General features: G+C 32.3%; 2 protein-coding genes and 3 long non-coding RNA genes across 6 annotated transcripts; 1 reads left to right on the top strand and 4 right to left on the bottom strand.

Moving 5' to 3' along the window:
• The first annotated feature begins 12,577 nt into the window (after positions 1-12,577).
• Positions 12,578-17,072, top strand: LOC137826010 (uncharacterized). Its single transcript, XM_068631849.2, has 2 exons — positions 12,578-16,026; positions 16,437-17,072. Exons 1-2 carry the CDS (start codon positions 13,038-13,040, stop codon positions 16,907-16,909), a joined length of 3,462 nt encoding a protein of 1,153 aa, XP_068487950.2. The 5' UTR covers positions 12,578-13,037; the 3' UTR covers positions 16,910-17,072.
• A 12,069-nt stretch (positions 17,073-29,141) lies between these two features.
• On the bottom strand, positions 29,142-33,234 carry ABI3 (AP2/B3-like transcriptional factor family protein). 2 transcript variants are annotated; one of them, XM_068632709.2, is made up of 6 exons: positions 30,536-33,137; positions 30,251-30,343; positions 30,028-30,128; positions 29,871-29,923; positions 29,713-29,789; positions 29,142-29,549 (listed from the first exon to the last, which is right to left on the bottom strand). In XM_068632709.2, the coding sequence occupies exons 1-6, from the start codon at positions 32,324-32,326 to the stop codon at positions 29,376-29,378; spliced, it is 2,289 nt and encodes a 762-aa protein (XP_068488810.2). In that variant the 5' UTR covers positions 32,327-33,137; the 3' UTR covers positions 29,142-29,375. The 2 variants fall into 2 exon arrangements, with proteins under 2 accessions (XP_068488810.2, XP_068488811.2); XM_068632710.2 differs by having other exon boundaries at positions 29,149-29,549; positions 29,871-29,917; positions 30,536-33,234.
• Positions 33,235-47,008: 13,774 nt separating this feature from the next.
• LOC150025456 (uncharacterized) lies at positions 47,009-47,475 on the bottom strand. The gene is made up of 2 exons (XR_016514613.1): positions 47,347-47,475; positions 47,009-47,213 (listed from the first exon to the last, which is right to left on the bottom strand). It is a non-coding gene; the product is annotated as an uncharacterized LOC150025456 (long non-coding RNA).
• A 5,660-nt stretch (positions 47,476-53,135) lies between these two features.
• On the bottom strand, positions 53,136-53,573 carry LOC137823324 (uncharacterized). The gene is made up of 2 exons (XR_011083111.2): positions 53,464-53,573; positions 53,136-53,332 (listed from the first exon to the last, which is right to left on the bottom strand). It is a non-coding gene; the product is annotated as an uncharacterized LOC137823324 (long non-coding RNA).
• Positions 53,574-83,009: 29,436 nt separating this feature from the next.
• Positions 83,010-83,489, bottom strand: LOC150025455 (uncharacterized). The gene is made up of 2 exons (XR_016514559.1): positions 83,393-83,489; positions 83,010-83,245 (listed from the first exon to the last, which is right to left on the bottom strand). It is a non-coding gene; the product is annotated as an uncharacterized LOC150025455 (long non-coding RNA).
• Positions 83,490-122,006: the final 38,517 nt, after the last annotated feature.

Genomic DNA, 122,006 nt, shown 5'->3' with positions numbered 1-122,006 from the left:
TTTTAAATAAAATAAAATTGATTTTTCTTATGTTTTTAATAAAGTAATTTGTATGCTCCTTATTTTATTTTAAAATAAATATTATTAAAAAATAAATATTAAATTATTTAATTATTTTACATTAATATTATCTAAAAAATTATGTTGTGACTCAATTATAAATTGTCTTATAAAAATATAAAAAAAAATATTTTTATGGAAAAACATTGTTTTAATTAAATAAAAATATTTATAAAATATATTATTAATATTTATTATATTTAAACATGGTTTTATAGAAATATAAATATTTTTTAGGAACTTGAAAGTATAAATATAAATTAAATAATAAAATAAGATGTATGAATGTTATATTTTTTATGACATAAGGGGTGAGAATATTTACTTTAAAACTAGAAAAATATGTCATTTTAAAACGCTTTAAAACGGGTGGATATGATATTTCTATAATTAATTTTTTATTTATTTATAAAATTTTAATTCTTTATATTTTTTAAATTAATTTTTATGATTTTTAAATTAATTTTATTCACTATGATATTTGAATCAAATAAAAACTTAAGGGAGGTGGATGCCTTTCTTTAAAACAAAGGAGATTAACATAACCTGAAAGGAATAAATTTAATTTTCCCAATATATATTAGCAGAAATAGTTACTTTATTTTCAAAATAAAAGTTAGATCAAAAGTAAAATAATATAAGGATGATTTATTTTATGATTAAATTGAAATCCTCATTTTATAGTTTCTAATGTTATAAACCAGTTTAGAATTTCTTGTTAAATGCTAAAAAATTACGGAAGCACTTTATTGTTTTATTTTTACTTTTTAATTATGAAATGTCAATTTGCTCTATTTTCCATTTTTAAAATATTTGTGTAGGGAAGATTGAAAATAATTTTTACATTCTATATTTCTAATGCAAAACTTTAAAAGAAAACAGATTGAGAAAATTTAAATAGAAATAAATTCCTCCAAAAATTCCTCTTTCGTTTCTTTCGTTTTTTACATTTTATTATGCAATTTTTGGAAGAAAATTTTCTTCGCGTGGATTCACTTTTTATGTTAATAATTTTGTTAACATGATGGTAAATTGTGTGAATTTTACAACTAAGATATAGGATATAATAAACTATTCAAAATCATTAAATATAAACTAATTTTAAAAATAAAATATAATTAATTGTTATATTAACTGAATTAAAAATTATTTTATAAATTAAAAAAAGTTATTGCTTTCTAACTTAATTTATATTATTGATCAATTATTTTTAAATTGGTATTTATTTAGCTATCAATTCAAAATTTGGTATTTATTTAGCTATCAATTCAAAATTTGGTATTTATTTAGCTATCAATTCAAAATTTGGTAGAAAAAACTTGTAACTAATTAGATACCAATTTAGAAATTATTTATCAATAATATAAACTAATTTAGAAATCAATAATTTTTTAATTTTTAAAATAATTTCTAATTTATTTAATATAATAACTAATTAGTTTTAATTTTTAAAATTGATTTCTATTTAATAATTTTTTTATAATGATTTATAGGTGATGATATTTTTATAATATATGATATTAACTTTTGTGGTTTTTTTCCTTTAAAATTGTTATGTCTTACACCTTTCCTAATTATATGTTTTATTTGGACATAAACCCATAATTATCTTCCCATTCATATCACAGAAGCCCATAATGTTGGGCAGGTTCTTCTCACACCTCTATATCTTTTTTATGTACCTCCATACTTATTGAAATTTAAAATACCAAAATTACCTGATTTTCTATTGATATTTTTTTACATTTTCGTTGGAGACTTTTTTCAATTACACAATTCAAAAATTAATATTTAAATTTTGAATTAAATAATCTTAAATATCTAATCTGAAATATAAAATTTGTATTTCAAATTTTAACATCTAGAATACAATATCTATTGAAAGAATGACATCTTTATTGTTGTGTGAAAATCACATCTTTTAGCTTACCGTTCCTTTCTTGATGAACATCATTATTTTATGATTTACATTTCTAAAGTTGATATTACAAGAAAATCATGAAATAGAAATCAATTTTTAGAGACCAAAATAATTAGTTACAATAGTAACTAAATTAGAGACAATTTTAGAAACTAAAAAAGAATTGGTTTCTAAATTAGTTTCTATTAATGTTAAATAATTTCTAATTTGATATCTAATTAGCAACTAAGGTTTTAACTACCAATTATTTAGTTTCTAAATTTGGTCTCTAAAACCTTGGTTGCTAATTAGATACAAATTTAGAAACTATTTAACAATAATATAAACTAATTTAGAAATCAATTTTTTTTTAGTTTCTAAAATGGTCTCTAATTTAGTTACTATTGCAACTAATTATTTTGGTATCTAAAGTTTATATTTCATGATTTTCTTGTAGTGTGAGTTTTGGATGGTGAGATTTCTAGTGCATGGAAAAAAGTGAAGAAGAGAAGAGATAAGAGTGGTGATGCAGGGTTTCTTTTATTAAGGGTCAAATGATAGTTTCACCATCCCATGAAGGTGCAAAAGAAAATGTGGTGGTGCAAGAAGAAGCTTCCTACGTTGTTGCAGGGGTTTTACTTAATAAAATTTTAATATTTACTAAATGCAAGAAAGGAGAGAAGATCTTTAATGGATAATTCTCAATGTCCACATTATTTTGGTTGTGTTAAAATAATGTTATTTTGATGCTTCATTGTTATAAAATTGAAGATTTATAACATCAAAATCAAGCCATCATTAATATGTAGATTGAAGATAAAGGTTGACTACAAGTAAGATTGATGACAAAAATTAATTGGCAGTAAAAAATTGTTAGAAGTTTGTAAAAACAATTAGTAAAAACTTTAAATTCTGATATATTTTAAGTTTACAAGTACACACTATTAATAATCTTAATTATTTATGTTTGCAAATGGAGTATATTTGTTGTTTTTTTTATACTATACATAGTTTTTTTTTCTATATCTAACTCCTTTCATGTATACATGATTTGATTATATAATTTTATATTGAATTTAACTTGCTGATAAAAAAAATGAATTTAACTTTAAAAAGTAAGTATAAACCTTACGGTGAAAGTATTTAATAATGATAAATGTGTTTTAAGTAAAAAGGTTATATACAAAAATTAAAATAATTTTATTTTTTTCTTTTTCTAAAATTATTATCTTTTTAAATCATAAACTTCTTTTTGACTTTTTCTCAGTAATTTTTTGACAATGTTAACATATTTAGTTTTTCTCTTTTAATTTATTGGGCTTTGTTTGTTTGGTCAAACTTTCCTTTTCTGTTTCAGTTAGGTCTTAATTTTTTTCTTATATATACACCATGTATTTTACTCTCTAATACACAAGTAAATAAGAATTTCTTTTGTATTTTCTTTTCTATGCTTTTCTCTCTTTTATGCTTAAGTCATTGTCTCTTTTTCATTTGCAATTAGGTTTCATCATAACCTCCCTTTCTCCATTGCGATTTCATGCGATTACGTGCGCTCCATTTGATGCACCACATCAGACAAGGAATATTCATCTTCATTAACTGTAATATGGTATCAGAGTTATTTCAAGCCTATCCTAGCGAGTATTTGTTGGGTTTATCAGGTCACCCGCTATCGGGCCGCTATCGGACCACCCATAATATATAGTCCCACGCACGAGTTGACAGTCTCGACGTGAGGGGGGGGGGGTGTTGGAGATCCCACATCGACTAGAGATTAGGACATTTCATTGTATATAAGTGGGTGCAAACCTCACCTCATTGAGTTAGTTTTATGGGGTTGAGTTAAGCTTAAAATTCACTTCTTAATAGGTAATGCTTTTCATATTTTTTTTAAGATAATTGAGAGTAGTATATATAAACTTAGTCGAAAAAAACTTTGATCAAAGTTTTACTTTCTGAAAGCAACCTTGACGATCTTCAGCTCATTCTTTTCTTTAGAGACAGATTTCTTGAAAAACAAGACGTTGTCAAGTAAGAAAAGTTAACCTGAAATTGAATTAGGTTAGATGGTTATGTAAGTTTGAAAGAGATTAGGTGTTTTAGAACATACATGTTCACCATATTAAGATTGAACTATTGAAATATTACTTGTATTAGGGAATTAATTTTTTTTTAGCTTTCTTGAGTGTAAATATTATGGTGTGATATGGTCGTATGTATTTGTATCTCTATGGACAAAGAGAGATGTATATAGTACCTTTGGTTGTACAATTTATGATCTGTCGGTTGTCTCTTCATTTCTTTATTCAATTCCTTTTGTTATTGGTGCTCGATTGGGTAGACTTGAAAAAGGTACTCTAACATTCAAGTAAGTACTCTGTGTAAAGAATGTATATTGTAAAGCTGACTAAAGCGTACCTTACACCTCTGTGAAGAGTTTATTTATAGTGTTTAGTCATGAACTCTTCTTGTGATGGGCCGAATCAATCAAATATTAGTTGCTAACTGACGTATAACATGATCCCTAATTTATAGGGAGATATATTGATGTCACCTGAATTTGGTAGAACATAATCATAATTCGTAGGGAATTTTCATAATTGTCCTTTATTGAGTGCTTTTAATATATATTAATGTAGTCGATCGGTCATCGAGACCAAGTGACATGACTTATCCGGTACCAACCAGTACAATATTAGAATTATCGTTGAATTGTGATTTTTGAAGTATAGAAATTTTATATGGAATTTAATCTTATATATATATATATATATATATATATATATGATTTGATTTAAACTTGATATGAAAATTATTTAAGTTGAAAACTTTGGTTTATAGTTCTTTTATAATTCTATTTTTAGTTGTTAATATTTACATGCATATCTTAATGAATTGGTTGATCAAGCGATATAAATATAGTAAGGATTGAATTTTGATATAGTGTTTCTTCGGTCAAGCATCTAAAAGTGATAAGATAAAATAATATGTTACATCTAGAAAAATTGTTGAATAAAGCTTTTCAAAATGTTTTGAAAACTTTATGCAATAGGATGAAGATTAGATGATTGGGGATGATCTTCTAATAGTAAAAAAAAACATTTCAAAATGATTTTCGCAAGAGCTTGAAAATGAAAGTTGATGGTTGCTACAATATTAAATGATTAGGAGTACAATACCTATAATTTTATATTAGTTCACGCCAACACTAAGTTATTTGTGTAGTTCTCCTTCTCGTAAATGACCCACTAATCAAAAACTTGATTACAAGTATTATCACTTTCATTTTTTTACTAACACTGAGTAAACAAAGTCGCTCCTAACTATCCCATTTATTTCCTCGACTACTACAAAAAATAGTTTAAAAGATCATAAGGAAAATTCTTTAAAGACAGGATATGAACAATGAACACTCCTTGTCAAGAGAATAAATTTCAAGAAGTGAAGGTGAAGGCTTTATAAGAAATGACACTCTTTTTGTCGTTTATTGATCTTGCACTTAAAGAAGCTTTACGATAGTTTTTCATGCACAACAATTAATTTCGTTTAGATACACATAGAATCACTCATTATCACTAGTCCTTTCTATATGGGGGAGTGTATATTTATAGATGTCTTGAAAAAGATTATTGTAGCTTATATTCAAACCTTTGTCCTTATGACAACGATTTATTAGAGGTAGTTAATGTTGTTAGAATAGGTGGCTTGAAACAAGAGGGGAGGGGGTGAATTGTTTTCGTAAGATTTTCACAAATATTGGTGTTAGATTGAAAACTCAATTAAATCAACTAATTGATTAACCTGTTCAACTGATTATAAAAAGCATATAAGGTGTATAACCAAAATATAAATCAATATTTTCGAGAATTCAATTGATTGATTTATACACAAAACACTTAAAGCAGATTATATGACAAATATCATAGTAAGAGAGAGATAATACACAAGAGAATTATACAGGTTCACTCTTAACCAAGAATTACATCCACATCTCACCACTGAGAATCCACTAAAGCAATTAAACAAGATTACAAGAACAACCAAGAGTGTTGATCTTCAACCCTTCAAGAATACACAACACTCTTAACCACACACAAAATTCATAAACCCTATCTTTATCTATTTACAAAACAAAACAGTAAAGAAGAATGAAGTTTGAATACACTTGGGTTCGATACAAATGAATTGACAACCCTTAACCTACTTTACATCACAACAATGATCCAAGATTCAAATGTAATCTCCAAGAATGATTTTAAAACAGTTTATTTCTCTCTTTCAAAAAGTGTTCTTTTAAATGATTAGAAAAAACATCTTTATGTAAGCTAAGAAAGATTGTTAAAACAATTTGATCATTTAATGAAATCAATTTAAATCAATTAAAAAGTTTGATAAACATAATAATTTTTTTAAATCATTTACTTGATTTTTGAAACTAACTGACTGTTTTCTTTAACTAATGAAATCACTATATAAAAAATTGGTTCATTTATCGAAATAACTAGTTGATTTCACTTAACAGAAAAGACAAAAAAGAAAACAAATCATTTTTAAATCCTTAAAAACCTTTAAGTGGTTTCATTCGATTGAGACGATAAATCAATTTGTTAAAATACTTGTTATAGTCAACATACTTAAATAGAAGTAAATTCAATTGATTAATATACGAATGAACTAATTAAAATAAACACAAATTTGGAAAGCAAAGCATTTAAAGGAGATTTTAAACAGGTTTACTTCGATCATTATGAGATGAAAATTTACAAGACAAAATCTACCTTGCTAGACACATACAATAGCAAGTCTTCAAGATAGATTTGGAAATCATCAAAGCTTCCTTGTTCAGTAAATGTAACACCCCAACTATTATATAAATAGTTATTACTTGATTATAAATTGGGAGTAGCTTTTTTTGGTAATAAGATTATCTTAAAGAGAACATTAATCATAACATAACCTCATAGATATATATATATATATATGTATGTCAATATATTTGCATCTTTATAATTGTTCATAGTACATTACAAAACCATATAACGTTTGCACAATAATAAGAGTTCTACATCAGAGTACAAGATTCCAATATTTGACCATTTATACTTGGCAAGTGGTTTTAGGCGAGTATTTGGAGCGCTTTCCACTCATATGCCCTAATTGTATGTGCCAAAGATCTTTGGAGTCTGTAGCAACATTTGCTTCTCCATAACAAATTTTTTCCTTGCATAATGTATAAAGATCCTTCATTTGAACCTATAGTAATGACTAGGTTCCCTTTTTCTAGTTTCCACTTTCCAGTATCAAAGTGACTTATAAAACTAGCATCATCCAACTTACCCATTGAGATAAGGTTGAGACGCATTTCTGGAACATGCCTCGTCTCCTTTCGTACAAGCTTGTTCCTGTGTAAAACGATATCATCAATACCTACAATCTTACTTGTAACATGGTTTCTCATTTTCACAGTACCATAATCACCTTTCTTGTAATGTGAAAAGAAATCTTCATATGGACTTACATTGAAAGAGGCACAAGGGTCAACAATCCAAGAGTAATCACCATATGCAACATTTAAGTAATTGTCTTCTTCAATGAGAAAAATAACATTGTCTACAACAATGACTGTGGTTGGAGTACAATCCTTCTTCTTTGGATCAACTAAGTTTGGATGGACAATTCCAACATTTTGGTCTCTCTTCAGAAATCTGCATTCAGATCTCTTATGACCTTCTTCATTACAGTAGTAACAATTATTGTTTTGGTGCAAGATTGAGACGACCTTTGGCTTTGATTTTTCTTCTTCCACGTGATTCATATCTCCCATGAGTTTCACTTCTTTCTCGTTTCTCTATAACATTTGCTTTAAATTGAAATAAAACATACTTTTTTCTTTCCTTCTGGATTCTTCATTCAATAGACTATCTGAAACAATGTCTATTGAAACCTTCTCATCTCGATCTGAGTTATGTGTCATAACTTTCAGGCAACGAACGGAGTAGCAAAAGTGTTTGTAACTCATCCTCAATCTTCACATCTATCTTTGTCAACTGTTTGAAAAGACCCTTGAATGAATTCAAGTGTTCCATCATACTTTGACCATCCTTGTAGTCAAGTTTCATCAGTCTTCTGACAAGAGATGCTTTATTTCTTGGAGTTTTCTTTTGAATCATATATTCAAGTTTGACCACAACCCACAAGCATTTGTGTATATGGGCACATGCTCAAACAAATTTATATCAATATACTTTCGCAAAAACTTTTCAATTAAAAAAGTTCTCAATCTTTGTCACTCTTACCTTTTGGCTCGTCTTTGCAAGAAATGGGCTTGTGCTTATTCTTACACTATAAGTGATCCTCCATCATGGGCTTCCAATAGGAATATTTGTCTTCTGTCAACTTAAACATATCTCAATCAATAATGGCTCATTCCATCTTGTATCAGAACCAGGCTATGATACCACTGTTGAAAAAATTAGAACTAATTCTTCCACCTTTGTGTAGATACAGCATGGGCACTTATAAAAGCATTAAATAGACAAAAGAAAATATAGCAATGTTCTCGCTGGTTGACTCCAACAGCAGCTTTGGCCCTTCAATCTTGCCTAAGAATTGTGCCTTCTTGGTCTAGAAATCCTCTCACCTGCAAAGACAAAGGGGCGCCCTAGCGTTCGTTTGCACTCCGACGCTCAAGTCAGTATTAGAGCAAAGAACAATAAGTATATAAAGTAGTTTCAGTCTTAGAAACTGTGTACCTTACTAGGGTTCTTAGCACCCTTTATATAGGTTGAAACTAGGGTTTACCTCTGTTTTGTTACCCTTGTCTAGGGTTCCTTGGAGAATGTCCTTGTGCCGCTATCGTGTAATCTTAGCGTATCTGGCACATGAACTTCCCTTAATTGGAGTGCAACGAAAAACAGAGTGGACGCCTAGGTACCAACTTGTGCACCTAATATCCCACGCCATTTGTTTCGTGGGTGCCTTAAGTATCCATGTGTCATGCATGCAACTTCCCTGGAAACCCTAACTCTAATGGGCCCTTACGCCTCTTAGGATTATCCATGGTGTTGCGTCTTCATGCGCCATATACACCAAGTGCATGGATCCCTTGTGACTTAGGCTTCCCACATATCTCTTGTCTTTAACTGTTATCTTAACGAAATTCGAGGGCTCATCTTACGGGGCCTTCCACTACATCCTGACGGCCGATGTCCGATCTTCTCCCTCTATTGGTGAGGTCCGATATCGATCTTCAACATCGGGCTTAGGGTAGCAACCTTAAAGACTGACCAACTCCCGGGTATGTGTCTGGGGTCCACTTCACGTGGCTCCCTTCCATTACCAAGTACTAGTGCGCGATGTCTGAGGTCAGCCTCTTAGTCGATGACCGAGGATCAGTCGGGACAAGCAAAATAGAATATTGAAACCGATAATTTTAACGTGGGAAAATCTCCTCAACTTGAAAAGTAAAAACCCAGAGGACCTAGTACAAAAAATGCCTACATTATGAACATATGATTACAATATTCGTTTCTTTTACTCTATGAGGATAACACTTAATATCATCCAACAAGAAATAAAATCTTGTCTTTCACTAGGATTTCTAATATAACATTATGGTGGATATCAATTCTCTTATTTACTTTCTATATTTTTCTTCTTGGTTGCTTACATTTCTCTTACCCACAAGTCGAAGAAGAGAAAAACTTCTTCATAAAGAGATAATGGATAATAAATATTTGTCACATTTTCAAAATACATTAAAAAAACTATCTTAATAGGTTGAACTTCACAGTAAAAGAGATATAATTTCAAAATCGTGGAATATACAATAGATCAATTATCGAGATTTATTGATCATGATTTCCCAGTAATTAAAGAAAAATTTCCAACAATATAATTTCTAATTTCTCCCATCAATTAAGGAGAGATTCCTATCAATTTCTAATTTAACTAATTAATAGAATTATAAGCATAAACAAATAATTCTTTCGTTGACAAAAATTTTATATGATGGCATTTTCTCAATGGAGTTTTTATTTGTCAGAAAGTGACTTGTGTTTCGGTTTAAAGAGTTTTCACATCCAACACAAAAAGCATAAGAAACTATAAAGAAAAATAAAAAAAGATCAAAAGTAGTAAGTAATAAACATATACTTTTTAATAAAAAAATCAAACAATTCATACATAAAACCAAAACATAATAGAAACTCATCTGATTGTTATGCAATAAAATGAGGAAATCTTAGAAGATATGTGCAAAAGAGTTAGAAACTGACAAGACATAGAAAATGAAATTGTTATAATTTATATCTGATGATGTTTACAGTGTGAATGGGACAGACAGAAGCAGCCTCCAACTGTAAATGATGTATTGATAATTTGAAGATGAAGGGGTGAGGTCAACATCAGGTGTTAATGAGAAGGGTGGAATGAACAGTGGATGTTGTGCAATTGCCTCTGAAATCAAAGCATGAAAGGGTAATAACTGAAAAGACACTTCTAAATGTCTTGCTTATGGGCCCTGGGTAACTATAACACATACTCACTAGTTCTCTGGCTTTTTTACCATCTAGCCATCAAGTCAAATCCTCTTTTTGGTTAAAGAATCATACTTTCAAACAAAAATATTTAACTATTTTAACATTTTCAATGAAGTATTATTTTTTATTTTCAATTCACACTACTAAAAAAAATCAATTTTAGAGAAAAAAAATAATTAGTTGTTATAGTAACTAAAGTAGAGATTATTTAGAAAAAACTAAAATAAATTGTTTACTAAATTAGTTTTTATTATTTTTAAATTGTTTCTATATTGGTATCTAATAGCTACCAAAGTTTTAACTACTAATTATTTATATTCTAAATTTGGTAGAAAAACCTTGCTAATTAGATTCCAATTTAAAAACTATTTAACAATAATATAAACTAATTTATAAAGCAAAAATTTTTTTAGTCTCTAAAATGGTCTCTGTTTAGTCACTATAACAACTAATTATTTTTTATCTCTGGTTTCTATTTCATGATTATCATCTTAAAAAAAAAAATACATTAAGCAATTGTAACAAATAAATATTAGCATTTATTAAGAGTGTGATGTTATCTTAGTAAACTGTTTTTTATAAGATAAAACTATTTTTTACACTGTAATTTTTTATATAAATTTTAATTATACATAAATTAATTTTACCCTAAGAACCTTATATTTTTAATTTTCTTTTTGTTTAAAATTTTTTATGAAGAATATTCAGTCAAACCTAAAATGTCTTCATACAAGTGTATTTTGTTTGACATAAAACTTTTGCTCTGTATAATCATTTTCTCATCACAACTTTTCCAAGTTGGAAAAGGAAAGAAAATTATTATTCACATATGGGCAGTGTTGGCTATAATAATTATTGTGATATGTGTTCAGAGGTTTATGGTTCTTGATAATTTTGGGTATTGTTGCCTGTTTCAGAATCACAGAGTTGATGATTAGGTTAAAAGGGGAGAAGGTGAGGGCAATGCATCTCCAAATCTACCTTAAATATCTCACCAAGAAAAGTGGATTCCCTTATGAATACCACTGTAAATTATCAACATTCATATGCTTGCAATTATTGGGGAAACAAAAAGGTACAAAGAAAAGTTATTCTAAAATTAATTTCAATATCCAACTTTTGAGCATATATATCTAGTTTTCATAAAAGAAAATCTAATCTAACTTGAAAATCTTGTGCTCATTTATAAGTTATAAACAGACTCATATTTTAATAATAAAATTTTGACGAAATTTTAATTCAAAAAGATAATATATCAGGTACTCTTAGTTATATTAATAGACTTAAACTCATAACAAAAATAACCTTAATTCTAAATTAAAAAGTATACACATAGTCTAATAATTGGTGTGGAAATAATAAAATTGACTGTCACTATCCAACCTTTGGATTTCTTTCTCATTTAATTTTTTTTGTACATTTTTGTGGTACAATATCTGTTATGATTTGAATATATTTGTCGGTTTTTCAATAAATCTAATTCTAAGTAAAATAAATTTAGAATATGTGGTCATATATCACTGATATCAGGACCAAAACTTAAAAAAAAAAAAACTATTAGGTTTATCTTTAAATAATGTCATCTAGATTGATTATGGTCCACAATTATTTAGTAACTCTTATATTACATACTCCCTCCTTTCGTTTCCTTTCTAAATCTGAGATTATTTTTACAAAAAATAAACTTTTATAAATAACAAATTTTCCAATTATACATCTTATTTTAATTAATTAATTAGGGTGAAAAATATCCTTCATTAAACTTCTAAAACAAGGGAATAGAGGGAATGTTATTTGAAAAAAAACACATCAACTACAGTATATTGTTATCTTCCTTTTTTTAGTAGTTTCTTTAGTTTTTTTTATGATAAAAAATGTTATACGACTATCATACAAAAATAGAGTAATGAAAAGGAGATATTAGTTGGATAATGATGAAGATGTTACTTAGAGAAGATAGATGAAAACGATAGTGGGAAAATACTAGTATTTAAGATGGTAATTAAACTGAAGTAACAGATATGGTTTCATGAGCTAGCAGTAGCATTTTTTATGTTGACCAAGATGCTTGGAGAGCAATTCTAATAATCTGGAAAAGGCAAGGGGAATCTGCTTTGAATGAAGCTTTGGAAAGAAGGAGCAAAATGCCAGAAAGTAGAGCAACAAGTCTTTCAAATTAAAGAAGAAGCTCGTTTATCAACACAATATATAAATGGTGCAGGCCAAGTTAGTGACTAAGTTGAGGAAAACAATGCAACAACACATGGGTTATGAAGTTGTTTAGTGCCAAACAAGTGATGCATAATTCAATGCGAGAGAAAATATAAGGCAAAAGAACAGAACCCCGAGGCAGAGGGGGTGGTGCTTGTTCACTTCAAAATCGTATAAAAAAATATCTTGTCTCCTTTTCTTGCTTTACTACAAAGCAACTATAATAGTAATACTTCAAACTATGGGGGCACCATAGTGAGTTAGTGAGACTAAAAAAAATACACACCCAATGCAAAACCAAAGAGTTGTTGATAACTTGATATGATATGCTTGTGGTTGAGTTTTTGAGGGAATTGCCAATGTCAATGCCGAGGCAAGCCTTGAGCAACCAAAACCACAACCAAATGTCGAGGCAAGCTTTCATCACAAACCATCACCATCACCCTCACCTGCAACACCTTCACTATGTTCTTCTCTTTGCACTTCTTGTTCCTCTTTCCTTTGCTGCAAATGATGAAGTTACTGCATTGGTTTCATGGATGCATATCTCTTCCAAAACTCCTTCAGCCTTTTCTAGTTGGAACCCTTTGGACTCCAATCCTTGCAGTTGGTCTTACATCAAGTGCTCTTCAGCAAACCTTGTCTTAGAGATAACCATTCAAAATGTTGAGCTAGCCCTTCCCTTCCCTTCGAAAATCTCTTCCTTTCCTTTCCTTCAGATATTGGTCATTTCTGGGGCTAATCTCACTGGGACTATCTCACCTGACATTGGAAACTGTTCTGAGCTTAGAGTACTTGACCTTAGCTCCAATAGTCTTGTGGGTGGCATTCCTTCAAGTATTGGGAGGCTCAAAAACCTCCAAAGCTTGAGCTTGAACTCCAATCATCTCACAGGGCAAATCCCAAGTGAGCTTGGTGATTGTGTCAATCTCAAGACCCTTGACATCTTTGATAACAGTCTTAGTGGAGATCTTCCTGTGGAGCTTGGAAAGTTGTCAAATCTGGAGGTTATAAGAGCAGGAGGGAACAGTGGCATTGTGGGGAAGGTTCCAGATGAGCTAGGAGATTGCAGAAATTTGACAGTGTTGGGTCTTGCTGACACAAAAATTTCTGGTTCATTGCCTGCTTCCCTAGGCAGGCTAAGTAGGCTTCAGACCTTGTCTATTTATGGCTCTATGATCTCTGGTGAGATTCCTCCTGAAATAGGGAACTGTTCAGAGCTCGTCAACTTATTTTTGTATGAGAATGACCTCTCTGGTTCCCTGCCAAGAGAGATTGGTATGCTCCAGAAGCTGGAAAAGATGCTGCTGTGGCAAAACAATTTTGTTGGGGACATTCCTGAGGAAATTGGCAACTGCGGAAAGTTGAAGATTCTTGATGTTTCCTTAAATTCTCTCTCTGGTGGAATACCCCGAAGTTTGGGGAAACTCTCAAATCTTGAAGAACTTATGCTGAGTAACAATAACATCTCTGGTTCAATACCACCAGCTCTGTCCAATCTCACAAACCTCGTACAGTTGCAGTTGGATACAAATCAGCTATCAGGTTCTATTCCACCTGGGCTTGGAAGCTTGGCAAAGCTAACAGTCTTTTTTGCTTGGCAGAACAAACTGGAAGGTCCGATTCCATCATCGTTGGGAGGTTGTAGAAGCCTTGAGGCTTTGGATTTGTCATACAATGCACTCACTGATAGCTTACCCCCAGGCCTGTTTAAACTTCAAAATTTAACAAAGCTTCTGCTAATCTCTAATGATATTTCTGGCCCTATTCCTCCTGAGATTGGCAACTGCAGTTCCCTCATTCGCCTCCGGCTTGTAGACAACAGAATCAGTGGGGAGATACCAAGAGAAATTGGCTTCCTTAACAGCCTTTATTTCCTTGATCTGTCTGAAAATCAGCTGACTGGGTCAGTACCACTTGAGATTGGAAACTGTAAAGAACTGCAAATGCTGAATCTAAGCAACAACTCCCTTTCTGGCGCTTTGCCTAGTTATTTGTCTTCTCTCACAAGGCTAGAGGTCTTGGATGTTTCTATGAATAACTTTTCTGGTGAGGTTCCAATGAGTATTGGCCAACTCACTTCACTTCTTAGAGTCATCTTAAGTAGAAACTCTTTCTCTGGGCCAATTCCCTCCTCAATTGGGCAATGTTCAGGTCTTCAGCTGCTAGACCTTAGCAGCAACAATTTTTCAGGGAGCATTCCACCAGAACTTCTTCAAATTGAAGCACTTGATATTTCTCTAAATCTGAGTCACAATGCATTATCTGGAGTGATCCCGCCAGAGATTTCTTCTCTGAAAAAGCTGTCAGTTCTAGACCTTTCACACAACAATCTTGAAGGCGACTTGATGGCCTTTTCAGGGCTCGAAAATCTTGTTTCTCTCAACATTTCCTACAACAAAATCACTGGTTATCTTCCAGACAGCAAGTTATTCCACCAACTATCAGCAACAGATTTGGCTGGAAACCAAGGTTTGTGTCCTAATGGTCATGATTCATGTTTTGTTAGCAGTGCTGCTATTACAAAAATGTTGAATGGTACTAATTCTAAGAGGTCAGAGATAATCAAACTGGCTATTGGACTGCTCAGTGCCTTGATTGTTGCAATGACAATCTTTGGAGTTGTTACTATCTTTCGAGCAAGGAAAATAATTCAAGCAGACAATGATTCTGAGATGGGAGGAGATTCATGGCCTTGGCAGTTCACTCCATTCCAAAAGGTAAACTTCTCTGTGGAGCAAGTCTTAAAGTGTTTGGTGGAATCCAATGTAATTGGAAAGGGGTGTTCAGGGATTGTTTATCGTGCCGAAATGGAAAATGGGGATATCATTGCTGTGAAAAGACTATGGCCAACAACAATAGCTGCTGCAAAATGTGATAATCAAAGTGACAAGTTAGCAGTTAATGGAGGGGTACGTGATTCCTTCTCAGCTGAGGTAAAAACTCTTGGTTCAATTCGCCACAAGAACATTGTAAGGTTCTTGGGTTGCTGTTGGAACAGAAACACAAGGTTGCTTATGTATGATTACATGTCAAATGGGAGTCTAGGAAGTCTACTTCATGAACGAAGTGGCAACTGCTTGGAATGGGACATAAGGTTTCGGATAATACTAGGAGCAGCACAAGGTGTGGCTTATTTGCACCATGATTGTGCTCCTCCCATTGTTCATAGGGACATTAAGGCCAACAACATCCTCATAGGCCCTGAATTTGAACCATACATAGCTGATTTTGGGCTTGCAAAACTTGTAGATGATGGAGATTTTGCTCGATCTTCAAGCACACTAGCAGGTTCCTATGGTTACATTGCTCCTGGTTAGTATAGTACTACAACCCCAATACTCCAACTAATATTTAGTGTTTCTTTTATCACTCACCATTAAGAAGAGTCTGAGTAACAAAAAAGAACAAAGCTAGTATATTTGAACAAATGTTTCACATTCTTTGTTGCATTTTACGAATAAATAATATGCACTGATAGTGTAAAAAGTTTCATTTTGAGGTCCAATGCAATCTACATACAGGGTAAATGTGTCGACTTAGGTAATAATTACCTTTAAAGTGATACTAAGAATGATTTCTGATTGATTGAAAGTCTAAAAACCTATTACATTGTATGTCTGTTGAACTTATCTTTAACATTCTTTTTCTGAATATGCTATCTTTCACAACATGTATACTGACATCTATACATTATTACCTTTTTCTGTATCTGGGGATTGAAGAGTATGGGTACATGATGAAAATAACAGAGAAAAGTGATGTTTATAGCTATGGCATTGTTGTACTAGAAGTCCTAACAGGGAAGCAACCAATTGATCCAACAATACCTGATGGACTCCATATTGTTGATTGGGTAAGACAGAAAAGAGGTGGAGTTGAAGTGGTGGATGAAAGCTTGAGAGCTCGACCAGAATCTGAAATTGAGGAAATGTTGCAGACCTTAGGAGTGGCTTTGCTGTGTGTGAACTCAAGCCCAGATGACAGACCAACCATGAAAGATGTTGTAGCAATGATGAAGGAAATTAGACAGGAGAGAGAAGAATATGTGAAAGTTGACATGCTTCTTCATGCATCTTCTGCAAATGATCAACAAGATAAAAATCTTTCTAATGAAGAACCAATGTCAATGATAAGCACCAGCAACACAAATCTGCATCTGCATTACTCTCCCCATCGCCCTCAAACACCAAAGTAACTTTCAAATAGTCAATATAGCAATGAGACTAGGCAACTAAGATTTTCTTAGCAAGAATGGTTTCAATCATGTTGTCATCAATTAATTCTGCTTCGTAATTTTGGTTTCCTTGTGTATAAGGATTAAGGTCTGATAGTTAATGAAGTAATCTCTGTTTATTATATACCATTTTTTTGGTACTGAAGTACATATAAACAAGCCATTATAATCTTACACTTTATGAGGTACTTCCTTTATAAGAGAGTTTGAAGAAACTCTTAGAAGTTATAGTTCAACAAATTCAACTTTGTGAAGTTTGTCTATCACCTTTGTTTGTCATCAGTAGCTAAAATGAATTACTAGTACAAACCTTTTACTTTGAAGATTATCAAAGGATGTAGACAATAGACTTCTAAAGGGAAACTAACAAATCACCAATTCTACATTTTATCAATTTTGTTTTTCTGTTATTTGTTTTTGTTGATTCTGTAACTCTCAATTGTATTTTTATTTGTTTCTCCACCACCTCCCTCTCTTTGTACATTTCTTGGAGGTAGTATAAGATCTGTTAGGCCGACCCTAGGTAGCACATTCTGTATATATAGTTAGCTCTTTTTTTTTTCATCCAATGAACAATTACGCACAGTTATAAAATACAGTGAAATTTCCATCCTTTTTTACCATTTTTAAATGCACTTGTAGTGCTCTTAGTAGTGTTATGAAATACAAGTAATTAGGTTAGTAAGAAAACTTAATAATAACTATTAACTGTAAAGACTTCAATTTTCCTGATGGATCCTCTATCATCCTTGTATAGAGTCTTCTCCCCTGCAGTGCAATAAGAAAGCCAAATATTTGGTGAACAATTCAACCAGTTGAAAGTCATGGTCATGACTGTTACAGGTAGAAAAAGTCACAAAAATAGTTCTGGAGGAGGCAATGTGTCTCAAAATAAGGGAAGTAGTGGTCGAGACAATAACATAAAAGTGTGCAATCATTGTTGTGAAAAAATAGGATATACCATTGGTACATTAGGAAAACATGTTTCCACCCATTTCAAGTTTAAAATAAGAATCATGGTAAATGTCATACTAATACAGTTTTTCAAGGTACATATTTTGGTTAGTGTCAAATTCAGGATAAGAATTTTCTTAAAATGATTGACTTACATAAAATGCAAGACACTATGATCCCATCTTATTAGAAATTTGAGTTTAAGTGAACGGCCTTCACATGATATTTGTAGTGTAATTCATTATAGGTAACCTTAAAACTTATTTTCTCAACAGTGTATCTAACACAGTTTATCTAAATCTGAAAAAAATAAGTATTTGATGTTAATCATGTTGGTATTTGGTGATATTCAATATCTTCTATTTGTCCTTATAAATATGTTTTAAACTATTATAAGTATATTTTTAATGATGATCACTTAAGATTTATATAGATTTTTCTTTTAAAACAAAAATTTGAATATGTTATAACCTTACAAAACTTGTTAGCTTTGTTCAAACTCAGTTTGAAGTTTCTATAAAAATAATAAGTGATAAATGAAACTAAATTCTTCAGGAATGATTTCTTTAAAAATAAAGGAATAATGCTTCAAACTACTCTTTAATAAACCAATATAGAGAGAAAATATGGTCATTTACTATATGTATCTATAGTTATTATAATAAAATCTCATTTGCCCAAAATATTGGATGGAACATTCATTACAGATAACTTTGTGTTAAGGGGTGTTCTTTTTCACAATCATATATTTCCATGTCACAATAACGCTCATATTCATGATAATAACCATTTCATGGAAGAATAACTCAATGCAAACAGTCATAACAACTCAACCTTGTACCCCATCAAGATCTAAATGGTGATAATAACAATGATCATGAAAACAATCTTGAATTACCACATAAAGTGATCCACACAAAACAAATTGTTGAGAAAGAACCTCACACAAACCAGGATCCCTTACATTTTCAAAAAAGTTAAATATTCTTTAATTCAGTTGTCTTTATAATAATCTGTGATATACTAACTCGTTTTTTTTTAATGTCATTATCTTTTTTAATTTCTCATTATTCATATTGAGACACATTCCTACCTAAAGGCTATCAAGTCTGAATGTTGAAGAAACACTAAAGTTTTTGAGAAATCTGCTTTGAAGTCAAATCAAATTTGAATAACTACATCTCTGACAAAAGATGAAACACTATAAAATTTGATAAATTTGTTTTGAAGTCAAATCAAATTTGGATAACTACATCTCTAACAAAGGATACAAATAGGTGTTTAAAATAAAACACAAATATGATAGGATTGTTGAGAGATATAATGCAAGGTAAGTAACAAAACAATACACCTAAACTAAAGACATTGAGTATTTTGATATGTTTTTCTCCCAGGGTCAAGATGACAACAACAAATTGCTTCTATCCTTGACCTCCATTTTTAATAGGGAATTAAAACAATTAAACATAAACAAATGTTCTTTTACATGGAGAATTGAAAAATTTACATGACAACTTCCATCGAGCTTCATTCAACTAGGACAAATATGCAAATTGAGAAAGATCTTGTATGGTCTTAACTAAGCTGGTAGATAGTTATTTTTCAAGTTGTCAAATAGTTTACTCTGTATTAGATATGTCCAATCTATGAATAACTCTCTTTTCATCAAATCTTTTGAAAGATGTTTTACAATCTTATTAAAGTATATAGACGATGTAATAATGGATGGAAAAGTATATAGATGATGTAATAATGGATGGAAATGATAAAGAGGAAATTAATCAAATTAAAAAAGCTTTAGATGGCACATTCAAAATAAGGACATTGAAAATTAATCAAATTAAACAAGTTTTAGATCACATTAAAAATAAGGACCTTAAAAATTAATCAAATTAAACAAGTTTTAGATCACATTCAAAATCAAGGACATTGAAAAGTAAAGAAATTTTCTAAGTCTTGAAGTTATAAAAAGTAAGAAGAGAATAATGGCGAATCAAAGAAAGTATGCACTAGAACTGTTATTAGACAGATGCCTATAAGTCTCTAAACAATCTCCACACCAATTAACAATGTTGTCATCCACTATAGGTGAATTATTTGGAGATTTTCTACCATTCTAAGGTTTGATTGGAAAGTTTATATACACAAATATTCGCTCAATACATGCGTCTCTATGTAGTAGCTCTCATAATTCTTTGTCAAGCTTATATTGATTTATTGTATTGTAGTGATCAAGATCCTGAAATATTTTAAAGAGACACTTCTTAGAAGTGTTCTTTCCTTCAAATAACATTTCTCATTAAGGCATATTGTAATAGTGATTAAACAAACTTGTAGTGACTCAAGACAATCAATGATTGTTTAAGTATTTATCTTGAAAATTCTCTTCTATCTTGAAAGTCGAAGAAGCATAACACTATCAAAAAATTCTTATAAAGCTTAATACACAAGACAATGATCACTATGACATGAGAAATTAACTAGTTAAGTTATCTTTTACAAGACTTCAAAGTTTCTTTTGTGTAATCATTTCTTTTATACACCCTAAAGTCTTAAGTCCTCAATTCTTTAGTTATATTTGTTTTAAGTTAGATCTTGTTTGTTAACATCTGTTCTCCAACTTAAGGATGTGCAGAAGGAAATTGACACTTTGTTGATTCTCATCTACCTCCTTTCCGCTGTATAGTTGTATTTTTTTTAGAGTAGCTTAACTTTTGTTAGGCCAAATCTAGATATTTTTTATACATTAATGATTATGCACAATTATAAAATAGAGTGCAATTCTGATTGTGTTTATTATAATAAAGATAGAACACAGAGAATTTGAAGTTTATATAACTAGAGGTGTCAGGATATAAAATAGTTTTTGCTAATTCTCTGTAATAGTTGTATCTTACATCAGTGTTACTTATAAATTTCTTATAATAAATTTTTATTTTGATTAGGCCATGAAAATTTTCAGTTTGTTATTCTAATATGATAACCTAAAACTAAACATGAATTCTCTTCTAAAAGATGTAAAAAAGATTGGACTTGATGGATTGAGTCATAAATAGTATTTGATCTACTACTAGAAATGTATTTTATGAATTTTAGTGATTTTTTAAAATTTCGATATTTATAGATATAGTATTAATTATTTTTTATTTATTTTAATTATCACATTTTTTTAAATAGTTTTATTTTTACTATTGTCTTTTCTTCAAAGTTCAAATAAAATTTTTATTTTTATTCTTCACTTATGTTTTAATAATTAATTAAGATATATATATATTATATAGTGATGTAAATATAAAAACTAAAATAATTTTTTTATAAAAATTAAAAAAATATTAATGTACTTTCTAATTTTTTTAAAGAGTGTAACAGTTTTGGTTGCATAAACTAATTCTTGGAACTTGTCCTCCTTATCATATTAACACGTCCTATTGAAGGGCATCCTGCAAACTCCATCTTTTCCAAAAAAGAGGAGTGGAGATTCTCTGAGTCACTCTTATTTTATTAGTTATTCACACCATTCCCTCTCTTTAATTCTTTATATAAAATTTGGGAAATACAAGAATTTCTTTTAGCTGTAATGGAACAATTATGAGATTTTCTATTTTCAATGTAGGTAGATTTAAAAACTAAGAGAAAAGTAACGGCATGAATAATAAAACAATAATTAATTTTGAATTTTAACAGAGATAAATATAAATAAAATTCTCCAAAGAGTTTGATAACTTCAAAACAAAAAAGTAAAACTATTATTAAAAATTACAAGATAAAAATTGTTTAATGAAAAGTGAAATTCATATATTTTGGTGTTTTATAATAAATTTAAACCTTAAAAATGTGTCTAATTCAATAATATATGTGATGTTGACTTAGTCTGGTTTTATATCAGTTAGAATTTGACATATTGTATATAAAATTGAAACTGATACCATGTCATACTGTGTTCAGGTAAATTTCAAATTTTCACTGAGTTTAGTTTAGATATATTCTTTTTTCCTTAATTAGTATTTGAAAATACTTGTAATATTTAATAAATATTTTATTCTTTAAAAATAATTTTATTTTAAGCACGTTTGTCTCGGACCATGCAATTTGACTAGTTGAGATAAAGTTAGAACGGAAACAAATGCTTATGATGCAAGAATTAAAATATAACTTTTTTTTTCTTTTTAGGAAGTTATATATCTAATTTCTTCCTATAATATTTTAATCTTAATTTATTAATTTATTTCTCTATCAATTATTATTCATTTTTCCTTTTTTTAATTCCATGATAAATAAATTTATTTCTCTATCAATTATTATTCATTTTTCCTTTTTCTAATTCAAATGTGCAACATAATTGGAAATCATGAAAAATTATAACTAATAAAAATAAATAATTTTTCTATTATCCTATAGGTGTTGAACTAGTCATGTCGAAACGAACATGTCAAAATGTTGAAAAACGGATAAATCAAAAGAAGTAAACGAATAAAAAAAAGTTAATGGAAATCTCATGTGAAAAGGTATACATGTGTCAGTTTTAGTAAAAGACACGTATAGAAGACAAATAAAATTAATTAAGTGTTGAAAATCAAGTAATAAAAGATAAGCAAAAGGTTTAATATGATGTGACAGGTCCAATAGGTCCATTAACAGGTAGTATAAATAAATAGAGCATTTAGTTTAGTAGTTTAGTTTTTCTGATGAGTGATTAATACAAATACTGACTTAAGTTTCGGAGAATTTATGTAGGTATAACACCTCATATCGAAAGACCAAAAGGTAATTCCATAAACACGAGTGACTGAGAGAAGGAGTTGACAGAAGAAATGAGGAATAAGAAGGACAAGGTAAGGACAGAGTCTGAAGACAATTTATCACATAAAATTTATACAAATAAAGGTGTTAATATGTACCCTTATCAACTTTTAATCTTTATTAAATATCTTTTCTTTAATATTTTTTCAATTTAATTGAGAGTATTACTTTAAAATTTGAAATAATATATTAAAACGAACAACTATTTTCTTAAAATTATGTCGATATTTAAAAGAAAAGGGAAATATCATTATCTAACTAAGTTAATTATGATTTGATGACAAACATATTAATCTTAATTCTTTCAAGACCATCCTCTTCAAAAATTATATATATATATATATATATATATATATATATATATATATAACAGTGGGAAATGAATCTAGAATGAAACATGCACTAAAACCAAACAATCCAAGTAGATTGAACCCCACCTCCCAAGGTCTTTGCCCGTAATGAAATTCTAGTATGTTTTATTTTAGTAGTAAACCCATATTGCAAGTTAAGTCAAACTTGGTTTGAATCAAAATTAAAATATTAAGTTACTAAAATAAAATAATTTTCAATTGAAAACTCAGGATAGTATAAGGGTTAAAATGATTTTAAACTTGGGAGTTAACTTATTCACTTTATTCATTCAAATAGGTTTTAATAAAAATAATTTTATTAGATAAATAATATATATATATATTGTTTATTTTTTTAATATTTTAAACATATTTAACCATGAGGACTTCATTGATAGGTTCTTTCTGGGGATACACAAGAAGATTTGACACTAATGAGATATGAGTAAATGGATATAAGAGACTACAAAATCATCTCGAACCCAAAAAGCTAAGACAATGAATTTGTGGGTCTCCTTCCTTGTATGTTACTTAACTCTTTCATTTCTACTTAATGTACGTAGTACTCAAACTCTTGTTAGAACTTATGACTCTAGAAGGGGAAATGATTGAATAAATCCTTGCACACTTTTGGCAACACGCTAGACTAGACCATATCTAGCAAACAAGCATAACAATCAACATAAAAGACTTTTATACTCACTACTGTAAAAAGACTTAGACGATGGTTTTTCAAGGTCTACTACAACGTATTCAAAATCGTTGTCTATGGAGTCGTCATCTATACATACATGTTATAGACAACGATTTAAGCTATCATCTATAAATTTGATATAGATGACGATTTTAGGATATAATTGTTACCTATATTTACATTTATATACGACATTTTTAGAGAAACCGTAATTAATATTTATGTTTAGTATTATAACAAAGATAGTAGAAAATGCATATAAACAATGATTTTGTCTATAACCGTTGTCTAATGTGTGGCACATTAAAGAAAAAAGAATTAGGGAACCATATCGTTTCTTGATATAATTGTTATTTATATGATTATATAGACTACAGTCTTGGCCAATAAAATATGGTTGTATAAATCCTAAATCCTAAAATAATTATTGTTCTGATCTCAAGTCCGTTGAGATAACATCGTTAGGGTCAATCACCGCATGCAAGGTATTGTCCACTTTGGAGCTTGGAGCTTGAGATAGCATCGCTATGATCAATCACCATATCTGAGGTATTGCCCGCTTTGGAACTCGGAGCTCCGTCACAATTTTTGTTGAGAAAATTCAAAATTAATTATCCAGTTTGTATATATAAAATGGGCACTTGCGGAAGCAATAAACAAATAATAGAAAATAGAATAATGACACAGAGAATTTTTAATGTGGGAAAATTTCCTCAACTTGAGAAGTAAAACCCACGGGACCTAGTCCAGAGAATGTCTCCATTGTGAAAGTAGGATTACAATATTTGTTTCTCTCACTCTGTGAGGATAATACTCAATCTCATCCAACAAGGATGAGATACAAAGTCTCTCTAGTATCTCACTAGGATTTCTAATCTCACACTATGGTGGATATTTATTCTCTCATTTACTCTCTAATCTCACCCAAGAAGGATGGAATACAAAGTCTCTCTAGTATGTCACTAGGGTCTCTAATCTCACCCAAGAAGGATAGAATACAAAGTCTCTCTAGCATCTCACTAGGATTTCTAATCTCACCCAAGAAGGATGGAATACAAAGTCTCTATAGCATCTCACTGGGATTTCTAATCTCACCATGATTTCTAATCTTACCATTATGGTGGTTATCTATTCTTTCATTTCTCTCTATGTTACTCTTCTCACTTGCTTGTTTTTCTCTTCCTTAGAAATTCTCTTTATAGAAAGAATGAGAGAAAGCTTCTTCATAAAGAGATTAATGTTCATTACATTTTCAAGAGAGTTACAATTCCAAAAAACTTTTGGAATGACCATTATTGAATATATTCAAATGATCAGTTACCAATTTTCATTGGTCATGGTCTCCCATTAAATTAAGAGGGGATCCCCAAAAATTCTCCCCCTTCCTAACTTAATTGAGGGGTATCAATAATTCAGCTCCCCAACAATAGTGTTACCAATTTTCATTGGTCATGGTCTCCTATTAAATTAAGGAGGGATCCCTAACAATTTTCTCCCTTCCTGACTTAATTGAGGGGTATCGATAATTCAGCTCCCCCACAACAGTCTTTTAGCTTCTTAGCTTAAATTGCCTTGGTCATCATGTCAGACCAATTTTCATCTGTATGAACCTTCTCTAGCTGTAACTCTTCATCCTTCAAAGCATTATGTATCCAATGATAACGATAATCAATGTGCTTTGATCGAGAATGAAATGTAGGATTCTTAGCTAGGTGGATTGCACTTTGGTTGTCACAATGGCGAACATATCTTTCCTATGAAGCTCGAACACTCCTCTTAAATGGCGTGTCGGTGTCTGATACTCGTATCGGACACCGACACTCGTATGACACCTATAGGACACATATCCGTGAAGTGTCCAATTCAAAAAATATTTGTTATATTTTTGACAATTCTAGTACAGTTCTAACACAATTTTAAAAAGAAAAAATACATTAATTTTCTAAAAATTCAAACTTTATTGTATAAATTGTTATTATGATTATAAAAATAAGAAACAAATCCTTGTGAACCAGTCATGAAAAACATCTTTCTGCTCCAAAAAATAATCTGGAACATACTTGTGCACATAAATATTTATTGTCAATTTATATAATTCATAATTATATAATATATAGATATGTGTCCCCGTATCCTACATTTTAGAGATTTTACGTATCTTTGTGTCCTTGTCTGTGTCGTATTAGTGTTCGTGTCAATGTCTGTGCTACATAGTATCTTTCTTGAACATGACTCAATTCATGCAAGAGATTTTTCATATATTTTACCTTTTTTCCAGCTTTACGATGCGGCAATGTACTCTACTTCAGTTGTTGATAAAGCAACACATCTTTGTAACTTGGGTTGCGAAGATACAACTCCCTCTACAAAAGAAGTTAAATATCCTGATGTGGATTTTCTAGAATCTACAACCATGTCTGCATCTGTGTATCCTACCAACATAGGATCTTCATTACCAAAACATAAACATCTTTGGTAGTTTCCCTAAAATATCTTAATATCCACTTCATTGCATTCCAGTGCTCTTTGCTAGGATTGGACAAGAATCAACTCACAATACCAACAACATGGGCAATATCTAGTCTTATGCAAATCATGGCATACCTTCGTACCACAGAAGAATAAGGCACTCTGCTCATCTCTTTCTTTTCTTCTTCACTAGTTGGAATTGCACTGTGCTTAGTTTGAAATTTTCGGCAAATGGAACACCAACAGGTTTTGCCTTATCCATGTTAAATATCTTTAGAGCTTTCTCAGTGTACTTCCATATCAACTTCTTAGAGTGATCTCTGATCACCTTCATCCCAAGGATTTGTTTTCTAAGACCTAAGTCTTTCATGAGTAATGACTCATTCCATCTTGTATTAGAACCAAGCTCTAATACCACTGTTGGAAAATTAAGCAATAAGAAAATAATAGAAAATAGAGCAAATAAAATAATGACACATAGATTTTTTAACGTGGGAAAACTTCCTCAACTTGAGAAGTAAAACCCACGAGACCTAGTCCAGAAAATGTCTCCACTATGAAAGTAGGATTACAATATTTGTTTCTCTTACTCTGTGAGGATAACACTCATTCTCACCCAACAAGGATGAAATACAAAAGTCTCTATAGTATCTCACTAGGATTTCTAATATCACACTAAGATGGATATCTATTCTCCCATTTACTCTCTAATCTTACCCAAGAATGATGGAATACAAAGTATCTCTAATATCTCACTAGGATCTCTAATCTCACCCAAGAAGAATGAAATACAAATCTCTCTAGCATCTCACTAGGATTTTTAATCTCATCATTATGATGATTATCTGTTCTCTATTTTTCTCTTCTCACATGCTTGTTTTTCTCTTTACAAAGAATGATGAGAGGAAGGATTCTTCATAAAGAGATTAATGTTCATAACATTTTCAAGAGAGTTACAATTCCAAAATACTTTTGGAATGACCATCATTGAATATATTCAATGGATCAATTATCAATATTCATTGGTTATGGTCTCCCATTAAATTAATGAGAGATTATGAACAATTTTGTCCTTAGAAAGCATCTCGAAGAATTAAGAGAGAAATATATATATAAATTATAATTAACCTTAACTCCTAAACAACATGAGACTATATTAAACTTACGTGAACAATTATAAACCAATTAAATAATTTAACCCAACTTATGAAAATGTAGTTTAATTGAATTGAGCCAATTGGTTTTATATGTATCACAAACCTCTTCTCTAAATTCATTTGTACTTTCATTACATTTCATAAATAATTTGTCAACTTAACATTACCAAATACATGTTATCTTTCTGTGATTAATTTTTTATTCAAAAAACCATTTAGAATAAATATAAAAATCTATTCAATCTAATATAAATTACTAGTTAATTAATTAAAAAAACGCATAAGTGAATTCAGTTCCTCACCGAACCATAGAAAAATTAGGTTAAAAAAAATCAATTTTAAATTGTATTTTCATCATTTGATTTTCTAACATTATATAGATGTTTACGCGATGAACAGATCTAAAAGGTAGTTGAAAAAGTTGAATTGACAAATGAGAGAGTAAATCCTTTCACCATGAAAGCATTGGTTATCGGTGCAAAAGATCTGGATCTGAGTACAAATGAGAACAAAAAATTTCAATTTTAACATTTTGGTTCCATGTTCAGATTTTGCATCAGAAATAAAAAGAGAGAGAAAGAAAAAGAAAACGTTGGAAAATGACTGGTGTGTTTGGCTAAGAATCCATTCCTGACATGAAATAAAGAGATTGTACACACACGCCTCCTTCATCCTTAAACCCAATCTACGTCACATGCACCACTTTCTACTCTTTTTCACTCTTTCTTTCTTTCTTTCTTTTTTCTTTTTTCAAAAATAAATATTACTTTCTTCTCTGCTGTACCATAAGTCAAGAATCCACAGTGGATATTGTTTTCTATCACTTCCTGCTTCCCTCATCAATCTAATTGGACTTATCCACTCCAACATTTTCTTTTCCATATAAATTTTCAAAAACCACTTTCTATCATCATTATTTATTATTATCATTATTTATATTAAGGCTTAAGTTTTATTCCATTTTTACAAGTTCAATTTCTAATGTACAAAATAACATCATTACTTTTGAAAAAGAAATTGAAAAATCTTTTGGTTATATGGAAATCCAATTCCAAGTAAATTTTGGGGAAAATTCAAACTCTTGAAGATCGAACATCGAGGGAATTTTCATAAACATTTCAAAGCTGGAAATAGCTGGCTGAAAACCAAATTTCGATCAATTTTTTCAACACAATTCATATTATTTTATATTCCAATTTTAATTTTTAAAATCTAATTTCTTAAAATAATTATACTTTAAGTTTATCTACTGATAACATTCTGATAATAAATAGTACGGTCCAACAAACTTTCACTAAAAGTTCTAAAAAGAGATATTTTCATTGGTTCTAAAAATCAACTTGCTTGTAAGGTTTCTATACTATGAACTAATCTTATTTATTAAGATAACTTTTGAAATGGATTTATCGCAAAAACAAATTCCACTAAAAAAGGTAAAGAAAAATCTATCTTTCAAAACCAATAGTTACTACATGTGAAGTGACGATACTCATAATTTTTTCAGTAAAAAAAGTTAAATTCATGTATATTTTAGCAAAATTTGCTATAGTTTGAACAAACACTAATGATATATATTAGTGTTTGGAAAAGCTAGCATTTACCATATTATAAAACAGCTGAATAATTATTATTAAATTATAAGAGTAAAAAATAATTTAATAATAGATCCAAATCGTGATTTTCTACCAACTTTAATGCGAAATTGGAGTCACAAAGAGACATTACGTATCACGTATCGAAGTAACATGTACATCCATCCACAAACGTTAGAAACATGATAAAAAATTTTGACATAAAATTGTATTTAAATACGAAGAGAAATATAACTCAAAATACTGTTATACAAATCCCTGTTGACAGCCTCCATTGCAGGGTATGTTCAAACCCCACAATATTATGCTAGCACCGTTTTCAGACTTCGTCTCTTATTTATTATATAATTCATATAATAATATTGTACATAAATACTATCCTAATATTATTATATTATATGTATTATTGTACTAATTTGCTACTTTTTTTTCAGCTTTTGGTTTCGGTGGCGATGACCTGCCATTATTAGCAGCAGTTCCAGCTGTATTTGATGCATTAGTCCCATGCTGGTTTTTCTGCGATTTCCCTGCTTTTTTGGTCTCTGGTTTCACACCTTGTTGCCTCACTTTCACTCCTCTTATCATCTGTTTCAAAAAAGTAAAAATTAAATCCCACCACTTAATTCTCAACCTTTTGAATGAAGAAAAGCATAAACATTAACAAATAATGTTACAAAGAATTTTAAAAAATATGATGCCTCAAAACATGTTAAGATAATGAAAAATGGAAATAAAAAAAGTCTCTTACATATTTGCCACACTTCACATCTGAGTATATGACTATGAAATCACCTTCTTGGAGTCCATTGGCTCTCACAAAATCACCTGCAAAATGAAAATGTAAAAAATCAAGGTTCTTGAAAATGAAAAAATGAAACTAAATTGAGGTCATTGCGTGAGACTCACCAGTGTTCTCGAGCAAATACATTCTGCTTTTGTTGTTTGGCCAGTATCTGGTGCTCCAAGAACAAATTATTCGAAAGAGAACATGTTAATCTCAAGTTTACACAAAGGTAAAAGCAATACGAAAACAGAAAAAAAATGTCAATGGATGTTGCAATACCTATAGCGCATGTTCCAAACACGTGAAGTTCCAATGTCTTCCATTGTTATGGAAATTCCATCTCTTGCCTCCAGCTCTGGCAAATGGGTTTCTGCTTCTTTCTGATCAAAATTACAATTCAAATCTACTTTAACAAATGAAGTACACATTTCTACCATATAAAATTATATATAAACAAATCTACTTTCAAGTAATTGACAAAAAGAAGCAGATAAATGATTACTTTTGGCAAAACTATTCTCCCCAAGCTTCCCACATCACTTTGCTTCAAAACCTTTTGCAGAAGGAATCTCAAGTTCTTCTCAGGCTTCCAACCCTATCAATCAAACACATAATGACTAAGCGAGTCGCACATTATTCATAACACAATAAAACTATAGCTAAATCTCAACAAATTCACGATAATGATCAAATTCTGAATATAGATTCTACTAATCACACATCAATCATACAATAACGCAAAAAAATCATTTGACATCAATATCTGATGAAATTAAGGTTCACCAACCTGTCTCCTATCGGATGCAGCTCGGTTCTGATGAGAATTCTGTGTGTGCATGGTGGTTCGGTCCACCACCGTTTGTCCGGCCAGTGGATCGGCGGGAACCACCGGGGCCAAAGGACCAGCCGGGCCACCCGTCATAGCCTGCCAGTACATCCAATTGGCTGCTGCAGAATTTGGCTGATGAGGTGCAACCAAACCAGTGGTGCAATTATCATTTCCCAGTCTTGCATGTGGGTCAGACCCTTGATTCTGGAGGTGATTGCCATTTTGATTCCTGTGATGAGATAAAAACCTTCTCTGCCTCGCCATTCTCTTCTTCCTTGCTTCCTTGGTTGCAGAGGGGCCTAACCTCATCAACCTATCACCAGGACCATGAAAAAACTGATAAGGGTACTGGTTATTGGCATAGCCGCCAAAACCCCCATGTGTGAAAAGACCGTTTTCCCCATACGACTGGCTATAATGAGAAGCCACGTTGAACTGAGAATGAGGCCATGAATGTGCTGACTCCAACATGTGGTATTGGTCCGTGCCTGGTTGGTAAGGGTTGTTGTTATGGTTATGATTCACCGTGATGTTATTTGGAGCAGAACCACTAGTGTAAGGGTCACCCACATACCCAACCACGGGTTGTGAATACGGCTGTGATGGAACCATGACAGGGGCTTGATCTGTCCCAAAAGTTTGAGGATTCAACCAAGGTGTCTGGTTGTTGAAACACGAGTTCGATTCAGGTGCAAATGAGCCACTCGTGTGCGCGTTCTCCTTGGTCTGGGCACTGGGATCCTGAAACTGTGCCTGAAGAGCATTGCTATTATTGCTACCATTCTCCTTGCGCCGTTTATTCTGAAGATGGCTGGTTTGAACCCACTCAAGAATCAGCTTAAGCAACTGTTTCATAGCTTCTTTTCCTCCCCCTAAACGCTTTGCTGCGCTTTCAATAGTTGCCTTCTTGAGCTTCACATTCCTCAAGTCATTAGCCGAAACACTGTCCTTGTTAGACTTGAGCCACTCCAAAAAGACATTACTCATTTCATCATCTACTACACGACCACCACCACCACCACCACCTTCTTCCTCTCCTTTGATAACTTCACACACTGGAACCTTGCGATCCTCTTCAGTGTTCTCTTGCTGATGCACCATTTCATGTTGCTCCTCTTGCAGTGACACCTGTTCCTCCAGTACGCCGAATTCTATTAAAGGGTCTTCGCTTTCCTCATTCTGAAAGATTGAGGCAGGATCGAAGAAATCATTGGCCTCCAAAAGCTCCATGTACCCAAAAGTATCCATAACATCCTCCATGCACTCTCCAACAGAGCCACCAAGTCCAGGATCAGGGTTCTGCTGTTGGGAAATCTCCATGGAAGCAGTGGAAGACAAAGCTGTTGCATCAAATTGGTCTTGCATGGAGCCGTTGCAATGGTTTTTCTCCACATCTTCCTCAACATCTGACTTCAAGACGGCCCATGAAGAGGAAGAGGAAGAAGAGGAAGTGGCGGTGGTCGCTGTGGTTGTGGTGGAACACGTCGTAGTTTTCAGAGGAAGTGGTGCTGCAGAAGATGAAGACGACGACGACATGCAAGGGAAATCAGGGAGAGGAGGGAAATCGGCGTAGAACATGGAAGCCTCATTGACACCCAGAAACTCATCTTGGTCACTATTCAGCCACATCTCTCTCTCAGCAACCGACAAAGTTTGTTCATCTTCCATGGCGTCAAAACCAACCGCGTTTGTTTCAGTTACCCCCTCTGCATGCAGATCTCCCCCTTTTAACTTCACTTCACACTCCATCTCAACAAATTCAAGATCTTGTAAAGAGTACAAAAAAAAAAAAACAGAAAAACCACTCTCAAGGTTGAAACTTTGAAAACCCTTCTGGAAATTCTGTTGGCTTCAGATATGGTATAGGTATGGAGTATTTGGAGTGAAGGAGAGGAGAGAGAAAAACAGATAAAGACGTACAGATAGAAAGTACAGGGTAAGAGAAAGATAGGTATGATTTTTTTTTTTTAATTTTTTATGTATGTAATGTGTGTGTACTTAGAGGTGAAAAAGGAGAAAGATCTGTTATCGTGTGCTTGTTTCCAATTAAGGAAGCAAAGGGATAAGGATATCTCAAATCCTACAAAGGGATGCAACATAAAACATCTGGTTTTATGTATCAACACCCTACACACACAAGAAGATCATCAACTTGGATACATACAATAAAACTCTCATACCTTGAAAGAAAGCGACCACACTGTTCATGAGAGAGTTTTAAAAGTAATTTTTTATTCCCAATTGGGTCATTATCGCACCAACTAAAAAATTCAATACAACAATGATAATCATACAACAAAAGGAAAAGAAACAACACACTTCTCACCACTGAAATGAAAAGAGGAAAAAGTTTACAACAGATTGCGCTAATTAAATTACAGAGAGAGAGGGCTAACTACAAAAATGTTACACAGTTGAACAAAAGTAAAGAAGAGTTCTTCGTCAAACCCAGGAAGCCAATGAAGACCTTGACAGGAGAATGGCAATTTAAGGGCCACCCAAAGGGTTAAATTGACTAAAACTTAGACCTAGGAAAACCCCCATGTGTGTGTTCTGGTTTGTTCTGGGAAGTTTCACCTTGCTGGTTTAAACTTTCTGTTTTATATTATTTTTGTTTCTCTCTTTCTTGGATAAGTTCAAACTGGTTTTGGAAGATTAAGGAAGAGAGAGAAGTTGGTGGGTTTATAGAGAGAGAGAAAAGCAGTTTTGGAAAGAAAAGTGAAGGCATCAATGAAAACAAAACCTCGTGCCGCTTGTTTCTGAGTCTCACCTCCGGATTTTGTGCCTATAGCCATTAGTTCTATGCTGAGTGGTGCAACTAAACGGTGTCACAGTCTTTATGAGAAAGGAACTCTTACTCAGTAAAACACCATTAAACAATGCATCTCCAATAGAAATTTAGAGAAGAATTCAAAAACTATTAAGTACCTGATCAAAGAAAACAAAAAAGTATAAAGTGTAGCATCTATATATATTCTTGCAAGAGAATTGAAGTAGTTGAAATGTATTAGAATGGAAGTTACTTATACAGTGCATATTATATTACTTTGTTGTAAAATTAAATTCAAATATAATAATATGATTAATATCATAAAATATTGTGTTCCAACTATTTGGTAAAACAGATTAACACAGCACTGACACCACCATAAAATATTGTTCAGACTCAATAATTAGATCAAGTGAAAACTAACTTCCAAATAGTGATAATATTGACTGTTTAAAGTCCAAGGGATAAAAAAAATAAACTAAAAATTATCTTTTTAAACCTTCTAGATTTATTTTTTAATGTAAATAATTAATTTATATTGTATATTAAAAATAAAAAATTAAACTAAATTGAATAAAATCATTTATTATATTTAATTATAAAAAAATCTTGTACACATTTTATATTCATAATATTATATTTTAAAACAACAAAAATTGAAAAATTATCTAAATATTACAAGTAACTTATAACACATCCCAAATCACTCAATATCTTTCAATACTACAAACCATCTGCTAAGTGAAGTACAATCATTATTATTAATTTTATTTTTTACAAAATATATATAACACATATTATATAAAAATAGAATTTTATATTTAATATATACATCTTATGTTCTATTTTGTCCTTAATTATATTTTAAACTAAAAAATAAATTAAAAATTTATTCTCTGTTCCGGTATTACTAATATTAAAAGTAGGTGCACACATCTCAACTGCACAACACATTACAAATAACTCACATAACATTAATTACAAACCACTTACTATTTCTTATTTCTTGTGGAAGCATTATTATTAATTTTATTTTCTCACAAAATATAAAGTCACTTTTCTATTGATATTTTAAAATCTAATCAATATTTATATTATTTAATAAGTTTTTTTTAATCAGAAAATATTATTTAATAAGTTATTTTATAATTTGAAATATAAAATATATTTAAAACATCAATTTGTATTATAATTTTAATTATATAATTAGTTTATAAAGAACAGAGAAATCGAAATTACAAATATAATAATAATCATATTAATAGAATTCATAGTATACAAAAAATTTTCTATTAAAATATAATTCCCAAATTTTTAATAATTTTATAATAGTAAAAATCATAAAAATAAATTAAATGAAATTTAAAATATTAATTTAATTTGAACTATATAATGTTAGACTAAATTTTTAGCCCAGAAAATAATATAAAAATAGAAATACTCTTTTTTACAACCTGAGAACATTTCATATAGATTTTGTTTAGATTAATTGTTGAAGTTAAATATCTTTAAAATAATGATGAAATAAATTTTAAATAATTTTTTTTGGCTAAATATGCCCTTCATTATTTTTAATATTTTATTATTATTTTAAAATATTATATATTTTAATCTGGACTAATTAATTTAATATTCTGACATATTTGTAGTTTTTGAACATAAATGTTAATTGATTCAGAACTTACTACTTATATTATCATACTTACCTAGGGAAAAAGTTATAATTCAATCTATGTTTAACCCAAAGATAGTTATAACATAATAAAAGTTGTAAAAAACATGTAACAAAGAATTATCCATTAGCCTCATTTTATAATAGTTTTTTTTATGATTAGAAAGCTTATAAATTTAATCTGTGGATATCCACTTATATGGATTTTTTTGTCATCTACAAATCATAGATTAATCTCATAATTAAAAAAAATAAAAGGTTAATTTATAATTAAAGACTAATATAATTTCTCTTATCATAATTTTTTTAAAGATTTAGATCTAAATTTGCTCAATTAAATGGTTTAATTAATTAGTTTAATAAAAAAAATTTATTGAATTGAAAATACAAACTAAATCAAAATATCATTCACTTTAATTTATATCTAATTGTATCATGTAGATGTTGTAAAGAGTTTTTGTTTAATTGTGCTAGGTGGTTTTTTACACAAAACGCATGATAGTCTGGTTGTGTCCTTTGTTTTTCTTTTTTTATAAGGGTTGGAGAATTTCTGAAATGTTCCATTTTATTTAATTTATTCTTCGTCAATAAAAAAAATTAAGATTAAATCGATTTCTAATTTGATATTTAAAATTAGAGCACAAATTAATTTCATAAAGTGCAAATTCAAAAATAAAGAGAAGAAAAACAAACTTGAAGAACTAAATAATCAAAGGAAAACTCAATTTTAAATTGTATGATCTTGATTCCATGAATTTAAATTCAATAATTATTTCTCGATGGATGTGTTGGAGATCCCACATCGACTAGAGATTAGAGGTGTTGGAGATCCCACATCGACTAGAGATTAGAGCCTTTCATTGTATATAAGTGGGTGCAAACCTCAACCCTATGAGCCGGTTTTATGGGGTTGAGTTAGGCTTAAAGTCCACTTTGTAATAGGATGAAAAATGTAGAATAAAAAAAGAGAAAAAAAAAGTAATTATGAAATTTGAAAGTGAAAAATCAAACAAATGAATTTTGTATATTTGATTAAAGTATATTTAAACTATATATAAACTTTGATCAGTTGTTTGCATGAGTTTAAATATGAGTTTTAATTAGGTTCATAAGTCCATTGTAAAAGTTTGAGTTAAAACAAGAGAAATCAAATTCACATAGGTTTCTATAAAAAAAATACAACAAATTCCCTAGATTTCAAAAAATAATAAAAAACTAGTAGAAGACTCCAAATCGAACAAATCATATTCATTTTGAAGTCCTACCAATCAAGAATTCAATTCAAGTAGAATCACTCAAAAATAATATTTTAAAAAATTATGACTAAAAAAGAGTAAGAAAATGTCATTTTAGCTAAAAATATAAAACTAAAACAATTATGTACATTGAGTTGAGTTTATTACTACTAAAAGAAAATAATTTAAAATTTAAAATAAAGTATAGGAAAAATGTTTTCAATATACAATAAAATTATAGATGTGTGTACCAAATATGTGTCGTATTATAAATTATTTCATATGGCAACATAGTGGTAGCCAATGAGAGAATGTGCAACAAATATCCTTTATGTCAAAGACGTGTGTTTTGAGATTGCAACTTGTGAGTTTTAAATGTTGTTGGTTTTTGTACTCTTTTTTTTCCAGAAGGAACAAACATATCAGGTGCATTAATCCATCATTTTAATTTTTAAAGATGCACAAAACATATGTCATATTTGTGAAAAATCTAAAAGCTTATTAGATGCAACGTGTTGCTAAAGAGACAATGTAAAGCCTTTCTAAAGGTATATTTCCTTGTCCATAGACATGTCATTTTCATCACCATTAGATGTAGCACCCTAGAAATACTTTTAACTATAACAATACAAGTTCTACATATTTCTATACAAGCTTAGAGTTTTTCAAAACATTCCTAATACATGATTAGAGCTTATAAAAATACAAATATTTACAATATAAGTTTCAAAACAACACTCTAAAGCTCTTCAGACCCTCTGACACCTGTATGATCATTTGCTTCTGTATGTAGTACAGTCATTATAGTTCAAACACAATAAGAAAAATAAGGGTAAGCTAATGAAAAAAAATTCCATAACATATCTAATTCATGCAAAAGGAACCAGTCAAACAAATTATTTATAAACATTTCTTTAGATGTTGTCATATAAAATTTCAATATCAATTTCATACATTCATATAGACCACACATGGATCTATTTTCAATCACAATTATTGGATTTCATTTCAATCCCACTTTATCTTCCGGAAGACTCATTCAGTATGTCCCTACGACAGACTAACATTTGATCCAAATATCATCAACGAATCCAATAGAAAGGATCAGAGTAAGTTTAAACATCCAATACTGAGTGTCTACAACGGGACCCAGTGTGTATGAACTCCCTCTTAGCTTCTCACCACCTGATATTTTATGACTTAGATCATTAGTGAAGTTAGAGGATCTCAATTAAACATAGGCTTTTCATACTTAATGCCATCAAGCAACAACTCATACAGTATCCCAAATGTATGACATCAATTTCATACAATATCATTCAAAACATGATCCACAACATTCAAAAGTTTATTTAAGATAAAAAAAAACAACACTTAAATATTAAACCATCAAACTATAATATTTTTACAAGTTTAAATAATATATAAACAAACAACATCCATGCAAGAGAAATTGAATAATGGGACCACGTCCCCTCCACATTCCGATCTTCTAGCCTAGGGTGCTATTAAAAATTAAATTTAGCTTCCCTTACCTTGATTGCTTCCAAGCAACTTCTATAATTTTATTCTCTTAGTCTGGATAAGCTTCCAGATTTAAGGGTGTAATGCAAGTTATCCAAATAGAACAGGAATTTAGTACATAGTAGAATAAGTTGAGAGAAACACCTTTCTCAACTGACCCCACTAAGATTGATGACTAAATCATAGAGAAAAACATAGAATAAGGGATCTTTATAGTATAAATGAACTTACTCTGTTTGAAAATCTGATCGGGTAGAAATGTTCCTTAACTCCCCAATTACAACATGGTCCGATCATATTCTAAAATAGATGAAAATTGGGAGAGAAAATTAAGAGAGAAGGAATAAAAGAGAGAGAAAAAGAAAAGTTTCGTGGGGGAGGGGGTCTGTGCTTCCTGCTTCTTTGATTTCTTTACATTGTTACATTAGATATCTCCATCATAGATGCAACATAGGAATATATATAGTAGCAACAAGTAGGCTTTGGTCAATAGGGCAATCTACCAACACAAATTCTCACACTGTATGAAGGTCAAATAGCAGAAATGAAAAATATGGTATCATGCTTTTAGGTTTATATAAAATAGGCCTTCACTTTACGTTCTTAACAACACTAGCTAGACAAATATTGAAGCATTTGTAATAAGAATAAAAGGACACATACACATTTTAGAGTATAAGTTGAACTAATGTAATGGGTAGATCCACATGGACTAGTATGATATTCAACACATCCATCGATAAGAAGCATAAAAATCGTACACGAGAAGATATCATCTTCAAATAGTGGGTTGTAGACTTGTAACCCTTATGAGGACTACACCACTAGTATAAACATTGGATCGTAAAACTATAACATTTTTGCTATAAAGAAAATGAGAGGGGGGTGAATGAAGTGAGTCATTTGTCCATAAACAAGCAATTTAAAAAATACAATATGAAACATCAAGTCACATATCTTAGGTGTGTTAACCTCTATTAGGCATTTTTCATGGTCTTTGCTTACCACATCCCTATTTTACTTCATTCATCACTTTGAGTCTTCAATTCCTTAAACTTTCCAAGCTTTTTTTAGGTCTTACTTGATTTTATAGTCATTTCATTTGTTTGGGTGATTGTTGGGATAATAACATAACTTGTTTGGTACTTGGTCAGGATATTCTCAATCAACCATGACGGTGCTCTACTTTTATCAGGAACATTGAGCAAGTTACATGGTTTTTTAAAAAATTTTGCAAACTTTAATTACTTTGCTATGGTTGTGGTGACTTATATTGAATAAACCTAGATAAAACATTTCCCTACATACATGATTCACACACATTCAAAAACAAATGTATAACACACAATGCACTTGATTATTTTCATCAACAAAACATCGTCAAGTATTTTTATGTGATGACTCTTCAAGCATTGATTTTAATGTTGGTTAACTTGATCAACATAGAATGAACATAGAAATATGAGATGCATGAAAGTCATCATAAAAAGTAATGGGGAATAAAAATTGAAAACTTCATTCTTCAAACCTAAATAATAAAAACAAATCTTAATACTCCAAACAAGACTAAAACGGAGAATAACAAATCCTTTAAACAAGTAAAAAGAAAAGGATAGAGTAAAATAAGAATCATTCACCTTCTAAGTAGCTTGCTTGAAAAAGAGTTGACGGAGTAAAGAGAGATGAATAACTAACAAACTTCTAGCGTAGAGACCTTGAATAACATTGGAACCCTCAACACTTGAACCTTACAACTTCAAAGCTTGAATTCAAAAAATATCCTCGTTCCTTAGTAGTAGTTTTCTAAAGTGACATAAATTTATTTTGCAAATTTTCAAAAATAAGGTTAACATTGATTTAAACTATTTAGGAAAATGGGAATTCGATTAGTAATTACTACCCAAATACAACCTTAATTGTAGAGCTCCCATTTATTGAGTGAATTTATTTTTGTTGAACGACTAATAGTTTTGTAGCATCATAAAATTTATAATCCAATATTTCTAATTATAATATATTAAATTATTTTATTTTCAAACAAATTAAATATTTTATTGTTTTCCTAAAATATTACATGACTAACTATTCTATCACCTTATTTATATATTTTACAATATAATTTTTGTTGAGTGATGAGATGTCTCTAACCTCGTTCTAATTATTTATTTATCAATCTTTTAATCATCTTTACTAATGAGGTGGTGTCTCTAGTCTTATGTTAATTATTTATTTGTTAATTTTATAAGTATATTTTTTATTTTTTATTTTTTTATTAGGTTACTTTGCAATTATATTTGTCCAGTGAAATGTTTCTAACTTTATTAAAAATTTATTTAATAATTATCATTAATTGGTGGAGTGTTTCTAACTCCTACTTAATCTTTTCTTGTTATTTAATATATATATATATATATATATATATTTCCAAATGTTAATATTTTTTATTTTTTCTTGGTTGTAAATAAATATATTTTTCTTAACTTTACACTATCATATAAATAATAATAGTAATAATAATAATAATAATAATAATAATAATAATAATAATAATAAACATTTGGTGAAATTGTAGTTGAAAATTTGACATTAATGATTTAAATAAGTATATGTTATTTAAGATGAAATAGTTATTAATCATGACAATACTCATCTATTCATTAGTCAATACAAAATTAAATAAAATGTTTCTAATATAAAATAAAATAGAATATATTGATGCAATTGTAAAGGTGACATATATATATGTATTATTTTATTTTTAATATTAGATACATCATATTTATTCTCATTTATTTATTTTTGTACATTATAAAAATAAAATATCAATTTAAATAGATCAAAATATCAAAATTTCCAAATTTATTGTCTATTTTGGAGTTCAAAGTTTCATCATAGTTTTTTTCTTTAAGGCATCTCCGAGAGTTAAGGAAGGAAAATATATTTAAATTGTCCTTGACCTCAACTTTTAAACGAGTTGATACTATATTTCATCTTTGAAACCATTTTTTCGTTCCTCTCGATCGAGAGTTAAGGAAACAAGGGTTCGACTTTGAAACCACTTTTTCATCCCTACATACGACTCATGAAATGTTCAAACCTCAAGTTTGTTAAGATAAAACATTGTTAAGATCAATGACCAAAATATTGTCCGTTTTGGGGTTGAACTTCATCATGATTTTATCATTAAAATGTATGAGAATTAAAGAAAGAATATGTATTTAAATTACCCTTTTGAACTTAATTTCTAAGTAATGTGAGATTATCGGACCTACTATAATACCTCATATGTTCCCACCAACTATATAAATGTTTAAAGAAAATAATAATCATGTATATATATATATTATATTGAAAAAATAATGTAAAAAGTTGTAAATTATATAATTTTATCTCATATGCTATTTTTATTAAAAAATTATAGAAAATAATTACCTGTTAATCCAATATACTAAGGGGTTAGAATTTAATAGAGTAAAAGTCTATTAGATGAGAAAAGAAAATTCTGGAGAAAACTTTAAATGTCTATCCACTCTTTTCCCTTCTCGAATTTCAGCAAGCGAGCACTTTCATCGTTGAGCGAATTAAGTGACGTGAAAAGTCATTAAGTTTCCATAATTATTCAAAATACTCATTAATAACATCTTAAAATCAATTGTCGTTCTCTAATTAATGATAATAAATGAGCATTTAAGACTTAACTTCTACAACTATCCTATTAAATAATATTCAATTATTCATTTTTCAAATTTTATTCTATGTGTAGTAACAAGAAAGGAAAATGAAAGAAAGGACAAGGAAAGAAAAAAAGAGAGTTAAAAATGTGTTTGTGCATTTTGAAGAGAAAATAAATTATGGTATTTATGAGAATAAATAATAAATTAATTAATTACAATTAAAAAGTTATTCATAGATTTGATATGAAGAAAGATGAATAAGGGATAATTTCGAAAACTGCTTTCTTCATATTTTTCATTTCATATTTTAATAGAAAATAAAATATGTGAAGGTCACATCTTTCTTTGTCATTTTTTTTACTATCAAACAAATAAGTATTTTCTTTTTTACTCATTTTCGTGCATCAATAGCTTCCCACTCTATACTTTCTTTCGTAACAAACTGACCTTAGTGAAATATTATTATTTCGTTTCAAATTTGCTTCCAATAAATTATAACGATGTTTCTATTTGCAGTAGTTTTTTTTCTAATTTTCTTTTAATAAATTATTACAATGATTTTATTTACCGTAGATAAAAGAAATATATTTATTAAAAAAGTGAAATTGCTTTAGTGAAATTGTTTCAATAAATAACATATTGTTATTATTCTTATTATGTGAAAAAAACTTTAAATTATAGTATTTTAGAATAGATTTTTTATCAGAAAAAAATATAACTAAATAAAAACGATCTACAAATAATCAATTGTACATAAATGAGATTACAAGAATGTTCATCCAAAATCACCATAAACTTCCAAACTTCTTTCTCACATTTCATCCACAAACATATAATAAAATAACTTAAGTAGAAATTTATTAGATAGAAACCAATTTTAAAGACTAAAAATAATTAGTTGTTATATTGTCTAAATTAGATTCTATTTTTAGAGACTAAACTATTTTTTGTTTTTAAATTAGTTTTTATTATTAATAAATAGTTTCTAAATGATATCTAATTAGCTACCAAGATTTTAACTACCAATTATTTAAATTCTAGATTTGGTAGCTAATTAGATACCAATTTAGAAACTATTTATCAATAATAGAAACTAATTTAGAAACTAATAATTTTTTTAGTCTTTGAAATAATATCTAATTTAGTCAATATAACAACTCATTATTTGTGCTCTCAAATTAATTTTGATTTAATGTTTTTCTTGTACATGTGACTAACATAATAAAAGAAGACTTATGGGAATTTGTTTTTTTGGAATAAATGTAACATAATTAGGAGTAACTTTTTTTTAATTCATATAAGTTTATAATCATTCACGCACCATGTTGAATCCATTAGTTAAACTCCTCAGTCAGTTAAGTTTGACCACATTGACATATAATTAAGTGTAATTAAATGAATTTAAAATAACATTCTTAATAAATGAAACCATTGGTATAGTTTTTTCTTATGTTAAGAATGAAACCATATACTTTTTTTCTTTTGTTTAATTTAGAAAGAGTAAAAATTACTAAATAAAAAAAATCAAAACTTCTTTATTTTTTATATTATGAAATTTATAATGATCAATTGGAATAAATAAATTCAAATTCTCATTAATAATGCCATACTTTCCTAAATACCTACACCTTTTTAAGGATAATAAAAAACTCTCCCGTAAAAGGTTAGTTCAATAAAATATTTTTAAGATTTTTAAATTGTCTAACTTCTTAACAAGGTGTTTAGTCTTTTAAGAGACTAATACATTTGGTGAACTTAAGTGAGAAATATTATTCATGTATCCTTTTTTTTTGTATGTTTAGGTGTGTTTCACGAAAGTTAGTTACAATATTGGTTGTAGCGAGAGTTGTAGCTAACTTAGAATTGTTGTTCAACTAATACACTATGTATGGTGAGTTGCACGAGATGATTTTATTGAGAGAAACCTTGAGTTATAACTTTTGGTTCATAGTGAATTTTGTCATGAATGTAGATTGAAGTTCATTTGCATTTGTGTGATAGATGGTCTTGTAGTAAGTTTGTTCAATTATTTCCATAATACCTCTTTTACGACATTTTTAAAAATGTCGTCATATATAGGACATACAATGACAATTTTATGCACAACTGTCATCATGTGTAAGACATGCATCAATGATTGTGCATAAGATCATTGTTGTTTGTGTTACACAAATGACAATTATGAATAGAAGTGTCATTGTAACTACACATCCCATTTGAAATAATGTGACAATAATGATAAGAATCATTGTTATACGTATAAAAATGATGATGATTATGACTAGAACAATTGTTATTTCTAGTTTAATATTATTGTTTTTATAACGTTTACCAATGTGTATGTATCAAATTTCTTGTTCAAACCAATTAATGAGTTCAATATAATACATAATTAATAACAATACAAGATATTCATAACTCAATATAATCTAATATTATAAAATATATAATTTTTTTAATAAAGGTAATGAATATATTAGTACAACCTAATGTAATATGTTATCTATTCTAAAGTGTAAGGGGAAAAAATCCAAATTACAAAATCCAATCCATATTAGTTTTAATCCATTTAAATGGATTTATCTTAAATCTAAATCCATATTTTTGGATTTTAAATCCAATCCATTTAATTGGATATGGATTAGATATGAATTGGATACATTTTTGGATTATCCAAATTGCATTTTGGGTTGGGTTTTGACTTGGCCCGATCCAAGTTGAGCCAAGACAATTCAGGCCGATGTCGAGCGGAGCAGGCCCAACCGATGTCGAGTCGTTCGGGGCCGGGTCGTTGTCGAGTGTCCGGGCCCGGGCAGATGTCGAGTCGTCTGAGCCGAGGCCGATTTCGAGCTAAGCAGGCCAAGGCCAATATTTAGTCGAGCGTGCCCGGGTCAGTGTTGAGTCGAGCGGGCCTGAGCTGATGTCGAGTCGAGCAGGCCCGGGTCGATGTCGAGTTGAGCGGGCTCGGGCCGTTGTCACGGACTCAGACTGATGTTGAGCCGAGCGGGCCCGGGTCGATGCTGAGCCGAGCGGGCCCAGGCCAATGTCGATCCGAGCGGGCATAAGCCGATGTCGAATCGTACGGGCCCGGACCTATGTCGACTCCTACGGGCTCGGGCCGATGTCGAGTCATTCGGGCCCAGGTCGATGTCTAGTCGTACACGCTCGGGCCGATGTCGAGTTGTACGGGCCCATACCGATGTCGAGTCGTACGGGCCCAAACCGATATCGAGTTGTACGGGCCCGAGCCGATGTGAGTCGTACGAGTCTGGGCCGATCTCGAGTCGTACGGTTCCGGGCCGATGTCGAGTCGTACGGGCCCGGGTCGATGTCGAGTCGTACGGGCCCATATCGATGTTGAGTCGTACGGGCCCGAGCCAATGTCGATCCGAGAGGACCCGATTGATGTCGTGTCGTATGGGCCTGGACCGATAAAAGATAATGACATCGTATAATATATAAGTGAGTGCAAATCTCATCTTTTAAATCAATTTTATAAAATTGAATTAAACTTAAAAGTGTACTTCAAATGATGATGAGTAAAAAAGTTGAATTCAAAAAGTTCATAATTCAGTAAAAAATCTAAAATAAATTTTGGACCCCACAAAATATTTAAAAATTAAATAATACACATTCATTGTGTTAAATTTTTTACCCTTTATATCCCATCTGAATCCCATAAATCCGCTATATTACACATAACCCAAATTTAACAATTTATTCATGCATATTGATGTCACCAACTTTATTGACTTATTATAAAAAAAATTGTTCTATCTTTAATACTTGAGTTATTTTGTTTCTTATATATATGCTGGTTGCTCTAATTCTAAAATAATTTTTACTTTTTATATTTTATTTTACGCGTTCAAGTTTCTTTTTTAATTCTTATGTACTAATATGTTGTCAAACTTTTTTTAAAACAAATTATCTTTTAAAAGATCTAGTTATTTTTTTTTTCTCGATTTTCATTGTTTTATATATAGTACACGAAGTTTATGTTTTCTGTATTTAAAGAATAAACTCGTTCAAACAAATAATAATGAATGTTTTTAACATAGTCAATTTATATTTTTAAAACTAATGTATGCATATAAATTTAAAATATATCTAAATTGTTAGTGTTGACCCATAAATTTATTATTTATTTATATTAAAATAATTTATATTTGTTTTCAAATTTTCATAGAAAAAAATTAAATATTAATAAATTCATATTAATGATTATTTGTCTTATTACCTTCTTGTTCATTTATTCTTTGTGCTGCTGGACTTTAGGGAGGAGTTGTAAATGACATAGCGTTTCTGATAGAAAATGACGACTCCTTCAGAAAAAGGAAGTTATTTAAGTTCTTTTCCTTCATGAAGTCCCGCTCCGACGGCCCGAGACTTTCAAGGAAAAATATTAAATGACGGAAGAGGTATGATTTTGGTAATGTGAATGGTGGAATATGCTAAAAACTCAACATTTATTAAAATATATTTAGTTACGGTACGATTCAATTTCTTATATATCACTATTTACACTTTTATTTTTTCATAACTTTTTTTTTTTTTTTTTTCTATCTAGCACCATTTTATTTTTATTTCCATATTAACACAATTTCAAAAACAATAAAACTAAAAATTTGAATACATTAAAAAAATAAATATTTTAATGTTTAAAATAGTCATTAATGAATAAAAAAATGAGTTTTTACAAAATAAAAAAAAAAGTAATAAATTAAAAATGTTTGGTTTATTTTTTTTAAAATAAAGAAAATAAAAAATTAAATCCTACAACAACATAAAAATTGAATCTATAAACATAAATTAATATTTATTATTATTATTATTGATGATGTAATAATGTTAATTTCAAGTAAAAAATATATGACATAATTATAAAAAAACCAAAATCATTTAATATTAATTAGTAGTAGACACACAAATAATTTTAAAGTGTCTACTCATTTTTAAGCATAACATTTGCATTAGTTTTTTTTTTAGGATTCAGAATAGGAGAACATCCTAAAACGAGACTTATAACTCTTCACACCAAGCCACTCAAAACAAAGACACCAGACTAGCCAAACAAATCTACAATCGAAAAACAACTAATTTTTGTTTATAGATTCAACTTTTATGTTGTTATAGGGTTTAATTTTTTATTTTCTTTATTCTTAAAAAAAAATTAAACTAAACATTTTTAATTTATTACTTTTTTATTTTTATTTTGTAAAAAAATATTTTTTTATTCATTAATTATATTTCTAACTATTTTAAACACTAAAAATATTTTTTAATGTATTCAAAATTATCAATTTTTTTTAATTTATTAATTTTTGTTTTACTTTTGAAATGATGCTAGATAAAAAAATAAAAACAAAAAAAGTGTTATATAAGAAAGTAAAAACAAAAAGGTGTTAGATGGAGAAATAAAAATGTAAATAGTGTTATACGAATAATTGAGTCGTTACCATACCGATTTATGTATCAAAAAATTTGTATTTAATTTAGATAGTGTATAAATTTTTTTTGATAGACCACAATTATATTCCTAGGTAGAATCATCTCTTAAGTCAAAACAAGCATTTTATTAAAAAAAAAAAGAAGAGTAGAATATAAGTGAATCAGGAACAACAACAAAGATTAAGAGATCCTTGCTGGAGACAGAAACCCTTCTTTGAGCCCTTGTTTGTGCAATCTGTGTTGCAATGTGGAGTGCATGGCCCATGGCAGTTAAGCCCTGGATCAGTGAATCCTATTACTGCTTCTGGGACTGCATTCACATCATAATTTCACCATATCAATTTCACATAACAACTATTATTTTTTCTTGCTTTCAAATATAATAAAAATAAAGAAACATCATCTTTTTTTCTTATGCAAAAGTAATTGTTTCTTCCACTTACCTGATGTGAGAACCAAAGCAACAAGTAAAACTCCGAAGATCAAAGATTGAGAAAAGCGAGAAGCCATTTTAAGAGAATTTTAGTTCTGATTTTCTGATATTTCTTTATGAGATGAATGTTGCATATCCTACTCACTCAATATATAGAGAGAGACTGTTGATCTATATATTGAATTAAAAATGTGTTTTTTTTTTCGTCAACATAAATCACAATAAATTATTTAATTTTGAATGTTAAAATTTACTTTGGACGTTTTATTCTTTAAAGTTAATGTCCGTTTATGCTTTTCATATTTAATTAAATCAAAGGTTCAACGTTTCAATTAAAGAATAATTTTGTTTTACTTTTTTAAAGAAATTTCTTTTTTTTGAAAGGTTAAAAGATATACATCAATCATTTAATTAACAAAATCATAGGTAACTGAAGCGTTTTTTTAAGGAAATGTTTGAATAAATAATTTAATTAATTGTATCTTAATCAATAATAGTATTTAATTATTTTGAATTTGAAAAGAGAGAATTTTTTTCAATGACTCCGGTTATCTATACCTATATATATAAAGGGAATTTCCCTCTTAATTGCTCTTCATTTTTTTTCCCGTTTTATCCTTATATTAATATTTAATTTTATTATTGTATTATGGTCATTGTGTCATTTCTTATTTTTTCTACAATATTTGGTATACGTAGTGGGGGCGGTTTTGAGTTGAAAGAGAGGTGGAAAAGTGGTTTTGAATTGAAAGAGTCATGGAGGAACAATTATGAATTGAAAGAGAGGTGAATGAACGATTTGGTTTATTTTCAAAATCAGTTACATTTTATTAATATTTTATATATTAATATTTTATTTTATTTCTATTTTCATTTTATTTATGAAATAATTTGAATAAGAAGAACCGTTAATTTATTTACGAAACAATTTGAATAAAATATATTATTATTTTTTCACTTTTTACTGAATAGTTACTTATAATTTCATATTTGTTATTACTGGTTCATATTATGCTTTTATTTTTTATAACAATTAACTATAAATTTATAATGACAATATAAGTGTGTAAATAATGATATCATTTATTCAATTTTAATATTAAAAATAATTATATATAAATTATAAAAATAAAAAATGCGGATACACAGGTACGTCAGTGCCTGTGTCCTCGTTAGTAACTATAACATGGATGTGTTTGGATTTAGAAAGATAGGTGATTGGATTGAGAGTTGTTTTAAAGTAAAACAATTGTATTACAAGATATAATAATTTAAAATTAGTCTGTAAGTTATAAATATTTATTTACTAATCAATTAATAAAATATAATTATCTTAGTTCAAACTCATTTTATTATGTTGAAAATTCCACCTTAACTAGAGATAATGACATTTTATAGTATATAAGTTAGTGTAAAATTTATTTTATAAGATTAAGTTAAACTTAAAATTTACTTCTTAGAGGCATCAAACGAGAATTTTTTGATTTTATCGTATCACCAACACATATCACCATAATGATAATACCTCGTAATAACAAAATTGGAAAATCCATAATACATGCAAACACACTCGACTCCAAAAGCACCACCAAATATAAACGAGACAGATGAAAATGAAGAACATCAAAAGTTGTGAATGAATAGGAGAGAAGAAAAGTAAACACGAATACAAAAATTGAATTCAAAAGGAACACAATTCATCCAAAAAAAAGTCTAAAATAATTTGGAAACCCCACAAAATATTAAAACATTAAATAATGATAGATTGTCACTTCCTTTTTCTCTTACATTTAGTCTAAAACTTCATAAATTATTATTTTATTATAATATTCTATTCATATTTATTTTATTATTATAATAAAATATTGTATTATAAAAAACAATTATGAAGTGAATGTAAAAGGAGTGTAAAAAAAAACATTTCCTAAAAATTCTTAAATTTGTCTCATGCTACCAGAATTGGGACTATTGGAACTCCTTATATCAACATAGTATAGGACTGTTAAAAGTATACTGAAGAATTGGGTTAGGAATAAATTGTGAGATCATGTGAATTTAGTTTCCTAAATAATTTTGTACATTAATTCTAAACCAATATTTCATCACCCTAATCTTTCACCGCCCATCATTTTCCTAATCATGTATAAACTTTATATCCCAATATACCTTTGTAAATTTATGTACAAAACTCAACAATTTTTAATGATAGTAATTCCTTAATTTATATATTTACAACTTTTGTATAATACACATTCTAAGAGCGGTAAAAGTAAAACTATGAAATTTGTAAATAATATTAATTGGTGTGAATGATGTAATGGGTATGAAATTGATGTGTGTAATTGATTTGAGAATTCTTAAACATTGTATTAGTGATGGGTATGCATTCCATGTGAATGATATTGTATGAGAATGATGGAATTGTATGAAATCGAGATCGTACATTTGAGATAATATATGAGTTGTTGATTTGTGCGTATTAAATATTGATGTTTATGTTGTAAAAGAGATCTCCTAGCTTCATTGATGGTGTAAGTCACATAGACTAAGATATTAGGTGGTGAGAAGCCGAGGGAGGAGTTCATGCACATCGTGACTTATGAGATACACGACTTGAGTTGTATTGAACTTACTCTGATTCTTTCTCTTGGATTTGCTGATAATATAAGTCTTGGATATTGGATAAGATGTTGGTAGATCGGGTAATGAATGATGCATAATTCCTATCGGAGAAAATGGATGGAGTTTTGAAAGATTATGATCTTTAGGTGAAGAACTATCTTAGGAAAGGAAATGTTGTTGTGGATGCTTTAAGTCACAAGGAAATATAGGTATCAACATTTAAGGTTCAATGGCTAGATTTGAGTACAAGTTTCAACAGTTTGAATTTGGAAGTTCTAGTACACTTGTTATAACTAATGAGTCTTTAGAAAAAGTGAGAGTAAGGAAATTGATGAAATTGAATTTGAAGATTATTATAAAATTATTAGGTATTGACAAAACTAAAGAATTCTCTGTGGGAAGCGAATGATATCTTAAGATTTAGAAACAAAAATATGTGCGCCAGAGGATGATAAATGGAAGTATATGAGTTATCTATGAGTCGTGAAAGCAAGTTTAGTTACATCTAAGTATGATGCAAAGGTATCAAAATTTAAAGAAGTTTATTTGGTGACATGGTATGAAGGAAGATATATAGTCAAGTTTGTAATTGCTCGTTTATCTTGTCAAAAATCAAAGGTATGTTGACATAACTAGACGTCCCCAAGGTGGTAGTGGAATAATATTTTCAAAGATTTTATCACCTACTCGTCGCATGTAGTGAAGAAACAAGACTCAATGCGAGTAATAAAGGATGAATATTACACACATTCTACCTATGGAAAGGAATGATATGATTGGAATTATGAAGATAATTGGGTGACCTAAGAGATCTCAGTTTCATAAAAGTGGTGAAGAGACAACATTGGGTAATGTAAATTATGTTAAGGAAGTTTGTCTGTGGTTGAGTTATGCTATCTTATCATAAGGGTGAAGATGGATTTTTTAGCTTATGGTATCAGGTGGAGTAAGACGATTGTAGATCTTACTCTTAGTTCTAAGCAGAGGTCTCTGGTAAATGATGTTGCACATCCTTCAGAAAATGAGAATATCCCCGCTCAAGATGAAGAAGAAAATGAGTTAGAGATATTAACACACATTATATCCTTATAAATTAAAATTGGTCTTTCCAATAAACATGGAAAGATTTCCATTTTGATTTAGTATACATATCTCAAGGTTCTATGGATTCCCTTTCTTGAGTATATAATGTTGGCTATATTAATATAAGCTCGAATCGGATAACGTGAGCGTTATTTGATATATGCGTTCGAAGAGGCTGGTGTTAGATGTCTCTGTTCATGTTGGAATGTAACAAAGTCATGGATCACTGAGTTACGTCACAATTAAATCTCTTAGGCAATTTAACAAGAACATTTCAGCAGAAATATTGTGAAATACTTGAGGAACATGGGGTTGATATAGATCGTCTGTTTGAGATGGAGAAAAAAAGATATCAGAGTATTCGTTGGTATCCACCAGAAGGGAGTCAGTAAAAAAAACTAAGTGTATTTTTCATCACTTCAACTATCAACAACTGAGTCAAATTTTGAAAACTGTGATGATTTAAGACATCTTCAAGCAGACAAAAATGTGATATAGATGAAAGAAGAATACCTTTAGGTTTCTCTATAGGTAAACATGATTTTCTAAGAGTTACATCATTCACTAATGTAGGGAGAGCAATCATATGTAGGAGGCCAACTTCTACTTGGTCACAGTCGTATTCTAGTGTCTTTAGTTAAATAAAATATGTCTCTTAAGGTGAAGTCAGTTACAATTTTAGGTTCTCACGTAAGGTAACTTCATGGTAGAAACATCGATATAGTCAAAGTATTTTGAAATCTCACATATAGAAAAGTGTTTCTCTCAACTTGTTTTACCACAAACTGAATTTTGGTGATATTTGGACAACATGCTTTAGGTCCCTACATTCACTAGTGATTTCGTTGCTGAAATTGAAGTTTCCACATGAATAAAGAATTTCATGTGGAACTGAATAAGTTGATTTAGATAATAAGTTGATCTAATAACTGAATTTGATTACAGGTTGATGAGTTTGAATAGTTGAGATTAAATTGAAATAACCGAAGAAAGATGATGTTTGAACATATTTCAGTATGGATTGTTTTTGAAATGATATTTTAAAAAAGAATTCTCTTGTTGTGTCCATTACAAGAAAACAAAATATATCTACGGAAGAATTTCATAGATAATAGCCAAAATCCGTAGGTAAATGGTCCGTGGGTAAATCCATAGATAATTTGAAAAATATTTTATTTTTAATTATTATTGACAATCATTATATATGCTGCAAAAATTATTATTAAAGTTGGAGCTAAACTCCAATAAGTGAGTTAAGAATGATCAAAGAAGTTTTAACCAATATTATTAATTTATTAATATTATTAATTTATTAATATTATTAATTTATTAATATTATTAAATATTATTAATATTATTAATATTTATATATATGGTTATTATTATTTATGAATAATAGTTATGATGTTATAATTATTCATATTATAATAATATTTTTAATATTACGTATATAACTATTATGATAATAATTAGTAGGTAATAGAAATTCGTGGGTAATAGTTGTAGGTAATGGAGATTCGTGTGGGTAATAGAATTTACCTAGGTATTCAGATACGTGGTACTACAAGGTCTGGAGAATTTTAGAATGTAGTTTTAAACCTTAATTTTTTAATATTTATATTTTTGTAACTCGTTATCCTATAATAGAAATATTTTGAAAAACTCTTAAATCTTAATAGAAATTGGTAGAACCTGTATTGTAATGGTTAGATGTATTTTTTGAAGTGTAAATGAAATGAATATTATAGACAAAAACATCTTTCGTAATTAGAAATTACAATTTATCAATTAATAACAATATATAATTTAAATAAGGAAAAATTACAAAATTTAGTTTAATTGGGAGAGAATAAAATCCGTAATTATCAGGATGCATGTCTTTGATTCTAACATGAGAATTCTTGTTCTATGATCGAAATTTCTTTATGATTAATTTAGATTAATTATATGGTTAATCTGTTTTGGACTTAACTTCAATCAAATATGAACATCTTCGATCGTTCTATGATCAATGTCTGTTAGAAATGGATTCTCAAAGTTTAAAAACACGTCTTAAAAGAAAAACTGGTGCTGAATGAAATCAGATGAAAATCCTTAAGTCAAAACAAGAATTTTATTAAAAAAAAATACAATATAAGTGAATCAGGAACAGCAACAAAGATTAAGAGATCCTTGCTGGAGACAAAAGCCCTTCTTTGAGCCCTGGTTGGTGCAATCTGTGTTGCAATGTGGAGTGCATGGCCCATGGCAGTTAAGCCCTGGATCAGTGAATCCTGTTACTGCTTCAGGGACTGCATTCACATCATAATTTCACCATATCAATTTCACATAACAATTATGATTTGTTCTTGTTTTCAAAAATAATAAAAATAAATAAACATAACTTTTTTCTCATGCAAAAGTAATTGTTTCTTCCACTTACCTGATGTGAGAACCAAAGCAACAACTAAAACTCCGAAGATAAAAGATTGACAGAAACGAGAAGCCATTTTAAGAGAATTTTAGTTCTGATATTTCTTTATGAGATGAATGTTGCATATCCTACTCACTCAATATATAGAGACTGTTGACTTATATATTGAATTAAAAATGTGTTTTCTTTTTTGGCCAACATAGCCGAGAGGCTGAGGCGACCGGCGAAGACCGACAAGGTGTTGGGGCCCCGCAAAGACTCTTGGTGCGAATTTCACGAGGCTTTCGGGCACCAAATTGATAATTGCCTGTCGTTGGGCTACCAACTAGATGAGCTGGTGAGGACTGGGTTTTTGAAAGATTATGTCGCGGAGTCCACTACGACTGCCACCCTGCCGCCGCCGGCGGATGAGCCAACACACGAGATGCCTGTGCTTGGCGAGGTCCACACCATTGCTGGAGGTTTTTCCGGCGGAGGACCCACCGCCTCCCAGCGGAAGAAATACGCGAGGGGGGTGAATTCAATTGAAGAGAGGCTCTCGGGGGAGTCCTGGGAGTCAGATATTGTGTTCACAAGAAGAGACCTCCGAGATGTGGTGCCCCATGACAACGATCCCGTTGTCATCTCGGTCGTCACGGCGGGAAGGAAGGTCCACAGAGTGCTTGTTGATCAAGGAAGCTCGGCAGACGTCATGTTTCTGTCAACCTTTAATAAATTACGGTTGTCCCCCGATCTGCTGAGTCCCTATACGGGATGTTTGTATGGGTTCGGGGATAACCAGATAGAGGTCCGGGGGTACCTGGAGTTGAGGACTACGTTCACAGACGGAGAGGCCTCCCGAACAGAGAGCATTCGGTACCTCGTCGTGAACGCTAATTCTGCCTACAATATTTTGCTGGGCAGACCGGCGTTAAACCGTCTGAGTGCAATATCCTCCACTCGTCACATGAAGATGAAGCTACCGGACCTCAGTGGCCGGGTGATAGTCATCAGATCAGACCAAAAGGAGGCGAGGAAATGCTACGAAAACAGCCTGAAGACGAAGAGAGGCGTTTTCATGGTGTACGAACGTCCGCCGAGCGCGGACGCAACAATGATCGAGGCGACGCCCGCTAGGCAGACGCTCGAAGAGGCCATAGCAGAAAGGGCGATGCCCGAAGCAGATGTGCCAATGGAGGAAGCACACGTGGAAGAGGCGGCGCCCGTAGAAGAAGCGGCGCTCGCCGATGATGATAATAGGGAGCAACCCGCGGCCAACATCCTAGAAAGGGAGATTGGCGGCAAAGCTTTCAAGTTAGGAAGCTCGCTAAGTCCAGAAGAACGGGAAGGGGTGGCGGAAGTGATTTCGCGCCACCTGGATGCCTTCGCATGGTCCGCCTCGGACATGCCGGGCATCGACCCCGATTTCCTGTGCCACCACCTCAGCATGGACGCCACGGTCCGCCCCGTGCGTCAGAGAAGGAGGAAGTTCAATGAGGAGCGACAACAGGTGGTGAAAGACGAAACGCAGAAGCTGCTGAGTGCTGGCCACATTAGGGAGATTCAGTACCCTGAGTGGCTCGCCAACGTCGTTTTGGTAAAGAAGGCAAACGGAAAATGGAGAATGTGCGTTGACTTCACGGACTTGAATAAGGCGTGCCCAAAGGATTCCTATCCGCTGCCCAGCATCGACGCCCTAGTGGACAGCGCGTCTGGCAGCAAAGTGTTAAGCTTCCTGGACGCCTTCTCAGGGTATAACCAAATCAAGATGCACCCCAGGGACGAGAGCAAGACTGCGTTCATGACTGAAACATGCAGTTATTGCTATAAGGTGATGCCCTTCGGGCTCAAAAATGCGGGCGCCACGTACCAGAGGTTAATGGACAAGGTCCTGGCGCCAATGCTCGGGAGGAACGTATACACCTACGTAGACGACATGGTGGTGGCGTCGCAGAACAGGGTGCAGCACATGGCAGACTTGGAGGAATTGTTCAACGCAATATCCAAATACCGCCTCAAGTTGAACCCCGAGAAGTGTGTTTTTGGGGCAGAGGCCGGTAAATTCTTGGGTTTTCTGCTCACCGAGAGGGGGATAGAGGCGAACCCCGACAAATGTGCGGCTATTATCGCCATGCGAAGTCCGACATCGGTAAAGGAGGTTCAACAGTTGACAGGGCGGATGGCGGCGCTCTCGAGGTTTGTTTCCGCCGGAGGAGAAAAGGGGCACCCGTACTTCCAGTGCCCCTCCGTTTGTATTTTACTGTAACAGATAGGGCCATCAGTTCTATGTTGGTACAAGAGCAGGACCAGAGTCAGAAGCCCATCTACTTTGTAAGCAAAGCCTTACAGGGAGCTGAGACAAGGTACCAGGCACTGGAGAAGGCGGCGCTGGCGGTAGTGTTCTCGGCTAGGAGGCTCCGTCATTACTTTCACAGTTTCACGGTGGTGGTAATGACCAACCTCCCCATACAGAAGGTGCTGCAGAAGCCCGATGTGGCAGGAAGAATGGTACGCTGGGCTGTGGAACTGTCAGAATTCGACATACAGTACGAGCCTAGAGGATCCATTAAAGGGCAGGTGTACGCGGATTTTGTAGCAGAACTTTCGCCCGGAGGTGAGCAAGAAGTGGAAGCGGGTTCACAGTGGCTGCTCTCGGTTGATGGTTCCTCAAACCAGCAAGGGAGTGGTGCGGGAATAGTGCTGGAAGGACCCGACGGCATACTGATCGAGCAGGCCTTGCGTTTTGCCTTCAAGGCAAGTAACAACCAAGCAGAATACGAAGCCCTGATTGCAGGAATGCTCTTGGCCAAGGAGATGGGCGCACAGAACCTCCTAGTGAAGAGCGACTCCCAGTTGATTACGGGGCAGGTGTCGGGTGAGTTCCAGGCGAAGGACCCCCAGATGGCGGCGTATCTAAAATACGTCCAGTTGTTGAAAGGGGCGTTCAACGCTCTTGAGTTAATACACGTCCCGAGGGAGCAGAATGCCAGAGCCGACCTACTCGCAAAGCTGGCCAGCTCAGGCAAGGGGGGCAGACAGAGGACAGTGATCCAGGAGACCCTCAAAGCTCCGCGGTGATTCGTGGAGGACAACAGGGTGGACGTCCTCCAGATTTATGCATCAGGGGGAAGGCCGAGGAGTCATTCCTCATTAACCCAAGATACGCAGAGGGCGCCCCGCATCAGTATATACGCGGGTGCGTCTGGGGAGGAGCAGTTGCAGGTTTGTGTCCTGTCCACGGGAGACACCTGGATGACACCCTATAAACGATACCTGGCGGATGGGGCCCTTCCAGTGGACCCTGAAGAGGGTAAGAAAATCAAAAGGAACGCCGTAAGATATACTTTGGTGGATGGGGCGCTGTTCAGGCACGGCTTCACTCACCTTATCCTAACATGCGTCAGTGGCGATGAGTGCACCAGGATAATGGCGGAGCTACACGAAGGCATCTGCGGAAGCCATGTAGGAGGAAGATCCTTAGCCTCCAAGGTAATACGCGCAGGTTTCTTCTGGCCAACAGTGAAAGAGGATTGCGCACGGCACGCCCAGCGGGGTAGGCAATGCCAAAAGCACGCCGACTGGCACAAGGCGCCGCCAGAAGAGTTGCGGTCCATATACAGCCCGTGGCCTTTCCACACATGGGGTATTGACATCCTGGGCCCCTTCCCACTGGCAATCAGGCAGATGAAGTATCTGATCGTCGCCATCGAATACTTCACTAAGTGGATAGAGGCGGAGCCCGTGGCACAGATCACAGCGCATAAGGTACAGCATTTTGTGTGGAGAAACATCGTGTGTCGCTTTGGCGTACCTAGGCCCCTGATATCTGATAATGGGACCCAGTTTGCCAGTCAGCAGTTAAGAAATCTGTGCGCTGAAGTGGGAATCAAGCAAGTGTTCGCGTCGGTTGAACACCCCCAGACCAATGGACAGGTAGAGTCAGCAAACAGAGTTCTGCTGAGGGGGTTAAAAAGAAGGTTAGAGAAGGCCAAAGGGGCGTGGGCGGAAGAGGTGCCAAGGATTGTATGGGCATACCACACCACGCCCCAATCCTCTACTATGGAGACGCCTTTCAGTTTGGTGTACGGGTCGGACGCGATGATTCCAGTAGAAATACACGAAAGCTCACCGCGTTTTCAAAACTTTGTGGTGGAGGAATCTAATGAGGAGAGGCGGGTAAACCTGGACCTGCTAGAAGAGGCCAGGGAAGAAGCTAGAATAAAAGCTGAAGCGATGAAGAGAAGAGTGGAGCGGCAGCTCTAAAGTAAAGCCACGACAGTTTCAGGTGGGCGACCTGGTGATGAGGAAAGCTCACCCTTACGAGCTGGAGAATAAGCTGTCTCCCAAGTGGACCGGGCCCTTCAGAGTTACTGAGGCTAAGGGCAACGGTTCGTACAACCTGGAGACTTTAGATGGAGGCCCTATCCCGCGCAGTTGGAATGCAGCCAACTTAAAATTTTATTTCAGTTGACCTATGTAAGCAACATGTAACAATTTAGTTGAAGGGGACGCTCTTTTTCCCTTTCGGGGGTTTTTTAACGAGGTCACCCTAATAAATGGAAAAACCAGTTGAGAAAAAGAAGTGCTTTGGTTTTCAGCCATTATTTTTCCTTGTTAGAAGTAATGTGATGCGCCGCCTAGGCCATGGCGTCGCCAAGGAAGAAGGCGTCGCCTAGGTCTTGGCGTCGCCCAAAAAGAAGACGCCGCCCAAGGGAAGGCATGCACCATTGGCGGAACGAGACGAAAGGAAGTTGCGCGGTATATGAGGCATATGTAAAGTAAAGTGGCGTTGTAAAGAATTATGATATTGGAAAATTGTTGTTACAAGCAATGTTCAGTACAAAATGCAAAAACGCAAACAGGCCGCTTCTCAGCGCTCATCAGAGTTATCACTGGAGGAAGGCGAAGCCTCTTTCCCAGCCCGCAGCGCTCGAGTAAGTCGTGTCCTCTTTTCTCGGCTTATTTTCGAACCTGCACAAAGGGAACAGATGTGTTAGAGACACAGTGAAGAAAGACAGGCACAGTTAGAAAGTAACGAAGGTCGAAGTTGCCTAAGGCAGTGGTTCTTACTTATGTACTTCTCAAGAGTCCTAGCGTTGAACTCCAAGCTGATCACCGTAGCGGAGTCAAAACCTCTCGCCTCAGCAAGAATCCGGCAAGCTATTTGATCACTTGGAGCCAGATTCTTGAGGGGTTTGGCTTTGAGGGCCTTTTCCTCTCTCACCCAGTACAGCGGAAACCCATCGAGGGCGTCGGGAACAAGATCAGTACAGCAGATCTTGAAGAACCGGCCTTTCCACCCCGTGAACGAGCTTTGGAAGGGTGTGAAGAGAACTCTTCCGGGAACATTGCTGAGAGTTACCCAGAGGTTGTGTCTCTGTCTCTTCACCTCAAAAAAGTGAAGAAAGAGGTCAACCGAGGGTGCACAACCCAGAAACCCAAAGAGGACATCGAAGGCTTTGACAAAGGCCCAGCTGTTGGGATATAACTGGGCTGGAGCCACGTTGATCTCCGTCAGCAGTTCCTTCTCGAACCGGGAGAAGGGTAAGCGCACCCCGATGGTCTTGAACACCACCTGGTAAAAGTAAAAGAAAGGGACCCCGTCGTTCGCTCGTTCGTCTCCACACACTGGCTCCCCCAGAGTGCAAGGGAGCATAGCGATGTCGTCATCGTGCCTCCTCGCGAAGGCCCGATGGTCGTAAGAACACAACTCCCCTTTGTGTTCCCGTACGGCCCTGGTGGAGAGCAAGCATGAGCACTCATCAAGAAGTTCGCCCGAAGCCCAAGGGTACAAGTCTTGGGGACGGACCCTGGAAGAAGCATCGTGAGAAGACATTCTTTAACAAGATCAAGATGGCTGGAAATGCAAGAGTTGAGCGAGGGAAGCAGTTAGAACAGCCCTTCGACAAAGAAGAAAGGGTGCAAGAAGAAAGAACGTAAGTAGGTTATGAAGAGTGAGAAAATGGTGAAGATAGTTTCAGAGCTTGAAGAGTTAAATAAAGCGGTTAGAGCGCCAAACGACGTGAATGGATGCACCGCACGATCGATACACGTGGTAGAAGATGAAAGGATGACTCTGGCACCACTGGTTTAAATTAGAAAATGTCCTGTCAACAGAATATCCAAGGGTACGATCCGCCGTCGAAAATGAGTCAGGGGCATAGCAGGAGTCAGGTCTTGATGAACTGACCAAATGTCCCACAAACCATACAAGTAGCGCCACGTGGATCAGGTCGAATGACAGAAGGTCCCATCAGCTATACGAGGAGCGCCACGTGGATGGCACAGACAAAGCCTTGGGCTCTTCGCTGTTATCAAGTGTTGACCAAGGCAAGAGTTAAGGTCGATGACGAAGTAAAGGTGACGCCCGAGGCGTTGCCAGGAAGGACGTAAAGGGCGACGACAGACGAGAAGTCGCGGGCGTCGCCAACCCAAATACCGACTGGCGTTACCTCCCCGATACCCCCAGGTAGGAAAGACTGAGGAGGGAGAAGAAATCAGACAAAAGCAAAGTTAGTTGCAGGCGTCGCCTCCCCGATACCCGCAAGTAGGAAAGACTATGGAGGGAGACGAGACCGTCAAACGCCAGCGAGTCACCGGCAGGGTGTTCCCCGATACCTATGGGCAGGAAAGACCATGGAGGGAACAAAAACCCCACAGCACTCAGCGTTTCAGACACCCGGGGACGATACGGTGCTGCGTTAGCAGGCCTCTCCTTAGGCGTGGGCGCCGAGTGTTAAAAGATCAAAGAAAGAGCCTTTCGGTATCAGAGACGTCCCGTGGACGATACGGCGCCACTTAGTGAGCCTCTCCATGGGCGTAAGGGTTGGCGAGCGACCTTACCCAATCGTACCAAACCGCCCAACGAAGTGTGAGAAACGGGCAGAATACAGATAAAATAATTGAAGCGTATGAAGGGAAAAGATGAGAACGAGATCGCATAGGCGGAATCGTGTGTGAAAAAGAAATAAAGACAACCATGCGAATGTCCCGAATCAGTAACAAGAGTGTGGATAGTTCAAAGAATTACAAGTTTTGGCAGATGAAATTAAAAAGCGAAGGTAAAGAGTGAAGAGTTAAGCTTGAAGAGGAAGGTGGCGGATGAGGGGCAGCAGTTCAGTCGTTCAAATCCATGGGCACGACCTTCCCGTCGACTACGTGGTGTGTGGGGTCGCAGTTTGAAAGGTTGACGCCAGGATTCTCGCAGGACGCCTGGGACAGGGCCTCTTGGAACCCCCTCACGAAAGCCCAACTGTTGGGATGGAGTTGGGCGGGAGCAGTGTTTATCTCTGTCAATAGCTCTTTTTCGAAGGGAGTTAGGGGCAGACGCAGGCCCACCCTTTTTAGCACCATCTGGTAGAGGAAGAAGAAAGCGCATCCCCAGTATCCCGTGAGTCCGCGCAAACAGGTATCCCAGGTCGCACTCGGCTTACCAGGACTTGGGAGTCATGACTTTCGTGGAAAGCATTGAAGTTATAGAGGGCAGGGTCCCCCCTGTGGGCCTCCACGTCCTCAACGGAGTTCAGGAGGGAACATTCGTCCAGAAGTTCGTCGGGGGCCCAGTCATATTCGCCCTTATAATGAGACTTGGGGAGCGGGGGAGGCGCGGTGGTCTTGGTTTTTGCCATCAACACCAATGCTGAAGATCAAAAGAGAAAGAAAGGGTTCAGAGAATAGGGGTTTGGAGAGAAGAAAAGGGGAAAATGGAAGAACCCTAGGAGCGCCCTACCCGCAAAAGAACGAAGGGAAACAAGAGGAACAACGAAGCATACAGGCAACATCCAGAGAAATGCGGTAATATGGACAGTCCCAGGCAGTTCATACAGTAAAGAGAATCATCAAGGAGGGAAAAACCGTACCTTTGAAGGCAGTAGGAGAGCGCAGGAAGGAGAGAATCGCGATTGCAGAGAAAGGGTTTTGAAGGCGATGAACAGTGCGGAATTGCAGAGTGAATGAATGTAACAGTGGAGTGAGCGCGGGGTTTGGGGTAACTTAAACGTTACATTTCGTAACCCAAGAGGCGCTAACTAAGGGCCGCAGGATCGGGCCACGCGTCAGAAGGTCGATTGCCCAGGGGAAGCGCAAAGGTCTCTAAAGGAGGGCCACGCGATGGGCCACGTGGCGCGCGATAAAGGGTAGCCCAAAAGGCGTAATCATCCCCATTGCAGGGAATGTCCAATCGGTCATTAAGAATACCCCTGTGGTTCAGATAATGTCGCGTCAGTAATTCGAAAATTTGCTGAGTCAGCAGAGAATGACACGTCATCAGGAAGGCACGTGGATGGCGGGGGCAAGGCTTAAGTCTTTGCGCTGAAGACAAGTCTTCGGCTTAAGACTGGGGGGCTTGTGTACCGTCCCGTATCAGGGCATTGACTAAGTCAAGGTCAAAGTCAACGACTGGAAAGTCAAAGTCAGCTCGAGGTGTCGCCCAGATGTAGAGACGCCAAGAGGAGGCGTCGCCTAGGCGAAGGCGTCGCCTAGGTGAAGGCGTCGCCTAGGTGAAGACGTCGCCTAGGTGAAGGCGTCGCCCAGGTGAGGGCGTCGCCAGATTAAACAGTGTAAAAGCAAGGCAATCACGGTGTGGTTCCCCGATATCCATGGGTAGGAAAGACCATGGAGGGAGCGACGTCGTGGGAAGGCCTCAGGTCCCGATATCTCGGGAAAGTGATAAAGAGAAGAAAAAGGTGGCTCCAAGGTCATAGTGATAGTACCAGTAAAGGGCAGCCTGACTCGCGAAGTACCCCTGCCGCCCTAGAGACGCCTTCGGGACAGATACGACCCAAGAGGAAGGTCACGCCCAGGATAACCGGGTGCAGGGTGTGAGAGGAAGGCAGATACGCTCTCAGAGTAAGTGGCTAGATACTTGGGGGCATGAGTTGGCACCCAAAAAGCCACCCCTAGCGCAGTAGCACTCCCAAGCAGGAGGACCCACACATAGAAACGTCCCCAGATGGGCAGAAACGCCCCCAGATGGGGTCAAGGCGTCGTGAGGCCCTCCACGTGTATGACAGCAATGCCGGAATAGAAACACCCTCTAGTCAGGTGCCAGGTAATTAAAGATATTCAATACAGTTTCCCTTTTTAGCATTCAAGTACTATTATGGCTCCCAAGCGTTTCGACGTCTTAAATGCGCTACGTTTCGTAATCAAGCGCTTTAATGAGTGCGTTACGTTTGAGTTTAAAAGCGCTTTAAGGCGCTTTAAATGCTGGGGGGCAGTTTAAATAGCGCTGAGAATGTCGGAAAAGGGGTTGGAACCTTTGGCAAATTGACGAGAAACTCTTTGGTTGCTTGCCCGTGCTTTAAGGTTACGTACAAGTGACCGGAGAAGATTTTTGCCTGAAGGAGACAGCACACACACATATACACACTTTCTTTTACCACCCCTAGAGTGCCATACGCGGTGCTCCGATACGTGGGTGGACAGTTTTTTGGTGTTTCTTGCTGGCTGACTTGAGCGTCGGAGTGCAAACGGCCGCTAGGGCGCCTCTTTGTCCTCTTTTTTGCAGGAATTCGCAGGCAATCAATGGGAAGGAGTCCTTAGCTGACGGTTGAGGCCACGCACGAAGACGTCCCGGTCAACCGGACGGAACAAGACCCTTCCCACATACCTACCTCTGCAACCTTGTGTTCCTGATTATTGGAAATTGAGAACAATCTAGGGAAGACAGTTTTGAGATTAGTGTTCCCAACCCACACGTCCTCCCAGAATTTTGCTTTATCACCACAACCTAATCTCCACCCAATTTCTGTTTGGAACCAACCCTCTCCTCCTCCCTCCTTACACACTTTATCATGATCCCTCCACCACCATGACTGCAATTTTAGAGCTGATTGTGTGACCTATCTTCCTTCTCCATATTTTGACTCTAGAATATCCTTCCATCTCCCTTCCTCATCCGAAGCCACCGCCACCTCCACTTGGCCAGTAATGCATAATTAAACTCACGAATGTCTGTAAGACCCAGCCCTCCCTCCTCTTTTGATTTACATATGACTTTCCAACTCACCCAAGAGATCAGTTTCTTCTCTTTCCCCCAGCCCCATAAAAACCTTCTTTGGATACTGGTAATGTTCTTGCAGACCGACTCCGGTGCTCTGAATAAAGATAGATAGTATAGAGGAACTGCTGTGAGGACCGATTTAATTACACAGATACGCCCTGCCAGTGATAGGTACCTCCATCTCCTTGTACTAAGCCGATCTTCCAGCTTGTTAATAATCGGTTCCCAAATTTTTTTCCTCCTTGGGTTGCCTCCCACCTCGAGCCCCAAATACTTAAACGGTACTACCATCGGAGCACAATTCAAAGTCTTTCTGTAACATAGGAGACTGTTTCTATGCACATTAATACCTGCAAGCTTAGACTTATGGAAATTAATCTTTAAGCCTGAGGCTAGCTCAAATCCCCTGAGAATAGCCTTCAAGGTTACTACATTGCTGAATGAATCCTCACATAGAAACAAAGTGTCATCAGCGAATTGAAGGATACTAATCTCCACCTCTTTTCTACCAATCTTAAGCCCAGAGAGGATGTTAGCCTTCATAGCTTGCCTAACTAACCCGGCCAAGCCTTCAGCTACAACCAAAAAAAGAAAAGGAGCAAGCGGGTCTCCTTGTCTCAACCTCTTTTTGGTTTGAATTCTTCTGTCGGGCTCCCATTAACTAGTACTGAGATAGACGCACTTTCCAAACAACCTCTGATCCAACTAATCCACTTACTATGGAACCCCATCTTCTGTAACATGTCATATAGGAACTCCCATCTAACCGAGTCATAAGCTTTTTCAAAATCCACCTTTAGGCACAATCCACTCCTTCCACCCCTTTTGATATCCTCAAGCACTTCATTAGCCATCAACACACTGTCTAAAATCCCTTTGTTCTTCAAAAAAGCCGACTGACACTCGTCTATGACCAAGGGAAGTACTTTCTTGATCCTTCCGGCTAGCACTTTGGATATAATCTTGTAAATGGCTCCCACTAGAGAAATGGGTCTGTATTGCTCAAGATTGACAGGATTTCTTACTTTAGGTACAAGTGCAATGAAGGACGCATTGCATCCCTTCGGAATATACCCTGTTTCGTGAAACTGCTTCATCACTGCCATAACCTCTACCTTCACAAACTCCCACCTCTTCTTAATGAAATTGAAGTTGAATCCGTCAGGTCCGGGGCTTTCTGAACCTTCACACTGCCACACTGCGCCCCTTATTTCCTTCTCGGTAAACCCTTCTAGCAAACCCAAGTTATCTGACACAGATAAGGACTTAAATTCAACTGCATCGAGTCTTATCCCTAAGTCCTTTCTTGCTTTAAACCTATTATCAAACAACTTTTTTGCTTCATAGCGCACTGTACTTGGTTCCTCACTCCATATGCCCCCCACCTCCACACCCTTAACTTCGTTCCTCCTACGTCTCCATCTCAGAGTTGAGTGAAAAAACTTTGTACAAGAGTCCCCGTTCTTAAGCCAGCTGATTCTGGCTTTTTGGCGGAATAGGGATTCAAGCTTTTTATCCGTTTCCTTCAGACAACTAACCAATTCAACCCTTTTTATCCTTTCGGTTACCAATAGGCCTTCATTGCAATCTTGACTATCCAGAACCTCAGTTTCCTGTAAAATCCTCTTTTTTGTAGTCTCAATATTACCGAAGACGTCCCTGTTCCATTCTTTTAGATCGCCCTTCAAGCGTTTCAATTTGTCTTTGGCCTTCGTAAAGCTACACCCCTGACCTGAATACGACAACCATCTGTCCTTCACCATCTCCAGAAAACCTTTCTCTGTCAGCCAAGCATCAATGGTTCTAAACGGTTTAGGACCCCAATCCTTCTCCACAGACTTTATAACCAATGCACAATGATCAGAGACTTCCCTACGTTGCACATACTGTTTGCACATGGGCCAAACTTCCATCCAGTCTTCAGTTACCAGTGCTCTATCAAGCCTACTCTTGGCCGACCATTGGAATTAAACCAAGTGAATTCCATTCCAACAAAAGGTAATTCAAACAATAGATTAGCTTCAATGAACCCATTGAAGTCTCTAATCTCACTTGATTGAGTATCCCTTTCCCTTGCACCTTGCCTTTCAGTTACCCTTCTTACAACATTGAAATCACCGCACAAACACCATATCTTATCTTGGGATACCGATTTAATGCGCGTCAGTTCCCCCCCATAAGACCTTCTTCTCCCTCAAAGAGCATGCGGCATATATGTTAGCCACCACACACCTACGATTTGTTTTAATATGCTTCCCATAAACGACTATAAACCCCTTCCCCATCTCATGACTTTCATATGAGAAAGCGTCTTTGTGCCACATAGATAAAAGACTTCCGCCCCCATTATCACCTTCAAAGTGCAACCATCCAACTTTGTTGTCCCCCCATAGTGAGTAGCATCTGGCATCCGGGAACTGTATTGCTTTGGTTTCTTGTATGCACACAAACACCGCTTCCTCTCTAGCTATGATATGTCTCAGATACTTAGCTTTTGTGCCTCCCCCCAACCCTCTTATGTTCAGATTTATAATTAACATAAGGGACCATCCTTATCACCCTCCTGCTCCCCTTTCACGATCTCCACATCTCTGTCCTCCATACACATGTATTTTTTAACCACTTCCCCCTCTTCCTTATGGCATCTTAGCCCTGCTTCCTTCCCAATTTCCCACAATTCCAGTGGTTCAGCCCCGATGCCTGTAACACCTAACTGATGGTTGCAATTATAAATATCCCCATCCGAGATTGAGGAGGAGCGCGTACCTTCTTGGTGTTGCGGAATAACCCCAAGTGTAACTTGTTTCTCACTTAGTCGCGCAGATCGTCGCCTTTGGAGTGTGGATATATCCCCCAGATCAACGAGTCCCTTCTCCTTCCTCTGGCGACATGGGGATTTAGGCGGACTTGAGATGTGCAAACAAGGATCTTCTATGTTGTTTCCCCCTGCATCATTACCACCCTCGTTATAGCTTTGGTGCTCGACTAAATCCTCACCTCCGTTTTTCTCCTCCTTCTTCGGCGCCTCATCCTTCTCCGTTGACGATTTGCCTGTCCAATTCTCTTCGCTTCGTCCACTGTTGCACTCTTTCCCCTCCGTTTGGTCCCCTAACTTCTCACTCACTTGAGAATCGGTTCCTTCCTCCCGCTCACCAGATTCCATCGTGGGCCTTGGCCCATCCTCATGAGATTTGGCAAGAATGGGTTCCCATCCCAGCCCACATTGAGCCTCCATAAGACTCCCATGACCCGACCCGGGGTGATTGACCTTCGTAGCAATATCAGACTCAACGTCTACAACTATTTTGGCCATCTCATCAAGTGCGGGTCTACTATTGTAGGTAAGGGCGCATGCAGAGGCAGATAAGACACCTAAGTCAACGCCTCCCCTAGGCTTCTGACTCCTGCATTCTTCTTTCGTGTAAGAGAAACAACTATCCCTTTTATCGTCTCTACTTTTTGTACGTGATTCCTTAAACGCCACTTTGGACATGCTTATCCCCAGTTTGCCCCTGTCCTTTGTCTGGCCTTCGGCCTCCTCCCAATTTGGCCAGAGGGACTCCCCTTCCCTTTGCCGGTTCACCTTCTCGCAGCTCTTAACAGATAACGATGTTTCATCAACATAGGTTTCGGATGAGGATATACTATCCGATGAATCCCAGTTATAACACTTACATTTGCCTCCCCCATATGTTAACATCTCCTCCTCCATGACAATGCTATACATAACATCATTAATCTTCATGTTTTTCGTCCACCTACAACTTCGTCTTTGAGAAATGCGTATTTGCAATCTAGCAAACTCAAGGTTTTCCCATGCTAAAGTATCTTGATCAATAGACACCACCGATGCCTCCTCTCCCAACACCTTCGTAAAACAGTCCTTGTTCCAAAGAGATAGAGGCAATCCATAACACCTCACCCATACATACTTGTGATCTGCTGCAAATTCTGGCGTCCAAGGCTTAAAGTTGTAAAAAGCACTATCAAACCATTGTTTATGGCACAAAATGATTGCATTCATGTCCTCCCCTTCTATCGGGGTCAACAAAGCAAAATTATCCCCGAGGTATCTCACTCGTACCATGTTCAAACCCCCTTTCACAAACTCCTCCCCCAACTGTTCAAAGCTTAAGTCTTCTTTAAACTAGCCAATGATGCTTCTTTCCATCCAAGGGAGAGACTTTTGTAATGTTTTAACAGTTGGACCCCTTCATCTCCCTTCTTGTGCTCCTTTTACAACTTCAGCAAAGGTCTTGTTTCCTTTCTTCTCCACCCAAACCTCCTTTCCGTTCTTCTTCTGTTGTACCCCATAGTCAGTTTTTGCCTCCACCCCTGCATCCCTCGAGCACCCCGCTTCATATTTCCTCGCCTCCTTTTACTCAAAACTTTCTGCTTCCATCTGCTGCCTGCGATATTTCAGCACATTGACATATAACTTCCTGTTGCCAACATAAAGTTGATCTAACTCGCTCTCCAACCACTTCACATTTCTCACATCGAAGAAACGCACGAACCCAAACCTTCTCCCCCATTTGTTTAGCCTACGGGACACGAAGACCTCTTTCACCCTGGCCCAACTTTGAAAAACCTTAAACATCTCCACTTCTCCGTACTCATTGGGAAAGTTGGAGAAGAAGAATGTAGTAAAGTCCTGGAGACGCACCATGGTCTCCATGCCATTTGCTTCTACTTCCTCCTTCACTTCCTCTCCGTGACCTCTCCGCAGCCTCTCCGTGCCCTCCGTGCCCTCTCCATGGTCTCTTACATATATGTAGTGTTTTAGTGTAAGGTAATTTAAAAATATAGAGAATTGTAATTCATGACTTCAACAGCAGCATCTGAGACAGGAAGATCAAAGACATTATCTTTGTCAGCCCCTAACCAACCCGGAATGCTTTTCCAAACCCCACTTGTACCCCACTTCTCATATTCCAACAACACATACCTGCATCAATTTTCTACAAAAAGGCATTTTGAGATCTTTTATTTTCATCATTTACCATGGATATAACTTACTTGAACGGCCATGAAAAAACAAAGAAAAAAGCTTGGTCAGGAATAGAAAGAGATAAAGATGAGTTAGATTAAGTATGGATGACAATTCGAGTTGGTCTGCCCTGTGTTTAGCCCACAAAATATAGGTCAGATTGGTCCGCTCTGCATAAGAGGTAACATGCAGGCAGTAAGGAAAATATTTTTTTTAAATTAAAATTTAATTATAAAAAAATATTTCTGCTGCTGAAAAATTAAAAATTCATTCTTGTTTTAATTCATTCAATTAAGATAAAAAAATATAAAGTCATTCAAGTATGAAGGTTGTTAGAACGCTTGACTAAAAATAATTAAAGTTTTGTTTTGCATATAGTTTCCTTCTATATGTATGTAAATTTATAAGAGTATTGTATCAAAGTTTTGCTACAAAATATTTTAATGAAATCTCTTCTTTGTATTATTTTTTAGCTAACAAATTTTAAATGTAAAACTTTACTTAAAAATAAATCCACTCTTAATTTTAGTATTTACTTCTTTACATGATTAAAATAAAATACACTATTTCTTGGTACATTAAATTTAATTTTTTAAAATAAAATAAAATAAAGGTTGTAACAGTCATAACAAATACAATCGTCCCACCATATTTTCTCTCTCTCCCTCTCTCTATTTCTCTTTTCATATTCTCCATCTCTCTCCCAACTTCTCTTCTCTCCCTTTTCTCTTTATTTCTCTCTCATACCTCATCTATTTCAAAATCTAATCACGCCATGTTGTAACTGAGAAGTCAATGAAAATTTCTACCTGATCAGATTTTCAAACAGAGTAAATTCACTTTTACCCTAAAGACCCCTTATTCTTTGTTTTTCTCTATAATTTAGTCATCAATCTTGATGGGGATAATTGAGAAAAGTGTTCCTCTCAACTTGTTTTACCACATACTAAAATTTGATAATGTTTGGATAACTTTATTTTGGTCCCTAGGTTTTCAGTGGTTCCCCTATTGAACTTAAAACTTTGATGTCTCCAAACCCATGAAGATTGCTTAAAGACTAGGTTGATACTTGTGGGCATGGGTTATGGGTAGATTAGAATTTGTCAATCCACTCTTAGCTTAATCCAAAAATGAATCAATCAAGTTCTTTCAAAAGAAAAGTGTTTTTCAAAGTAGTGAAAAACAACCCGATGATTTATAGTTTCAATAAGTTGTTTCACATTTGGTGGTTTTGGAAAGGATTTGAAAAATTTGAAATTGGCTGACCTCACAGGCAAGGTCAATTCAATCGGTTCAATCGAGTTTTCAATCGATTGTTTTTTAAAAATCTTAACATAATTGGTTAAGTCTATTAAATCTGTTTTTTCATGATTCAAATATGTTTTAGCCCCAGTGAATGTCTAAATTGTCTATTTTTGAGGCTATATAACTGGTGTTTACATCTTTAAAATTAAGAGAGGCTAGATTACCAAAAAGATTAAAAGATTTGCAAGATTGCTTAAGGCTTTGAATTGGTTAAGAGTGGAATAGAAATAGTTGTAATCCTCTTGTGTCAGGTGTGATCTTCCCTATTCTTACTTGTATTTCAATTCATATTTGTAAAACTGCAAGGTACTAGTGTCTACAGTCATAGGGTATTTTGTCTTGTAGTGTGTGTTTCAAAGAGGGTGAGTGTTCTTGAAGGGTTCAAGATCACCTCTTTGGTGTTTGTGTTGTGTAATTTGTTGTTGATTACCTAGTGGAATACCCAGGGGTTTCTGGTGACTGGATGTAGCTCAGGTTAAGAGTGAACCAGTATAAACACTGTGTGTGAATCTCTTTATCCCTTACTGCTTTAAAATTGTTTGATCTGTGTTTTTGCAAAGTGCTGATAAAAACAATCGGTTGATTCACATACACAACCGATTGATTTTTTGGAATCAATTTAAAACAGTTTTGTTTCTTGGCTTATCTAATTGCTTGTTCCGTGATTCTGCATTAATCTTCATTCTTGTCTAGAGTTTTCGAAAATCTTTCATTAAACAATTCACCTCGTCTTGCTTAAAGCCTTTAATTCTAACAATTGGCATCAAGAGCTAGGTGCTTGAAAGTCACTTAAGTTTTGATTCAAAAAGTCTCTTTTTCATGGCTGATAAAGTATCCTTTGGGGAGGGTGCTTCTATAAATAGACTACCTCTATTATGTGGTGTAAACTAGCAACTCTGGAAGATTTGAATGAAATTTATTTTATTGAATCTGTGGATAGAAAAATTTGGGATACTATCACAAATGGTCTTTTTATTCCTATGTGTGAAAAAGATAAAGTTTTCTCTGAAAAACCTTGGTCTCAATGGACTAAGAGTAAAAATAAAAAGGTTCAACTTGATTGAATTGCTAAAAATGTTATTATATTTGCCCTTGATTCTAATGAGTTTTTCAGAGTTTCAAGTGTGTTTCAGCAAAGGATATGTGGGATACTCTTGAAAACAGTCATGAAGGTTCATGGGGAATTGTTTGCAAGACAATGACATGTCTTCTCCTGGCTCATCTTTAGAAGTTAAAAAAATCGATCTGTGTCTGATGGCAAAGGAAGAATCTACATCAAGTAGTGTAAGTACAAACTCTTCCATCAATGATGAAAATTACTATCAACTTCTTGAGGTCTTTAAGGAGACTCGTGAAGAAGCTTATAGATTGACCCTTTTGAACAATCAGTTTAAAAGTAAAAACAACTGGTTGGAATATAGAGTCAAAATCTTGGAAGAAGAGTTAAACAATTAAAAAACTGATTTTGAAAATTTGGAAATGGTTTATCAAAATTCTTCTTGCAAGTGTGACTCTAGTTCTTGTGAAAACTGTGAATCTCTTCAAAAAAAGGTTCTTTATCTTGTGAAAACTGTGGATAAGCTTTCTAAAGGGAAATCCAACTTTGAGACTGTACTTGCATCTCAAAATTGTGTCTTTTGGAAAATCTGGACTTGGTTTTAATCCACAGTGGTAGGACAACAACATTTCAAAACCTTTTTCAAGCATTGCAGAAAAACAACCGATTAAAAAGTCAAAACAATCTGTTGTTTCTTGCTTTTACTATATGAGAAAGGGTCATTTTATCAGGTTTTATAGAATTTGAAAAGTTTTCGTTCCTAGGGGTATTTTAAAATGAGTTCCTAAGAATCCAAAGGTTTCTAATAACCAAATTAACCTCTATGGACCCAAATTTGTTAGGGGACCAAACCTTGCCACCTGATTTTGTCTTTTGCAGGATTTCTTGATGAAAAGCAAGCATATGTGGTATCTGGACAGTGGCTGCTCCAAACACATGATAGGAGATATATCCAAGTTTGTCAACATCATCCTCAAGCAAGAAGATCATGTGACTTATGGGGATAACAACAAAGGAAAGATTCTTGGGAAAGGCACTAATGGTAATGAGAACAACTTCTTTATCCATGATGTCCTACATGTGGAAGGAATCAAGCATAATCTTCTCAGCATAAGCCAATTGTGCGATAAAGGAGTTACCTAAGCTCAAGTTTGAAAAAGGATCATATATGTGAATCTTGCCAAAAGGGGAAACAAATTAAACATTCCTTTAAATTGAAAAATATGGTTCATATGGACACTGTTTCTAGAATCAAAGAGTGATGCCTTCTCGACATTCAAAAAGCTATCAAAGAGGTTGCAGAATACTTGTTGCAACAACATATGTGCTATCCACAATGATCATGGAGAAGATATCCAGAATGGGAAGTTCAGATCCTTTTGTGAAAAGCTTGGTATCTTGCACAATTTCTCTGCTCCAAGAACACCACAACAGAATGGTGTGGTGTAAAGAAAGAACATATCACTTGAAGAACGGGCTAGAACAATATTGAGTGAATCCTCCTTGACAAAATACTTTTGGGCAGATGTTGTAAGTATTGCATGCTATGTAATGAACCAGGTTCTCATCAGGCCTATCTTGAAAATGACTCCATATGAACTGCTTAATGGAAGGAAACCCAATATAGGTCATATGAAGGTATTTGGATGTAAATGTTACATTCTAAATAATGGTAAAGAAAATATTGGTAAATTTGATGAAAAAGTAGACAATGGTATTTTTCTTGGTTACTCTTTATCTAGTCATGCTTATAGGGTTTATAATAAAAGACTAATGACTATAGATGTGTCTATACATGTTGTATTTGATGAGACTAACCCTGCAGAACAAGGTTCTTTGAGTAATTGTGGAGAAGAAGATGAGCAAAATATATTTTTAAAGAATCTAGAAACCTGTCTAGAAAAACAACCCATTGATTTTGCGAATCAACCGATTGATATTCCGCAACAGGAGGAGCTACCCAAGGAATAGAGGATTCCTAGAGACCTCTATGTGGAAAACATAATTGGGCATATTCATAAAGAATTTTCTACACGAAGAACCATAGCAAACTATTGCAGGCACATGGTCTTTGTGTCTCAAGTTGAACCCAAGTCAATTGATGAAGCTCTCAAGGATGAAAATTGGATTGTTGCTATGCATGAGGAGCTAAATCAATTCATCAAGAATGATGTGTGGTTCCTAGTTCCTAAAACAAATAGGATGAACATCATTGGAACCAAATGGGTGTTCAGAAACAAGGAAGAAGAGTTAGGAGTGATTACAAGGAACAAAGCAAGACTTGTTGCAAAAGCGTACAATCAGGAAGAAGGTGTTAGAATATATGGCCTTAAACAAGAGGGGGGGAGGTGAATTTTTTATAAAATATTTTCACAAACTTTGAAGGTATAATGAAAGCCAATGAAAAATCACAGAGAAAGAAACCAAGGAAAGCAATGCACAAAGCTGTTTTAGTTAATTTCCAGAAAATCAACCTGTTGTTTTTGCGATTCAACCTGTTGTTTTTATCAGCAGTTAATGAAAACAACTTAAAACAGATATATGTGAGATAAGGGAAAGAGATAATCATACAAACAAATTTATACTGGTTCACTCTTACACCAAGAGCTACATCCAGTCCCTAGAAACCACTGGGTAATCCACTATGCAATCAAAACCAGATTACAAACATCACACACCAAAGTAGTGACCTTGAACCCCTCAAGAAACACACTACCTTTGGCAAAACACACCAAGAGTGTTGATCTTGAACACCTCAAGAACACACAACACTCCTTGGCAACACAACTACAAAAATACAGTAATCAAGGAAGAAAGGAATATAATACACTTGGGTATTACAAAGCTTAAAGTTCAGAATTACAACCCAATCCTATTCCACACACTTAAAAATGATCCAAAGCTCTTTCAAATCTTGGAAAAACTGTTTTGATAAACTCTTTCTCTTACTCCAAGATTAGCAGTATAAAACCACCTTTATATAGACCCACTAAGTGGTCAAAAGAATTTAATAAAGGAGCCAAGTTAGTTAGGATCATTTAAAACATATTAAAACCACTTAACATAATTCTGTTAAGGTTTTCAGGAAAACAATCGATTGTTTTGTCCAAACAATCGGTTAAATTGACTTGACAGCAAAGTCAAACTTTTCAAAATCTGCTAAGGTAAAACAACCTGTTGTTTAAAAAAATAACCTGTTGATTTTAACAACATTTTAGAAAAATAATCTTTTCAAAAGGTTAAAGATTCAAATGAACTTGAATCATCTTAAGGAGTGAATTAACAAGTTCCAAACAACTAGACAACACACACACACCCAGCAGCAAGGTCTTCAAGCTTTCCTCTTGGATTTGGAGACATCAAAGCATCTTGTTCAACAGAAGGGATAAACTATGACGAAACCTTTGCAACAGTGGCCAGATTGGAAGTTGTGAGGTTACTACTAGCATTTGCTTGCACGAGCGACTTCAAACTGTTTCAAATGGATGTGAAGAGTGTCTTCCTTAATGGAGTTATAAATGAGGAGGTCCTTGTCTCATAACCACCCGGGTTTGAAGATCATCAACATCCCAAGTATGTATACAAGCTGAAAAAGGCCTTGTATGGTCTCAAGCAAGCTCCAAGGCAGTGGTATGAGAGGTTAAGTAATTTCCTCTTGTCTCATGATTATGAAAGAGGGACGATTGACAAAACTCTCTTTATTAAAAATTCAAATTTTGCCATTATTTTAGTCCAAATATATGTTGATGACATTATTTTTGGGGCTACTAATGATAGCTTGTGTAAAGAATTTGTGGCTGCTATGCAGGGAGAATTTGAAATGTCAATGATGGGAGAGTTGTCCTTCTTCTTGGGACTGCATGTCAAGAAATCTAAGGATGACATCTTTCTAAGTCAATCTAAGTATTGCAAGGAGATCCTCAAAAAGTTTGAAATGGAGAAGTGTAAAGAGGCAACTACACCAATGTCCATAAGCTACTACATGGATGGTGATGCTGCTGGAAAAGCAGTGGATCAAGACAAATACAGGGGTTTGATTGTCTTTTTGTCCACCTTACAGCCAGTAGGCCAGACATTATGTTTGGAGCGTGCCTTTGTGCTAGATTTTAGTCAAATCCAAAAGAATCACACCTTAAAGATGCCAAAAGAATTCTGAAGTATCTAAAGGGCATAACTATTGTTGGGTTATGGTATCCCTCTCACTCTCCTATACATTTAGTTGGATAATCTGATTCTGATTTCGCAGGATGCAAACTGGACAAAAAAAGCACAAGTGGAACTTGTCATCTTCTTGGCTTAAGCCTTATATCTTGGCATAACAAGAAGCAAGCCTGTGTGGCACTCTCAACTACTGAAGCAGTATAGATCGTTGCAGGAAGCTGTTGTGCTCATATTTTGTGGATCAAACAACAGCTAGAAGACTTTGGGTTGAAAGTTAGCAAAGTACCTATGCTTTGTGAAAACACAAGTGCCATTAATCTCACAAAAAATCAGGTTCAACACTCTAGAACAAAGTATATTGAGATCCGACACCATTTCATAAGGGATCATGTGAGCAATGGAGATTGAGGTGAAGTTCATTGCGACTGAAAGGCAACTAACAAACTTTTTTATAAAACCTTTGGCAAAGGTCAGGTTCTTCTTTTTCAGAAATGATTTAGGAATTCTTGACTTAGAAACTCTATCTTAATGTTGTTTTTATCCCTCCTTTTAGTCTATTTGTGAAGAAAAATAGGGGGAGAAGTATGTGGTTTGTAATGAGCTTATATTCTGCTTTAAAACTTGGTTTATATGTTGTTTTATTCTAATTTGTAAACTGTTGCATAAACTCTAATTTTCACCTTGCTTTCACTAGTTTTCATACTGATTTTGCTGATTTTTCTTATGGGAATCACTAAGTGAAACTGGTTATGTGGTGCTAATGATATTTGGGAATGATTACCTCTGGTACTTGCACATTTTGTGTTTTGCAGGTATTGTCAAATTCAAACAGAACATCCCAAGCAAACCATGGATTTGTCTTCATCAAATAAGGGGAGATTATTGAACTCAAAGCTTTGATGTCTCCAAATCCATGAAGATTACTTGAAGACTAGGTTGCTGCTTGTGGGCATGGGTTCTGGGTAGATTAGAATTTGTCAATCCACTCTTAGCTTAGTCCAAAACTGAATCAATCAAGTTCTTTCAAAATAAAAGTGTTTTTCAAAGTAGTGAAAAACAAACTGTTGATTTTTCGTTTCAATCGGTTGTTTCACTTGGTGGTTTTGGAAAGGATTTGAAAAAGCTAAAATTGGCTGACCTCACAGTTAAGGCCAATACAATCAGTTGAATCAAGCTTTCAATTGATTTTTTTTTTTTTAAATCTTAACAGAATTGGTTAATTCAGTTAAATCTGTTTTTCATGATTTTTCCTGTTCTTACTTGTATTTCAATTCATATTTGTAAAACTGCAAGGTACTAGTGTCTACAGTCAGAGGGTGTTTTGACTTGTAATGTTTGTGTTTCAAAAAGGGTGAGTGTTCTTGAAGGGTTCAAGATCACCTCTTTGGTGTTTGTGTTGTGTAATCTGTTGTTGGTTACCTATGTGTTTCTGATGACTGGATGTAGCTCAGGTTAAGAGTGAACCAGTATAAACATTGTGTGTGAATCTCTATATCCCTTACTGCTTTAAAACTGTTTGATCTGTGTTTTTTGAAAGTGCTGATAAAAACAATCGGTTGATTCGCACAAACAACCGATTGATTTTCTGGAATCAATTTAAAACAGTTTTGTTTCTTGGCTGATATGATTGCTTTTTCTTTGATTATGCACTAATCTTCATTCTTGTACAAAATTTTCGAAAATATTTCATTAAACAATTCACCCCACTCTTGTTTAAAGCCTTTAATTCTAACATCCCCTACCTAAAGAGGAATTTCCTCGGGATAAGAAATTACAGGTATGGGAAGCTAACTTTAATTTTTTTAATAGTACCCTAGGCTAAAAGATCTGAATGTGGAGTGAACGTGGTCCCAATATTCATTTTTTCTTGCTGGGATGTTATTTGTGTATATATTGTTTAAACTTGTAAAAATATTAGATTTTGAGGGTTTAGTATTTAAGTATTATTTTTTATGTTAAATAATATTTTAAATATTGTGGATTGCGTTTTGAATGATATTCTATGATAAAATTGCATGGAATTGAATTCATACATTTGGGATAATGTATGGACTGATGTTTGTTTGTGTATTAAGTATTGATGCCTATGTGGTAATAGAGATCTCTGAGCTTCACTGATGATCTAAGTCACATAACCTAAGATATCAGGTGGTGAGAATCTGATGGGGGAGTTCATGCACACCGTGAAATATGAGATGCATGACTTGGATTGTATTGAACTTACCTTGATCCTTTTTGTTGGATTCGCTGGTAATCTTTGGATCAGGTGTTAGTCTTTGGTAGGACTTACTTAATACGGGTCTTTCAGAAGGCATCATTTGTTATTCTGTTTGTTGAATATCCTGGATGTATAGATCCATGTGATTTTTATGTTGGAATTTGAAGAAGATTGAGTAATTGTGAAATTGATCTATGTAATCTCGTTTTGTCATTTGATTTAATTGTGTGTATTACAAAACTTTATTTTCACTAGCTTATCCTTGTTTTTCTTGTTGTGTTGTGAACAACGATGATTGTACTATGTACAAGAACAAATGATTGTACAGGTGTCGGAGGTTCTGAAGCTTTAAGATGTTATTTTGAACTTTATATTGTTAATATTTGTATTTTATTACTCATAATCTTCTAATAGGAATATTTTGAAAAAAACTCTCAGTTTATATAGAAACCGATAGAACTTGTATTGTAATAGTTAGATGTATTTTTGGGGTGTTACAAACGTCACACTACAATAATATGTGTGAGTGAGATATGATTTTTTTAGAAAAAATAAAATAGTTATTTTTTTTATTTATGCAGGCCAGCGGACCAACCCACTCCGTCCCCTTGTTGACCCGCATGAGTTGCGGGTTATGCGTAACGGGCCTAAACGAATCAACGGGCTAGATTAGTAAACCGTCTTGCATTGGCTCGCATAGCCCGTCCCGCATGACCATCTCTAGGATCAAGTGTTTTTAAATCTTAACTCACTTTATTTTAAATAAAATTAAAAATTAAAATAGAAAATAGTTTGAAATATTAATTTTTTATATTATATCATTTAAAATGTACATACAATAATATTATAATTTAAATAATTAATTCTTAAATAGAGTAATTTAATATATAAAAATAATATTTATATTAATTTATTTAATTAAAGATATTATTTAATTAATAAATAAAAAAATAAAAATATGAATATAATTAAATGTGATTAAATTAATTAAAATAAAAACATTTAAAATATGAAATAAATAATGAAAACTAGTCTGATTTGTGATTTTGTTCTTGATTAATAATAGAGACCGAAATAAGAATGAGTTTGACTAATCAATTTTTGTCACCTCTACTAATTTGCAATCTATTCTTTCACTAAGATTATGTTTGGATTGGGTAGTGGATGTATGAGGATTTGAAAAAGTGGATGTGTGAAGATTTGAGAGGAAAGTGGAAAGAAACTAAGTGTCTTTGGAATGAAATATGTTAGGGTGGATACGTGAGGAAAATTTATTAAAGTTTATGAGTGATGTGATGGTTATGAGGGAATTTTGATTTTTTTTAAAGTGTAAAATGTAAGACTATAAATCTACCCTTGTATTTATAAATATTTGAATAAAATGAAATGTGAAGTATTTTTTTTTGTATTAATTTGAGTTAATTAAAATTTTGTAACTTATTTTCGGTATCGTTGAATATTCAGATTAAAATGAAAAGTATTTAAATGTAAAATTATCAAGATATCTTAAAATAGTAAATTTTTATATAAAAATAAATAATTTAAATATTTATAAATTTAAAAAGTATAATTAAAAAATAATTTTGTATTAAATATAAATAGTAGTATTAAATTTATAATAATAATAGTTATTATTATATAATTTATTTATTATAAATAACTATATATTTGTGTTATATTAAAATTTTATTTTATTATTAATTATATTAATTATTATTATTTTATTTTATTAATAATACCATTTGTGTTAGTTAAATTTATGTAATAATTAGTATTTGTATTTAGATAATTTTAATATATTTCATTTGGATTATATTATGTTATATATATTAACTATACAATGAAAAGAAAATGAATCTACCACTTTTATACAAAGACAAAAAACGAAGTTAAAATGAGAAAAACACATTGCGTGTGTGATTTTCCATAAGGTTGTTTGCATCTTGGAGGTTGAAAAACACGTTTCACGTTTATCCCTCCCTTCTTCTCTCACGCATATCATTGGATCCAAATGAGAAATATTAATGCACTTTCATCCTCGTGAATAGTATTTTTCTTGAAACAAGAATGCTATTAGAATTTCATATTATTTACTTTTAATTTAATATACTAATATTAATTAAGTTGTTTAATTTTTTAAATTTATTTATATTATTAATTATTTTAAACTATTTAAATATAATTAATAAGAGAAAAGAATAGTTTTTTCACACTGTCTTAAACCTATTTCTATCTTTTTCTTGTAACTCCATCTTATATTATTGTATTAGTTTTTTTAAGTTGTCCAATGAAATAAAATTAATCATAACAAAAATAGGTAGTTGACTTTGAAAAACAATATTTAATAACAAGAAACAATTATGTTAATGGAATATATAAGATTATATCTTTAAAAAAAAAATTACGAGTTAAAGCACGTGACCCTTTTGATACTATAGATCTAGTTTTAAATACTTGTTTAAATCATGTAAACTAATTACTACATTATCTTATAATTTTTAATTAAAAATTGATGTCTTAACCCTTTCTTGTTTTAAAGCTTCTTTCATATAAGATCATATTTATAATAATTTATATTAATTTAAAATTTTAAAATGTTTCTTCCATACAAACTAAAATGTGTGTATATATATATATATATATATATATATATATATATTAAAAAGTAAATTATTTAATATTTTCATTCCTATTCACTTTTTTTTTTTTATAAAATTGGAGATAAGAAATCAACGCTATGTAACAACCCGGAAAATACATCTAACTATTACAATACAGGTTCTACTTATTTCTATACAAGCATAAAGTTTTTCAAAACATTCCTAATACATGATTAGGACATATAGAAATACAAATATTTACAATATAAGTTTCATAATCAACGCCCTAAAACTCTTCCGATTCTCAGACACCTGTAAGATCATCTGCTCGTGTACGTAGTACAGTCATCGCAGTTCAAACACAACAAGAAAAGCAAGGGTAAGCTAGTGAAAATATAATTTTATAATATACACAATTAAATCAAAAGAGAAAATCAAGTTACATGATCAATTTCTCAAATTATTCAATCTTCTTCAAATCTCAACAATAAAACAATCACATAGATCTCACATGGATCTACACATCCAGAATATTCAACAAACAACATCTTCCGGAAGACCCGTATTAAGTAAGTCCTACCAGAGACTAACACCTGATCCAAAGATTACCAGCGAATCCAACAGAAAGGATCAGGGTAAGTTCAATACAACCCAAGCCGTGCATCTCATATGTCACGGTGTGCATGAACTCCCCCATCAGCTTCTCACCACCTGATATCTTAGTCTATGTGACTTAGATCATCAGTGAAGCTCGGAGATCTCTGTTACCACATAGGCATCAATACTTAATACACAGCAAACATCAGTCCATACATTATCCCAAATGTATGAATTCAATTCCATGTCATCCCGTCATACAATATCATTCCAAACACGATCCACAACATTCAAAAACGTAATTAAAATAAATAAAAAAGCAACACTTAAATATTAAACCATCAAAATATAATATTTTTACAAATTTAAATAATATATAAACAAACAACCCAATATATATAACACACAACATCCCTGCAAGAAAAATTGAATATTGGGACCACGTCCCTTCCGCATTCAGATCTTCTATCCTAGGGTGCTATAAAAAATTAAATTTAGCTTCCCTTACCTCAATTGCTTGCTTCCCAAGCAACTTTTAGAATTTTATTCCCCACCGTTTGCATAAGCTTCAAAATTTACGGGCCTAATGCAAATTATCCAAACAGAACAAAAATTCAGTATATAATAGAATAAGTTGAGAGGATTAAACTTCTCAACTGACCCCACCAAGATTGATGACTAAATCCTAAGGAAAAACAGAGAACAAAGGATATTTAGAGTAAAAATGAACTTACTCTGTTTGAAAATCTGATCGGGTAGAAATGTTCCTTAATTCCTCTGCTACAGCGTGGTATGATTAGATTCTAAAATAGATGAAGATTGGGAGAGAAATTAAGAGAGAGGGAGAGAAGAGAATTGGAGAGAGAGAGAGAAAGAAGAAAAATGGTACTGTGGTGTGAAGAAGAATGTTTCTGTTGGTTTTTTAAAAAAAAGGGCACGCTGTTACATTATCTCCAACTACAAAAATTTTCATCCTCGACAATGAACTTACCAATAAAGAGACTAGGGTATGATGCTCGTATCTCCTCTTCAATTTCCCAAGTGGAGTCTCCAGAGATGAGATCCCACAATACTTTCACCATGGGAATACTTCTTCCACGAAGTTGTTTCACTTGTGAATCTAAAATTCTGATTGGCTTCACTTCAAACGTTAAATTTTCTTTCACCTGGATAGAATCAGACTCTAGAATGTGACTGGGATCAGGTACGTACTTTCTTAGCTGAGATACATGGAAAATATTGTTAAGGTTAGCTAAAGGAGGAGGTAAAGCAATTTCATAAGCCATGGGGCCTATTCTCCGGAGAATTTGATAAGGTCCTATGAACTTAGGAGTCAATTTCTTGGATTTGAGTGCTCTTCGTACACCAGTGAATGGTGTAACTCTAAAAAAGACATGCTCACCCGTAGAGAATTCTAAAGGTCTTCTTCTTTTATCTGCATAACATTTTTGCCTGCTGAGAGATGTTTTCAATCTTTCCTGAATCATTTTGACTTTCTCATTGGTTTGTTGTATTAATTCTAGTCCAATTAACACACTCTCACCATCCTGAAACCAACACAGAGGTGTCCTGAAACAACATCCAGAATAGATTACCAGCGAATCCAACAGAAAGGATCAGGGTAAGTTCAATACAACCCAAACCGTGCATCTCATATGTCACGGTGTGCATGAACTCCCCCATCAGCTTCTCACCACCTGATATCTTAGTCTATGTGACTTAGATCATCAGTGAAGCTCGGAGATCTCTGTTACCACATAGGCATCAATACTTAATACACAACAAACATCAGTCCATACATTATCCCAAATGTATGAATTCAATTCCATGTCATCCCGTCATACAATATCATTCCAAACACGATCCACAACATTCAAAACGTAATGAAAAAAAAAAACACTTAAATATTAAACCATCAAAATATAATATTTTTACAAATTTAAATAATATATAAACAAACAACCCAATATATATAACACACAACATCCCTGCAAGAAAAATTGAATATTGGGACCACGTCTCCAAGCAACTTTTAGAACTTTATTCCCCACCGTTTGGATAAGCTTCAAAATTTACGGGCCTAATGCAAATTATCCAAACAGAACAAAAATTCTGACCCCACCAAGATTGATGACTAAATCTTAAGGAAAAACAGAGAACAAAGATATTTAGAGTAAAAATGAACTTACTCTGTTTGAAAATCTGATCGGGTAGAAATGTTCTGTTACAGCGTGAATTGGAGAGAAAGAGAAAGAAGAAAAATGGTATTGTGGTGTGAAGAAGAATGTTTTTGTTGGTTTTTAAAAAAACAGGACGCTGTTACACGCTACATATTGTCTTTATCCGCAATTAATGAAAAAATTAAATGCAATATACTTTTAACCGTATAAGGAAATTTTTTTTGACGAGAACATATTACTTTTTAATATATATAATCATTTATTTTATTTTCTTCTCTTTTATGATCTTTCAAATAATCACCAATTCCGATTCTGTTGTTTTTTAAATTTTATTTTATTTTTATAATTTGATTTTTTATTTATTTATCTGTTTAAATAAAGATTTTAATTTTTCTTATCTTAAATTTAAATCTATCAAATGATATTTCAAAATTAAATAAAACAATATAAAAATAAATAAATATATATTAAAAAAGTTTAATTGAAGCTCTCACTTTATTTAAAGTTTTATAAAATAGCCACTGGTATAATATAAATTAATCATAGACAACAACATTGATTTAGAGATCCTTGTTGGACACAAAAACCATTCTTAAATCCCTTTGATGCACAATCTTCCTTGCAATTTCCAGTGCAAAGACCGAAGCACCGAAGATCTTCATCGATCATTCCTGTTACTGGTTCTGCTACTGCTCCTCCTCCTGCGTTAAGATTACCATAAAATCTTATGAATTTTCACCACAAAACTATACCAAATTTCACCATAAAAATAAGAAAATATCACTTTCCCTAGGATTATATGCTAAATAGTAAATTAGAGAATGAAACTAATTTGGTTTTCCAATTACCTGATGTAAGAACCAAAGCAACAAATAAAACACTGAAGAGAAAAGGATGACAGAAGCGAGAAGCCATTTTAAGAGAATGAAATTTTTCAGTTTGATCTTTTGTTTATGGTGAGATAAATATTTAGAGTTCTACTCATTATATATAAAGGATATTGAAGATTATCATTTACTACTCATTATTATGCGTTATTGAAAATAAATTAAAAAATTAACTTTTGGTCAAAAGAAAATCACGAAAGTTATTTAATAAATGAATTGTTTAATACATTGAAAGTTAAAAATTTAATTTTTAAATTCTTTTCTTTTTATTAATAAACAAGGTTCATATTTGCAGTTTAAAGGTGGATATTATTTGAGTATTTTATGGAAAGTAGTGAAGAGTGGTCAATTGTTCCTTTCTTTCTCATTAATTTAATTAATATTGTAATTAATAATTATTATAACTTCTCCATGAGATGCTTCAAAAGATGTTTTTAATTTTGGCTAACATAGTTAATTAAAAATTAACAAACAATATTTATGTGTAAAAATATTATCATTTTTTATCAATTATTTCGATTTAAATCAATAATAATGAAATAATGTGAATTTCTTTTTTTAAAATTGTATTTAACAATTTTTCGTCAATGAAATATTTGTTTTAATTATGAATAGGTATAGTTTACCTAGGTATATTTTTGTTAACATGAGTTTCGGTCTAATCCTTTTTTTTTAAATAATACTTATTGTTGTTACTTGAGGTGTCAACCTCAAGTTGCATAATAATACCTAACATAAAAACATTTTATAACAAGAATAAAATAAAAATATAATATATGGACATAAAATAAAATAGAAAAATATATCATATATTTTAATTTTTTTAAATTATAAATTGAGAAATTAAATTCCGTTTTTTTCACCTAATTCACAATCTATTCTTTCATTAAGAATTTCGTATTATTTGCTTTTAATTTAATATACTAATTAAACATTAATTCATTTGTTTAATTAGGTTATCTTTTATTTTTTAAAATTTATTTTATATTAATAGTTATTTTAAAACTATTTAAATATAAAAAGAAAATAGATTTTCAATATCGTCTTAAACTTATTTCTATCTTTATCTTATAATTCCATCTTATCATTGTATTAATTAATCATTCTAAGTTGTCCAATGAAATAAAATTAATCATAAAAAAATAGGTAGTTGTGTTTTTAAACTATAAGTCATTTTGAAAAACAATATTAATAACAAGAAATAATTATGCTAATGGAATAAATAAGATTATATATTAAAAAATACATATTGTACTATATTATTACGATTCAATAATTCTTTACATTGATATAATTTTTTAGATTATTAAACAAAAATTCGTCCATTGCTCACCAACTAGTTATATATTACTTTTCTAATTTCTGTAAGTTCTTGGCACTTACAAATTAAAAAAAATAAAAGTAATTACGAGTTAAAGCACGTGACCCTTTTGATACTATAGATTTAGTTTTAAATACTCGTTTAAATCACGTAAACTAGTTATTACATTATCTTTTAATTTTTAATTAAAAATTGATGTCTCAACCCTTTCTGTAACACCCCGGAAAATAACATTTAACTATTACAATACAGGTTCTACATATTTCTATACACACTTGGAATTTTTCAAAACATTCCTAATACATTATTAGGATTTGTAGAAATACAAATATTTACATATCCACAGCTCAAAATAAAACTCTGAAACCTCTAAGGCTCTCCTACATCTGTATGGTCATCTGCTCGTGTACATAGTACAGTCATCGCAGTTTAAACACAATAAGAAAAGCAAGGGTAAGCTAATGAAAATAGAATTTTATAATATACATAATTAAATCAAAAGAGAAAACCAAATTACATGATCAATTTCTCAAAGGGTGATTATATTTTGACACCCCGCTCCAGTTTACACCTACACTAAAATATTAATATTTGTAATAAAAAAAAATTTAAAAATAAAAAAAAATATCTTTAATGAAATATTAGACAAAATTTAAAATGTTAAAATAATTTTTAAAATTCAAAAAATTAAAAATGATTAAAATATTAATATTTAGTGGGGTGTAAAGTGGAGCAATGGGTGTCAAACCATCATTTTCCTTTCTCAAATTATTCAATTTTCTTCAATTCTCAACAATAAACAATCACATAGATCTCACATGGATCTACACATCCAGAATATTCAACAAACAACGTCTCCCGGAAGACCCGTATTAAGTAAGTCCTACCAGAGACTAACACTTGATCCAAAGATTACCAGCGAAGATCAGGGTAAGTTCAATACAACCCAAGCCGTGCATCTCATATTTCACAGTGTGCATGAACTCCCCCCATCAGCTTCTCACCACCTGATATCTTAGTTTATGTGACTTAGATCATATGTGAAGCTCGGAGATCTCTGTTACCACATAGGCATCAATACTTAATACACAACCAACATCAGTCCATACATTATCCCAAATGTATGAATTCAATTCCATACCATTCTGTCATACAATATCATTCAAAAGGTGATGCACAATATTCAAAAGTCTATTTGACATAAGAAAAAATAACACTTTAATACTAAATCATCAAAATATAATATTTTTACAAATTTAAATAATATACAAACAAACAACCCAATATATAAACACACAACATCCCTAAGAAAAATTGAATATTGGGACCACGTCCCTTCCGCATTCAGATCTTCTATCCTAGAGTGCTATTATAAATTAAATTTAGCTCCCCTTACCTCAATTGATTGCTTTCCAAGCAACTTTTAGAATTTTATTCCCCACAGTCTGGATAAGCTTCAAGATTTACGGGCCTAATGCAAATTATCCAAACATAACAAAAATTCAGTATATAGTAGAATAAGTTGAGAGGATTAAACTTCTCAACTGACCCGACCAAGATTGATGACTAAATCCTAAGGAAAAATAGAGAACAAAGGAACTTTGGAGCAAAAATGAACTTACTCTGTTTGAAAATCTGATCGAGTAGAAATGTTCCTTAACTCCTCAGCTACAGCGTGGTATGATCAGATTCTAAAATAGATGAAGATTGGGAGAGAAAATTAAGAGAGAGGGAGAGAAGAGAATTGGAGAGAGAGAATGGAGATAAGGATGAATAATGTGTGCAGGGGGTTTTGTTTTTAAAAAAAACACGTTACATTATCTCCAACTACAAAACTTTTCGTCCTTGAAAATGAACTTACCAATAAAGAGACTAGGGTATGATGCTCGTATCTCCTCTTCAATTTCCCAAGTGGAATCTCCAGAGATGAGATCCCACAATTCTTGGATTTGAGTGCTCTTCCTACACCAGTGAACGGTGTAACTCTCAAAAAGACATGCTCACCCGCAGAGAATTCTAAAGGTCTTCTTCTTTGATATGCATAAGATTTTTGCCTGCTAAGAGATGTTTTCAATCTTTCCTGAATCATTTTGACTTTCTCATTGGTTTGTTGTATTAATTCTGGTCCAATTAACACACTTTCACCATCCTGAAATCAGCACAAAGGTGTCCTGCACTTTCTTCTATACAATGCCTCGAAAGGAGCCATTCCTATGCTAGCTTGGTAACTGTTATTGTAAGTGAACTCTACCAATGGTAGAATTTCATCCCAACTGCCCAAATGATCTAACACACAAGTCCTAAGAAAATCCTCTAAGGACTGGATACTTCTCTCTGATTGTCCATCAATCTGAGGATGGTATGCTGAACTAAGTCTGAGTTTAGTCCCCAAAGCTTCTTGAAGTGTTTTCCAGAATCTGAAGGTGAATCTAGAATCTCTATCTGAAACTATGCTGGAGGGTACACCATGCAATCTGACTATTTCAACTATGTAAATTTGGGCCAACTTTCGCATAGAGATTCTCAAGGCTATAGGTAGGAAGTGTGTCATCTTTGTCAACCTGTCCACTATGACCCAAACAGAGTCATGCTTCCTCAAAGTACGTGGTAAATGGGTAACAAAATCCATTGAGATATTGTCTCACTTCCACACTGGAATGTCTAACTGAGTTAACATGCCTTCAGGTCGTTGATGTTCAATCTTTGATTTCTGACAAGTCAAGCAAGCAGCTACAAACTTAGCTACATCATTCTTCATGTCATGCCACCAATAAGACTTCTTGAGATCTTGATACATCTTGTTCATTCCTGGATGTAAACTGAGTTTGCTTTTATGACCTTCAGATAACACTATTTGCTTTAGTTCATTATCCTCTGGTATGCATATTCTATTTTTGAATCACAAAATAGCATCCACTCCTAAAGAGAAGTCTTTAGCTTTGTCAGTATTTAATAAGCCCATGAAGTTCTTCAATTTTGAATCTTCCAACTGCTTCTCCTTCACCTTCTCCAGAAATTCATTAGTTATAACAAGTGTATTACAACTAATGCAAGTTGAAGACATGGAAACCTCCAAATTCATACTCCTGAAATCTTCAATCAATGCTAGCTCTCTAATCATAAGCGACGACATTTGTATTTTTTTATGACTCAATGCATCTGCAACAACATTTGCCTTCCCAGGATGATATATTAGTTGAAAATCATAGTCTTTTAAAAATTCCATCCATCTCCTTTGGCTAATATTTAACTCCTTCTGATCAAACAAATACTTCAAGCTTTTATGATCATTGAACACATTAAAACTAACTCCGTAAAGAAAATGTCTCCATATTTTTAAAGCAAAGACAACTACTGCCAATTCTAGATCATGAGTTGGATAATTTCTTTCATGCACCTTTAACTGACAAGAAGCGTAGGCAATAACTTTCTTATTCTGCATCAAAACACAATCCAATCCCTGATAGGAAGCATCACAAAAAACTTCAAAAGAATGATTGGTATCAGGGATTGTCAATACAGGAGCATTAGTCAACCTTGTTTTCAACTCTTCAAAGCTTCTCTCACATTGTTCAGTCCATGCAAAAGGATGATCCTTTCTAGTCAATTGGGTCAAAGGAGCCACTATTTTAGAAAAGCCTTCTATAAATCTCCTGTAATATCCTGCTAACCTGACAAAGCTTCTAATTTCTGTAACTGTTTTAGGACGCTCCCACTGAAGTACAACCTCCACTTTAGAAGAATCTACTGATATTCCCTGTGCAGAGATGACATATCCTAAAAATTGTATTTCTGACATTCAGAAGTCACATTTTGAAAGTTTAGCATATAACTGTTTTTCTCTCAAAATGTTCAGGACGGTTCTAAGATGTTCTGCATGTTCTTCCCTTGTACTAGAATAAATCAAGATGTCATCTATGAACACTACCACAAACTTATCAAGAAAAGGTCTGAATATTCGATTCATATAATCCATGAAAATAGTTGGAGTATTAGTCACACCAAATGGCATGACCAAAATTTCATAGTGACCATACCTTGATCTAAAAGCAGTCTTCTGAACATCTTCCACTTTCACTGAAATTTGATGATAACCTGAGCGCAAATCTATTTTAGAAAAGACAACTGCCTCGTGCAACTGATCCATTAGATCATCAATTCTAGGAAGAGGATATTTATTCTTTATTGTTAACTTGTTTAATTGTCTTTAATCTATGCATAGACGTGACGAACCTTCCTTCTTCTTCACTAATAGCACTGGAGCTCCCCATGGAGAAACACTAGGTCGAATGAATTGCTTCTCAAATAAGTCTTCTAGTTGTTTCTTCAATTCAGGTAACTCTGCTGGTGCCATTCGGTATTATTCAATTTTCTTCAAATCTCAACAATAAACAATCACATAGATCTCACATGGATCTACACATTCAGAATATTCAACAAACAACGTCTTCCGAAAGACCCGTATTAAGTAAGTCCTACCAGAGAGTAACACCTGATCCAAAGATTACCAGCGAATCCAACATAAAGGATCAGGGTAAGTTCATACAACCCAAGCCGTGCATCTCATATGTCACGGTGTGCATGAACTCCCCCATCAGCTTCTCACCACCTGATATCTTAATCTATGTGACTTAGATCATCAGTGAAGCTCGGAGATATCTGTTACCACATAGGCATCAATACTTAATACACAAGCAACACCAGTCCATACATTATCCCAAATGTATGAATTCAATTCCATACCATTCTGTCATACAATATCATTCAAAAAGTGATCCACAATATTCAAAAGTTTATTTGACATAAGAAAAAAATAACACTTTAATACTAAATCATCAAAATATAATATTTTTATAAATTTAAATAATATACAAACAAACAACCCAATAAATAAACACACAACATCCCTAAGAAAAATTGAATATTGGGACCACGTCCCTTCCGCATTCAGATCTTCTGTCCTAGGGTGCTATTATAAATTAAATTTAGCTCCCCTTACCTCAATTTCTTGCTTTCCAAGCAACTTTTAGAATTTTATTCCCTAAAGTCTGGATAAGCTTCAAGATTTACGGGCCTAATGCAAATTATCCAAACAGAACAAAAAATCAGTATATAGTTGAATAAGTTGAGAGGATTAAACTTCTCAACTGACCCGACCAAGATTGATGACTAAATCCTAAGGAAAAATAGAGAACAAAGGAATCCTTAGGAAAAATAAAGAACAAAGGAACTTTAGAGGAAAAATGAACTTACTCTGTTTGAAAATATGATCGAGTAGAAATGTTCCTTAACTCCACAGCTACAGCGTGTGGTATGATCAGATTTTAAAATAGATGAAAATTGGGAGAGAAAATTAAGAGAGAAGGAGAGAAGAGAATTGGAGAGAGAGAATGGAGATAAGGAAGAATAATGTGTGTAGGGGTTCTGTTTTTTAAAAAAATACGTTGTTACACTTTCTTGTTTTAAAGCTTCTTTCATAAGATCATATTTGTAATAATTTATATTAATTTTAAAATTTTAATATGTTTCTTTTATATAAATTAAAATGTATATATATATACATATATATATTAAATATATTAAAAAGTAAATTATTTAATATTTTTCATTCCTATTCACTTTTTTAATAGTATAGGAGATAAGCAAATAATGCAATATATTTTCTTTATGCGCAATGAATGAAAAAATTAAATGCAATATATTTTCTTGTTTTAAAGCTTCTTTAATAAGATTATGTTTATAATAATTTATATTAATTTAAAATATATTTTCTTGTTTTAAAGCTTCTTTCATAAGATTATGTTTATATTAATTTATATGAATTTAAAATTGTAATATATTTCTTTCATATAAATTATTTCTGTTTAAATGAAGATTTCAATTTTTCTTATCTTAAATTTAAATAAATAAAAAAATATATTAAAAGAAGTTAATTGAAGCTCTAACTTTATTTAAAGTTTTATAAAATAGCCACAGGTATAATATAAATTAATCATAGACAACAACATTGATTGAGAGATCCTTGTTGGATACAAAAACCACTCTTAAACCCCTTTGATGCACAATCTTCCTTGCAATTTCCAGTGCAAAGACCGAAGCATCGAAGGTCTTCATCGATCATTCCTGTTACTGATTCTGCTACTGCTTCTCCCCCTGCGTTCAGATCACCATAAAATTTTATGAATTTTCACCATAAAATTATACCAAATTTCACCATAGAAAACAAGAAATAATAAGAAAATATCACTTTCCCTAGGATTATATGCTAAATAGTAAATTAGAGAATGAAATTAATTTGGTTTTTCCAATTACCTGATGTAAGAACCAAAGCAACAAATAAAACACTGAAGAGAAAAGAATGACAGAAGCAAGAAGTCATTTCAAGAGAATGATATTTGTCAGTTTGATCTTTTGTTTATGGTGAGATGAATGTTTAGGGTTCTACTCATTATTATATATAAAGGCTATTGAGGATTATCATTTACTACTCTTTATTATGTGTTATTGAAAATAAGTTTAAAAATTAACCTTTGGTCAAAAGAAAATCAAAAAAGTTATTTAATAAATGAATTGTTTAATACATTGAAAGTTTAAAATTTAATTTTTAAATTCTTTTCTTTTTATTATTAAACAAGGTTCATATTTTCAATTTAAAGGTGGGTGTTATTTGAGTATTTTATGGAAAGTAGTGAAGAGTGATCAATTATTCCTTTCTTTCTCATTAATTTCAGTAATATTGTAATTAATAATTATTATAATTTTTCCATGATATGCGATGTTTTTAATTTTGGCGAACATATTCAATTAAAAATTAACTAACAATGTGTAAAATATTATCATTTCTTTATCAATTATTCAGATTTAAAGCATTTATACAAGGAGAGCCAAAATAAATAAATAAAGTCTATTATTTTCCAAACATTCTTATAATTGTTTCTAATATAATATATGCTTATATACATCGCAATTCACAATGAAAACAATAGATAAAAAAATAAACTATTGAAATAAATTTTAATCAACAAATCGAATAATTCAATTTTATTCAAATACCAACATATAACAAGCATATAAATCACCTATGGATCTACACATAAAAAATATTCAATAAGTGAAATATCAACTAACGTATTCTGAAAGACTCATATCATACATGTTTCACGGTAAATTATCTTTTAATCCAATCCAAAACATATATTAATAAGCGAACCCAAGAGTAACTGATCAGAGTAACTTCAACACTACACAATTTGTGCATTTACATATGTCATGATGTGGAAGAACCCTTTCAGTCTCTAACTACTTAATATCTTAATCTATATGACTTAGACCATTAGTGAAACAAAAAGATCTTTGATACAACATAGGTCACTAGAAGAAAAAATGGTTTTAACGCGAGTTTATTTTTACACTATCAAGGGTTAAAACATCCATTAAGTCATTTATCCAGGGTTGTAGTTTCCTCTACTAAACCATCTCTGGGGAACGTGATCCCGAGGTTTTTTAAACCCTAGAAAAAGTTTTTCAAAACTCCCGTTAAATACCATGGACTTAAGAACCTCCGTAAAATACCATGAATTTCAAAACCTCCATAAAATACCAAGGGTTTTAAGACCTCCATAAAATACCACGGGTTTCAAAACCTTTGTAAAATATCACAGGTTTCAAAACCTCCGTAAAATATCATGGGTTTCAAACTCTCTGTAAAATACAATGGGTTTTAGGACCTCCGTAAAATATCATAGGTTTCAAAACTTCTTTAAAATATCATAGGTTTCAAAGCCTCCGTAAAATATCATAAGTTCCAGAACCTCCGTAATATTATTTTTTTATTCATTTATCATTTAAGCATTCATGTATTTTTCAACCACAATTGTTTACATCTATTGTATTTATTTATCTATATTTGTTAAAGTACTTTTTCAATAAATAAAACAAATAAATGGATATAATATTTATCAATTGACAAAATAAATGGCAATCGCGGTGGATCAACGATCAAGACAAAGGGGACTCGTTAATAGCTTAGGCTTTTCGCATGCCCCAAAACAATTGCCTGATTTTTCATATTTTTTTTATCTATCCTTAGCTAAAATATCTATGTAAAAGTAGTAAATAAAATTCATTTGTAACTCAAAATTTATTTATTAATTTTAATCCATGTCAATATCTGCAAGATAAACATGAAGTTTATTGTATAAGAATCCTTTATAATTTTAAAATCCTCCATCCAAAAATATCCAATTTTTTTCTCCCTTCATATATTATCTATTTCAGAATTTGGTCGCATCTCATATTAGTTGAGGAACCAGGAATCAATCCTATCAGATCAGATTTTCAAATATAGTACTTCGATATACTCTAAAGATTTCTTGTTCTCTATTTTTTTCTTATGATTTTTTCATCAATTTTGGTGGAGTAAATTGAGAAAAGTGATAATCTTAACTTGCTTTATCATATACTAAATTTATGTCATGCTTGGATACCTTACTTTATGTCCCTAGATCTTGAAATAATCTTGTTGCTTAGTTTTGAAAATGGCTTTGAAGATAAACATTTCATGTAAAGGAAGCTAATTATGTTTTTGCAAGAACCTTAACATAAATAATATGGATGTTCTATGTGAGGTTGTGTGTTGTGGAATATGTTTTTTGTATTTGAGTTGAAATGAGATTTGTGTAGTTGAATGAATGAAATTTGTTGTGTGTTACCACATTTGTGTTAGATTATTGATACTTGTATATTTGTGAACCATTACTTTGATTGTGTATTAAGTATTCAAACCTATGTTGTAATAGATATCTCCTTAATACACAATGATGATCTAAGTCACATATGATGTGATGATGGTGAGAAGTTGAGGGCAAGTTCTTACACATCGTGATATATGTAGATGCACAACCTATGTAGTATTGAAATTACCCTGATACCATGATTCTTGTATTTGTTTGTAAATTTAAGTACTAGATAAGACCAGATCTTAGTCTTTAGTAGGACATACTTAATACGGATCTTCTAAAAGGCGTTAGTCCATATTTCGCTTCTTCAATATCCTTGATTATAGATCTATATGTGGTATACATTCTTGATTGAAATGTCTTTTTTTATAATTTTCTTATCATGAAATTTTATTTCAATAGTTTATTGTTGCATATGTGTTGATTTGTAGTATGAACTATGGATATTGGTGTAGGTGTATCTAGAAGACCATAAACATTTTATTGGACTTCTTGTAAATATCGTGTATTTATCTAAATATTATGTATATGTAAAAAATATTTTAAAAAGTTATATATCTTGTATAAACCTCTATTGGTTTTACAATATAATAATTAATAAATATTTAGGATATTATAATAATTATGAAATTAAAATAATATAAATTATACACTATTATCTTAATAATATAAAGCAAACAACTTTTATAATATCATCAACAATAAAAAAACAGTTCAATATGTGGGTTGAGCCATCTGTCTATGTAAAGACGGTCGAACTAATGTTGTGTTGGGATTGGTGTGGGGATTTGTGGGAAGGGAAGGGAGTGAATTTGTGATGATTAGAGGATGTGTGAGGTTGTTTAGATTGAGGGATGATATAGTGTATTTGTGAGGATGATTTATTGAAATTTGTGAGTGATTGATAGTTAAGAGAGATTTTTTTTAAAAAAAAGTGTAAAATGCAAGTTTACAAATTTACCCTTGTTATTAAAAAGTATTTGAATAATGGGTTATGATATATTTTTTAAGTGTAGGTTTGAGTTAATTATTTTTCTCTGATATATAATATTCATTATTACTCCTATTTTTTAGTAAAAAATTAAAAATATATTAAAAAATAATTTTGTGTTAAATTGAAATAAATTTATTAAATATATTAAAATTTATGAAAATAATATTTATTATTATATACATTTTTTATTTTAGAAAACTATATATGTTCTGTTGATATGATAATTTTATTTTATTATTTTTATTATTTATATTTATATGTGTTGGATATCTCAAGCGACTCAACTAAATATGTTTGATGAAGTCATAAGTCTTGAAGAGAAGACTTGTTGCCTCATAAGGGTCTAGATTGTTTAGTTTAGTGTTCGTGTCTTGATTTAGCTTCTCTCTCAAGCATATGATGAAGCGTCCAAGTACAAAACCTTTTCAAAAGAGTTAAACCGTTTTTACTTAATTAAAAAGTTTTTCATTAAACTAAAAGTGCTTTTAATTGGTTAAAATTTCGTTTCCTAAAACACTACAACTTTTCCAATTGGTTAAAACTGGATTTAATCGGTTTAAATTTCTCTTACCTGGAAAGTACAGTTTTTCAATTGATTATTTGAAGAAATAATCTGTTAAATTTTCTCTTATGGAGTTTATTTCTTAAAATTGCTTTTGAGTTAGTTTTGTTTCCATTTTCACTTTCAACTACTCAAAACCTGTTTTAAATCTGACTAAGTGTTTTTTTTGAAAATCAACCTGTTATTTCCTTTTTTCAATCTATTGCTTTCTTAACAATTTTCAAAATTGTTTTGAATTCTGGTTTTGTTTAAAGTCTATAAAAGGAAGGCTTGTTTTCTGACTTAAATATCTCTTCACTACACACATACATACTTGTTTTCAAAGCTTGAGAGAATTTTGAGTGAATTGGTTTTTGGGAGAGATTTTGAGTCTTTGATAGTTCTTGGTGCTTTCACTTTCATCACTTGCTTAAGGTCAAGGATTCTTCAAAGTGTTGTTGTTTGGAGGTCCCTTGTTGAGTCTTCTGAATCTGCAGAAAGGTGCTTTTGTTTCATATCACTTATGTTTTGTAAGATTGTGTTGTATTGTTTTTGAGACAATGTTTCTTGAAGTGTATCTGTTGATTTTTCTCGACAAGTGTACCGAATCAACTGTAATATAGTACTCTTTAAAGTACGAATGTCGAACCCACAAAGAACAATTCTAATTAAGGTGTTCTGTTATAAAACTCATTAAGTATAGAAAATAATATTGAGAACATGTTCATAACCAAATTAAAGATTTCACAAGTAACTCAGAGATTTAGGGTTTGATTCAACCAAAACCAAAACTAACTTATCAAATATAGATGAAGATACTTAGGATTGAATTGCGTTTATCTCAATCATCTGTATTTTTGAATAATAAAATATATAATACTCAAAATTACTCATTCTTGATGCTAAATTTAGAGTCATTCACCTTGATTCCTCACAGATGAAATTCATAAGATAATTTCTCAAACACTGATTCCTCATATATTTAACAAATCATCCAACTTTAGGAACAAAATTATAATGCAATCAATAACCTGAAATATATTCCTAGCATTACAAGTTATCAAGTATTTTTGTCTATTTCAGATCCTTAAAAGTACTTTCCAGTTAAATTTAAGGATCAAAATCAGGACTCCATTAATCAGATAGAATGAAGCAATAAGCATGAAAAGAAAATACCAATAACAAGTAGAAAAGAAAATATTATATATATATATCACCAAGAATACATTTGAACAAAGTAGATTACATTCAATCCCAAGTTAGAAAGCACTTAGCCACTCATGACAGCTCCTCCAATCTTCATTCTTGATCTGAATTGCATAAGAAGGGCTGATCGAGCAAGTTCTTCTCCTAAGAACAAAGTTCTCCTTTTCTTCTCTCACTAATCTCTCTCTATAAAAATCCAATCTTTTTCCACCGCTTCCTTTTGAGTTGTGTTTCAAAATTTATATAATGAACTTTAGCTCACGTCAGCCAATTTAGCTTAAGCTAGATCTTTCGGTGCATTTTTAGCTTGAGCTAGCAATTCTAGCCTAAGCTAGATTAGTACTGCACCTTTAATCAAATCTGGACAGTTTAAGCTTGAGCTAAATCCTCTAGCTTAAGCTAAATCTTCTAGCTTGAGCTAAATCTTCTTGTGATCCAATTAGGTTTTTGCTTTCTTTCTTTCAATGCTTCATATTGATCTGCAATTTACACAAAAAATGAGATTAAATTTCTTCATTTGTTTCTTGGTTCAAAATATATAACATATTCAATAATTCTTAGATTATGGTAATTTTCTTACATTAATCAACAATTAAGTTCCAAAGTGTTCAATTTTCTCAATAATAAAAACTATACGTTGACACTTATCAGTATCACTATTGTAATAGGGTTTTACAAGGTGTGTTATTAGTTCTTGTAGTGTTCAATAGCTGTTATTGTTTGTCTTTGCGTAAAAAGATACTTTTGGTTTAGTGAAATCCATCTTAGTGTGAGGTGGGATCAGATGTAGCTAATTTTGAGTGAACCAATATAAATTTGTGTGTTTAAGCTTAATTTCCCTACACATTTCTTTTCTGCATAAAACTGTGCTTATTGGTGTAATATACAACCTGTTATTTAACAGATTAATCAATTGTTTATTCATTTGCTGGTTCTGTTATAAAACAATTAATTTTTTAACTGGAAAGAAAACTTGTTAATTTCTTTTGACTGTGACTTGAATCAAAATGTCAATGTATTTTTTTTTAGTGTTAATCTATTAAATCTGGGTGACTTAATTTGATATCAAGATTTGCTGCTATTCAAGAATAATCTGATAAAATTTATTTTAAGTGAATATTTTGAAACTGGTTTTGAATTTGCTTAAGAGAAATTATTAATTTGTTGTTTCTATAAACAATCTGTTTCCGTTAAGGAAATTTCAACCAGTTATTTCATAAAACAATCATTTTTCTGTTAAGATTGAATATTTTGATTTTTTTGAAAATTAGCCTAAGTCCAATTCACCCCATCTTGAACTTAGACTTTGATAGGGTCAACAATTGTTATAAAGAGCTAAGGATTGAAATTTAATCAAGTTTTATTAATATGGCTGAGTTTAAGTTGCCTTTTGCTGAGAGTGCATCTATTAATAGACCTCTCATTATTGGTGGTGTGAATTATGTTTTTTGGAAGATTAGAATAAAAATGTTTATGAAATCTATAGATATGGGAATATGGGATGCTGTTGTAAATGGACCATTTATACCTATGCATGTGGTAAAGGAAGAAAACATTAAAAAAGCTAGGCCTGAATGGTCTGATAGTGAAAAGAAAAAGCTCAATATGATTCCTAGGCTAAAAATATCATCACTTCTACATTAAACATGGATGAATTTTTCAGGGTGTCATAATGTAGTTCAACCAAAGAAACGTGAGCTTTCAACTGTTTCTCTATTTGGAAAGTTAAGAGAACATGAGCTGGAATTGAATAGATTAAAGGAGCAAGAGTCATATGAAAAGAAAGTTAAGAATATTGCTCTCAAATCCAATGCACAGAAGAAGGAACTCAATGAAGAGGAAGAAAACTCATATCAAGATGGAACTTTGAATTTGCTCACCAAGAATTTCAATAGATTTTTAAAGAAAAAGAATCGTGAGAGATCTCAACCTAAAAGAAGGTATAATTCTAAACTGAATGAATCAAGTTCTACTAATTTCACTTGTTTTGGTTGTGGTAAGCCAGGGTATATAAAGATTGATTGTCCAAACAATCAAAACAAAGATAAGAAAGTGAGCAGAAAGACAGAAAAGAGCAGAGGCGAGAGAGCCTACATATCTTGGGAAGACAATGACATGTCTTCATCAAGTGATACATTAGCTGAGAGTGAAGAAGCAAATCTCTACTTTATGGTTAACAATGAAGAGTCAAGTTGTGATTTTGTACGTATATGCTCCACTGACTTAGAAAGTTATGATCAATTATTAATTGCATTTAAGGAAACACATGATGAATCTAATAGACTTGTCATATGCAACCAGTTAAAAAGTGCAAATAATCTCCTTGAACCTAAGGTTAAGTCTTCAGAAAAAGAGCTGCATGATGATAAAACAAAATTGGTCAATCTTGAATTAATGTGTTTACATGCTTCAATTAAAACTATTAAAATTGCAAAGGTTTTAGAAAAGAAAGTAGAATATCTTATGAAAACCTTATCAAAGCTTACAATGGGAAGAACAAATCTAGAAACTGCTTTAGGTTCTCAAAATGTTGTATTTAGTAAACATGGATTATGGTATAAATATGGTAAAAAGAACAATGTTAAGAAATTATCTAGCTTCTTTGTTCCTACTAAAACAAAATATTCTTTTTGCAATAGTGTTAAACCAGTGCATTTGGTTTCCTGTTCTTATAGAATGGTCATACATCTAGGACTTGTGGTTAGAATTGAGGCCCTTAAACAAGAGGGGGGGGTGTTGAAGGTATGAAGAAAGTCAAAGAAGAATCACAGCCAAAGGAAAGAAAGAACACAAGTTATAAAACAGTTTTAGTTGAATTCCAGAAATTCAACTGGTTGTTTTATCAGCAGAATACAAAAACAACTAAAAGCAGTTTAGGGTTTAGGGTTTATAAAAGAGTTAAGGGAGAGAAACAATCACACAAACAATTTTATACTAGTTCACCCTTACACCAAGAGCTACATCCAATTCCCAAAAACTACTAGGTATCCACTAAGTAATAAAAAATCAGATTATAAACACACAACCACCAAAGAACTGATCTTGATGCCCTCAAGAACACACACTTCCGTTGGCACACCATAATCACACAACAGATCAGAACACCCTTTGACTTTGTGAACACTAGTACTTACAGAATTACAAATGAAGAAAGAAATATGATTCATCACATGTGGTACAAATCAAATCAAAGTACACAAGTCCTACTACATTCTTAGAGAAATATCCAAAGCCTTAAGCAATCTTGGAGAAAACTTGATTTCACAAACTGATTTTTTGAAGTTAATGCTAGAAGCATAAAACAGAACATATACTCCAATAAGCAGTTGAAAACATTTATTATAAAAGCCAAATAAATTTCAAATCATTTAAAGCATATTTAACTAACTTAACAGAATTATGTTAAGACAATTAAAAAAATAGTCGGTTGTTTTATCGAAACAACCGATTGAATTAGTTTAACAACAAAGTCACCCAAATTCAAATATGCTAAAACCAATTTAAAAAATCTTAAGTATGAAACAACCGATTGAAACAATAAAACCAATTTTCTGCTTCTTCATAAAACACTCTTTTCAAAAAGATTTGAATTAAACCAATTTTGGATTCAAACTAAGAGTGAATTAACAAATTCAAACTACCCCAGAACACAACCAACTAAGCTACAATGAGCCTTCAAGCAATCCATGGAGATTTGGAGTCATCAAAGCTCTTCTTCAACACCTGTTAGTCTAGAAATTTTCTTGTTCCAAAAGGCTTAGTCAAATTGCTACCTAAGGAAAGGTAATAATCTGTCAGGACCCAAGACTAAGGGTTACCATATATATTGGTCTATATTTGTTTTGCAAAAAGCAGAAAAGGGTAGAGAAACAAATCAGTGGTACCTTCCAGTCGATGTTCGAAGCATATGACTGGAGACATATCTGAATTTGTTGTATTAAAGCTAAAATAGAAGGATATGTAACCTATGGTGATAATAATCGTGGAAGAATTCTTGGAAGAGGAGACATTGGAATCAAGGGATCAACTGTGATATAGAATGTTCTATATGTTGAGGGATTGAAACACAATCTTCTCAGCATTAGTCAACTTTGTGACAAAGGGTATAAAGTAAATTTTGAATCTGAAATTTGTAACATCTTTAATGAAGTCACAGGTAAGGTGATCTTCCCTGGTAAGAGGTTCAACAATATATATATATATATATATATATATATATATATATATATATATATATATATTCTTGATATCCATCGTAACAATAATGCGAATGAATGTCTCATCTCTAAAGAGGATGAATCGTGGCTATAACATAGAAGATTAACTCATATTCATATTGATCATCTAAAAAGATTGAATGCAAAAGAAATAGTTTTTAGTTTACCTAACATGAAATTTCAGAATAACAGAATCTGTGATGCATGTGTCAAAGGCAAACAAATAAGGTCTTATTTTAAACCTAAAGATATAATCTCTTTTAAGAATCCTTTAGATATTCTGCATATGGATTTGTTTGGACCATCTAAGACTGCTAGTCTAGCTGGAAAATTCTATGTTTTAGTGATTGTTGATGACTTTCCTAGATATACATGGACTTTATTCATTGATGCTAAAAATGATGCTTATGATGCCTTTAAGAAACTAGCTAATATTCTACAAAATTTAAATAGTTGCAGTATAAAATCAGTTAGAAGTGATCATGGGGTGAATTTCAAAATTATAGATTCAATAGGTTATGTGAAAAATATGGTATTACACAGTTTTTTAGCTCATAGGACCCCTCAACAAAATAGTGTGGTTGAGAGAAAGAATAGAACCCTAGAAGAACTTGCTAGGACTATGCTAAATGAATCTAGTCTTCCTAAATACTTCTGGGTTGATTTTGTGTATATTGCTTCTTATGTCTTGAATAGAACCTTAATTAGGAATATCTTAAAGAAAACACCATATGAACTATACAAGGATAGAAAAACTAACACAAGTCATTTTAGAGTATTTGGATGCAAGTGTTTTGTTTTAAACAACGGTAAAGATATTCTAGGAAAGTTTCATTCAAGATTTGATGAAGGTTTTCAAGTTGTGGTATTTAACAGGGGTTCTGAAAGGCTTTTCCTGAGGATTAAAAAAACCCCGGAGAACACGTTCCCCAAGAATGGTTTAGCGGGAGAAACTACAACACTGGATAAATGACTTAATGGAGGTTTTAACCCTGGGTAATATAAAAATAAACCCTGTTAAAACCATTTTTTCTTATAGTGCATCAACATATTATTATTCACGTAAAGAGAAAAAACTAAAGTAAATTTCCATAAAAAAAAAATAAGCAAGTTGAAGCATATAGTAGATGATGCACTACAAAAAAAGGTATTTTTAACGGGGTTATATTTGGCGTTACCGGAGGTTTTAACCCTCGTTAAGTGCGTTATCTGCGGTTTGCTTTTCCCCTGGAAGATCCAGCGTTGCTATTCCCAACGGTTTTGAAACCCCTGCTATTCCAGATGGTTTTGAAACCCCAACTATTTCTGGAGGTTTAAAAACCTCCGCTATTTCCGACAATTTGAAAACCTCGTTACTTTTAGAGGTATATATATATAAAAGTAGGTGACAAATAATAAAAAACTAAATACAATAAAATAAATTACAGATAAATTTTAATTTAAAAGTATAATTTACATTTGTAAATATACGCTTTACATATATTACATAAGCAAAGTCTATATATGTTTATTCAAAATGTTTTTGGCTTTAGCTATAGAGATTCAAATCATTTTTAAATTCAAATATATAAACATGTGTGCTAATAAATTTATTAATCAAGACATCAGTTAAATAATTAATTTAACAATAAATCTTATTCCTTTAAATAAAATGAATTAAACAAATTAATATAAATTTATTAATCAAGACATCAGTTAAATAATTAATTTAACAACAACTATTATTTCTTTAAATAAAATGAATTGAACAAATTAATAATTTGTTCAAACAGTAGCAGTTTTTAAGACGTGTACGTTCATTGGTTTCTACTTTCAGAACATCTATAATTCAATTCCAATGGAAATTTCACTTCACTAAATAAATTAATCTGGTTGACATTAGAGAGCATTAGTTTGATTAAGCTGGTGCCTAATCCTCTTCTATCTTCTTTCTAATACTAAATATTATAATTTATATACTAAGAATATAAAAACTAATTTTTAAGCAATTTTTTAATTGATTATTATTTTAGGACATTTAAGAACGTCACTTTTTTTTTGCAAATGAATGAAATATAGTGTGAACTATTTCAACTTGCAGAATGGAATTGCTTCACGTGAAGGTAAACAAAAACCTAAATGAGAAAAAAAAAGAGGATTCTTCCAAAAAAGCTGATAATAATATTGAAATGGCCGACATATTATTTTTTACACTAATTGGACATATAGTAGAAGATGTATGCACAGATCTCACTCATATTTATTTTAATTGAAATGTTATATATAGTTATGCAGTATTATTTTTTTATTTAATATTATAGTTATGTAGTATTAAATACTATTAAGGTAAATTATGTCCAAACTTATATTATAATTATACAAGTAATGGTCCTAAACCATGTTACTCCTCTGAACACAAGTACGAGAAAATATGTTTTTTTAAATCCTTTGTTAATTTGGAACAATGACATTTTTTTTTGCAGTACCGTATTTGATTTGATTGTCCGTATTGCCTCCGTGGCATAAGAATTGAAGCTGAGCTTGGATATCATCGCTACACCGTTGTAAACTTTTATCGAATTTTATTGTGAATTTGGAATAAGTTTGGTTTATGACATAATATTCTATGAACTATTATTAATTTTGTTATACTGTCACGGCAAGAAAACAATGATTTTGTGTGGGTTAAAAACGGACGCAAAAGATAAAAAATGGATGCTTATGCGTTGAATTTTCGTCGGTCACAATTCTAACGAAAAAACTTTGGAAGCAAATGGAAATGGACTAGCAAGTTGGATGCATGTTGCGTGGGTCAAGCCCACACAAAATGGACGCAACACACAAAATTTGGGTGGACGCATATGCGGCGGCTTATGCGTGGGGCAAATCGACGCACAATTTAAATATCGCTTATGCGTCGGCTTGACCGACGAAAATGAAATTAAATAAATAAATAAAATATATATATATATATATATATATATATATATATATATATCAAATGTTGTGTGGGCTAGGCCCACGCAAAAGCCAACGCATATTAAAAAAAATAAAGCTAGCGTGGGCCAGTGGCCGACGCATAAAGGGAAGAAAAAAAAACAATTTATTTTGTTTTCTAGCCAGTTTACCTGTAAATAGTCAGGTTACCTATAAAGAATAAATATCAACCAAATCACATTCAGACAAATTACTATCATTCACAATACATCTACAAACACATCCAAAGTACAAAAGTAATACAAATAGTTAAACAAAATCTTTGATCAATTCAAATATTCAAAATGATATGAATACTTAAAAAAAATATTACAATTAAAATTGTACTTTACAAATTTAACTAAAAGTAGCAAAATGAATCCCATAGTGATGTGATAAACTTTTAAAAAAATATAAACAATATAAATAAATAAATGAAATAATTAAAATACTTAGTATATAATAAAAATGTCAAATAGTTAAACTTACAGTATAGGATGCACTTTAAGGAATAGGTTGATCATCCTGCTCTAGATCATACTCATGATCGAATTGTGTTGTGCTATTGGAAGCATTTTTGTCACATTCCATTGAGATAAGTTTATCTTTTATAACCTTCAGCTCATCGTCCAAGTGTGTATACTTTTGACTCCACATACTAAGTTCAATACGAAGCATTTGATTTTCAAACACATGTCCAGATTGTGAAGTGTCGGAAGTAGAGGCTTGAGTGAGAGAAGAGACTCCTTGGCGGAAGTTAGCAGCCAAGTCTGCCGTACCATACACCATGTTTGAAGCTTAGTTGCAGGATCAAGTTGGTGGACATCAATGTTAGAGTCCTGAGAACTATTTGCTTGAAGGGCCTTCAAGCGCTCATGATAGTTTTCCTACACAAATCATTACGAAATGAAAATGTTAGAAAATTAAAATATAAATATAAAAAAGTTAAAAGAATAACTTACATAAGTTTCTCGAGCACGAGTATCAACCCATTCACCCTTCTTATTTGTGTTGGTGGCCATAAATATGCTGTTCCAATTTTTTTACTCTCTGCAGCCTTATTTAATTTACACACACCCCACATCACTTTTTCTAATTATCTGGCCCAATATGCTGGCCAATTTTTTTACTCTCTGCAGCCTTATTTAATTTACACACCCCACATCACTTTTTCTAATTTTCTGGCCCAGTATGCTGCCCAATTGTTTTACTCTCTGCAGCCCTTATTTAATTTACACACCCCACATCACTTTTTCTAATTTTCTGGTTCAATATCCTGGCCATTTTTTTACTCTCTGCAATCCTTATTTAATTTACACACCCCACATCACTTTTTCTAATTTTCTGGACCAATATGCTGGCCAATTGTTTTACGCTTTGCAGCCTTATTTAATTTACACACCCCACATCACTTTTTCTAATTTTCTGGCCCAATATGCTGGCTAATTCTTTTAATCTCTGCAGCCCTTATTTAATTTACACACCCCACATCAGTATTTTTAATTTTCTGGTCCAATATGCTGCTGCCCAAATTTTTTACTCTCTGCAGCCCTTATTTAATTTACACAACCCACAACTATTTCAAGTTTTCTAGTCCAATCTGTTGTCTTTATTTTTTACTTTCTGCATCTCCTATTTCATTTAAATACCCACGTCACTAAATAAACTTTATTCTTTGCATCATCAATATTTTTTTTAACACTACAAAAATTAAAAACTTCATAATTATTAAAAATTTTAAATAAATAAAAATTTAAATTATTTAAACCATTACATGGAAGTTAGCCTTACTTTAGTTGTCTCTACTAGAAGACCAATTTAATATTGACAAGGGTCTAAATCTACAACTACAACAAAGAAATTAAAAAAAAAGAGCAAAATTGAAGTGAATCGGAAAGCTTGTGTAAATATGTTTATCAAAGTAGATATAATTAATTCTCGTTTAACAAGTTTAGGATGTAATATCAATTTTACTAAGACTAGTAAAAAAAGAAAGAATTAATTCTAGTCAATTAATTTGTTTTCATGCATGAGATTGACTCACACTCAATAATCTAAACAACAACATATATACCAGCAACCAACACTCAATAATCCAAACCAGCAACCAACACTCAATAATCCAAACCAGCAACATATACCAGCAACCACAGCTCAATAATCCAAATAAAAAATCGGTAAAATCTGAACCTTTAAATGGAGTGACGCGGAGGAGGCTACGCAGGCACTGACGCGGAGGAGGCAGTGACGGAACGCGGAGGCACACGGAGGAGGCGGTGACGGTGATGCGAAGGCACACGGAGGAGGCACTGACGCGGAGGCACGCGGAGGAGGTGGAGGACTCTCCTGGAGCAGTGACGGTCGTGGAGGCAGAGCTGAAGAACGCGGAGGCAGAGCTGAAGAACGCGGAGGCACAACTGAAGAACACGGAGGCAGAGCTGAAGAATTGGGAAAAAATTAGGTTTTGAAATTTGGGGGTGCTGGAAAAGCGGGGACACAAAATTTTTTGTATATAGTCCTAGTATGTGTCGGCCACATCCGACGCATACTTTAAAATATTTAATTTTAATTATAAATTTAGTTTTAATTATTTATATAGATAATTAGTTTCACTGTTGTCGCCACATTGCTTTCACTACCACCGCCACAACTCCTCAAACAATCCAAGTTAGTTTTTTTATTTTTACACATTTTAATTTTAAATTTAATTATTAATTTAGTTCACAAATATTTATATAGATGATTAGTTTTATGTTGTATTTTGAAATATATTGTACTATGTTGAACGTCTTGGTATTAGGTCCGGGCGTGATCGTCCCTCGACAATTTGTAATGTGTTTTTATTATGTATTATGTTTGGAATATATTTTTTGTTTTAATTTTCATATGTTTAACATTTTGATATTGGGTCTGAGGGTGATCGACACTCGACAATTTGTATTGTGTTTACATCAACTAAAAATTAGTTGATATTGCATAATCATGGATCAGAGTTGGATAAATCAGAGTCGTATCATTGATGTGTATGAAAATGGTGTCGAAGAAGTTCAACAATTTGCTCAACTAAATGTACAAATTGTAAATGTAAGATACTTTTTTCCATGTGTTAATTGTTTGAATGGGAAACGATTAAAAACTAGATTGATAAGAGAACATGTTCTTTGTGATGGATTCTTGAAGAACTATATAGAATGGATATGGCATTGGGAATTTGTAAACGTAACACCTCTATCTGACTGTCAATATTCTAATATACATTCTGAAGATCGCATGGAGGACATGATTCGTTATATTGGACAAGATAGTTTCCAACAAGCACACATGTGTGATTCATTGAAAGATGACTCTGAAACACCTCTTTATCCCGATTGTTTAAGTTTCACACAACAATATTAAAATTAATTAATATTAAAGTAAGAAATTGATGGACCAATAAAAGTTTCACTGAGTTGCTTGAGTTGTTGCATTAAATGCTTCCAAAAGATAATACATTACGCACCCTGCATAATGTGGCAAAGAAGATATTGTGTTCAATGGGTATGGAGTACGAGAGAATACATGCATGTCCCAATGATGGCATATTGTATAAAAAAGAATTTGAATCATTACACAAGTGTCCAATATGCGGGGTATCACGATAAAAAGTGAAGGATGATGAAAGTGAGGAAGATTATATGAAAAAGGATCCTCCAACAAAAAAATTATGGTATCTTTTAATCATTTTGCGATTTAAACGTTTTTTTGCCAATGTTAATGATGCAAAAAACCTCAGGTGGCATGAAAATGGAAAAAAATATGGATTGTTACGACATGCTGCCAATTCACCGCAGTGGAAGAAAATTGATTATTTGTTTCCTAAGTTTGGGACTGATCAAAGAAATCTTAGACTTGGTCTTGCAATAGATCGTATGAATCCTTATGATAATTTAATTAGCAAACATAGTTTGTAACCTGTTTTAGTTATTATTTATAATTTGTTGTATTCGTTATGTATGAAGAGAAAATATATGATGTTGTCTATGATGATATCAGTACCAAGACAACCTGAAAATGACATAGGTGATTACTTAAGTCCATTGATCGAAGACTTGAAGTTTTTGTGGGATCAAGGAGTTGACATATTTGATGCATATGAGAAGGTCAATTTCAATTTGCGTGCATTTTTATTTTGCACCATCAATGATTTTCCGACATATGGGAATTTGAGCGGTTACCGTGTTAAAGGACATAGTGTTTGCCCAAAATCTCACTAGGGACATTCTATCTCAAGATTCAACCCAAAATTTCTCATAACCAACTTATCTTTCAATTTTTAAGAAAATCTAAACAACAAATATCAAGAAATCGAAATTTGCAAGCATTATGATCACGCCAGCCATTAAACGATAATAGAAAGATCATTTATTTTATTTTATTTAAATAGAAGCAAAATGAAATTCAAACAAATCAAAGATTAACAAAAAAAAAAAAAAAAAAAAACAAATCATAAATTATAATTCTCATCCCCCACACTCAAATCATATATTGTCATCAATGTAAAATCAACAAATAAATGTGTATGATAAAAGTGACAGATGAAGTACTCCCTCGTTAAACTTGAGGGAATGGAAGAACTACGACGAATCTTCTCAACCATCTCCTCTACAATATGAGTGAAGGGACTTTGTATAGTGTAGCATAAAGACGATGTCTGTTGGAAAATCTTTCCAAGGCATAAGAACCTCGGTGTAGACAGTGAAACATGAAGAACATTTGCTCTTAAGAACCTTTATGCACTAAGGTATATCTGGCAAGGGCTAAGGGAGCGAATGTAGGGGTAGATATGGTTCCATGAAAGAATGATGGTGTGTGATGAATAGATGGAAGAGAAAAGCTTATATAATGTAGACAATCTAATGGATTTTTCTAATATGGGACAGTCTAGGGGTGGTGATGTTGAAATGTGTCCTAAAGAGTGAGCTAGCGGGTTGGCGTTGATGGAGTTGGAACAATTAAGGTAATGCTCAGGTGGTGGTAAAGATTGTTCACGTTGGGTGCGATGGTGGTTAAAGGATTGACTAGATTGTCTAGCTATGGTAGATAGTCTAGTTGGAATAGGTGAAGTAGTGAAAGGTATGTTAGGAGGTGGTGGTTGTTGCGCAAGAGGGCGTCTAGTACCCAAAGAAACTTCAATATCTTGCAAATTTTCTAAACTAGATGTGTATGTAGCTACTTTAGTTGAGCCTGAGCATTCTGCCACAATGATCTGTACTACTGTATAAGAACATGCACTACAACTGTTATAACAATCATTAGATGATATAAACTCGTCTATTTCAACATTAGTACAAACAGTTGGATTAGAACAATTAAAATCTCCAAGAAATAAAACACCGTTTTCATCATCAGTGTGAATATGATATGCACAATGATCTTTAACAGGATGTTGCATAGCATCTAGTGCCTCCTAATTAAGAAGTGGTTTCGGCTCCATCGGTGGTGGTTGGACAGTAGATGGTAATGGTCTAAAGATCATAACAAACTGCAAATCGTCTGGGTTAGTGTTAAGAACAATTTTGTGGCTCTGTATATGCACTCTGAATCATTAAACAATGTTGGTGTAATAATATTAGTGTTTTCAGTGCAAATTATATTGTTAGACGATATGCATTTGTTAATCTCAACACATGCTTGAAAAATGAATGAACCAGTATATGAATCAGATGTAAAAGTGTTAGTAAAATGGGATAATTCAAATCATCTTGAAAATTCAAGTAAATTATCATCCTTAAAACCATTAAGTTTGTCAATGCAAAGTAGAGTATGATTATGTATTCGTTGTTTAATAACGTCTAAGGAAGTGGTAGACGTTATTGTATTGGTAGACGCTATTGGAATGGTAGAGGCTTCAAGGTTAGACATTCAATTTGGATCAGTGCCTTCTCCTGCACATGTATCATCAAAATCCTCCTTGTCTTGAGAAGTCATATGCACATCAGGAGTGTCTCGATAAGGTTCTATACTTGCAAATGAAATGGAAACTAGAGGCATGGCCGAATTAATCTCAACACACATATCAGGATCACAAGTATAACCTGTATGAAATTCAGAAAGATTTTCTATGTCTAAATTATGATCATGATGTGAATTCAAACTTTGCTTAGCAATATCTTCAGCTTGTCTAGCCAATTGACCAACTTTCTCTCCTAATTCTAATAAACTAACATCTATATTTTGTTGAGATTTCATTGTATTTACCATTAAATGTCTCACCAGCTCATCTAAATATGGTTCTTCAAAATTATGAGGAATGTTATCAGTTTGCAAAAATGGTTGAAAAAGTGTTTGACTTTCATAATAATAAAATTGTTGATAATATAGTTATTGTTGAGGTTGACAAGACTACTAATAATATGGATTATAATGTTGAAGAAGTTGAAAGTATGACTCACATTGTTGTAGAAGTTGCTAATAATATAGTTGAAAATATGATTATAATGTTGAGGTTGTTGAAAGTAAAGCTCACTGTTGCAGAGACTGCTTATAAAACTATGAAGGTTGTTGCTGAAATATGAGTCACAATGAGTCTCAAAATTCTAAATTTGTTCAACTAATTTTCTTTCCAATTTAGAATTTAACACAAAAGAGATTTGTAATGCTAAATGGTTAAACGTTCTATCAGAAGACCGTCTATTTTGAAAATATCTTTTTTTATAATGTGTTTAGAGTGAAAATTGAAAAACTATAAGAATGGAAAAACTATATATGTAGAAAAAATAAAACAAAAATTATGCAGATACATAAATATAAAATTTACAAATATAAGAAAAAGAGTTGAAAGTTTACCAAGTAAACTCTCAGGCAAGAGAGGTGGGTTACAATTGGGCACTCTTAATTATTAAGTTTTTCCTAGCCAAAACTTTTCCTGTATCACTTTTACAAATTTCCTTTGAAGAATTTCGGAAACTTTAAAATTAAAAGGAAAACAAAACTATAGGTGAAGTTAAAAACTAGAAATTAAAAAAATAAAAATAAAAACAAAAACAAAAAAGGAGAAATAGAAGAAAATAACGGTAGAAACAATAATTACAAATAGAAAATAAATAAAATAAGATCTAACAAATCAAAATAAGATAAAGATATAAGATATAAATAAAATAAAATAAAATATTACAAATCAAATTAGGTATTTTGGTATTAATACTCGTACTGATAAAGTTTTTCGTCCTCTTTTTGTTAGATGGGAGTTCTCTTCACCAGACTGAGTTAAAATTAACACTGATGGGGTTGCTAAGAGATATCCTAGTCTTGCTACTTGTGAATGTATTTTCCGTGGGAGTATAGGGGAGTTTATTAGTACTTTCTCTATTTTTGTTGAAGTTCAGACTCCTATGGTTGCTGAGTTTTATGGAGTTATACATGCTATGGAGGGAGCTAAAAAGATGGGGCTTACTAATGTATGGCTTGAATGTGATTTTATCGTGCTTTGTGCTACATTTACTGCTAAGACTAATGTTACGTGTATGCTTTATAATTGATGGAATAATTGTTATAATCTGTGGAAAAATCAGGTTTATGGTTACTCATATTTTTCGTGAAGGAAATGTGTGTGCTGATAAGTTAACTAATTTAGGATTTATTCATAAAGAATCATTTCATTGGTATAATAGGTTTCCATCTAGTCTGTTCTTAGAATTTTTTATGAATATGTATAGTCTATCTATGTATCGTTTTTGTTAACATATGACTTTTGGTCTTGTCCCCCTATATTTTTTTTGTATTTTCTTTGATTTTTATTTTATTTTAAATAATATTTTTTTCATGTGATGACTGATGATTGTTGTTACTTGAAGTGTCAACCTAGCTCAGATATGAAGTTGCATAACAATACCTAAAATCAAAATTTTTTATAAAAAAAATTCTATAAAAATATAAGATATAAGGACATAAAATAAAATAAAATAAAAAATATATCATATATTTTAATTTTTTTTTAAACTATAAATAGAGTAATTCTTAAATATGCATCCATTTTTGTCACCGTGATTCACAATCTATTCTTTCATTAAGAATTTCATATTATTTGCTTTTAATTTAATAAACTAATATTAATTAATTTGTTTAATTTCATGTTTAAAAATATATTTATATTATTAATTATTTTAAACTATTTAAATATAATTAATAATAGGGAAAAAAAGTTTTTTCACATTGTCCTAAACTTATTTCTATCTTTTTCTTATATCATTGTATTAGTCTTTTTAATTGTCCAATGAAATAAAATTAATCATAACAAAAATAGGTAGTCTTGTTTTTAAACTATTAAGTTCTTTTTGAAACAATATTTAATAAGAAGAAACATTTATGTTAGTGGAATAAATAAGATTATGTCTTAAAAAATAAAAAGTAATTACGAATTAAAGCACGTGACCTTTTGATACTATAGATCTAGTTTTAAATACTCGTTTAAATCACGTAAACTAAATATTACATCATCTTATCATTTTTAATTAAAAATTGATGTCTCAACCCTTTCTTGTTTTAAAGCTTCTTTCATAAGATCATATTTATAATAATTTATATTAATTTAAAATTTTAATATGTTTCTTTCATATAAATTAAAATGTATATATATATATATTAAATGTATTAAAAAGTAAATTATTTAATATTTTGCATTCCTATTCACTTTTTTTTTATAAAATTGGAGAAAAGAAATCAATGCAATATATTGTCTTTATCCGCAATTAATAAAAAAATTAAAAGCAATATACTTTTAACCATATAAGTAGATATTTCTTTATTTTTGATGCGAACATATTACTCTTTAATATATATAATCATTTAATTTATTTTCTTTCAAATAATCATCAATTCCGATTCCGATTCCGTTGTTTCTTAAATTCCATTTTGTTTTTTATAATTTGGCAATTTTTTTTATTATTTATCTGTTTAAATGAAGATTTTAATTTTTCTTATCTTAAATTTAAATCTCTCAAATAATATTTCAGATTTAAATAAAACAATATACTAATAAATAAATATATATTGAAAAAACTTAATTGAAACTCTCACTTTATTTAAAGTTTTAAAAAATAGCCATAGGTATAGAATAAATTAATCATAGACAACAACATTGATAGAGAGATCATTGTTGAACACAGAAACCACTCTTAAACCCCTTTGATGCACAATCTTCCTTGCAATTTCCAGTGCAAAGACCGAAGCATCGAAGGTCATCATCAATCATTCCTGTTACTAGTTCTGCTACTGCTCCTCCTCCTACGTTCATATCACCATAAATTTTTTATGAATTTTCACCAAAAAATTATAGCAAAGTTCACCATAAAAAACAAGAAATAATAAGAAAATATCACTTTTCCTCGGATTATATACTAAATAGTAAATTAGAGAATGAAAGTAATTTGTTTTTTCAAATTACCTGATGTAAGAATAAGAACCAAAACAACAAAGAAAACACTGAAGAAAAAAGGATGACAGAAGCGATAAACCATTTCAAGATAATGATATTTTTCAGTTTGATCTTTTGTTTATGGTGAGATGAATGTTTAGGGTTCTACTCATTATATAAAGGATATTGAGGATTATCTTTTACTACTCAATATGCGTTATTGGAAATAAATTAAAAAATAAATCTTTGATAAAAAGAAAATCACGAAATTTATTTATTAAATGAATTGTTTAATACATTCAAAGTTGAAAATTTAATTTTTAAATTCTTTTCTTTTTATTAATAAACAAGGTTCATATTTTGAGTTTAAAGGTGGGTGTTATTTGAGTGTTTTATGGAAAGTAGTGAAGAGTGATCAATTGTTCCTTTCTTTCTTATTAATTTCATTAATATTGCAATTAATAATTATTATAATTTCTCCCTTCAAAAGATGTTTTTAAATTTGGCGAACATATTTAATTAAAAATTAACAATTATTATTGTGTAAAAATATTATAATTTTTTATCAATTATTTGGATTTAAATCAATAACGAAATAATGTGAATTTCTTTTTTTAAAATTGCATTTAACAATATTTTTTTATAATATACAAACAATTATTTATCTAGCACCTTAAAAAATATCTATATACTATAAACTTATCAGGTGCTTGTTCAAAGCATATCATTATTTACATTATAATCTATACACACAAAACAAATGTTATATATATATATATATATATATATATATATATATATATAAAGTATTTATACAAGGAGATACATAATAAATAAATAAAGTCTATTATTTTCCAAACGTTGTTTTTATAATTGTTTATATATATATATATATATATATATTTATATACATCGCAATTCACACTAAAAAACAATACATAAAGATAAATTATTGAAATAAATTTGCAACGTGAAAAATCGTATATAGATTGAGACATTTTAATCAACAAATTGCAATAATTCAATTTCATTCAAATACCAACATACAACAACCATACAAATTACTTATGGATCAATACATTAAGGATATTGAATAAGTGGAATATCAACTAACGCATTATGAAAGACCCATATTAAATATGTCATATGATAAATTAACATTTAATCTAATCCAAACCCAGACGTGCATTTATATATGTCATGAGGTGGAAGAGTGATAAAAGATAAACTATTGAAATAAATTTTCAACGTGAAAAACTATATATAGAATGAGATATTTTAATCAACAAATCGCAATAATTCAATTTCATTCAAATACCAACACATAGCAACCATACAAATCACTTATGGATCAATACATCAAGAATATTCAATAAGTGGAATATCAACTAACGCATTATGAAAGACCCATATTAAATAAATCTCATGATAAATTAACTTTTAATCCAATCCAAACCCAGACGTGCATTTATATATGTCTTGAGGTGGAAGACCCCCCCCTCCCCCCCCAAAGTCTCTCACCACCTAATATTTTAATCTATATGACTTAGACCATTAGTGAAACAAAAAGATTTTTTATACAACATAGGTCACTGCAAGAAAAATTGGTTTTAATGGGGTTTTATTTTTACATTACTAAGGGTTAAAACCTCCATTAAGTCATTTACTCAAGTTTGTAGTTTCCTCCGCTAAACCATCTCTTCGGAACATGTTCCTCGGAGTTTTTTTAAACCCACATAAAATACCATGGGTTTTAAGACCTCCGTAAAATACCATTGGTTTCAAAATCTCAGTAAAATATCACAGGTTACAGAACTCCATAAAATATCATGGGTTTCAAAACCTCTGTAAAATACCATGGGTTTTAGGACCTCCACAAAATAGCATAGGTTTCAGAACCTCCGGAAAATATCATAGGTTTGAAAACTTCTTTCAAATGTCATAGGTTTCAAAACCTTTGTTAAACACCATAAGTTTCATGATATTGGTTTCTCTTAAGTTAGGATTTTGATCACAAAATATGGCGAAGACTAAGTAAGGATCGCCACTAGACACGAACTTAACCAAGTGGTTAAGTAAGTTTGAAGGTTATCTTCAAATAGCAAAAGGAAAAGAGACACACAATGAAGAAATGGAAACGGAAATTACACATTCAAAATAAGAGAGGATTTTCGAAATATGAAGAGACTGAAAAGAAATAAGAGGAATGGAAGACTTATGCGGTAGTAGACAACCATGGTGGTGGAAGGGTGGAGGATTCATGCAACTTGGGGGAGGATAGCTCCAAGATGAGTGATGAAGGGAGTCGCCACTTGAAGCATTATTTGCCAAGATGAGACTAAGGAAAAATAGCTACTCAGATATTCACTCCAACAAAGTTTCTTTACTCAAATTCTAATCTCCATTACATGAAGTTAAACACTCTATTTATAGCCTAAGGTGCCGTGTGAATTTGAAAAGGGAGGGAAATTCAAATTCAAACTAATCCTAACTAAGCCCCTAATTAGGCACCACTAATAGTGGATCTAGGAGAGTCATGCTTCTCACATTTAAACATGTGGTTGATGTGAGAAGTGTGACTTGGAAGGCCCATGTAGGGCTTTTTTCTATAAACATTTATTTTTTTCACTCATTTATCATTTAAACATTCATGTATTTTTTTCAACCACAATTGTTTACAACTATTGTATACATTACCCAATCTTCATTATGTGGCAAAGAAGATATTGTGTTCGATGGGTATGGAGTATGAGAGAATAAAAGCATGTCCCAATGATTGCATATTGTATAGAAAAGAATTTGAATCATTACACAAGTGTCCAATATGCGGGGTATCACGATACAAAGTGAAGGATGATGAAAGTGAGGAAGATTATATGAAAAAGGGTCTTCCTACAAAAAAATTAAGGTTTCTTTCAATCATTTTGCGATTTAAATGTTTTTTTGCCAATGTTAATGATGTAAAAAACCTCAGGTGGCATGAAAATGGAAAAAGAATATGGATTGTTACGACATGCTGCCAATTCACCGCAGTGGAAGAAAATTGATTATTTGTTTCCTAAGTTTGGGAGTGATCAAAGAAATCTTAGACTTGGTCTTGCAAAAGATGGTATGAATCCTTATGATAATTTAATTAGCAAACATATTTCGTAACCTGTTTTAGTCATTATTTATAATTTGTCGTATTCGTTGTGTATGAAGAGAAAATGTATGATGTTGTCTATGATGATATCAGGACCAAGACAACTTGAAAATTGATCGAAGACTTGAAGTTTTTATGGGATCAAGGAGTTGACGTATTTGATGCATGAGAAGGTCAATTTTAATTTGCATGCATTTTTATTTTGCACCATTAATGATTTTCCAACATATGGGAATTTGAGCGGTTACAGCGTTAAAGGACATAGTGTTTACCCAAAATCTCACTAGGGACATTCTATCTCAAGATTCAACCCAAAATTTCTCATAACCAACTTATCATTCAGTTTTTAAGAAAATCCAAAACAACAAGTATCAAGAAACCAAAATTTGCAAGAATTATGATCATACCAGCCATTAAACGATAATAGAATGATGATTTATTTTATTTTATTTAAATGGAAGCGAAATGAAACTCAAACAAATCAAATAATAACAAAAAAAAAAGAAAAAAAAAATCATAAACAATAATTCTCATCCCCCACACTCAAATCATACATTGTCCTCAATGTAAATTCAAAAAATAAATGTGTATGATAAAAGTGAGAGATGAAGTACTCCCTCGTTAAACTTGAGTGAATGGAAGAACTACAATGAATTTTTTCAACCATCTCCTCTACAATATGAGTGAAGGGACTTTGTATAGTGTAGCATAAAGACGATGTCTACTGGAAAATCTTTCCAAGGCATACAGAACCTCGGTGTAGACAGTGAAACATGAAGAACATTTTCTCTTAAGAACCTTTGTGCACTAAGGTATAACAAGCAAGGGTTAAGGGGGCGAATATAGGGGTAGATATGGTTCCATGAAAGAGTGATGGTGTGTGATGAATAGATGGAAGAAAGAAGCTTATATAATGTAGACAATTTAATGGAATTTTCTAATATGGGACATTCTAGGGGTGGTGATGTTGAAATGTGTCCTAAACGGTGAGCTAGCGGGTTGGCGTTGATGGAGTTGGAGCAATTAAGGTAATGCTCAGGTGGTGGTAAAGATGGTTGACGTTGAGTGCGATGGTGGTTAAAGGATTGACTAGATTGTCTAGCTATGGTAGATAATCTAGTTGGAATAGGTGAAGTTGTGAAAGGTATGTTAGGAGGTGGTGGTTGTTGCGCAAGAGGGCGTCTAGTGCCTAAAGAAATTTCAATATCTTTCAAATTTTCTAAACTAGATGTGTATGTAGCTACTTTAGTTGAGCCTGAGCATTCTGCCACAATGATATTTACTACTGTATAAGAACATGCACTACATTTGTTATAACAATCATTAGATGATATAAACTCATCTATTTCAACATTAGTACAAACAGTTGGATTAGAACAATTAAAATCTCCAAGAAATAAAACACTTTTTCATCCTCAGTGTCTATATGATATGCACAATGATCCTTAACAGGATGTTTCATAGCATCTAGTGCCTCCTAATTAAGAATTGGTTTCGACTCCATCGGTGGTGGTTGGACAGTAGATGGTAATGGTCTAAAGATCTTAACAAACTGCAAATCGACTGGGTTAGTGTTAAGAACAATTTCGTGGCTTTGTATATGCACTATGAATCGTTAAACAATGTTGGTGTAATAATATTAGTGTCTTCAGCGCAAATTATATTGTTAGACGATAGGCATTTGTTAATCTCAGCACATGCTTGAAAAACGAATGAACCAGTATATGAATCAAAAGTAAAAGTGTCAGTAAAATGGGATAATTCAAATCCTTTTGAAAATTCAAGTAAATTATCATCCTTAAAACCATTAAGCAAGGTAGAGTATGATTATGTATTGGTTGTTTAATAACGTCTAAGGAAGTGGTAGACGTTATTGTATTGGTAGACGCTTCAAGGTTAGACATTCAATTTGGATCAGTGCCTTCTCCTACACATGTATCATCAAAATCCTCCTTGTCTTGAGAAGTCATATGCACATCAGGAGTGTCTCGATAAGGTTCTATACTTGCAAATGAAATGGAAACTAGAGGCATGGCAGAATTAATCTCAACACACATATCAGGATCACAAGTATAACCTGTATGAAATTCAGAAATATTTTCTATGTCTAAATTATGATCATGATGTGAATTCAAACTTTGCTTAGCAATATCTTTAGCTTGTCTAGCCAATTGACCAACTTTCTCTCCTAATTCTAATAGACTAACATCTATATTTTGTTGAGATTTCATTGTATTTACCATTAAATGTCTCACCAGCTCATCTAAATATGGTTCCTCAAGATTATGAGTAATGTTATCAGTTTGCAAAAATGGTTGAAAAAGTGTTTGACTTTCATAATAATAGAATTGCTGATAATATGGTTATTATTGTGGTTGGTCATAAGACTATTGATAATATGGATTATAATGTTGAAGAAGTTGAAAGTATGACTCGCATTGTTGTAGAAGTTGCTAATAAGATTGTTGAAAATATGGATTATAATGTTGAGGTTGTTGAAAGTAGAGCTCACATTGTTGCAGAGACTGCTTATAAAACTATGAAGGTTGTTGCTGCAAATATGAGGCACAATGCATCTCAAAACTGTAAATTTGTTCAACTAATTTTGTTTCCATTTTAGAATTTAACACAAAAGAGATTTGTAATGGAAAATGGTTAGACGTTCTATCAGAAGACCGTCTATTTTGAAAATATCTTTTTTTGTAATGTGTTTAGAGTGAAAAATGAAAAACTATAAGAATGGAAAAACTAGATATGTAGTAAAAATAAAACAAAAATTATGCAGATACATAAACATAAAATTTAAAAAAATAAGAAAAAGATTTGAAAGTTTACCAAGTAAACTCTCAGGAAAGAGAGGTGGGTTACAATTTGATATGATTCCAATAGCAAGATATAGATGATTCTTTGACATTTTATGGAATCAACTTGAGTTGGAAAGGGAATATGCACTTTTCTAGAATTGGATCAATGTTCTTTGATTCAAGAACTCACCAAAACTTAAGCCACCACACCAAAACTCATATGGAAGTCCATTTCTTGTCAATTGAACCGATTAAAAGGCATAAGAACTCAAATGAACCGTTTAAAATACCTAAAAAATGAATTGCACCGAACAAAGCAAGAAGAAAGAAGATGAACCGATTAAATTCAGTAAAGAAGAAGATGAACCATCAAAACAAGAAATAAAGCTAAAGCAACGAATAGAAATGCAAGAAAGGACCTAAGACATGTTTTAAGAGTTCATAAGGACATGGAGATGGAAGAAATAGATGGAAAAGAGAGAAGACTTATGTGGTTGAAGTTCTTGGTTGATGAACACGCCACTTGAAGTGTGATTGCTCCTAGATAAGTGTGAATTGCCGCCACTTGAGGAACTAAGGCACTCAAGATGAGACTAGGAAGAGGAAAAGACAATTCTCACTCACTCAATCACCAATTTGGGAGAGTTTCATTACTTTAAAAATCAATTCTATTATTTGAAGGACCTAAGCCCTCCTTTTATAGGGGGAGAACCAGTCATGAAACTTACAAAGCAAGCTAACCAAAAGTCCCTTGCATGCTACCCACTTCTAGCGCCTAAAGTGAGACATGAAGAGTCACCTTCTAGAAAATTCTAAACTAATGCCTAAAGATGCTTTACAAAAGAGGTATCTAAGGTTTCCCTCTAAGCACCTTCCTAAAAACTATATATTTAAAACATTCTACTTTTTATACAAAAGAAACTATAAAGAGAGATATTAATTGAAGCCCATTCTTGGAAGCTTGTAGACTTCTTTGGCTTTAGGCTTGGTCCTCTCTTTATTTTATGTCTTCTTTAAATTTTGAGAAGACTAGAAGGAAGAACTTCAAATGTTTGGGTGAATGACCTCTTCCTTCATTAATAAAAGCCACTCCTATTTGATCTCCATCACAATTGGACACTCTTAAGTATTAAGTTTTTCCTAGCCAAAACTTTTCCTATATCACTTTTACAAATTTCCTTTGAAGAATTTCAAAATCTTTAAAATTTAAAGGAAAACAAAACTATAGGTGAAGTTAAAAACTAGAAATTAAAAAAATAAAAATAAAAATAAAAACAAAAAAATGGAGAAATAGAAGAAAATAATGGCAGAAACAATAATTACAAATGGAAAATAAATAAAATAAGATCTAACAAATCAAAATAAGATAAAGATATAAATAAAATATTAAAAATGAAATTAGGTTTTTTCGTATTAATAATCGTACTCATAAAGTTCTTCGTCCTCTTCCTGTTAGATGGGAGTTCTCTTCACCAGACTGGGCTAAAATTAACACTGATGGGGGCTGCTAAGGGATATCTTGGTCTTGCTACTTGTGAATGTATTTTCCGTAGGAGTATAGGGGAGTTTATTAGTACTTTCTCTGTGTTTGTTGAAGTTCAGACTGTTATGGTTGCTGAGTTTTATGGAGTTATATATGCTATGGAGGAAGCTAAAAAGATGGGGCTTACTAATGTATGACTTGAATGTGATTTTGCCTTGGTTTGTGCTACATTTACTGCTAAGACTAATGTTCCGTGTATGCTTTATAATTGATGGAATTATTGTCTTAATTACTATGGAAAATCAGATTTTGGGTTACTCATATTTTTCGTGAAGGGAATATGTGTGCTGATAAGTTGACTAATTTAGGATTTATTCATAAAGAATCATTTCTTTGGTATAATAGGCTTCCATCTAGTCTGTTCTTAGAATTCTTTATGAATATGTATAGTTTATTTATGTATCGTTTTTGTTAACATATGACTTTTGGTCTTGTCCCCCTATATTTGTTTTGTATTTTCTTTCTTTTTCTTTTTCTTAAATAATACTTTTTTTATGTGATGACAAATGATTGTTGTTACTTGAAGTGTCAACCTAGCTCAGATATGAAGTTGCATAATGATACCTAAAATCAAAGTTTTTTATAAAATAATTCGATAAAAATATAAGATATAAGGACATAAAATAAAATAAGATAAAAAAATATATCATATATTTTAATTTTTTTAAACTATATATAGAGTAATTTTAAATATGCATCCATTTTTGTCACCTCTACTGATTAAGAATTTCATATTATTTGCTTTTAATTTAATAAACTAATATTGAATAATTTTTTTAATTATATTAAATTTTATGTTTTAAAATTTATTTATATTATTAATTATTTTAAACTATTTAAATATAATTAATAATAGAAAAAAAATAGTTTTTTCAAACTGTCTTAAACTTATTTCTATCTTTTTCTGATATCATTGTATTAGTCTTTTTAAGTTGTCCAATGAAATAAAATTAATCAGGTAGTCTTGTTTTTAAACTATTAAGTCATTTTGAAAAACAATATTTAATAAGAAGAAACAATTATGTTAGTGGAATAAATAAGATTATGTCTTAAAAAAATAAAAAGTAATTATGAGTTAAAGCACGTGATCCTTTTGATACTATAGATCTAGTTTTAAATACTCGTTTAAATCATGTAAACTAATTATTACATTATCTTATCATTTTTATTAAAAATTTATGTCTCAACCCTTTCTTGTTTTAAAGTTTTTTTCAAAAGATCATATTTATAATAATTTATATTAATTTAAAATTTTAATATGTTTCTTTCATATAAATTAAAATGTATATATATATATAGATATATTAAATATATCAAAAAGTAAATTATTTAATATTTTTCATTCCTATTCACTTTTTTTTTTATATAATTGGAGATAAGAAATCAATGCTAAATATTTTCTTTATTCGCAATTAATGAAAAAACTAAATGCAATATACTTTTAACCGTATAAGGAGATTTTTTTTTTTTGACGCGAACATATTACTTTTTAATATATATAATCATTTAATTTATTTTCTTCTCTTTTATGATCTTTCAAATAATCATCAATTCCGATTCCGTTGTTTCTTAAATTTTATTTTGTTTTTTATAGTTTGATTTTTTATTTATTTATCTATTTAAATTAAGATTTTAATTTTTCTTATCTTAAATTTAAATTTCTCAAATGATATTTCAAAATTAAATAAAAGAATATAAAAATAAATAAATATATATTAAAAAA

This window comes from Phaseolus vulgaris, chromosome 8 (assembly GCF_051622355.1).
Source record: "Phaseolus vulgaris cultivar YP4 chromosome 8, ASM5162235v1, whole genome shotgun sequence".
NCBI lineage: Eukaryota > Viridiplantae > Streptophyta > Magnoliopsida > Fabales > Fabaceae > Phaseolus > Phaseolus vulgaris.
The sequence above is the reverse complement of the archived record's forward strand: the minus strand, read 5'-3'. Positions and strand labels throughout refer to the sequence as shown.

Excerpts from the sequence above, each read along its gene's own strand:
- LOC137826010 (XM_068631849.2), top strand. The coding sequence starts at position 13,038 with ATGCTTGTGGTTGAGTTTTTGAGGGAATTGCCAATGTCAATGCCGAGG. Across the intron at positions 16,027-16,436 it reads CTATGGTTACATTGCTCCTG|AGTATGGGTACATGATGAAA; the intron begins GTTAGTATAGTA and ends TGGGGATTGAAG.
- ABI3 (XM_068632709.2), bottom strand. The coding sequence starts at position 32,326 with ATGGAGTGTGAAGTGAAGTTAAAAGGGGGAGATCTGCATGCAGAGGGG. Across the intron at positions 29,790-29,870 it reads GTATTTGCTCGAGAACACTG|GTGATTTTGTGAGAGCCAAT; the intron begins GTGAGTCTCACG and ends TTCATTTTGCAG. Across the intron at positions 29,550-29,712 it reads ATGTGAAGTGTGGCAAATAT|ATGATAAGAGGAGTGAAAGT; the intron begins GTAAGAGACTTT and ends TTTTTGAAACAG.